General features: G+C 41.6%; 1 protein-coding gene across 3 annotated transcripts; it reads left to right on the top strand.

Annotated features, from left to right (window-relative positions):
- Positions 1-27,949: 27,949 nt before the first annotated feature.
- LOC108102330 (integrator complex subunit 3 homolog) lies at positions 27,950-86,426 on the top strand. 3 transcript variants are annotated; one of them, XM_041818051.1, is made up of 11 exons: positions 27,950-28,226; positions 28,287-28,897; positions 80,111-80,744; positions 80,799-80,988; positions 81,042-81,232; positions 81,287-82,096; positions 82,149-82,306; positions 85,589-85,733; positions 85,790-85,915; positions 85,967-86,152; positions 86,228-86,426. In XM_041818051.1, the coding sequence occupies exons 1-11, from the start codon at positions 28,155-28,157 to the stop codon at positions 86,297-86,299; spliced, it is 3,195 nt and encodes a 1,064-aa protein (XP_041673985.1). In that variant the 5' UTR covers positions 27,950-28,154; the 3' UTR covers positions 86,300-86,426. The 3 variants fall into 3 exon arrangements, with proteins under 3 accessions (XP_041673985.1, XP_041673987.1, XP_041673986.1); XM_041818053.1 differs by having other exon boundaries at positions 27,954-28,226; positions 86,231-86,426; XM_041818052.1 differs by having other exon boundaries at positions 27,958-28,226; positions 80,799-80,985.
- The last annotated feature ends 57,753 nt before the right edge of the window (positions 86,427-144,179 follow it).

Below are 144,179 nucleotides of genomic sequence, written 5' to 3'. Positions count from 1 at the left end.
GGAATCGGCTCTCCGGCCCCGTCAGCCGTGCCCAAACTACGAGGGATGGAGAAAAGGATGAGAGAAAGATGGGAATGCGGTTCCGTTATCCGGAGACCGTTTGTCGACCGGGATTGGGGAGAAAAATTCCGGAATTGTGTAGTAACACAGTGGTTTTATTTACACGCCCTGCCACGTTTTGGAGTTGGCACTTGGCCCGCTTACCCGTACTACTCCATGTCCGTCGGCCAGGTGGCTTATCGGGGGTCATTTAGTTGCTCCTAGTTTCTTCCGTGATTACGACTGTTCTTGTTAAGTTCTCCAAACCGACTCCCCGATCGGCGAGCAATCATACTTCCTCGAAGCCCTTCTCTGCTGCCGATCGAGGCAGCGGCCTTTCCGCTGCTCTCGTGTGAGCCGTCGTCGTGTACAGAGAAGCTATAGCTTTCTCTGTTGCGGTTGTACTGTGGGATGTGTTTGAGGCGGTGTTGGCTCTGCCGGTATGATGGCTCAGCTGATGATAGTTTGGCGCTGTGTGACATGTGTTCGAGGCGGTGTTGGCTCTGCCGGTATGATGGCTCTGCCGATGATGGTTTTGCGCTTTCTGACGTTGATGTGTTCGAGGCGGTGTTGGCTCTGCCGGTATGATGGCTCTGCCGATGATGGTTTGGTGTTGTGTGACGTTGATGTGTTCGAGGTGGTGTTGGCACTGCCGGTATGATGGCTCTGCTCATGATGGTTTGGCGCTGTGGGACGTTGATGTGTTCGAGGCGGTGTTGGCTCTGCCGGTATGATGGCCCTGCCGATGATAGTCTGGCGCTTTGTGATGTTGATGCGTTCGAGGCGGTGTTTGTGATGAAACCTATGATTTAGCTATGTATGTAACTTATGTCCTAACTAACGTAAACCTAAATGCCCTCCGTGGGTCTTAAATTATGTACCTAAATCAAAGGACCCTCTGTGGGTCTTCAATAAATCCTTTATCTAACCTAAATCCTATATTACTGGCGAACCAACGACAAGCCAGCCCTGACGCCGGGGGAAACCCCAACCAAGGGGCCACGCCCACCAGGTCTGCGGCCAGACTGGTGACTACGCCATGGAATGCCAGAACTATCGAATCATGTTCTGTTGGGACTGCGGTCGCCAGGGCATACGTAATGTCGAGTGCTGCCGGAACCAGAAGCCGGGAAACGGGCAAGGGCTTCGGGTATCAGGGAGTCACCCGAGGAACCCACCGAACTCCCGCCGCCGCTAACCTACTCCATCCATTACGATCGATATCCGCGCACAGCTCACGGTTGAGGGGCGCTCTCTCACCTCTAGCTTGGATACGGGGGCCTCACACAGCTTGATAAGCGAACGCCTGGCAAAGAGCTCGATGGCGGAAGGAATCGCCGCGCCGTGCGGACAAAAGTGCGTGTCTCCGGAGGGAGCGTTTGCGTTCCATTTCTCCTAGCCGGATCAGGGTATCCTCGGAGTGTTCTGTTTGTCTGGCGAACGCGTACAGTCGGGCCCGCTGCTCGTCAACCGTACCGTTTTATACCATGCCAAGCTCGAGTTCGTGCTTCTTAGGTCGGTGTGTGTCCTGGCTGTGTATCCTAGGTGGTCCTGGCTAGTGTGCAGGAGCGGCGATGTGTTGATTCCTGGGAGGATGTGTATCCGTGGTGGTCCTGGCTAGTGTGCAGAAGCGGTGATGTTTTGATTCCTGGGAGGATGTGTATCCTTGGTGGTCCTGGCTGCAGTGCAGGAGCGGCGATGTGTTGATTCCTGGGAGGATGTGTATCCTTAGCGGTCCTGGCTAGTGTGCAGGAGCAGCGATGTGTTGATTCCCGGGAAGATGTGTACCCTTGTTGCTTGAGGTCGGTGATCGATGTTGTCCCTCGGGACTCTGGTAACTGACTGATCCCTCGTGGCTCCGTTGATTGACTGACTGCTCGTGGCTCCGTTGATTGACTGACTGCTCCCGATTGTGTGTCGGTGGCGGCTTATATATCTCCGGTTCTGCCGGCATCGGGCATCATACTCATTAAGAAATCAGTTGTGCAAAAGAGATAGGGGAACTAGATATCTGACGGCGTGGATGCCGGCTGCGGCGTCGGCGAGGCTTAAGTTCTGTGGCTTTCTCTCTCTCCCCCTTATTCTTTTTTTTCGCGTTCACGTGCATTTCCTCGTGGGTATTCTATTTCTCTCTCTATTTCTCTTGTTCTTTTTTTTCTCGTGTGACTGAGAAAGGCAGAAAAAGGACGCAAGATGGTGTGTGAGGTGGGCTTCGGAGAAAAGTCGGGGTTTCGTGGGCGGTCACCCGGGAAACGGCAGTCCGTCCCCGTCGACAGGGTGCCGGTGCCCAAACTAGGGGGAAGGGCTGTAGACCATGCAGGCGGCGGCGATTGTTTGTATATTAGCCACCTTAGTTTGGCTATTCTTTTATTCATTTTGTGGTTTATACCACCGCGTTACTTGCCCATTACTCAACTCTACTCACTCAGATGTGGTTTTTCTCTTGTTGTCTAGCTTCCTTTGCCGATGTCGCTATTGTTGTTGATGTTACTCCTGTCCTGGTCTTACAAGACCGCTGTCATGGTCGCCATGTGGTGAGAATATTGATGCCATATTTTTGGTCTTGTCGTTTGTAGTGTAAAGCACAATGGTTTAGTTTGGTGATCTTTATTTTGGAGCAACGTGTACGTGTCGCTCCAATTGTTGGATAATATCTGTTTTGTGCAAGATCATAAAGGCTATGCTTAGGCTAACCGCGTAGCTGCGCTGCCGGTAAAGCCAGCAGCGGAGCGACTGCATTATGTATACATATATATATGTTGTTATATATTTGCGGAACGGATGTGTTATGTACGCTCTTTGTTATGTATGTAAAAGTGCGAAGGCCAGCGAGGAAACGCGTGGTCAGCACTTTAAGTTCATAGCGCATATAAGTGATCATGTTACACATGCACTTGAATTGGGATGTTTTCAATAACACTGCAACAAAGTGTCACAGTGTATTCATACATATAAATAATGTATGTGCTGTATATAAGTACAGTAGGGATTCGATAAGTGCGCATAGTACAGTATGGTCAGCGTCTGGCTGCTTTGTCCTTTTTCGTGGGAGGGCGGTAGCGGCGATGGTGGCTTAGTGTCTCCGGAGGTACGTTTCCGTACTTGCGTTCCATTTCTCCGAGCCGGATCAGGGTATCCTCGGAGTGTTCTGTTTGTCTGGCGAACGCGTACAGTCGGGCCCGCTGCTCGTCAACCGTACCGTTTTAATCCAGGCCAAGCTCGACAAGGCTAGCCTTGAGTTCGTGCTTCTTCCTGTAGGAAATCCAGGAGACTCCCATGTAATCGCCGGTGTGTGTCCTGGCTGTGTATCGATGGTGGTCCTGGCTAGTGTGCAGGAGCGGCGATGTGTTTAATCCTGGGAGGATGTCTATCCTTTTTAGTCCTGGCTACAGTGCAGGAGCGGCGATGTGTTGATTCCTGGGAGGATGTGTATCCTTGATAGTCCTAGCAAGAGAAAAGGAGTGTCCTGGTTGCTTGAGGTTGGTGATCGATGTTGTCCCTCGGGACTCTGGTGACTGACTGCTCGTGACTCTGTTGATTGACTGATCCCTCGTGGCTCCGTTGATTGACTGACTGCTCGTGGCTCTGTTGAATGACTGACTGCTCCCGATTGTGTGTCGATGGCGGCTTATATATCTCCGGTTCTGCCGGCATCGGGCATGATACTCGGTAAGAAATCAGTTGTGAAAAAGGGATAGGGGAACTAGATATCTGACGGCGTGGATGCCGGCTGCGGCGTCGACGTGGCTTAAGTTCTGCGGCTCTCTCTCTCCCCCCCTTGTTCTTCTTTTTTTTCGCGTCCACGTGCACTTCCTCGTGGGTATTCTATTTCTCTCTCTATCTCTCTTGTTCTTTTTTTCTGGCGTTCACGTGCTCGTGTGCGTATTTTGACTCTGCGTGTGACTTTACTTGCTTGCCTTTATTTCGTGTCTTGTGCGACGACATTTCCTCTTGGTTATTCTATTTCGCTCTCTATCTCTCTTTTTCCGCTTCGCCCCGTTGCAAGGGAAACGTGCGTGCTCCCCAAACTTTCGTCCGTTACCTCAAATTTTTATTTTTTCCTGATGGTTATTTACGCCACGAAGGGTGGAATTGTCTTTGCATTTTCCTGCCTAGTCCCTGTTTGGACGCCATCTGAAAGGATGCTAATCACGGGCCGGGATATGGGCTTCAGTCAGCCCAGGGTCCCCTAAATAAATATTTAAAAAAAAACTGAGAAAGGCAGAAAAAGGACGCAAGATGGTGTGTGAGGTGGGCTTCGGGGAGAAGTCGGGGTTTCGTGGGCGGTCGATCCCGTTACCCGGGAAACGGCAGTCCGGCCCCGTCGACCGGGTGCCGGTGCCCAAGCTAGGGGGAAGGATATGAGCGGCCGATCCCGTCACCCGGGAATCGTTTGTCCGGCCCCGTCAGCCGGGTGCCGGTGCTCCGACCTACGAGGGAGGATATGAGCGGCCGATCCTGTAACCCGGGAATCGGTTGTCCAGCCCCGTCGGCCGGGAATCGGCTCTCCGGCCCCGTCAGCCGTGCCCAAACTACGAGGGATGGAGAAAGGATGAGAGAAAGATGGGAATGCGGTTCCGTTATCCGGAGACCGTTTGTCGACCGGGATTGGGGAGAAAAATTCCGGAATTGTGTAGTAACACAGTGGTTTTATTTACACGCCCTGCCACGTTTTGGAGTTGGCACTTGGCCCGCTTACCCGTACTACTCCATGTCCGTCGGCCAGGTGGCTTATCGGGGGTCATTTAGTTGCTCCTAGTTTCTTCCGTGATTACGACTGTTCTTGTTAAGTTCTCCAAACCGACTCCCCGATCGGCGAGCAATCATACTTCCTCGAAGCCCTTCTCTGCTGCCGATCGAGGCAGCGGCCTTTCCGCTGCTCTCGTGTGAGCCGTCGTCGTGTACAGAGAAGCTATAGCTTTCTCTGTTGCGGTTGTACTGTGGGATGTGTTTGAGGCGGTGTTGGCTCTGCCGGTATGATGGCTCAGCTGATAATAGTTTGGCGCTGTGTGACATGTGTTCGAGGCGGTGTTGGCTCTGCCGGTATGATGGCTCTGCCGATGATGGTTTGGCGCTTTCTGACGTTGATGTGTTCGAGGCGGTGTTGGCTCTGCCGGTATGATGGCTCTGCCGATGATGGTTTGGTGTTGTGTGACGTTGATGTGTTCGAGGTGGTGTTGGCACTGCCGGTATGATGGCTCTGCTCATGATGGTTTGGCGCTGTGGGACGTTGATGTGTTCGAGGCGGTGTTGGCTCTGCCGGTATGATGGCCCTGCCGATGATAGTCTGGCGCTTGTGATGTTGATGCGTTCGAGGCGGTGTTTGTGATGAAACCTATGATTTAGCTATGTATGTAACTTATGTCCTAACTAACGTAAACCTAAATGCCCTCCGTGGGTCTTAAATTATGTACCTAAATCAAAGGACCCTCTGTGGGTCTTCAATAAATCCTTTATCTAACCTAAATCCTATATTACTGGCGAACCAACGACAAGCCAGCCCTGACGCCGGGGAAACCCCAACCAAGGGGCCACGCCCACCAGGTCTGCGGCCAGACTGGTGACTACGCCATGGAATGCCAGAACTATCGAATCATGTTCTGTTGGGACTGCGGTCGCCAGGGCATACGTAATGTCGAGTGCTGCCGGAACCAGAAGCCGGGAAACGGGCAAGGGCTTCGGGTATCAGGGAGTCACCCGAGGAACCCACCGAACTCCCGCCGCCGCTAACCTACTCCATCCATTACGATCGATATCCGCGCACAGCTCACGGTTGAGGGGCGCTCTCTCACCTCTAGCTTGGATACGGGGGCCTCACACAGCTTGATAAGCGAACGCCTGGCAAAGAGCTCGATGGCGGAAGGAATCGCCGCGCCGTGCGGACAAAAGTGCGTGTCTCCGGAGGGAGTGTTTGCGTTCCATTTCTCCTAGCCGGATCAGGGTATCCTCGGAGTGTTCTGTTTGTCTGGCGAACGCGTACAGTCGGGCCCGCTGCTCGTCAACCGTACCGTTTTATACCATGCCAAGCTCGAGTTCGTGCTTCTTAGGTCGGTGTGTGTCCTGGCTGTGTATCCTAGGTGGTCCTGGCTAGTGTGCAGGAGCGGCGATGTGTTGATTCCTGGGAGGCTGTGTATCCGTGGTGGTCCTGGCTAGTGTGCAGAAGCGGTGATGTTTTGATTCCTGGGAGGATGTGTATCCTTGGTGGTCCTGGCTGCAGTGCAGGAGCGGCGATGTGTTGATTCCTGGGAGGATGTGTATCCTTAGCGGTCCTGGCTAGTGTGCAGGAGCAGCGATGTGTTGATTCCCGGGAGATGTGTACCCTTGTTGCTTGAGGTCGGTGATCGATGTTGTCCCTCGGGACTCTGGTAACTGACTGATCCCTCGTGGCTCCGTTGATTGACTGACTGCTCGTGGCTCCGTTGATTGACTGACTGCTCCCGATTGTGTGTCGGTGGCGGCTTATATATCTCCGGTTCTGCCGGCATCGGGCATCATACTCATTAAGAAATCAGTTGTGCAAAAGAGATAGGGGAACTAGATATCTGACGGCGTGGATGCCGGCTGCGGCGTCGGCGAGGCTTAAGTTCTGTGGCTTTCTCTCTCCCCCTTATTCTTTTTTTCGCGTTCACGTGCATTTCCTCGTGGGTATTCTATTTCTCTCTCTATCTCTTTGTTCTTTTTTTCTCGTGTGACTGAGAAAGGCAGAAAAAGGACGCAAGATGGTGTGTGAGGTGGGCTTCGGAGAGAAGTCGGGGTTTCGTGGGCGGTCACCCGGGAAACGGCAGTCCGTCCCCGTCGACAGGGTGCCGGTGCCCAAACTAGGGGGAAGGGCTGTAGACCATGCAGGCGGCGGCGATTGTTTGTATATTAGCCACCTTAGTTTGGCTATTCTTTTATTCATTTTGTGGTTTATACCACCGCGTTGCTTGCCCATTACTCAACTCTACTCACTCAGATGTGGTTTTTCTCTCTTGTTGTCTAGCTTCCTTTGCCGATGTCGCTATTGTTGTTGATGTTACTCCTGTCCTGGTCTTACAAGACCGCTGTCATGGTCGCCATGTGGTGAGAATATTGATGCCATATTTTTGGTCTTGTCGTTTGTAGTGTAAAGCACAATGGTTTAGTTTGGTGATCTTTATTTTGGAGCAACGTGTACGTGTCGCTCCAATTGTTGGATAATATCTGTTTTGTGCAAGATCATAAAGGCTATGCTTAGGCTAACCGCGTAGCTGCGCTGCCGGTAAAGCCAGCAGCGGAGCGACTGCATTATGTATACATATATATATGTTGTTATATATTTGCGGAACGGATGTGTTATGTACGCTCTTTGTTATGTATGTAAAAGTGCGAAGGCCAGCGAGGAAACCCGTGGTCAGCACTTTAAGTTCATAGCGCATATAAGTGATCATGTTACACATGCACTTGAATTGGGATGTTTTCAATAACACTGCAACAAAGTGTCACAGTGTATTCATACATATAAATAATGTATGTGCTGTATATAAGTACAGTAGGGATTCGATAAGTGCGCATAGTACAGTATGGTCAGCGTCTGGCTGCTTTGTCCTTTTCGTGGGAGGGCGGTAGCGGCGATGGTGGCTTAGTATCTCCGGAGGTACGTTTCCGTACTTGCGTTCCATTTCTCCGAGCCGGATCAGGGTATCCTCGGAGTGTTCTGTTTGTCTGGCGAACGCGTACAGTCGGGCCCGCTGCTCGTCAACCGTACCGTTTTAATCCAGGCCAAGCTCGACAAGGCTAGCCTTGAGTTCGTGCTTCTTCCTGTAGGAAATCCAGGAGACTCCCATGTAATCGCCGGTGTGTGTCCTGGCTGTGTATCGATGGTGGTCCTGGCTAGTGTGCAGGAGCGGCGATGTGTTTAATCCTGGGAGGATGTCTATCCTTTTTAGTCCTGGCTACAGTGCAGGAGCGGCGATGTGTTGATTCCTGGGAGGATGTGTATCCTTGATAGTCCTAGCAAGAGAAAAGGAGTGTCCTGGTTGCTTGAGGTTGGTGATCGATGTTGTCCCTCGGGACTCTGGTGACTGACTGCTCGTGACTCTGTTGATTGACTGATCCCTCGTGGCTCCGTTGATTGACTGACTGCTCGTGGCTCTGTTGATTGACTGACTGCTCCCGATTGTGTGTCGATGGCGGCTTATATATCTCCGGTTCTGCCGGCATCGGGCATGATACTCGGTAAGAAATCAGTTGTGAAAAAGGGATAGGGGAACTAGATATCTGACGGCGTGGATGCCGGCTGCGGCGTCGACGTGGCTTAAGTTCTGCGGCTATCTCTCTCTCCCCCTTGTTCTTCTTTTTTTCGCGTCCACGTGCACTTCCTCGTGGGTATTCTATTTCTCTCTCTATCTCTCTTGTTCTTTTTTTCTGGCGTTCACGTGCTCGTGTGCGTATTTTGACTCTGCGTGTGACTTTACTTGCTTGCCTTTATTTCGTGTCTTGTGCGACGACATTTCCTCTTGGTTATTCTATTTCGCTCTCTATCTCTCTTTTTTCCGCTTCGCCCCGTTGCAAGGAAACGTGCGTGCTCCCCAAACTTTCGTCCGTTACCTCAAATTTTTATTTTTCCTGATGGTTATTTACGCCACGAAGGGTGGAATTGTCTTTGCATTTTCCTGCCTAGTCCCTGTTTGGACGCCATCTGAAAGGATGCTAATCACGGGCCGGGATATGGGCTTCAGTCAGCCCAGGGTCCCCTAAATAAATATTTAAAAAAAAAATGAGAAAGGCAGAAAAAGGACGCAAGATGGTGTGTGAGGTGGGCTTCGGGAGAGAAGTCGGGGTTTCGTGGGCGGTCGATCCCGTTACCCGGGAAACGGCAGTCCGGCCCCGTCGACCGGGTGCCGGTGCCCAAGCTAGGGGGAAGGATATGAGCGGCCGATCCCGTCACCCGGGAATCGTTTGTCCGGCCCCGTCAGCCGGGTGCCGGTGCTCCGACCTACGAGGGAGGATATTAGCGGCCGATCCTGTAACCCGGGAATCGGTTGTCCAGCCCCGTCGGCCGGGAATCGGCTCTCCGGCCCCGTCAGCCGTGCCCAAACTACGAGGGATGGAGAAAAGGATGAGAGAAAGATGGGAATGCGGTTCCGTTATCCGGAGACCGTTTGTCGACCGGGATTGGGGAGAAAAATTCCGGAATTGTGTAGTAACACAGTGGTTTTATTTACACGCCCTGCCACGTTTTGGAGTTGGCACTTGGCCCGCTTACCCGTACTACTCCATGTCCGTCGGCCACGTGGCTTATCGGGGGTCATTTAGTTGCTCCTAGTTTCTTCCGTGATTACGACTGTTCTTGTTAAGTTCTCCAAACCGACTCCCCGATCGGCGAGCAATCATACTTCCTCGAAGCCCTTCTCTGCTGCCGATCGAGGCAGCGGCCTTTCCGCTGCTCTCGTGTGAGCCGTCGTCGTGTACAGAGAAGCTATAGCTTTCTCTGTTGCGGTTGTACTGTGGGATGTGTTTGAGGCGGTGTTGGCTCTGCCGGTATGATGGCTCAGCTGATGATAGTTTGGCGCTGTGTGACATGTGTTCGAGGCGGTGTTAGCTCTGCCGGTATGATGGCTCTGCCGATGATGGTTTGGCGCTCTCTGACGTTGATGTGTTCGAGGCGGTGTTGGCTCTGCCGATGATGGTTTGGTGTTGTTAATGTTTGTTATGTATGTAACTTATGTCCTAACTAACGTAAACCTAAATGCCCTCCGTGGGTCTTAAATTATGTACCTAAATCAAAGGACCCTCTGTGGGTCTTCAATAAATCCTTTATCTAACCTAAATCCTATATTACTGGCGAACCAACGACAAGCCAGCCCTGACGCCGGGGGAAACCCCAACCAAGGGGCCACGCCCACCAGGTCTGCGGCCAGACTGGTGACTACGCCATGGAATGCCAGAACTATCGAATCATGTTCTGTTGGGACTGCGGTCGCCAGGGCATACGTAATGTCGAGTGCTGCCGGAACCAGAAGCCGGGAAACGGGCAAGGGCTTCGGGTATCAGGGAGTCACCTGAGGAACCCACCGAACTCCCGCCGCCGCTAACCTACTCCATCCATTACGATCGATATCCGCGCACAGCTCACGGTTGAGGGGCGCTCTCTCACCTCTAGCTTGGATACGGGGGCCTCACACAGCTTGATAAGCGAACGCCTGGCAAAGAGCTCGATGGCGGAAGGAATCGCCGCGCCGTGCGGACAAAAGTGCGTGTCTCCGGAGGGAGCGTTTGCGTTCCATTTCTCCTAGCCGGATCAGGGTATCCTCGGAGTGTTCTGTTTGTCTGGCGAACGCGTACAGTCGGGCCCGCTGCTCGTCAACCGTACCGTTTTATACCATGCCAAGCTCGAGTTCGTGCTTCTTAGGTCGGTGTGTGTCCTGGCTGTGTATCCTAGGTGGTCCTGGCTAGTGTGCAGGAGCGGCGATGTGTTGATTCCTGGGAGGATGTGTATCCGTGGTGGTCCTGGCTAGTGTGCAGAAGCGGTGATGTTTTGATTCCTGGGAGGATGTGTGTCCTTGGTGGTCCTGGCTACAGTGCAGGAGCGGCGATGTGGTTGATTCCTGGGAGGATGTGTATCCTTGGTGGTCCTGGCTAGTGTGCAGGAGCAGCGATGTGTTGATTCCCGGGGGATGTGTACCCTTGTTGCTTGAGGTTGGTGATCGATGTTGTCCCTCGGGACTCTGGTGACTGACAGCTCCCTCGTGGCTCCGTTGATTGACTGACTGCTCGTGGCTCCGTTGATTGACTGACTGCTCCCGATTGTGTGTCGGTGGCGGCTTATATATCTCCGGTTCTGCCGGCATCGGGCATCATACTCATTAAGAAATCAGTTGTGCAAAAGAGATAGGGGAACTAGATATCTGACGGCGTGGATGCCGGCTGCGGCGTCGGCGAGGCTTAAGTTCTGTGGCTTTCTCTCTCTCCCCCTTGTTCTTTTTTCGCGTTCACGTGCATTTCCTCGTGGGTATTCTATTTCTCTCTCTATCTCTCTTGTTCTTTTTTTTCTCGTGTGACTGAGAAAGGCAGAAAAAGGACGCAAGATGGTGTGTGAGGTGGGCTTCGGAGAGAAGTCGGGGTTTCGTGGGCGGTCACCCGGGAAACGGCAGTCCGGCCCCGTCGACAGGGTGCCGGTGCCCAAACTAGGGGGAAGGATATGAGCGGCCGATCCCGTCACCCGGGTATCGTTTGTCCGGCCCCGTCAGCCGGGTGCCGGTGCTCCGAACTACGAGGGAGGATATGAGCGGCCGACCCCGTCACCCGGGAATCGGCTGTCCGGCCCCGTCAGCCGTGCCCAAACTATGAGAGATGGGGAAAAGGATGAGAGAAAGAGGGGAATCCGGTTCCGTCATCTGGAGACCGATTGCCGACCGGCATTGGGGAGAAAATTCCGGAGTTGAGCATTTGTGTAGTAATACAGTGGATCTATTTATACGCCTTGCATATATTTTAAGCCTGTCCCTACGCTGTTCCCTACACCTCCGCACCGCTGGCCTCCCACTCCCACAATGTCCGACGGCCACTTGGTTTATCGGGGGTCATTTAGTTGCTCCTAGTTTCTTCCGTGATTACGACTGTTCTTGTTAAGTTCTCCAAACCGATTCCCCGATCGGCGAGCAATCATACTTCCGCGAAGCCCTTCTCTGCTACCGATCGGGGCAGCGGCCTTTCCGCTGCTCTCGTGTGAGCCGTCGTCGTGTAGAGAGAAGCTATAGGTTTCTCTGTTGCGGTTGTACTGTGGGATGTGTTTGAGGCGGTGTTGGCTCTGCCGGTATGATGGCTCAGCTGATGATAGTTTGGAACTGTGTGACATATGTTCGAGATAGTCTGGCTCTTTGTGATGCTGATGCGTTTGATGCGGTGTTTGTGATGAAACCTATGCTTTAGCTATGTATGTAACTTATGTCCCAACTAACGTAAACCTAAATGTCCTCCGTGGGTCTTAAATGATGTACCTAAATCTGAGGGCCCTCTGTGGGTCTTAAATTAATCCTTAATCTAACCTAAATCCTATATTACTGGCGAACCAACGACGCCGCCAGGCGTGACGCCGGGGGAAACCCCAACCAAGGGGCCAGCCCACCAGGTCTGCGGCTAGACTGGTCACTACGCCATGGAATGCCAGAACCAGCGCATCATGTTCTGTTGGGACTGCGGTCGCCAGGGCATACGTACTGTCGAGTGCTGCCGAATCCAGACGCCGGAAAACGGGCAAGGGCCTCGGGTATCAGGGAGTCACCATCAGGATCGAAACCGTATCCGCGCACAGATCACGATTGAGGGGCGCTCTCTCACCGCTACCTTGGATACGGGGGCCTCGCACAGCTTGATAAGCGAACGCCTGGCAAAAGAACTCGACGGGGGCAGGAATCGCCGCGCCGTGCGCCGTGCCAGGCGTTCGCTTATCAAGCTATGCGAGGCCCGCTTATCCAAGGTAGCGGTGAGAGAGCGCTCCTCAACCGTGAGCTATGCGCGGATACGGTTTCAATCCTGCTGGATGGAGTAGGCTAGCGGCTGCGGGAGTTCCGTGGGTTCCCCGGGTGACTCCCTGATACCCGAGGCCCTTGCCCGTTTCCCGGCGTCTGGTTCCGGCAGTACTCGACATTACGTATGCCCTGGCGACCGCAGTCCCAACAGAACATGATTCGCTGGATCCGGCATTCCGTGGCGTAGTGAACAGTCTGGCCGCAGTTTCTGCAGGCGGTGCTGGGGTCGATTGACCTGGTGGGCGTGGCCCCTTGGTTAGGGTTTCCCCCGGCATCTCGGCTGGTGCTGTCGTTTGTCGCGTTCCTAGGGTGTGGAACCTGCGGTGTGTGGGCAGGGTTCGCCATGGGTCATAAGACTATACTGTGGGGTGGATACCTGGCGTCTGGGCTTGCTGATGGGTATCCCCGGACGTTTCGGCCTCCGCGGTTGCGGGCAACTTCGATGTCGTGGGTATTCTATTTCTCTCTCTATCCCTCTTGTTCTTTTTTTTCTCGTGTGACTGAGAAAGGCAGAAAAAGGACGCAAGATGGTGTGTGAGGTGGGCTTCGGAGAGAAGTCGGGGTTTCGTGGGCGGTCACCCGGGAAACGGCAGTCCGGCCCCGTCGACAGGGTGCCGGTGCCCAAACTAGGGGGAAGGATATGAGCGGCCGATCCCGTCACCCGGGTATCGTTTGTCCGGCCCCGTCAGCCGGGTGCCGGTGCTCCGAAATACGAGGGAGGATATGAGCGGCCGACCCCGTCACCCGGGAATCGGCTGTCCGGCCCCGTCAGCCGTGCCCAAACTACGAGAGATGGAGAAAAGGATGAGAGAAAGAGGAGAATCCGGTTCCGTCATCTGGATACCGGTTGCCGACCGGCATTGGGGAGAAAATTCCGGAGTTGAGCATTTGTGTAGTAATACAGTGGATTTATTCATACGCCTTGCATATATTTTAAGCCTGTCCCTACGCTGTTCCCTACACCTCCCTGATACCCGAGGCCCTTGCCCGTTTCCCGGCGTCTGGTTCCGGCAGTACTCGACATTACGTATGCCCTGGCGACCGCAGTCCCAACAGAACATGATTCGCTGAATCCGGCATTCCGTGGCGTAGTGAAAAGTCTGGCCGCAGTTTCTGCAGGCGGTGCTGGGGTCGATTGACCTGGTGGGCGTGGCCCCTTGGTTAGGGTTTCCCCCGGCATCTCGGCTGGTGCTGTCGTTTGTCGCGTTCCAGGGTTCGCCATGGGTCATACGACTATGCTGTGGGGTGGATACCTGGCGTCTGGGCTTGCTGATGGGTATCCCCGGACGTTTCGGCCTCCGCGGTTGCGGGCAACTTCGAAGTTGACCACCAGGTGCGTGAGCTCGGCCAGGGTCTTGAAATCCTGGCGGCGGGTAAACATTGGATATTCGGCAGCATGTTCCCGTTCCAATTCCTGCTCTGTTGAGAATCCAGCGCGGCGCATCTGTAGGCGAAGATCTACTAGGCACTACTTGAACGGCTCATTCACCTTTTGGAAGTGCGAGCGGATCTCGTCGTCGAGGCGTTGATAATACCGGGGCGGTAGGAAGAAGTCCAGGAATTCCCGACGAACTTCGGCCCAGGTCCGTCCCTGCAGATCACTGGTTCGGAACCAACTCTCCGCTCGGCCAGTACGGAAGATGATGATAGCGTGGGATAGATACCCCCAGTACGCCCGTTCTTCGATGTGTTCCACGAAGCTGAGCGGGTCGGAGGTGCCATCGAAGGACAGTCCCCATTTGGTCATTTTGTCAACCAACATCGAGCAGATGCCTGCACTAAACTGGGATCCACTGGCGCGTGCTGTGCCTTCAAATCTTCCTCGCGTCCCTGGGGACGGGGAAGTGCTGTGTGGTATGGTCAGCGATTGGCTGCTGCATGGTCCTTTTTCGTGGGAGGGCGGTAGCGGCGATGGTGGCTTAGTGTCTCCGGAGGGAGCGTTTTCGCACTTGCGTTCCATTTCTCCTAGCCGGATCAGGGTATCCTCGGAGTGTTCTGTTTGTCTGGCGAACGCGTACTGTCGGGCCCGCTGCTCGTCAACCGTACCGTTTTATACCATGCCAAGCTTGAGAAGGATAGCCTCGAGTTCGTGCTTCTTAGGTCGGTGTGTGTCCTGGCTGTGTATCCTTGGTGGTCCTGGCTTTTGTGCAGGAGCGGCGATGTGTTGATTCCTGGGAGGATGTGTATCCGTGGTGGTCCTGGCTAGTGTGCAGAAGCGGTGATGTTTTGATTCCTGGGAGGATGTGTATCCTTAGTGGTCCTGCCTACAGTGCAGGAGCGGCGATGTGTTGATTCCTGGGAGGATGTGTATCCTTGGTGGTCCTGGCTAGTGTGCAGGAGCAGCGATGTGTTGATTCCCGGGGGATGTGTACCCTTGTTGCTTGAGGTTGGTGATCGATGTTGTCCCTCGGGACTCTGGTGACTGACAGCTCCCTCGTGGCTCCGTTGATTGACTGACTGCTCGTGGCTCCGTTGATTGACTGACTGCTCCCGATTGTGTGTCGGTGGCGGCTTATATATCTCCGGTTCTGCCGGCATCGGGCATCATTTCTCTCTCAATCTCTCTTGTTCTTTTTTCTCGCGTTCACGTGCTCGTTCACGTGTGCGTATTTTGACTCTGCGTGTGACTGTACTTGCTTGCCTATATTTCGTGTCGTGTGCGACGACATTTCCTCTTGGTTATTCTATTTCTCTCTCTATCTCTCTTATTCCGCTTCGCCCTGTTGCAAATGAAACGTGCGTGCTCCCCAAGCTTTCGTCCCAAGCTTTTTTCACCTAATTTTTCCTGATGCTTCTTTACGCCACGAAGGGTGGAATTGTCTTTGAATTTTCCTGCCTAGTCCCTGTTTGGGCACCATCTGAAAGGATGTTAATCACGGGCCGGGATATAGGCTTCAGTCAGCCCAGGGTCCCCTAAATAAATATTTTTTAAAAAAACTGAGAAAGGCAGAAAAAGGACGCAAGATGGTGTGTGAGGTGGGCTTCGGGGAGAAGTCGGGGTTTCGTGAGCGGTCGATCCCGTCACCCGGGAAACGGCAGTCCGGCCCCGTCGACAGGGTGCCGGTGCCTAAACTAGGGGGAAGGATATGAGCGGCCGACCCCGTCACCCGGGTATCGTTTGTCCGGCCCCGTCAGCCGGGTGCCGGTGCTCCGATCTACGAGGGAGGATATGAGCGGCCGATCCTGTAACCCGGGAATCGGTTGTCCAGCCCCGTCAGCCGGGTGTCAGTGCTCCGAACGACGAGGGATGATATGAGCGGCCGACTCCGTCACCCGGGAATCGGCTGTCCGGCCCCGTCAGCCGTGCCCAAACTACGAGAGATGGAGAAAAGGATGAGAGGTGAATCCGGTTCCGTCATATGGAGACCGATTGCCGACCGGCATTGGGGAGAAAAATTCCGGAGTTGAGCATTTGTGTAGTAATACAGTGGATTTATTTATACGCCTTGCTTATATTTTAAGCCTGTCCCTACGCTGTTCCCTACACCTCCGCACCGCTGGCCTCCCACTCCCACAATGTCCGACGGCCACTTGGTTTATCGGGGGTCATTTAGTTGCTCCTAGTTTCTTCCGTGATTACGACTGTTCTTGTTAAGTTCTCCAAACCGACTCCCCGATCGGCGAGCAATCATACTTCCGCGAAGCCCTTCTCTGCTACCGATCGCGGCAGCGGCCTTTCCGCTGCTCTCGTGTGAGCCGTCGTCGTGTAGAGAGAAGCTATAGGTTTCTCTGTTGCGGTTGTACTGTGGGATGTGTTTGAGGCGGTGTTGGCTCTGCCGGTATGATGGCTCAGCTGATGATAGTTTGGAACTGTGTGACATGTGTTCGAGATAGTCTGGCTCTTTGTGATGCTTATGCGTTCGATGCGGTGTTTGTGATGAAACCTATGCTTTAGCTATGTATGTAACTTATGTCCTAACTAACGTAAACCTAAATGCCCTCCGTGGGTCTTAAATTATGTACCTAAATCAAAGGACCCTCTGTGGGTCTTCAATAAATCCTTTATCTAACCTAAATCCTATATTACTGGCGAACCAACGACGCCGCCAGGCGTGACGCCGGGGGAAACCCCAACCAAGGGGCCACGCCCACCAGGTCTGCGGCTAGACTGGTCACTACGCCATGGAATGCCAGAACCAGCGAATCATGTTCTGTTGGGACTGCGGTCGCCAGGGCATACGTACTGTCGAGTGCTGCCGAATCCAGACGCCGGAAAACGGGCAAGGGCCTCGGGTATCAGGGAGTCACCATCAGGATCGAAATCGTATCCGCGCACAGCTCACGGGTGAGGGGCGCTCTCTCACCGCTAGCTTGGATACGGGGGCCTCGGACAGCGCCGCGCCGTGCGGACAAAAGTGAAGTTAGCTGACGGATCCAGTAGGGAGCTCACACAGGCCCTGCGACCACGATACAGTTGGGGGAAGCTCCTCCGCTCTCATCAATGCCTTACGTGCTGGATGACCTTCTGATCGGCATGGACTTCCTGTGCTACGACGGAGCCACACTGCAGTGCCTCACAGGCGCATACACCAGCCGCCTCAGAGGCATATCAGAAGCCGCCACACAGGCGCAAACACCAGCCGCCTCACAGGCGCACCCAGGAGGAGTACCCAGAGCAACGCCCCGTCTTACAACGAGAAGCCGCCACACGGAGACATCGAGCACGAAGACATTGCAGGGCTGCACATGTGTGTCCTTGTCCCGAGAGCGGCATACGCATTATCACCCACACAGGTTCACGCACGGCCCCAAGCAGGGCTGGAACACTGCCTCCTCCCGACGCGTCAAAGATCGAACGGGATCCATTTTGCCAACCGACAAGGAGAGTCTGTTTCAGAGATCAGGAGCCATCTGCACCATCCTGCGGGGTCGCCAACGCCGAACACGACGACGAAGAGAAACAAAGATCCGACAACCACCAGAAAAACTACCCAGAGCCCTGGTTAGGAAAGTTCCTCGAACGAGAGCTGTTCCGTTTCACCACCACCGCCGTCGACTTGGAGGTGCAGACCACCGGCGCCGGTGCCTTGGGGCAACTCGCCTCCGCCGGAGACACTAACCTCGACCTTGCCAGCATAACCGAGATCGACACACCAGCAGACGAGCAGGCTGCCCGTTCGGGAGCGCGCACGCCCACGGACAACGGGGCACTTCAGCAGCTCCTGCAGTATTTGAAGCCATCCCCAGAGGAACCTACCACCTCAGCCACCTCCCGGCAGCGCGTAGCCGTGCGAGATCCACCAACAGGAACTAACTGGATTGAGAACATATGTCGGCTCAACTTTTAACTGAAAAAGCAGGGTTAAAAATAATACTTATTTCGAAGTTGACTGTACACTTGCACCGACAACCGTTCCCAAGATAAATTTCAAAAATATATGTTCGGGCGCTATTCAGTTTAATATGCAGAGACTGCACTACGTGTTCCGAAACAATGTTTGAATTGGCGACTGTGTGCAAACCGTTCTGCAGGTTTCGCACGATGATACGTGCAGAAAGGAGAAAAACATTTTTCGAAGAAAATAAATTGCTAAATAGCATCTGAAAGATGCGTCTGCGTTTTGGTTCGACGTTGGCTGCATGCGCTGTTGGGAAACGTTCCCCATGGCTGTAGGCGCACTAAGACTCGGCGCAACAGGTCGGACCGGATGCGGCGGTAAATCCGAATCCCTGAAAGCTATCCGTGGTTCCTGCACTTGTTCCAGCCGCTTCTTCAAATAAACAAGAAGAAACGCTATAGTCGAGTGCCGCGACTATAAGATACCTTATATCTTTGGTAAATCGATAGATATTGCAAAAAAAAATACAAAAATACAATACAAAATATACAAGGTCAAACGAAGACATAAAATATAATATTATGGACGCGACAGTTTTCCGCGGTTTGTGGGCGTCAAAGTGGGCGTGGCAAGATGAAATAAACTTGCGCTGCGTATGGAACAGAATCTGCCTGTTTAATCTCAACTCTGTATCTCTTATGGCTCCTAAGATTTCAGGGATTGAAATCGGTTTGGATGTAAATTGACCAAATGCTCCAAAGTCGGAGCATCCGATTCAGCTTTAATGTTGAACAGTGTTAAAAGAGAACTGCGCGTGCAACACACCACTTTAAATAACAATGCAATTAGAAAACTCAGTAAATTCTTATTTCGCACTCAACTTGTCTACTTACTCCGTTATGCATACCAGCATCCACAAGCATCACAAATTTACCTTTAATATATTATCGGGTTGATATATTTAATGTAATATAATGTTTATAAGTATAAACAAGAGGAAACGCTATAGTCGAGTGCCGCGACTATAAGATACCCGTTACTGTTTTACACAATTTTAAAATATTAATTTTGCTAGTGGAAATTCACAAGGCGCCACCTATTGTCAGAGGAAGTATGTTGAGTATGCTTATAGTGACGTCACTGCCCATGCGAGGCCTTATAACCTTAAGTTCTTTATAAATAGTGAATTAATGTTCCGATTTGAAGTCTTTGGTAAATCGATAGATATTAACAGAAATAAGTTACACAAGGTCAAACGAAGGCATTCATAAGAGTATTATACACGCCACAGTTTTCCGCGGTTTAGAGTGGACGTTAGAGTGGACGTTATAGTGGGCGGGGCAGGATTATGTAATAAGCTTGCGCTGTCCCGGCACTTCAAGAATATTCATGGTTAATCTCAACTTTGTATCTTTTATAGTTCCTGAGATCTCAGCGTTCATACGGACGGACGGACCGACGGACATGGCTCAATCGACTTCGCTATTGATCCTGATCAAGAATATATATACTTTACACGGTCGCAAACGCTTCCTTCTATCTGTTACATACTTTTCAACGAATCTAGTATACCCTTTTACTCTACGAGTAACTGGTATAAAAATGCGTAAAGAGCATCCCGCGATAGATTAGCGTCGTACGAGAGTTACCGCCACAGTATTGGTCCTCTGCGGTCCCCCGTCGTAACCCCTCCGGCAGCCACTCGAGAAACAGAGCTGGCCGGCAACTATGTTGCCAAATAAACATAAACAACTGGGCCGCACCGAGACGGACAACAACATGCATCCGGTCCGGTTTCACTTTTTATTCCGCTAGGTCAGCACAAAAGGTGAGCAACGGGATATGAAAATAAAGAATTCTTTCTGATTTGGAAGTCGAAACGAATAAGTACTCTTATTGAACATTTATTTCTGGTCGGAAAACTGGCCCGGGTCAAATCACAAGGAACCTACTGATCATAACTCCTGCTCCCTTTTATTCCCTTCTCCATGTAAGGGTCAGGGTTCGCCATGGGTCGTGAGACTGCTGTGCGATGGATACTCGGCGTATGGGCTTGTTAATAGGTATCCACCGACGGTTCGGCATAAGCGGCTACGGGCAACTTCGAAGTTAAAATCTTGGCGACGGGTGAGCATCTGATATTCGGGCAGCATGTTCTCGTAGTCCCGTTCCAATTCCTGTTCTGGTGAGAATCCAGCGCGGCGCATCTGAAGGCGAAGATCTACTAGGTACTCCTTGAACGGCTCATTCACCTTTTGGAAGTGCGAGCGGATCTCGTCGTCGAGGCGTTGATAATACCGGGGCGGTAGGAAGAAGTCCAGGAATTCCCGACGAACTTCGGCCCAGGTCCGTCCCTGCAGATCACTGGTTCGGAACCAACTCTCCGCTCGGCCAGTAAGGAAGATGATGATAGCGTGGGATAGATACCCCCAGTCCGCCCGGTCGGAGGTGCCATCGAAGGACAGTCCCCATTTGGTCACTTTGTCAACCAACATCGAGCAGATGCCTGCACCAAACTGGGACCCACTGGCGCGTGCTGTGCCTTCGAATCTTCCTCGCATCCCTGGGGACGGGAATTGATGCGTGGTATGGTCAGCGTGTGGCTGCTGCTTGGTCCTTTTTCGTGGGAGGGCGGTAGCGGCGATGGTGGCTTAGTGTTTCTGTACTTGCGTACAATTTTTCCGAGCCGGATCAGGGTATTCTCGGAGTGTTCTGTTTGTCTGGCGAACGCGTACAGTCGGGCCCGCTGCTCGTCAACCGTACCGTTTTGTTCCATGCCAAGCTCGAGAAGGATAGCCTCGAGTTCGTTCTTCTTCCTGTAGGAAATCCAGGAGACTCTTATGTAATCGTCGATGTGTGTCCTGGCTGTGTATCCTAGGTGGTCCTGACTAGTGTGCAGGACTCTGCCGGTATAATGGCTCTGCCGATGATGGTTTGGCGCTGTGTGACGTTGATCTGTTCGAGGCGGTTTTTGTGATAAAACCTATGCTTTAGCTATCTATGTAACTTATGTCCTAACTAACGTAAGCCTAAGTGCCTTCCGTGGGTCTTAAATTAAGCCTTAATCTAACCCAAATCCTATTTTACTGACTACTTTTAACTAAGCATATATACCTGAAGCGGGGCCGCGTGAGGGCTTTCTCATATCCCATCCCTTTGACGGGGGTGTGGTAGGATCTTGATCCGGTGCCCGCCTCACGTCACCTGGATCGGGTACCTCGCACCACCAAGAAGCGGAGGTCCCGGTTTCCCTTCTGATGGAGGCGCTCCTGGATCCGGTCGTGAAGCTCTACCGGGATCCATCCATCGGTGGTGGTCGCGTTCACGTGCTCGTTCACGTGTGCGTATTTTGACTCTGCGTGTGACTGTACTTGCTTGCCTATATTTCGTGTCGTGTGCGACGACATTTCCTCTTGGTTATTCTATTTCTCTCTCTATCTCTCTTATTCCGCTTCGCCCTGTTGCAAATGAAACGTGCGTGCTCCCCAAGCTTTCGTCCCAAGCTTTTTTCACCTAATTTTTCCTGATGCTTCTTTACGCCACGAAGGGTGGAATTGTCTTTGAATTTTCCTGCCTAGTCCCTGTTTGGGCACCATCTGAAAGGATGTTAATCACGGGCCGGGATATAGGCTTCAGTCAGCCCAGGGTCCCCTAAATAAATATTTTTAAAAAAAACTGAGAAAGGCAGAAAAAGGACGCAAGATGGTGTGTGAGGTGGGCTTCGGGGAGAAGTCGGTGTTTCGTGAGCGGTCGATCCCGTCACCCGGGAAACGGCAGTCCGGCCCCGTCGACAGGGTGCCGGTGCCTAAACTAGGGGGAAGGATATGAGCGGCCGATCCCGTCACCCGGGTATCGTTTGTCCGGCCCCGTCAGCCGGGTGCCGGTGCTCCGAACTACGAGGGAGGATATGAGCGGCCGATCCTGTAACCCGGGAATCGGTTGTCCAGCCCCGTCAGCCGGGTGTCAGTGCTCCGAACTACGAGGGAGGATATGAGCGGCCGACCCCGTCACCCGGGAATCGGCTGTCCGGCCCCGTCAGCCGTGCCCAAACTACGAGAGATGGAGAAAAGGATGAGAGAAAGAGGTGAATCCGGTTCCGTCATCTGGAGACCGATTGCCGACCGGCATTGGGGAGAAAAATTCCGGAGTTGAGCATTTGTGTAGTAATACAGTGGATTTATTTATACGCCTTGCTTATATTTTAAGCCTGTCCCTACGCTGTTCCCTAAACCTCCGCACCGCTGGCCTCCCACTCCCACAATGTCCGACGGCCACTTGGTTTATCGGGGGTCATTTAGTTGCTCCTAGTTTTTTCCGTGATTACGACTGTTCTTGTTAAGTTCTCCAAATCGACTCCCCGATCGGCGAGCAATCATACTTCCGCGAAGCCCTTCTCTGCTACCGATCGCGGCAGCGGCCTTTCCGCTGCTCTCGTGTGAGCCGTCGTCGTGTAGAGAGAAGCTATAGGTTTCTCTGTTGCGGTTGTACTGTGGGATGTGTTTGAGGCGGTGTTGGCTCTGCCGGTATGATGGCTCAGCTGATGATTTGGAACTGTGTGACATGTGTTCGAGATAGTCTCCAGTAGGGAGCTCACACAGGCCCTGCGACCACGATACAGTTGGGGGAAGCTCCTCCGCTCTCATCAATGCCTTACGTGCTGGATGACCTTCTGATCGGCATGGACTTCCTGTGCTACGACGGAGCCACACTGCAGTGCCTCACAGGCGCATACACCAGCCGCCTCAGAGGCATATCAGAAGCCGCCACACAGGCGCAAACACCAGCCGCCTCACAGGCGCACCCAGGAGGCGCACCCAGAGCAACGCCCCGTCTTACAACGAGAAGCCGCCACACGGAGACATCGAGCACGAAGACATTGCAGGGCTGCACATGTGTGTCCTTGTCACGAGAGCGGCATACGCAATATCACCCAAACAGGTTCACGCACGGCCCCAAGCAGGGCTGGAACACTGCCCCCTCCCGACGTGTCAAAGATCGAACGGAATCCATTTTGCCAACCGACAAGGAGAGTCTGTTTCAGAGATCAGGAGCCATCTGCACCATCCTGCGGGGTCGCCAACGCCGAACACGACGACGAAGAGAAACAAAGATCCGACAACCACCAGAAAAACTACCCAGAGCCCTGGTTAGGAAAGATCCTCGAACGAGAGCTGTTCCGTTTCACCACCACCGCCGTCGACTAGGAGGTGCAGACCACCGGCGCCGGTGCCTTGGGGCAACTCGCCTCCGCCGGAGACACTAACCTCGACCTTGCCAGCATAACCGAGATCGACACACCAGCAGACGAGCAGGCTACCCGTTCGGGAGCGCGCACGCCCACGGACAACGGGGCACTTCAGCAGCTCCTGCAGTATTTGAAGCCATCCCCAGAGGAGCCTACCACCTCAGCCACCTCCCGGCAGCGCGTAGCCGTGCGAGACATTCCCAGCCATGGGATCAGCCGGGCAGCCGGACAGTACAAGTACCCACAACGACCGACCGTTGCGGGTGTGGCCGCAACGTCGTCGCCCAGACCCATGCAGCGAGTAAGGCCTCTGCCCACCACCGCAACGTGGCGCTGACGGTTTCACCACCCGTCGATAGAGGACGAACCCACAGGACCGGCCGATGGCCCATCAGGCATCCTGCGGAACGCTCCTCGACGCCGCATAGCACCATGGCCCGAGGTCGAGGCCATCACCCATGAGGAGTCACCCCGGAACCGGAGGCCCAGATGCGCGCCCCGAAGGGATGGACCACCACCAATGGATGGATCCCGGTAGAGCTTCACGACCGGATCCAGGAGCGCCTCCATCAGAAGGGAAACCGGGACCTCCGCTTCTTGGTGTAGAGTGAGGAACGAGGTACCCGATCCAGGTGACGTGAGGCGGGCACCGGATCAAGATCCTACCACACCCCCGTCAAAGGGATGGGATATGAGATAGCCCTCACGCGGTCCCGCTTCAGGTACATATGCTTAGTTAAAAGTAGTCAGTAAAATAGGATTTGGGTTAGATTAAGGCTTAATTTAAGACCCACGGAAGGCACTTAGGCTTACGTTAGTTAGGACAAAAGTTACATAGATAGCTAAAGCATAGGTTTCATCACAAAAACCGCCTCGAACAGATCAACGTCACACAGAGCCAAGCCATCATCGGCAGAGCCATTATACCGGCAGAGTCCTGCACACTAGTCAGGACCACCTAAGATACACAGCCAGGACACACACCGACGATTACATAAGAGTCTCCTGGATTTCCTACAGGAAGAAGAACGAACTCGAGGCTATCCTTCTCGAGCTTGGCATGGAACAAAACGGTACGGTTGACGAGCAGCGGGCCCGACTGTACGCGTTCGCCAGACAAACAGAACACTCCGAGATACCCTGATCCGGCTCGGAAAAATTGTACGCAAGTACAGAAACACTAAGCCACCATCGCCGCTACCGCCCTCCCACGAAAAAGGACCAAGCAGCAGCCACACGCTGACCATACGACGCATCAATTCCCGTTCCCAGGGATGCGAGGAAGATTCAAAGGCACAGCACGCGCCAGTGGGTCCCAGTTTGGTGCAGGCATCTGCTCGATGTTGGTTGACAAAGTGACCAAATGGGGACTGTCCTTCGATGGCACCTCCGACCGGGCGGACTGGGGGTATCTATCCCACGCTATCATCATCTTCCTTACTGGCCGAGCGGAGAGTTGGTTCCGAACCAGTGATCTGCAGGGACGGACCTGGGCCGAAGTTCGTCGGGAATTCCTGGACTTCTTCCTACCGCCCCGGTATTATCAACGCCTCGACGACGAGATCCGCTCGCACTTCCAAAAGGTGAATGAGCCGTTCAAGGAGTACCTAGTAGATCTTCGCCTTCAGATGCGCCGCGCTGGATTCTCACCAGAGCAGGAATTGGAACGGGACTACGAGAACATGCTGCCCGAATATCAGATGCTCACCCGTCGCCAAGATTTTAACTTCGAAGTTGCCCGTAGCCGCTTATGCCGAACCGTCGGTGGATACCTATTAACAAGCCCATACGCCGAGTATCCATCGCACAGCAGTCTCACGACCCATGGCGAACCCTGACCCTTACACGGAGAAGGGAATAAAAGGGAGCAGGAGTTATGATCAGTAGGTTCCTTGTGATTTGACCCGGGCCAGTTTTCCGACCAGAAATAAATGTTCAATAAGAGTACTTATTCGTTTCGACTTCCAAATCAGAAAGAATTCTTTATTTTCATATCCCTTTGCTCACCTTTGTGCTGACCTAGCGGAATAAAAGTGAAACCGGACCGGATGCATGTTGTTGTCCGTCTCGGTGCGGCCCAGTTGTTTATGTTTATTTGGCAACATAGTTGCCGGCCAGCTCTGTTTCTCGAGTGGCTGCCGGAGGGGTTACGGCGGGGGACCGCAGAGGGCCAATACTGTGGCGGTAACTCTCGCACGACGCTAATCTATCGCGGGATGCTCTTTACGCATTTTTATACCAGTTACTCGTAGAGTAAAAGGGTATACTAGATTCGTTGAAAAGTATGTAACAGATAGAAGGAAGCGTTTGCTACCGTGTAAAGTATATATATTCTTGATCAGGATCAATAGCGAAGTCGATTGAGCCATGTCCGTCGGTCCGTCCGTCCGTATGAACGCTGAGATCTCAGGAACTATAAAAGATACAAAGTTGAGATTAACCATGAATATTCTTGAAGTGCCGGGACAGCGCAAGCTTATTACATAATCCTGCCACGCCCACTATAACGTCCACTCTAACGTCCACTCTAAACCGCGGAAAACTGTGGCGTGTATAATACTATTATGAATGCCTTCGTTTGACCTTGTGTAACTTATTTCTGTTAATATCTATCGATTTACCAAAGACTTCAAATCGGAACATTAATTCACTATTTATAAAGAACTTAAGGTTATAAGGCCTCGCATGGGCAGTGACGTCACTATAAGCATACTCAACATACTTCCTCTGACAATAGGTGGCGCCTTGTGAATTTCCACTAGCAAAATTAATATTTTAAAATTGTGTAAAACAGTAACGTCGCGGCACTCGACTATAGCGTTTCCTCTTGTTTATACTTATAAACATTATATTACATTAAATATATCAACCCGATAATATATTAAAGGTAAATTTGTGATGCTTGTGGATGCTGGTATGCATAACGGAGTAAGTAGACAAGTTGTGTGAGAAATAAGAATTTACTGAGTTTTCTAATTGCATTGTTATTTAAAGTGGTGTGTTGCGCGCGCAGTTCTCTTTTAACACTGTTCAACATTAAAGCTGAATCGGATGCTCCGACTTTGGAGCATTTGGTCAATTTACATCCAAACCGATTTCAATCCCTGAAATCTTAGGAGCCATAAGAGATACAGAGTTGAGATTAAACAGGCAGATTCTGTTCCATACGCAGCGCAAGTTTATTTCATCTTGCCACGCCCACTTTGACGCCCACAAACCGCGGAAAACTGTCGCGTCCATAATATTATATTTTATGTCTTCGTTTGACCTTGTATATTTTGTATTGTATTTTTGTATTTTTTTTTGCAATATCTATCGATTTACCAAAGATATAAGGTATCTTATAGTCGCGGCACTCGACTATAGCGTTTCTTCTTGTTTATTTGAAGAAGCGGCTGGAACAAGTGCAGGAACCACGGATAGCTTTCAGGGATTCGGATTCTGTGATTGTGAGCCTAAACGGATAGTCTGATTCGACCTAACTACGCCTGTTACCACTGTGGCGGCCATATTTTGCGTCGTTACACAACCTTTTTGGCCTTAGATTGCTACTTGAGGAAGGATATAGTAAACAGGGATAAATTATGTATCAATTGCTTAAGTAAGTCGCATGCTTTTTTGCACTGCACTAGTAATAAAGAGAACGCATATCGAAACCTCAGTGTTTTGTAAATTCAATGGTAGGTTGGATGTAGTAGGATGAATGCGCTGCTTGTTCACCATCCAAAAGAGTTTCCACAATTCCAGATGATGCAATGCATGCAATGGCTAGTTCAATATTATTTTGTGATCGTATGGTTCCCAAAATGAGCGGTAGAAGAAAAGTCTTGCAGTACAACTGGGCGCATCTGTAAAAAACTGTCCACGGCTTTGTTCTGGTATACGCAGTGCGATGATCTGAAACCTACTGCGGAAGATTTATTTGAACAGATACACTAAGTTCGACAGAATCAAAGTTTGTTACTCGTTGCAAATCACAATCGAGCAGGTCATTTGCTGATCAGCTTGGAGCAGTCATTTCCAGTTGCACCAGTGTCTTGTTGTCAACTAAAATCAATGCCTCGTTATACACGTTTGGTGTGAATAGATGACATAAATTTCAAAATTAACATAAATTCAAATTTAACTGTTTAAAAAGGGCTGCATGCTTCATTTTTAGAGAGTTGCATAAAAAGGCATTCCTGCTATCACCCAATTGCACAGCTCATCAGGACTGCCAACTTTAATCAATTTTCAAAATTTTCAATAAATTTTCCAAATGTTCAGTTTTGACCATGTACAAAAAATTTCATCAAAATCAGTTCGGCCGTTTACGATTCTATAGCGGAGATACATGGTGACATTAATTTTTATTCCGTTTTGTGGACCATTTGATTTATACTTTGCTTACACTATGATTGCGTCTTGTATATACCAAGTATTCTTTACGTAGTGGCTCCTATTAGAACCAGACAAGGGTTTGGCAAAAGACCTCACGTTTCTTCATTTGATTTCCGCAATCACGAACAAATAATAACAAAAACATTCAATTTAAAAACTTTCGGGTTACACACATATTTTTTTATTTAAATTTGGGAGGCCGAAATGTAATAAGCAACTAAATTCAAAAATTTTTGAAAAGTAAGTAACTTTTTATCTGCTTTTTAAATTTGCATATTTGAACTTTTTAAAGAACCCTTGTTAAAGAACCATCGTTAGCTTGTAAAGATGTAATTATTGTCGGTGGAATATTCGTGTTATCTAGATAGAAAATAGTTGCTACCTTCTTTGATCGTATATATTATATCTATCTCCCTATGAGTAGCTGATATGAAAAAACAAAATTGTATTTTATAGATATCAACCTTTTCTGTTAGGATGTGGTCTGTGCGCATATAGTATTAGAGTTGCATTCATTTATTAGCCCCATAGAAGCAACATATTTTGTCTGACTGGTGCTCTTTAAATCAAAACAAGTTTTATTAATCAGATGCTTATTTAAGTCTTCAAACGAATAAACTCCTATTGTGTAAAACTTACGTATGTAGATGATAATAAAGTAAAACAAAAGTCGCATTTAAGCGACAGCTGAAAGTAAAAAGTAAAATAATTAAAATACAAATGGAGTTACATCAACACACATCAAAATTGTTTGTCTGCTCTGCCGTTGATTGTAAAGATGAAATCGAAGAGGTGTGATCAATGAAATGTCATTGTATTTTCAATAGTCAAAATAATTTTTTTTTGTTTTAGAAATTTGAACGCTCGTTTATCAATCTGCAAATGCAAATTGTTGGACTTTGTGATAAGGAGATGCACGATCTATTGTCTCAAGTTGTGTGCAAAGACAAACAGTATGAAGAGATTTCAATAGGATTTCTCTACATAATGCTTACCGACCCTACTATGGCCCCCAAAACCTATCGCGACGTAACGCTCGTATCTAGGGACGGGATGAATGCAATTGTTTCAAACCTAACTTTGCTTGTTGCCGAGAAATATACTAAGCTGACGGAGATAGCACGAAGACAATTGATTTGGGTGTTACGGGAATTTGTAAAGCACCAGGTCCTTAATGTCGAAAATGTTATATGGAACTGCCTTCGACAGGCTGGTGGAGGAGATGCGTCACAAAAAAACCTTTACCTTGTCGAGAATCTTTTGGACATATTTATCGAATTTAGAACGTGGTTGGAAGGAAATCCATTCTTGGTTCAGTCTACAGTTTATAGCTACGTGCGCCTAATAGAAGACCATGCCAACCCTGCTCTAATGCCGCTCCGACAAAAAGAAGTAAAGTTTACGATATCGTTGATCCGAGAAAGGTTCCATGATATAATACCACTTGGAAGGGATTTTGTACGGTAACTGCAGATTTAAGCATATTGACAGTATTATTATGAGCTAATCTTCTTACAGCACGGATTTTACATAATTCCAATACTTATAAATTTGTTTTTATAATTACTTTAAAAAAATGTACACATCCTTTTTACGTAAGGTTGTAGCCTGGTCTGGCATGCCTAAACGGTCAGTGCACGTTTCCTTTTGGAAGTCGTTTAGCTCTAACAGTTACATATATATATGCTTATGTGTTCGAGCAGGACAAAAACGCTTTGTTTATTTGAATTCAATTTTTATTGGTACACATTTTCGTACCGTTAGCATTAACATAATCACAATTTCTAGAGACTACGCAGAAGTTTGAGTGTGTTGGTCGTGTTTTTTAATGCGGAAACAAACAAGATTTATTTTCAAAAAGACGCTTCCCACCTCTTGATTAAACAAAAACATCGACATGTTTAACTGAAAAAAAACATTCGAAAGTTAAGATAAAACATTCCACAAAATATCTTTTTTAAATGATTCTTTATTAATCTAAAATATTGTAAGAATAATTTTTGTTAAAAAAGCTGTCGATTTTTATAACTTACTCGTAGATTAAAAGGGTAAGTTCCATTTGTTGAAAAGTATGTAACAGTTAGAAGGAAGAGGTTGCGACCCTATACACTTCAGGATCGATAACCGAGTCGATTTAGCCATGTCCGTCTGTTCATATAGACGCTGAGGTCTGAGGAACTACATATAAGAGATACAAAGGTGGGATTAAATATTAGGATTCCTCGAGAGTTTATTTCAGCATCCTGCCGCGCACACTCTAACACTTACAAAACAGAAAAAACTGATTGCTGAATCGCAGAACACTCAGAAACTAAAGGAGCTAGAAAGGAGGGACTACGCATAATCTTCAGATGTCAGCGCATCTAAAAACAGTAGCCGGCTTCTTTAAAACACTGATTTTACGGTCACTATACGTTATAAAATGTTGGTATTAAGCATGTTGATTCTAATGATGCCCCCAATGCGTATTATTTTTTCCCCATCTGGCCATTTTAATGTCCATTCTAACCCTCATATCGCTAACTGTATCGTCCATAGTATTAAAATGTGTGTCTTCGTTTGACTTTGTATAACATTTTTAAGTCTGCACATAATTTATTCGTACACCCATGAGTGGCAAGTTTATTGCCTAATATCTCGAGAAATACGTAACGGAAATTAAAATATAATATCTGAAATGAAAGATACACATTTCGAGAATACATTTTAAACATAAAATTAAGAAATTTTAACTTTTATACTAGATAATTTTCTTAATAACACAAAAAAGTCATTTTTCACTCATTTCATTCGTACAGTTCTAATTTTTTACTTATATTTCTGAATCCAGCGGTAATCCGCGATTCTTTTTTGAACTGTACTTCGGAGCAAGCTACTATTCTCAAAGTTGTTCAGTTAGTTTCGCGGCTTTTTTTGCTGTAACTGGACAAAATGGGTAGGGGTCAAGATTTATCCCTACATTTTCGAAAAACTATAATAAGATTATATTTAGCAAACCGCAATTAACCCGAAATTGGTAGAAATATTGCCAAGTCATCTTCCACAACGCAAAGTTTGATAAAAAAAAATACGTAAAAACTGGAGAATTTGCAGTAGAACATAGAAAATCTTGAAGGAACTACATATTGACACCACGGGAGGAGCATAAATTTGTAAATACACCATTACAAAATCCCAGAATAACATCTACAACAATTCTTAAAACCCTAGAGAAGCCTTCGGAAAAAAAATTTTGAACCCAAACCATCCGGAACACCCTGCACAATGCTGGTATACATGGTAAAGTTGTTCGTAAAAACCCATTGATTTCTGATTATAACAAAAAATGCGTTTGGAGATCGCAAAAGTGCATGTAAGCAAGCCGGAATTGTTTTGGGAAAACGTTATATTTATTGACAAATCAAAAATTAAAAATTTTGGACACGACAGTCATATTAAAGTATGTCAAAAGGATAATTAAGCCTTGAAGGAAAAAACTTGATTCCAACTTTTAAGCACGTTGGATACAGTTAATAAATTTATGTATAAATACATTTTGGGACGAAATTTATTCTAAGTGCCCTTAAACTTGGAAAGAATCCAGCATATTTCGTATTTTAATAAGATAACGATTAGAAATATTTGTCGTATTTAGTGCAACAGTGGTTTTTATATCACTGCAAGGAGCAAAAACCGACTCTACAATCACCAGATTTGAGCCCCATAGAACATTTACGGGATATCGTCCAGAAATGGACAACATGTCCTCGAAGGAATCCCTAAAAACCGCATTAATACCTGAATGGAATTCAACCGATGCTGACGAGACGAGCAACTTTATAAAAAGGATCTGTCGACGTTTATAAGCTTCCATTAAGGCCAACAAAGGACCCACTAATGATTAAAGTCTTTAAATCTTTGGAATTGTTGTTTTTTTTCCACATTTTATGAAGTGTACGAATAATTTTTGTGCGTAAAAAAATGACATTTTTGCGTTATTAAGGAAATTATCTAGTATTTAAGTAAAAACTTGTTATTTTATGTTTAAAATATATTCTCGAAATGTGTATCTTTCATTTGAGATATTACATAAAAATAAACTTCCAACTCATGGGTGTACGAATAAGTTATGTGCCGACTGTATCTATCCGTTTACAAAAACAGCATATTAAAATCGGAGCAGTTGATAAGCTAATTCACATACATCTAATACATCAAACAGTTCACGATTTACTTATGTAATTTAAATTAGTTATTTTTTGTCATATTATTTTGGCAATTAGACGAATTTAACTCTGTAATATTTAAGGTAAATAAAAGTGGTCGAAGTAGCTTAGGTCTTAATTTATTTTTCAAAAATGCATTTTTTGAAAGTGGCTCACATACGAAGGCCAAAGAGAGATAAAGGATTCTATAAGAATCGATTCTATTCTAAAGAAAGATAACAGATTTTATAACATCTTGTATCTCTCTTTAGTCTTCCAGTGGTCAAAGGAAAAAGCGCCAAATTGGTTTGGCATAAGGGCCCAGTCCAATAGCTAAATGATATTACCAAAAACATTAAAGTTAAAAAATTTCGGGTTCCATAAACAAGTATCCTGAAAATTCTGAAAGCAGAATCAGTCCTTAGCATTTGGAATTGCTCGCCAAAAGCTTTAGCGCTCGCGGCGATACATTTCTTGATTTCCCTTTTCCGCTTTATTCTGTCACCAACTGCTATAGAATTTAGTTTATTTCGCACTTAGCAGGTCAGTAAACTTTCACTTTTCTTTTATTTGTAAAATGTTCTGCCGTAAGACGATTTTGAGCACTCCTGCCTTAAACGAATAGCAATTAATGTAATAAACAACTACCTAAATTCATAATTTTTCATCTGCTGTCCATTTTTTCAATTTACATGTTTTAAACAGCCGGTACATGCTTACAAACAGTATCATTAAAATTAAGAATGCTGATCCAATAACAAACGATAGGGTAAAGTGTATTAGTTGTATCTCTTAGCGTTCATACGGACAGACGAACATGCCTCAATCTACTTCGCTATTGATCCTGATCAAGAATATATATACCTTATATGGCTGGAAACGCTTCCTTCTACCTGTTACTTACTTTTGAACGAATCCAATATACCCTTTTAATCTACGAGAAACATGTATAAAACCCCAAGATTTTCAGATCTTTGAGTTTCCGCATATTTTGGGCATTGGAGTGGGCATGAAAGCATGGTGAAAAAATAATATGGATTGAGGGTATCGTTAGAAACTAAATTCTTAATCCCAACATTCTTTCACGTATAGTTACCTTTATATCAGTGTATTCAAGAAACCGGCTAACGTTTTTCGATGCGCTGGCATCTTATTAATAGTTCCTGAGCTATCAACGATTTCAGTTTTTGTCATTTGTGGGCGTTATAGTGGGCGTCGCCAGATAAAATTGAAAATAAAACCTTGAGCTGCGGTGGCATCTACAGAATATGCATATTTGATGCTAACTTTCTAGCTCTTATAGTTTTCTTTTCACCGTAGCTTTAGATCTTTTCTCGATGGTCTGAAAAGTTTTCGTCCTGAAAACAACAAGAAAGCCAGTTCAGTTCACTATTATCTTCTTGATCATCGTTTGGCCAAATATTTTCGGATTGGCCATTGAGGTTCATTTTTTCGCTGAGGCATGGAAAACTATGCTTGATTTGGTTGTAAGGTTGGATTCTCTTATCACGGCTTGATGGGGTAAATAATATCTTCCTGTTTTTATTCTACCATGTGTCCCAAGTTAATATATTTATGCATGATATTCATGAAATTTTCTTTAAGTTTCGCATATTTGTTTAATTCTCTTTCTTAAATTTAAACTCCAAAATCTTTATCATTATACCCGTTACTCGTAGAGTAAAAGGGTATATTAGATTCGTTGAAAAATATGTAACAGGTAGAATGAAGCGGTTCCGACCATATAAATAATATATGTATATTATAAATTAGGATTGATAGTGAAGTCGATTAAGCCATGTCCATCAACCTGTCCGTATGAACACTTAGGTCTCAGGAACTATAAGAGATACAAAGTTTGGTATAATGCATGCAGATTCTTGAGATGCCTACGCAGCGGAGGTGTATTTCAGCATCCTACCACACCTACTCTACCGCCCATAAATCACGAACTAAAATCGCTAAGATCTCAGTAAATATTAGAGCAAGAATGTTCGAATTACGCACGTTTAATCGTGAAATACTAATAAAATATACAAATTATTTTGGTTTGGAAAAGATAACGTTAAGCAGAACAATAAATAACAGTATAAGAAAAGATGACCACGTGTTGTCAAAAGCAATTAGATAATTTATATTCGTACCAAAATTATTTACACATCTATTTTAATTGACTGTCCAATTTTGATTGAATTTAAACAAAATATTTTATATTCGTATACTTACGTCACTTAGTAACGTGTTTCTCCACCATTGGAATTAATAACTGCTATGAACCTTGCGGTTATGGAAAGGCAAAGTTGTGCGCAAAATAAAGAGATAATTTACACTAAATTTCGGCTATACTTTTGTGGCTTCGGCGTTCACTATCAACCGTTCTCTGAATTTTAATAAAATTATATATTTCAACAATATTGAGATCGGGGCTTTGTGGGTCTCTTTTAACCAATTCGCTTTATTAAACGAATTAGATAAATTGTTAGCAATTACTTACATTCCAAACTCTGAAATCAACATTAATTGGAACTGCTGCGACTCACTGCCTATCAGAGAAATGATTTGCAAAGCAAATGAAAGAATTTATTTGTTCCAGGAAACTAGGTAAATCTCATAAAGGCATGCACAATGTAACGCTTGTGACAGACGCGGCCCTCTACATTAGAGGGTGGATTACCTAGCGACATCGGCTTAACAAAGTAACCAGAATGGTACGAGCTTTAAATATTTCGGAGTGCAACAGTGGCAAATGTCATTTACCCGGATAAGCGGCCACAACCGAAATAGCATCGAAGTGGCAAAAAGTCAATTGTTATACCTGTTACTCGTAGAGTATAATGGTATATTGTATTCATTAAAAAGTATGGAAGGCAGCTTTTCCGACCCTATAAATTATATATTTTTGATCAGGATCAATAGCCAAGTCGCAACATTTAATAAGTGTCAAATGAGGGTTTATTTTTATACCCGTTACTCGTAGAGTAAAAGGGTATATTAGATTCGTTGAAAAGTATGTAACAGGTAGAAGGAAGCGTTTCCGACCCTATAAAGTATATATATTCTTGATCAGGATGAATAGCGAAGCCATGAGCCATGTCCGTCTGTCTGTCCGTATGAACGCTGAGATCTCAGGAACTATAAGATATACAAAGCTGAGATTAACCATGAATATTCTTAAGGTCCCTACGCAGCGCAAATTTATCCATCCTGCCACGCCTACAAATCGCGAAAAACTAAATTGGGAAAATCTCAAGAACTATTAAAACTAGAACGTTGAAATTCAGAATGTATAATCTTTAGATAGCGCATCTTATGGTGGTAAGGCACATCCGCCCATACGCGCACAAGGATAAAAAAAAACGGGTTTCGCATTTTCTAGAAAAGCTGATATCTCGGTAATTGTAAGAGATAGAAAGTTCGGATTAAGCATGTAGGTTTTTATGATGCACCAAATGCAAATTCATTTTTCCCATCTAGCCACGCCCGCGCTAACGCATGAAAACCCGGAAAGTCAAAAATGCAAAAATCTGGACCTATAAGAGCTAGAAAGGTAAAAACACGTAATTAAGAGATGCCACTGCAACTTGTCAAGAGTTTTCATCCGGCAACGCCCACTCTAACGCCTACAAACCGCGAGAAACTGTGGCGTCTATAATATTATTATGAATGCGTTCGTTTGACCCTGTATAATTTATTTTTGTTAATATCTATCGATTTGCCAAAGATTTTTTAAATCGGAACATTATTTTGCTATTTATGAAGAAATTTAGGTTATAAGACCTCACATGGGCTACTACATGGACTATCAGTTACTCAACATAGTTTCTCTGATAATCGGTGGGGCCTTGTGAATTTCCACTAGCAAAATTAATATTTTAAAATTGTGTAAAACAGTAACGGGTATCTTATAGTAGCGGCACTCGACTATAGCGTTTCCTCTTGTTTTTGTTAATTTCTTTTTATTCTAAAAAGTATCGTTACAATCAATTAATGTTTAATTGATCAATTAAGATCGAAGTTTTCGGAGTAGGCAAATAGAAACCATTAATTCCCCCACCATCGATAGATATTTGCACTGGCACCCTCATACATTATTCATATCCACCTAGGATTTGTTCGTTGTGCTCTTTTTTCTTCTAATAAGCTCAATTCTAAAACCACTATATTAGGATCTAGGACTAGAACATTTAAATCAGTCTTGGAACAACTCATGTGAGAAAAATAGTTTATACTAGAAGACTATTTCAAAAGTCATATAACCCGAGAATGCGATAAAATTTTGTCATAACATAATTAAGAAAATATTTTTATTAACATAGTAAAAAATTTTTATATGTATAAAAGACTATTGTCAACCTTTTGTCCAAAAAATAAAAATAAAAAAAACGTCGTTCAGAATAGTTGATTTTAACAACGTAATTTTTTTGATCCACCTATGTAAGAATCTGGACGGAATAATAATGTATAAACAGTATTTGTTGTAGCCCGAGAAACTTTTTGGGTATCCTAAAGTCTATACCATTTTAAATATTTATTTTTTGGATTCATCTTTTAGACTCCACTTATAACTTCGACACCGCGTATTAAAATTATATGCCTAGAGGCTGGCAAGAAATACGACAGACGAATATGGTTTCACAGACCTCGATCTGCTTCTATATCATAATTTCTTAATAGCGCATTGTCAATTAAATTATTGTCAGGTCCTTTAATAGGATTGTTTAATCAGCCGTCTCCACTAATTTTAGGTCCGCTTGGAGATCAGATTCAATAATTTTACGAAAGACAATTTGGTTGGTACAGATGATTTAATAAAACACAAAAAAGTTCCAATAGTTTACTGTCTTAATTAAAGCTTAATACCTTTGAAAGGAAAGTGGTTAAAATTTATCAAAGTTACTTTATAACAAGAAAAAACGCTATAGTCAAGTGCCGCCACAGTTTTTTGCGGTTTGTGTGCGTTATAGTGGCTGCATGAAAATATCACTATGAGCTGCGGCCATCTCACGAATGTGTAAGTATAATCCGAACTCCCTGGCTCCCTGTAGTTACCGAGAAGTAAGTGTAAGTATGTGCCTAATCGCAACTGTTTATCACTTATAGGTTTCGAGATCTCAGGGTTTCTACAAAAAGCGAAAACTGTTTTTCGAGCTTGGTGGGCGTAAGAGTATTAAGAGTATACATAATTAATAGTTTGTTAGATTTTAGCGATTCGTGAGTTGTGGGCGTCAGAGTGGTTGCTGAAATAAACTTGCGCTAAGCTTGCCCTAAGATCTCAGCGTTCTTACGGAGAGACGGAGGTGGCTTAATCGACATATATATATATAGGGTCGGAAACGCTTCCTTCTACCTGTTCTATCTAATCTAATATACCCTTTTACTCTAAGAGTACCGGGTATAATCAAAACGCACAGAAGTACAGCTAGTGCAGCACTGAAGGTTTTATTACATATATATATTTATTTATAGTCCCACTGAATACAACCGTTTTCGAAACATATGCATAAATCTGAAGTATTTATATATCAGTTTCTTTTTTTTTTTGTCGCACGGAAAAGTAATTTTGTTTTACAACTACATTAACCATGCGTGTCTCAGCTAGTCTCTAATCTCACCTTTTCTCTTGCTATCTTAAAAACAAATATTGAGTCCATGCGATCTTGTGATATAATGCTTCGATTTGAAAAAATACGATCAGACGAATATGGCTAAAGGTTCGGACACGATTTCTTCTACTTGTTACATACTTTTACATACAAACTAAAACTAATACAATATGCAGGTTTAGCCTACGAGTAACTACTATACAACAAGAATGCCTCTAGAAAAGTATACTCTTTAAAAGATTTGTTGTTGAACACAAAACGAACTAACAACAAGAGGAAACGCTATAGTCGAGTGCCGACACTATAAGATACCCCTTACTGTTTTACACAATTTTAAAATATTAATTTTGCTAGTGGAAATTCCCCAAGCGGAGAAAGCACGTTGAGCAACTGATAGTGACGTCACTGCCCATGTGAGGCCTTATAAGTGAAATTTTTTCATAAATAGCGAAATAATGTTCCGATCTAAAAAATCTTCGGTAAATAGATAGATACTGACAAAAATAAGTTATACAAGGTATCTCTTATAGTTCTCGAGATCTTTGCATTTTTATATTTTCTGGTTTTGTGGGCGTTAGAGTGGGCGTGGCTTGATCGCTTATAATTACCGAGATATAAGGTTTTCCAGAAAAAAATGCGGAAACCGTCTTTTGAGCTTGGGCGTATAGGTGGGTGTGGCCGAACTGTACCACTATAAGATGCGCTGGCATACAAAGATCACTATTCTTGATCAGTATGAACGCTGAGTTCTCAGGAACTATAAGAAATACAAACTTAAGACCGTGAAGCATGAAGATTCTTGAGATCCCTACGCTTCGCAAGTTTATTTCAGCATCCTGCCACGCCCACCTTAACGCCCACAAATCACGAAATATCAGGAAGTATTAGAGCTAGAAAGTTGAAATTAGGTATGTGTAATCTTGAGATGCCAGCGCATCTTATGGTGGTACTATTATCCGGCCACACTTACTCTTACGCCCACCAAGCTTGAAAGACGGTTTTTGCATTTTTTTAGAAAAGCTGATATCTGAAAAAAGAAAATCTGATAGAAAGTTTGGATTAAGCATGTAGGTTTTTATGATACTCCCAATACGAATTGTTTTTTCCCATCCACCCTATCGATATCCTTTTTTTTCTTAATTTTTGCAAATCGGAACATTGATTTGCTATTTAAGAAGAAATTTAGGTTATAAGGGCTTACATTACTGAACAGCAAAGGTACCCAACTTCCGGACGAATGTAAACAAATTTGAGTGTGGTATTTTCATTTGGACATCACCAACTTGTGAAACATGACTCAGCTTTAACATTTTTGTAATAGCGTTTAGCTGTGCGATCCATGTGTTTACAAGAAGTTTCTTTGGCAGCGCCGTCGTATTTTGAGAGCATTTTCCTGGCCATGGCCAATACCGGTTCATTACTCCCAGCTGTCTCTCCTGGTCTGGCTATCCGTCCGAGACTGCTAAGTCGGTATTGCACCTACATAGTTGTGTTTGGTGTGGCAACATTGCCTTGGGTCGAATTGGTGTGCTGGCCAGCATTGTTTTTCCAACGAGAAACTTCTTTTTTAGACAGTCATTTTTCAATTGGACCAATTTTAGCTGACGCTTCAGGGCGTTCACTTGCATAGAAATTTCGAGAACATTGATGTTGTTCTCGATGTTTTCCCCTGGCAGAATGGCTCCGTCGTCAAGCTCCAAGCCGCTATTGGCGGTCTCTTCTTCTGAATCGGCAAACGAAGGGCAAACTCCACGGTCTTCAGGAGGTAACCAGACAATTGCGCAGATCAGATGCAGTGTAGTCATCGGCACACCCATGGTTTCCATTTCCTCCATCCACACATTTTCCAGGTCTGCATGATCCAATATGCTTGGACTAACATCTCGTACAGTTGTCCCGGGTCAATTTCGGATTTTTTGGCTGACCTCAGAAGTTGATTGACGGTTGTGGAAATTTTGTTAATTTGGTCTTGTACCTTATTATTGATATCTATTTGCCTATTGTTTGCATTTATTAATTGGAATTCCGTGAATTTAATTTTTTCAAAATCAACCGCATCTTCTGGTGTCCCTGCAACTACTTTCAACTCTGTTCCCAGGAAATCTAAGCTCCTAGCTACTCTATGGTGAATGCTCAACGAGTTGAGCAGGTTGCGTATGTGATTGGGGGAACATGTTGGTCATGCCATCAGTTTCCTTTACCACGCGCCTATGTGACCTTGTTGCCAAGTCTCCTGTTGGATTTTACTAAGACTTTGTCGCCAACTTCGAAAACCCTGTTCTGACGCGAAATGTTTTCCCTGGCTCTAAGCGTGTTCTGGGCACTTTTAATTTTGTCGCAAATGTCTCGTTGCATGTACTCATTCTCATTTTGTATAACGTCAGCTGGCCTAGTTCTCTTATTGAAGGCCGAGTGGATCGACTTGTTATACTTGGTGGTGGCTAGCAAGATCCCCTCCACGGTGTCAATTATGCCTTTATCAATCTTTAGGCATCTTGCTAGCTCGAGAAGAGTGCTGTGAAAGCGCTCCAACTGACCATTAGAGACACTGTGCAGGGGTGGCGTATTTGAAATGGCCACACCGAAATGGGCACTCAGCATAGACGAAATCGTATCCGAATTTAGTGATGGTTCATTGTCACAGTAAATTGTTTTCGCGTTCGGGAAGAAATTCATGAGCTGTAATAAGGCCGTTTTCAAATCCTCAATTGGCAAACGGTTGTACCACAGCAAACTTTGAGAACTTGCTATACAGGTGAGGAAGTATTTTTTATCTGTGGAAAAAATGTCTATATGTAACATTAAACCCGTATGAAAAGGGATCGGTGTCTCGCCTAACTATTGCTTCTTCGGGTGCCTGTCATATTTAGCCCTGGAGCACGTTTTGCAGTTAGTAACAATTTCGTTAGCTGACTTAGTCATTTTTGGGAAGTAGTACTCGGTAAGCACCTGCTTCACGTTCTCTTGGGCAGCTCTATGGGCCCTATTATGTTCAGCCGTGAGAATTTCTCTATCGCTGACCGCAAAAATGTCTGTTACACGATTCTTGCAATGCCAGAATTTTGTGGCCGGAAATTGCCGAACTAGTACGTTCTGTACACTTACCGTGTGTAAGTCGCAATGGATGGCGTTTACTCCTTTAGGAACAATTACGTTTGCGAGCTTATCAAGTAATGACTCCTTGCAAGAAAAGTTGATCGTGTGTTGTTTCTTGTTTCCGAAGAGGACGAATCTGCATTTGAACGGGAAGCGTGCCTCCTCCAAAGTTATTTGGTTTTGGAAGGAGTTCAGGGGCTTATCCGTTGTTTCTATTACATGGGTCAGGGAGAATTCGTTGTGTAGAGTGGCTGCGCACGATTCAGCCTCCCGTTCCCCTGTGACATTTAGTTTTTGCCGAAAAGTGAGCAAAAACTCCAGGTTTGTAGTAAAACGCGCACCAACTCGTCAAGCCCTTCCATCTTTCATTTTGCATTCCGATTGGATTCCGATACTGTAAAAATATTTTTATCTTTTACCGAGTATAAGTAGTGCCTCAATTTGGCCAAGGCCCAAACGATGGCTAATAGCTCCCTCTCATTTGTGGCGTAAGGAGATAGGACTGCACCAATACCATAGGCAGAGGCGTCATACACCTTCTTGTAGTCAGGGTATCTTAAGATGCCAGGATATCTCGCAGCTTCTAAAACTCTTTTTGCTCCATATCAAAGAACTGTACCGGAATGTTACGTAATCTAGGCCTACTAACACTTCCGTTTTCCCCTTTTAGGATGTCTGAAATGGGTCTTTCTATTGCCGAAAAATCCTTTATAAAACATCTATAGTAGGTCGCCAGGACGAGGAATATCTGACTTCGAATACGGATTTTTGTTCCGGAAAGTCTTGGATAGCTTTGAACTTCTCTGGGTCGGTTGTTGCACCGTTACCGGTGACTATGAACCCGAGAAAACTTACGCTCTTTTTGAAGAAACGCGATTTTTTTACTGACACTCTCACTGGCTTCGTAAAGACTCTTTAACACCCGACTCTTCGTGCGTGACGTGTGATTCCTCGTCTTCCGAAAAGATATTCACATCGTCTACATATACGTAACAAAACTTGACGATTTGTTCGCGTAAAATGTCGTCGATTGTTCTCTGAAATATGCTGGCTGCATTTTTCAGGCCAAAAGGGAGTCTTCAGAATTCATACTTTCCTCCATATTCCAAAAAGGAAGTTTTGATATTTGGCCTTGCCAAAGTTTCCCAATATCAAGGAGATATTCGGAATTCGGATATTCCAGACACCGATTTTCTATTGAGCTTGCGGAAGTCAATCACTAGTCGCATGTTCTTGTTGCCCATCTCATCATTTCCCTTCTTGTCCACTATCCATATCGGATTGTTATAAGGGGAGACTGATTTTTGAACTATATCATTATTTAATGGACTTTGAATTTCTCTATTGACAAAATCGGCCGCCCCCATGGGGTACGGGTACAGTTTTGCATAAATGGGTTCATCATTCTCTGGTCTCATGGTGGCTACTACTGACGTGTTATATGGCAGAGCCTCGTTAGGGTCCGCAAAGGCCTTTCGCCTCCTCTTTAGCATTTTCATGAAGGAGTCTTTGATGAAAGGTGGAGCACTAGAGCAATCTACGTTAGTGAGGAAAGTTTTTCGACCTTCGTGCCCCATTTAAGAATCCCGGTTTCTAAGCAAAGAGATGCCCCGAATGCTACGGCCGCCTGACTATACGTCTAAGTCGGGTGTAGTCCATGTTTCTGCCCTGTCGTCATTCATTACTTTTTATTATCAAAGGCGCTGAATTTGACGCGCAGCTATTTGCGTACGTAAACAAAAGCGTTGCATAAAAAAAACGTAAAGCTGAGCAAAGTTGCGATGCAAACGTCGCTGTATCGGGTTAATAAAGTGGAGTGAGGAGCAGGAAGAAAAAAATCCGAGACTGCTCGAAGCTAACACAATGAATTCATTTACAAGTACATAAACGACCACGTATAAAGGCCGAATAAAGTGCACCCGATTTTATTAAGAGGTTTATTTGCGCATTAATGAATTATTTTTCAATAGCGCTTTCGCGCATCTGCTAAGACTTTTAATGTTTCTAATTTTTCCACCTTTTATGTTGTTGCAATTAGTTTTAATGCCAGTATTTTATTCAAAACAAAAATAAAAAAATGCAAACAACACACAACATTTAATATTTCGTTATTTAATAGTTAATTCAAATCGTCAATTAATTAGTGTGTGGGAATACATATGTTAATTATGATGTAAAAAATGGACCTGCGTAAAAATTTCTGGCAGTGTATTTAATTGTTTAGTGACCCCGCAAATTTCATTTGTAATGATCGACTATTCTACATTTCAATAAAGACGCGTGATTAGTAGCATATTTGGTTTTCAGATTATTTAACTTTTGCATTGCCTAACCGGTTAATTCATCAGTTTCACTTGTTCTAACTTCTTTTGTAAGGATTGCTTAATAATCATCTCCGAGAACATTTAATATTTATAGATTACGAATAGACCAAAAATTAATAGATAATATTTAAAGCTACTCCGTTTATGGGGTTACCGAAGAGTTTGTCTTCGTTCGTTGCCTTTTTCGATGTCGTCTATGGGATGTTGTCCTCTAAGCCTCGTTGCTGACTTTGGGTTGTTTTGTCCTTGCTGCTTTGTCTTGGATTCAACGACTCTATTATACCCTTTTTCTCAACGAGTAACTGGTATAAAAACTTGTCGTGTTGATCCATGTTATAATACACAATTAGATCCCAACGCTTTCAGATTTTTGTTTTTATTTTTATACCCGTTACTCGTAGAGTAAAAGGGTATACTAGATTCGTTAAAAAGTATGTAACAGATAGAATGAAGCGTTTCCGACCCTATAAAGTATATATATTCTTGATCAGGATCAATAGCGAAGTCGATTAAGCCATGTCCGTCTGTCCGTCCGTCCGTCCGTATGAACGCTGAACTCTCAGAAACTATAAAAGATAGGAAGTTAAGATTAAACATGAAGATTCTTGAGGTCCATACCCAGCGCGAGCTTATTTCCGCATCTTACCACGCCCCCTCTAACGCCCACAAATTATGAAATTCAGTATGTATAATCTTTGGATGCCGGCGCATCTTATAGTGGTACTATTATCCGGCCACATCCACCCTTAGTTACTGAAGACGGCAATAATTTGTATTATTAGAAATATACTTTTCTAAGATTAAATTATTGGGATTTCCTTCCTTCCTTTCATGTAAAATTAATCGGTCAACCCTCAATGACCTGCTCATGCAATACAACTGAAGACACCCGAAACACTCAGATCAGTCGAAGACACCCGAAACACCCAACTCATTTCAAGACACTCGAATCATTTCAAGACACCCGACTCATTTCAAGACACTCGACTCATTTTCAAGACACCCGACTCACTTTTCCCAAAAACATGGGTGTCTCAGACACTCGCTTCATTTGCTATGAGTGTGTGTCGGGTGTCTGTTGAAAAGAGTACTGGGTGCGCAAGTGCACATTCTGGTATGTATAAACGTTGGATGCCAGCGCATCTTCTAGTCGTACTATTATCAGGCCACACCCACCCATGCGCACACCAAGCTCAAACGACGGTTTTCAAATTTTTAAGAAAACCTGATATCTCGGTAACTATAAGAGATAGAAAGTTCGGATTAGGCATGTAAGACTATAAGAGCTAGAAAGTTGTGCTTAAAAATACGTATTTTAAAGATGCCACTACAACTTGCCCCTAGTTTTCATCCGGCCACGCTCACTGAAATGCCCACAAACTGCGGAAAACTGTGGCGTCCTTAATATTAAAGTAAATGTCTTCGTTTGACCTTGTATACCATACCTTGATTTTGCAAATCGGAACATTATTTCGCTATTTGTGAAGAAAATTCGGTTATAAGGCCTCACATGAGCAGTGGCGTCACTATCAGTTACTCAAAATGCTTTCTCCGACAATAGGTGGCGCTTTGGGAATATTCACTAGAAAAATGAATATTTTTTAAAATTGTGTAAAACAGTAAGGTAAACAGTAAGTAAAAAATTCCTGGCCTTCACATGTTGCTCGAAAAGTTTTGGGGCTTCTTAAGAAAATTTGCGCAGCAACATCCGAGCGAATATGAGATCAGCTTCATTCCGCATATTTTAGGCATTGGAGTGGGCATAAAAGCATGGTGAAAAAATAATATGCATTGAGGGTATCGTTAGAAACTAAATTCTTAATCCCAACATTCTTTCACGTATAGTTACCTTTATATCAGTGTATTCAAGAAACCGGCTAACGTTTTTCGATGCGCTGGCATCTTATTAATAGTTCCTGAGCTATCAACGATTTCAGTTTTTGTCATTTGTGGGCGTTATAGTGGACGTCGCCAGATAAAATTGAAAATAAAACCTTGAGCTGCGGTGGCATCTACAGAATATGCATATTTGATGCTAACTTTCTAGCTCTTATAGTTTTCTTTTCACCGTAGCTTTAGATCTTTTCTCGATGGTCTGAAAAGTTTTCGTCCTGAAAACAACAAGAAAGCCAGTTCAGTTCACTATTATCTTCTTGATCATCGTTTGGCCAAATATTTTCGGATTGGCCATTGAGGTTCATTTTTTCGCTGAGGCATGGAAAACTATGCTTAATTTGGTTGTAAGGTTGGATTCTCTTGTCACGGCTTGATGGGGTAAATAATATCTTCCTGTTTTTATTCTACCATGTGTCCCAAGTTAATATATTTATGCATGATATTAATGAAATTTTCTTTAAGTTTCGCATATTTGTTTAATTCTCTTTCTTAAATTTAAACTCCAATATCTTTATCATTATACCCGTTACTCGTAGAGTAAAAGGGTATATGAGATTCGTTGAAAAATATGTAACAGGTAGAATGAAGCGGTTCCGACCATATAAATAATATATGTATATTATAAATTAGGATTGATAGTGAAGTCGATTAAGCCATGGTCATCAACGTGCCCGTATGAACACTGAGGTCTCAGGAACTATAAGAGATACAAAGTTTGGTATAATGCATGCAGATTCTTGAGACGCCTACGCAGCGGAGGTGTATTTCAGCATCCTACCACACCTACTCTACCGCCCATAAATCACGAACTAAAATCGCTAAGATCTCAGTAAATATTAGAGCAAGAATGTTCGAATTACGCACGTTTAATCGTGAAATACTAATAAAATATACAAATTATTTTGGTTTGGAAAAGATAACGTTAAGCAGAACAATAAATAACAGTATAAGAAAAGATGACCACGTGTTGTCAAAAGCAATTAGATAATTTATATTCGTACCAAAATTATTTACACATCTATTTTAATTGACTGTCCAATTTTGATTGAATTTAAACAAAATATTGAGATCGGGGCTTTGTGGGTCTCTTTTAACCAATTAATAGCTTTGATTAATCGAATTAGATAAATTGTTAGCAATTACTTACATTCCAAACTCTGAAATCAACATTAATTGGAACTGCTGCGACTCACTGCCTATCAGAGAAATGATTTGCAAAGCAAATGAAAGAATTTATTTGTTCCAGGAAACTAGGTAAATCTCATAAAGGCATGCACAATGTAACGCTTGTGACAGACGCGGCCCTCTACATTAGAGGGTGGATTACCAGTGTATTCAAGAAGCCGGCTAACGTTTTTCCATGCGCTGGCATCTTATTAATAGTTCCTGAGCTATCAACGATTTCAGTTTTTCGTCATTTGTGGGCGTTTTAATGGGCGGGCCGGATAAAAATGTATATAAAACCCTGAACTGCGGTGGCATCTACAGAAAATGAATGTTTGATGCTTTATAGCTGTCATAGTTTTCTTGTCAGCGAAGCTTTAGTGTGGTGACATATTGATGCATAATATCCTTTGTAGTATAAAACACAATGGTTTAGTTTGGCGATCTTTATTTTGGAGCAACAATTGCGAGGAATGGTCGCTCCAATTGTTGGAAAATATCTGTTTTGTACAAAAGCATTAAGGCTATGCTTAGACTAAGCCGCGTAGCTGCGCTGCCGGTAAAGCCAGCAGGAGAGCGGCTGCATTATGTATACATATACATATATGTATATTGGCGGAAGGGATTTGTTATGTGCGCTCTTTGTTATGTATATAAAAGTGCGACGGCCAGCGAGAAAACGCGTTGTCAGTAGTTTAATAAAGTTGGCTCTGGCATAGATTTATGGGCCACATTAGTGATAAAAACATGGTTTTCCCCACCCCGAAACCCATTATGCGTCGTCTCCTGTGATAAGGAATCCTCCTCACCACCCTTTTAGTCAGTATAGATTCTGGCACAGAAATCATAAACCCATAAATTATAGTTTTTAAAATCAGTTCACGTGTTCAAAGAAGTAATAAAATGTGACGATATGGAGAACCGATATACGTTCATAGACCCACCATAATAAAATTGTCAAGTGCATATAAGTCAATGTTTCAAGCTGTTTATTCCAATTTCAGATTTTTAGATTTCAGTAAGTAAGGAGAAAAGGGATATAAGTAACGTTGCAGTAATTGTTTTCTGAGAGCATGTTTCTAAGATATTTCTAGTAGCTAGAACATAGGACATAGGCTGATTATAATACATCAGTTTTACGTTTAGCTGAATTGATTTTAAAATTTTAAATACTTATATGCACAGATACTCGGTATGTATGTGCGCGCCTGAGTCAGGTATTCTATAAGATCGCCCAAAATTATTCAATTTAAACTCTCATATACCTACACTTATGCTTATTATATAATATTAAGTGTGCCTTTGATTCTAAGCTAGATAAATTTGTAATAAAAACAAGGTAGTAATGCAGGATCAAATTTTGTAGACTCTCTTGTACAATTTTAAACCAATCATAATGACTCCTGAAGACGAGTTTGAATTTCAGGATTCATTAAATTGTCATATTTGTAAAAAAAATATTATTCAATGATAAAGTTAGGGATCATTGCCATTTAACAGCTTTATTTAGGGGAGGAGCTCATTCTAAATGTATCTTGGAGTATAGACTATATAAATTTATACCAGTGTTTTTCAATAATTTTTCTAAATATGATTGTCATTTATTTATTGAAGGCTTGTCTAAAATTCCTGGTAGTATTAATGCAATCCCAGAGAATAAAAAACAATATATTTCGGTGTCCAAAACCATAAAAACTTCAAATGGAAACAATTTCGAAATGCGGTTTGTTGACACATTCAGATTTATGCCATCGAGTTTAGATACCCTTGCTTCTAATTTAATTGATGATCAGTTAAAAACATTTTTTAAAAATGAAATAGAATTCAGGCTTATGCGTAAAAAGGGGTATCTTTCCTTATGAGTATTTAGATTCAGCTAGTCGACTTGAGAAAACTTCCATACCATCAAGAGCATCATTCTATAGTAACATGACAGAAAAGAAATGCTCTCAAGATGATTATGATACGCCCATAATGTCTGCTTACAATTTTCTTGTTCAAGTCTAAAGGATTATCTAGAGTTGTATATAAAAACTGATGTTTTCCTATTGACTAATATATTTGAAAATTTTAGAAAAATATGTTTACAAATTTATTCATTACACCCTCAGTTGCTCATTTTTTTATTACACCAGGTCTATCTTGGGCAGCCATGTTAAAGACCACAAATATTCAACTAGAGTTATTAGTAGATGTCGATATGTATAGATTTATTCAAAATAGCATTCGAGGGGGCTTAGTACAATGTTGCCATAGATATACATAGGTAAATAACAAATACTTTACAGATTTTGATCCAACAAATGAATCATCCTATTTATATGGTTGGCCAATGTCACAACCTCTTCCATATAAAGGGTTTGAATGGTTGTCCCCTAATGACTTAAAAAATTTTGATAGTGAGTATGGATATTTTTTGGAAGTAGACCTAATTTACCCCTATCGCCTTTATGATACACATAATGATCTTCCGTTTTGTCCATCAAATAGTTTTGCATTTAAAGAGGATAAAGTTAAAAAATTAATAGCTGACCTTGGGAACAAAATAAATCCATTATAGAAATTTGCAGCAATGCATACAAAATGGGTTAATATTAAAAAAGATTCATAGAGGGGTTCGCTTTTTACAAAAACCTTTGCTAAAGACTTATATTGACTTAAATACTTCACATAGACAGAATGCTAATAATAAATTTGAAAAAGATTTTTTTTAAATTAATGAACAACTTGGTCTATGGGAAAACTATAGAAAATCCTGAGAAACGTGTAGAGGTTAAATTGGTTACTACATGGGAGTCTACAGATGTTCATAAAGTCAGTCAAAAAAACATTGTACAAAAAAATGTAATTTCAAAATTCATTTTTCATAGTGCAACTAAAATAAATGACGAGTTCTACAACATCCAAATGAAAAAACGTTCTGCAGTATTTGTTAAGCCAATGTATTTGGGTTTTGCTGTATTGGACTTATCAAAGTGGTAAATTTATGATTTTCATTACCAATACATGTTATCCAAGTTTCAAGAAAATTTAGTTTTAAACTATATGGATACAGATTCATTTATCTATACTATAAAAACAGACGATTTTTATAAGGATATTCGTGGTAATATTGAATCAAAATTTGATACATCAGTTTATTTACATGGAATAACTGATTTATATAATTTTAAAAAAGTTAATAAAAAGAGGTTAGGATAAAGATGAGTTGAATAAAGTTTGAACGGAAGCATAATGAAACAGAGTTTACAATGTTAAATCACGATGATCATAATACATTATCAATAAAACATCAAAGGTTAATGGAAAAGGATATTGTCGATAGTATCAATTTCTAAGAACTTGAAAATATATTTTTAAGAGATATAATAAATGAAAGAAATACAGATGAGATAAGCTAGAAAAGATAGAAAAAGAATTATTACTATTTATAAGTCAATTGAATTGGAAATGTTTTATTTTGATCAAGATTGTGGTAAATATAAGTAATACAAAAATAAATTGTAAAAACATGTATAATATTTGATTAAAATTGTTAATATTGTTGTAATATATTAATAGCCTCATAATAACTCACGGTATATTGACTCTTTGAGTGTTCTATTAAAACGCTCAACAATTGATGCCTTAAGAGTGCAGAACGTCGAATAAAGATTTATATCATAACGTTTCATTAATTGTTTAAATTTTGTATAAAAAAACACTTTTCCATCATCTGTTTGTAAATTTTTTGGTATTCTATGACCTGATTTTAAGATTTTCTCCATTGCTTGGAATACATTATTGGCATTTTTTGATTGCAGTGCTTCACCCTAAGCAAATTTAGAAAACGTATCAATTACATTTAATAAGTAACGATAACCCTTGTTAGATGTTGAATAACCCCTCATTTCAACCAAATCTGCTTGCCACAGATCGTTTATTCCCTTCGTAACGTCTTCGTTGAAAATGTTTACGAGACGGTCCGTGCAACTCATTTACAATTGCTCGTTTAATCATATTCTTCGAATAGGTGTATAGGCTACACCTTCTATTTCAATTGTTGTCTTTTTTGGTATCGCTGTCGGTTTTGTTACATACTTAAAAATATAGTCCTCAATAACTTGTATCTTTTCAAGAACTTTCTCAAATATTTTATCGGTACTATCTGCTCTCTTGTTATAGACCTCTATTTTATTTTGAAGATTTGAAATGTTTGTAAGTCGCCGATTAATACTTTGACTTACAAGTTTTCTTAGGTCTTTCCCCAACTTTCCGACACACTCATCAGTATATTGTTTTGTAGTCAAATCATTATCATCTAAGGGCTTAATAGCGTGTTTAACTCTTTTATTTTGAGCGTTTAGATTACCATCATCATGGGTTTTTTTTATTTATTTTTTATATTTTATTTACTTATTTCTAAATATAATTATAATTCTTTTTATGAATATTAAATTTCCCATCAACCATTTCCTCAATAAATTCCTCCCGAAGATGTGTATACATTTCCGGGGTGTATAGAAAGTAATCCTCCAACTCCAGAACAAGGTATTTTCCAATCTTCGTCCTTTTACAGTCCGCCTTGAAGATGGGGAACTTTACTTTTCAGGCATCCTTGCCTTTGACAAAATAGATTTATTCGTTTTGCATTATTGTCGGCATCATCTTTTTCTTCTCGTTGAAATAACAAACCAAACTTGTCGGATTAACAGGTGTCTTCCTATTATCCTCGTTAGTTGGATCGAATTCGACTTCTGTAGTCTCCTTGTTCTTATAGTTGTTGTTCTCCATATTCATTTTATTATATACATATTGATTTTTGTTGTTTAGCAGTTGTTCTTTGTTGTTTAGCAGTTGTTTTTTGTTGTTTAGCAGTTGTTTTTTTGTTGTTTAGCAATTGTTTTTTGTTCACTTGTACAACGTCTGTTGAATGTAAAGTCGAAACTTGGACTGTGAATTTTGAAGTAGGCAGTCCCGATTTCTATACCATCCCGAAGTCACTCATACAAACTTATATGCGACACGTTTGTTTCACCCTCCCTCCCCGTCCTAAGTGTTAGCCAATCAAAACGATGGGTTATTGACTCACTCCATTGACAAATGAAAGTAGAAATGAAAGACATAAATGGCCATGGTTGTATGTATCAAAATAATGTAATGTATATCATATTTATTGTTGTTATATGCGACCCAATGTGTACCACTTGATTGTGAATCATCTAGGTTTACTATACCACATTCTCGAATTGTTGGAGAGCGTGGAAGTAAATCCCTCATACTCATACTCCTCGAAAATTTGATATATATTTTTGAGCAAAAGTTGTAATGTCTATATTTGAATGTGGTCTTTTGGGTAGCTGTCATATTAGTTTTTTCGCTTTTTAATACCATATCCCTTACTATATGGTATAGGTAGAATCCATAACCTGTTCTATACGGTTTGAGATATAACCCTTCTCCTACAGCAACACTTTCAATTTTTCTATTATGTCGTTTCTTCTCCTCCATATCCTCTTTCGCCATTCTAGCGTTGTTTATTGTTTTTGCAATTGCTGCACTTCCACTAGCTAAACTACCAAGGGAACTTAGGGCAGTCAAAATTGGTACGATTGGTAAAAAACCACCAGTTTTGGGTACATTAATAATTCTTGGTACTTTCACGTTATTCTTTGAATCCATTGTCGATTAAACTGATTTTCGTTTTAATAGAACAGTCAAGAGTCAATGTGGCGTGAGTTTAGTTTCAATGGGAAATATAAGTGGATAGATATTTACAAAAATTTGATATTTGATTATAATAATAGGGTACATAGAATCATAAAAATGAGCCCAATCAGTGTGAACACAACTAATGAAAAACAAATATTACAAGATTCATATAATCACATTAAGATATATGTTGAGAGTAAACTACGAAATAGCGATCACGTTCATATCAGCAAATATAAACATGTGTTTGAAAAAGGGTATACATCGAATTATACAACAGAAATCTTTAAAATAAGAAAAGTCAACAATACATTCCCCAAAACATACATACTTGAAGATTATAAAGGTAATCCGATTCAGGGTGGGTTTTATAAAGAAGAACTTAAAAAGACTGAATTCCCGAACTCATTTCTAGTTGAGAAAATTTTAAAGCGAAGAGGTAATAAAGTTTTGGTAAAATGGCTTGGCTTTCCAATGGACGAATCCAGCTGGGTAAATAAAGATGAAATTTTATAGTACAAATACCAAATTAAAAGACAATGTTATATTTAATTTTTATTTTTGTTTTATTATTATTTTTTTGTTTACTAACAATTTTAATCAAATATTATACATGTTTTTACAATTTATTTTTGTATTACTTATATTTACCACAATCTTGATCAAAATAAAACATTTCCAATTCAATTGACTTATAAATAGTAATAATTCTTTTTCTATCTTTTCTAGCTTATCTCATCTGTATTTCTTTCATTTATTATATCTCTTAAAAATATATTTTCAAGTTCTTAGAAATTGATACTATCGACAATATCCTTTTCCATTAACCTTTGATGTTTTATTGATAATGTATTATGATCATCGTGATTTAACATTGTAAACTCTGTTTCATTATGCTTCCGTTCAAACTTTATTCAACTCATCTTTATCCTAACCTCTTTTTATTAACTTTTTTAAAATTATATAAATCAGTTATTCCATGTAAATAAACTGATGTATCAAATTTTGATTCAATATTACCACGAATATCCTTATAAAAATCGTCTGTTTTTATAGTATAGATAAATGAATCTGTATCCATATAGTTTAAAACTAAATTTTCTTGAAACTTGGATAACATGTATTGGTAATGAAAATCATACATTTACCACTTTGATAAGTCCAATACAGCAAAACCCAAATACATTGGCTTAACAAATACTGCAGAACGTTTTTTCATTTGGATGGTGTAGAACTCGTCATTTATTTTAGTTGCACTATGAAAAATGAATTTTGAAATTACATTTTTTGTACAATGCTTTTTTTGACTGACTTTATGAACATCTGTAGACTCCCATGTAGTAACCAATTTAACCTCTACACGTTTCTCAGGATTTTCTATAGTTTTCCCATAGACCAAGTTGTTCATTAATTTAAAAAAATCTTTTTCAAATTTATTATTCGCATTCTGTCTATGTGAAGTATTTAAGTCAATATAAGTCTTTAGCAAAGGTTTTTGTAAAAAGCGAACCCCTCTATGAATCTTTTTTAATATTAACCTATTTTGTATGCATTGCTGCAAATTTCTATAATGGATTTATTTTGTTCCCAAGGTCAGCTATTAATTTTTTAACTTTATCCTCTTTAAATGCAAAACTATTTGATGGACAAAACGGAAGATCATTATGTGTATCATAAAGGCGATAGGGGTAAATTAGGTCTACTTCCAAAAAATATCCATACTCACTATCAAAACCATTCAAACCCTTTATATGGAAGAGGTTGTGACATTGGCCAACCATATAAATAGGATGATTCATTTGTTGGATCAAAATCTGTTAAGTATTTGTTATTTACCTATGTATATCTATGGCAACATTGTACTAAACCCCCTCGAATGCTATTTTGAATAAATCTATACATATCGACATCTACTAATAACTCTAGTTGAATATTTGTGGTCTTTATCATGGCTGCCCAAGATAGACCTGGTGTAGTAAAAAACTGAGCAACTGAGGGTGTAATGAATAAATTTGTAAACATATTTTTCTAAAATTTTCAAATATATCAGTCAATAGGAAAACATCAGTTTTTATATACAACTCTAGATAATCCTTTAGTATCATAATCATCTTGAGAGCATTTCTTTTCTGTCAAGTTACTATAGAATGATGCTCTTGATGGTATGGAAGTTTCCTCAAGTCGACTAGCTGAATCTAAATACTCATAAGGAAAGCTACCCCTTTTTTACGCATAAGCCTGAATTCTATTTCATTTTTAAAAAATGTTTTTAACTGATCATCAATTAAATTAGAAGCAAGGGTATCTAAACTCGATGGCATAAATCTGAATGTGTCAAGAAACCGCATTTCGAAATTGTTTCCATTTGAAGTTTTTATGGTTTTGGACACCGAAATATATTGTTTTTTATTTACTGGGATTGCATTAATACTACCAGGAATTTTAGACAAGCCTTCAATAAATAAATGACAATCATATTTAGAAAAATTATTGAAAAACACTGGTATAAATTTATATAGTCTATACTCCAAGATACATTTAGAATGAGCTCCTCCCCTTAATAAAGCTGTTAAATGGCACTGATCCCTAACTTTATCATTGAATAATATTTTTTTTTACAAATATGACAATTTAATGAATCCTGAAATTCAAACTCGTCTTCAGGAGTCATTATGATTGGTTTAAAATTGTACAAGAGAGTCTACAAAATTTGATCCTGCATTACTACCTTGTTTTTATTACAAATTTATCTAGCTTAGAATCAAAAGGCACACTTAATATTATATAATAAGCATAAGTGTAGGTATATGAGAGTTTAAATTGAATAATTTTGGGCTTACTTCAATATTTCTGGACTCCAGTACACATTCAATGTCGGCGTACACGAAGAACGGAACCTCAAGCTGCTTGCGGTATTGGGTAAACTCCAGAGTTCGCTTGTGTAATTCCGGTAGCTTGGAGACTTTTCCGCTACAAACAGTCTTATGTCTTAGAGCAGCATCCGCAGATCCGGAGAATTCAGACAAAATGCTTTCCAATTCCTTCGGGTATAGGTCATAGGAATCCAAGATCATTACATTACGTTTGTAATTCATTCCGTTTTCCCGAAGTGGGTAGGGGTGAGTTCCCAGGTGGACTCACCCAAGAGATAGCAAAGGGTCATGTCTTTCAGAAAACCAATGGACGGACGATCTTATAGAATACCTGACTCAGGCGCGCACATACATACCGAGTATCTGTGCATATAAGTATTTAAAATTTTAAAATCAATTCAGCTAAACGTAAAACTGATGTATTATAATCAGCCTATGTCCTATGTTCTAGCTACTAGAAATATCTTAGAAACATGCTCTCAGAAAACAATTACTGCAACGTTACTTATATCCCTTTTCTCCTTACTTACTGAAATCTAAAAATCTGAAATTTTAATAAACAACTTGACACATTGACTTATACTTGACTATGCAATTGGCAATTTTATTATGGTGCATCCATGAACGTATATCGGTTCTGCGTATCGTCACATTTTATTACTTCTTTAAACACACACGTGCACGGATTTTAAAAACTATAATTTATGGGTTTATGATTTCTGTGCCAGAATCCATACTGACTAAAAGGGTGGTGAGGGGGAATCCTTATTTCGGGTTGGGGAAAACCATGTTTTTATCACTAATGTGACAGCTTAATAGCCCACAAATCTTTGCCAGAACCAGCTTTATTAAACAACTGTGGTCAGCACTTTAAGTTCATAGCGAATATATGTGATCATGTTACACATGCACTTGAATTGGGATGTTTACAATAACACTGCAACAAAGTGTCACAGTGATTCATACATATAAATAATGTATGGCTTGGTGCTGTATATAAGCACAGTAGGGATTCGATAAGTGCGCATAGTACATCTTCCACCTTTTGAAGGTAACTAAGTGAAGTTATTTTATGATATATTTTTGATTATTATAAAATATAAAAATTTGAATATTATATAATACTTTAATATATTATAATAATAATATTTTGTCATTTTTATTTTCATTTAAATTTTTATATATATAATATATTTTTGCATTGTATTGGGTTTTTATTCAAGTTTAAAACAGTTAATATTTTACAGTTAAGAATTAAAAATTTTCTTTCTATCCTTATGAACTGTTTGTTTTTTGTTATTGTTTCCGGATATAATTATATTATCTCTGCTTCGAATTTTTCTATCTATAGGGCCCTGTGTGTTGGAAATCTAGCTTACGAGGTGTGTTCAAAAAGTAAGGTGACTTTTCAAATTTCGCGGGCAACATATTTTCGATTATCGTTTTTTGTTTTGTTATATTGGTACACTCTTCCCTAACATCTGTACCAAGTTTCAATGGAACATCCTCTTTTGTTTGGTTGTGAGAGGCGTAAAGTTACAAGTTGTTTTGCGAGCTCGGCGATTTTTTGCTTTTTTCGGTCTTGGCTCGTCTGGGCTCTTCCATTGGGACGATTGGGCTTTGGTTTCGATATCATAACCATATACCCATGATTCGTCACCAGTTATGACCCTTTTGAGTAAATCTGGGTCGTCGTTGACGTCATTCAACAGCTCTTGAGCGATGCTCATGCGACGGTTCTTTTGGTCAAAAATTCAGCAATTTCGGAACAAACTTCGCTGACACACGACTCATACCCAAAACGTTTGAAAAAATTTCATGGCACGAGCCAAGCGATATACCGACATCTTCAGCAACTTCTCTGATAGTGATTCGACGATTTTCCAAAACAATTTTCGTCACTGCTTGAACGTTTTCATCAGTTGTTGACGTGCTTGGGCGTCCAGAGCGAGGCTGGTCATTGGCATCTTCCCGGCCATCTTGGAAGAGTTTGTACCACTTGTACACATTTTTTTTACTCAGAACAGTTTCACCGTATGCCACTGTCAACATTTCAAGTGTTTCAGAGCACTTAATTTTATTTTTTACACAAAATTTGATGCAAATCCTTTGATCCATATTTTTCGATAGCAAAAATCGCCGAGCTCGCAAAATAACTTGTAACTTTACGCCTCTCACAACCAAACAAAAGAGGATGTTCCATTGAAACTTGGTACAGATGTTAGGGAAGAGTGTACCAATATAACAAAACAAAAAAAACGATAATCGAAAATATGTTGCCCGCGAAATTTGAAAAGTCACCTTACTTTTTGAACACACCTCGTATGTCCCACTTAATTTCTCATTAAAACTTTATCTACTATGGATAAAAGTACCTCCTTCGCTTTTGAATCATATAATTTCGTACTTTTAATTTTAATTTAAGTCAAGCATATTTCTTGCTCTTTTATAAGCAACTTATAATCTATATTTACTTTCTCTAGCATAATCATCTATGTTGTATATAGGTTCTATACTACTTATTAAGGTATTCTGGTAGACTGCTTGTCTTTCAAATACTAATTCATATGGACAATAGTTATGTGCCATAGAAGGGGTTGTGTTGAAACAATAAACCAAATATTGAAGCCATACGTCCCAGTCAGTTTTATTAACTGATATGTAGGATCGTATATATTCATTAAATGTTCGATGACTTCTTTCTATTGTTGTCCAGTTGATGTAATATTTTGTATTTTTAAATATTTGCACAAATCATTTATAATTGAATTCTTATATTCCGTTCCCATGTCCGAAATGAACGGAAATGAATTGGACCGTACTTGAGAATAAAAGATTAAAATATTGCTTTTGCTATTGTTGTTGCAACTGGTATAGCTACTAGGTATTTATTCAAGTCACATATAAGTGTGACTGCATATTCATTTCCTTGCTCTGACTTTGGTAATGGACCAATTGTATCCAATATAACTCTGTCAAAAGCTTTTACTGGTGTTTCAGTTACGGTTAATGGGGTCTTATTATGTTTTATTATTTTTGATTTCTGGCATTTTTGACATTTCTGGATATGCTGTGTTATATCACGAGTCATACCTTTCCAGTAAAAATATGAGAACTAAACTCTGTGTTATGCGGATTTTAAACAATTTTAAACTCTGAATGCAACAGGTTTTTAGGAGTTGTAGGTAATCGTCCGGAATTTTAATCCCATTGATTACTGAAGGTTTTAAGTATTTTTTTAGTGAGTCTAGAAGCTTAGAAGAGGTAATGTCGTTAATTGGAATTGAGTGGCGCACGTATCCGGCATGTGGGTGTTCACATGAGTAATCGGATAGGCCTGGAAGAAAAATCAATTGATTTCGATAAGCGTTAATCGGCGTTTCAACGTGGGGGATTAAATGAGATGCGTCTTGACGAGCGCTATGAATTGTTGCTATAGAATCTGATTCGGAGGCGGCATCGGTGCCAGAGCCCAGATGGTTAACGTACGTTGTAACCCTTGAAAGTGCGTCGGCCACTATGTTCGACTTCCCTGGTTTGTATATCAGTTCGCAATTGTATTCCTCAATACGGGACTTCCAACGTTTTAACTTGGCGTTAAAATTTCTGTTGCCCAGGGCAAATGTTAAAGGCTGGTGATCGGTGTAGATCTTGATGGATCCGGCACCATACAAATAAGACCGGAGATTATCTAAGGCCCACACTATGGCGAGCATTTCCTTTTCATTGGTGGCATAGTTCTCTTCCGTCTGAGTCAAGGACCGAGAAATATACGCTATTGGCCTATCTTTGCCAGCGTCTACTTGAGAAAGGACTGCCCCGATAGCATAATTCGACGCGTCAGTAGTTAAGTGAAAGGGTTTAGAAAAATTTGGAAATGCCAAAACCTCTGAGGATGAAAGGATAGATTTTAAATCATTGAAAGCTTTCATCGCGGCCTCGTCGAGTTCAATGGGAACTTTTTTCGACTGTGACGACTTAATCCTAGCGAACTCTCCACGAGTCAAATTAGTTAGCGGTTTCGCGACCTTTGCATAATCCTAAATAAATTTCCTATAGTAAGATGTCATGCCGAGAAAACTCTTTAATTCCTTTACATTGGTAGGTGGTTTCATTTTTGAGACACCCTCTACCTTTTTCTCGTCTGCTTTGATACCGTCAGCAGTTACTACATATCCTAAGAATTCAACGTGAGTTGATAGGAAATTGGTTTTTTCTAAGTTGACCTGCAATCTGGCTTTCTCCAGGTTCTTAAAGACAGCGCGAAGGTTTTGCCAGTGGCTTTCATAGTCCTCACTGAAAACTATTATGTCGTCTATGTACACGTAGCAAATTTTGCCGATATGTTCCCGTAACACATCATCGATCATTCTTTGAAACAGCGCTGGGGCATTTTTTAGACCAAAAGGAAGGCGAAGAAATTCGTACTTCCCATTCATTGTAGAGAATGCTGTTTTTGGGGTATCAGACTCCAACATATAGATCTGATGGAATCCCGAGGTTATATCGAGAGTAGTGAAATATTTGGATTTCCTTAGGCTTGCCAAAGTTTATGTCTGGTCTGGAGTTTATGTCTGGTATAGGATAGGTGTCTGCAATCGTGACAGCGTTTAAGCGTTTGAAATCAATAACCATGCGGTATTGTTTTTCTCCGTTGTAGAGCTATAGAGCCGGCGGAGTTCTTGGGGCTTATAAAATTATTGTTAGCGCCGGTGTCTATTAGAAATTGTAGCTTGGCCCCTGTTTTGGTCCCATACTCTATGTATGGTATACTAGAGAGGCGTCGGTCATAAAATATTGTTCACCATCGCCAATACGAGGTGTGTTCAAAAAGTAAGGTGACTTTTCAAATTTCTCGGGCAACATATTTTCGATTATCGATTTTTTTGTTTTGTTATATTGGTACACTCTTCCCTAACATCTGTACCAAGTTTCAATGGAACATCCTCTTTTGTTTGGTTGTGAGAGGCGTAAAGTTACAAGTTGTTTTGCGAGCTCGGCGATTTTTTGCTATCGAAAAATATGGATCAAAGGATTTGCATCAAATTTTGTGTAAAAAATAAAATTAAGTGCTCTGAAACACTTGAAATGTTGACAGTGGCATACGGTGAAACTGTTCTGAGTAAAAAAAATGTGTACAAGTGGTACAAACTCTTCCAAGATGGCCGGGAAGATGCCAATGACCAGCCTCGCTCTGGACGCCCAAGCACGTCACAACTGATGAAAACGTTCAAGCAGTGACGAAAATTGTTTTGGAAAATCGTCGAATCACTACGAGGTGTGTTCAAAAAGTAAGGTGACTCTTCAAATTTCGCGAATTTCAAATTTTTCGATTATCGAAACCTTTTAGAAGTTTTCGAGTTGTGTTCAAAAAGTAAGGTGACTTTTCAAATTTCAAATTTTTCAAATTTTTCGATTATCTTCAGTTTTGGGAACAAGAAAAAGTCACATGGGGCCAAATCCGGTGAATATGGTGGCTGAGGCATTATTGTGGTGTTGTTTTTGGCCAAAAAATCCAAATCCTTTGATCCATATTTTTCGATAGCAAAAAATCGCCGAGCTCGCAAAACAACTTGTAACTTTACGCCTCTCACAACCAAACAAAAGAGGATGTTCTATTGAAACTTGGTACAGATGTTAGGGAAGAGTGTACCAATATAACAAAACAAAAAAATCGATAATCGAAAATATGTTGCCCGAGAAATTTGAAAAGTCACCTTACTTTTTGAACACACCTCGTACACTGTATCTCCTCCAAGGGAGAGCAATGTTCTACCCCTTGCGATGGGTGTTCCATCTCCTCCCCCTCATTACCAGAATGTTGTTGATAACACTCGTTGGGAACGGGGTCTGATGATGGAGTGGACTGGATATGGTAAAGCCTTTGGGCTTTACGGAAGGGGTTTAAATTGCAATTAGTGCTCGGGCTTCGCTTGATGCCACCGGCCTCTCCTTGACGCGAATTAAAATTTGATCTGTAACTTTGGCCTGAATGATTTGACTCATGTTTGATTGCTCTAGCTCCCTGGAATCTTGGGAGGTTCTGCGGGCTTCCGCTGGGAGCAAAGTTGTGTCCCGAATTAATCTGTACCCTATGATTTAAATGGTTGTTGTTAAACTGATACGCCTGGGGGAACCTTGGTGTGATAGGTCTATAGTTCTGGGGACTTTGGCTAAAGGTCTGTCTAAAAAAAGGCGCCCTTGGTGCAGGGTTCCTCGGTTCCATTTTTTGTAACTCTAGGCAAATAGAGTATGCCTCGTGGACGTCCGCAGGCTTACGGATTATCAGTAGCCTAGAAGCGTCGCCGTTTACTCCCCTTATAAAAGCATTAAGGGCTTTGTCTCTTTGACCGGCAAAAAAACATCGGTTATCTCTGTAGAATAATTCATGCTCTTAATTTTATTCGTTATGAGCGAGACATGATTATTGATCTTAAGGTAGAAATCGTCTAGTTTTTGGCTTCCCTGGGTCATTTGAGCTAGTTCGTACTCAAGCGTACCAACATCTCGTTTATCGGCAAAATGTAATGTAAATACCCGTTTGACCTCTGCCCAATCGTCATCCCGCACGTTATAGGCATTGAGCGCCATGTCAGCGTTGCCCCTAATTTTTTGTCTAATCTGAATAAGGACTGACCTATATAGGGGTTTCTCCCGTACGACCTCGAAATCGTTAACAATGGATTGAGCCCTATTAATCCAAGAGTTGTATTTCTCGGAATCTCCCTCGAAAGTCACCAGCTCCCTTACGCAATCCGGTACGGCCGAAGACTCCTTGAGTTCGTACTCCGTACGCGGACGCATTAATGGTAGCGGTATCTCTGGTACCGGGTTGCGTCGCTCGAAGTCAGTTTCTAAAACGTTCACCCTATTTCCTATTTTCCTAACCTCTTCCTTCATGCTCACCATCTGACTGGTTAAGGCCGAAATGGTAGCATCAAGGCGGTTTAAAACTTCTTTCATTTCCTCCATTTTTATAGTTTAATTTTTCTCAGGTTTTTTTCTTTATTTAATTTTGGGTCGAAGCAGGGATTTTAGCAACAGTTTTCCGCGTTTTTGTTAATTCATTTCTATTTTATTTGTATTTTTTTTATTAGTAATAACAGACGTGCGTTTAAAGAACCGTTTCACTTACCCTCAGTATTTTCCTCCTTTCTCTTGTTTATGTGGTTGTAATCTTTCAGTGTTTCTAGTCTTTCGAAGTCTTCTGTTTTCTTCTTACAGGATTATTATTCTGAAATTAGATTATAATTAGTATGTGATTTTCTTTTTGTTTGGAAAAAAAAATTGTAATTTTCGTTTGAGCGTTGTGCGATTTTTAATACAATTCGTGTTTTCTTTTTCTTTGTTTTGGTACTTTATTTTTGTATTTCTGTGTAATTGTGTTTATCGGCGCGGTGGTCCGTATCTACCCGTTTTGGCATTGTGCCTACTAAGGTACGGTTGCCACACAATCCACTGGGCAGCTTTTTCTGAATGCATTCCACATCCGTTAGCCTTTCCAGCAGATTGCCACTTACACGGCACATTTTTTATAATTGGAAAAAATTTTCTTCTTCTTTTTTTTTTTATTTCAAAATTGGTTTATAATTTTTTCCGCTCACAAATTAATTGCCGCAGCGGTTGTCTGTGTTTATTTTTTTTTAAATTGCAATTTTTACACTCGCGAATAAGCTACCCAATGGTGTGGACTTATCGCCGCAGTGGATTATCGCTTCTTTTGTTTTATATTACTTAGTGTTTTGTGCCCGCGAATATGCCGCGTCACAGGGTACGTGGACAGATCGCCGCGGCAGGTACTAAGTTTATTCACAAATTTTTTTGCGCTCGTGGGGAATGCCTGCTCTAAACGGCAGCATCCTCACCGCAGCGGGTAAATGTGATTCAATTCCAATTATATTTTTTACACGAACACGCACAACGCTTTCATATTTTTTTGGATATTTTAGTTTTTATTTATTCACATATTTTTCACTTTATTTGTTTCTTTTTTCTTTCTCGTTTTTTTTGGGGGTCCTTGGGTCCCACTTTCGAAAGAAAGTGGAATCTGTTCGGGCGCCAGTTATGGCCAAACATGGCCAGAGGGGGGAGTATTCCCCCGGATATATACCTAGTTAGTGATATCAGCATTCTCGTGGTTCCAGTTACAAGTCCCTTCGTCCTTCGCAGCTCGCAAATTAATTTCAACGATGCTACGTTAAAATAAAACAGAAAATCGTGTTTACACGTTACAATGGTTTTATTGACAATTGATAAAGGTGTGCTGGCTTTGGGGGTACAAATCGAAGTAAATCTAAAATATAACTTTGGCTGGCTTGTTGGCTGCATAACGCTGGCAGAGCGGTTGCAGCGGTCCAATGCTGACAGCAACGGTTTTGGGGGTTTTGGGCCAAAGTGTTGCTATGCTCCAGGTGCTGGTGTTGCATTTCCGTCCGTGTGCAGGGGTAGGGGAACCTATGGCTGAGACAGCTAGCGATCGGTCAGTGCTCTTCCATTGTCGCGCTGCTGATAGCAGCGGTTCTGGATATTTGGGCCAACGAGTTGCTAACCTCCAGGTGCTAGCTCTGCATTTTGGGTTGGCCGCAGCGATGGGAAGGGGTAGCGGCAGGTATTGCTGAGGCAGCTAGCGGGCGGTCAGTGCTCTTCCATTCTCACGCTACTGCCGTTGAAATTCTGCCGGTGCAATTCTGTCGTTGACGTTCTGTCGCTGCGCTGTCGCTCTGACGCCGCTGACGTTTGGTGTTTGCACTACCGCTGCTGTGTCTCTGCTGGTCGTCGGGTTGGCTGAGTGGGGTGATGAGGGAAGTCGCGGTGTCTGGTATCCGGGTCGAGAGGCGGTGAAGGGAAGGGGGCGCTTGGCCGGTGTTAACTTATATTATATATTATATCATTTATTATCCAAATATCCTGATTCCACGAACCCTTCGACACTGCAAGCCTGTCCAACATTGGCATAATACTTATTCCAGCAGCGCTATTTCGCACACGCCTTTGGCTCACATCTATTAAATAAATAAATAAATATATTTTTTCTTGTTTAAGCCGTGGCGGTGCTAAATATCTTTGTTTCCATATTTCTGGCTCTCATTTCGGATTTCTGATTCCCGGAATGCCCGGAGACAAAACAAAGTTATCGGTTCCGTCTGCAAAAAAACGCGATCGCTATCCGCATCTCCTCGCACGCGCACCTTAAGCCCAGTAAGCACCATCACGGTGTCCGACCGGATGAGCCATTTCAGAGCGACCATAGAAACTCCAGGATAATCAGCTCCGTCCGTCCACACCTGCAAGGTCCGTAAAGGAAAAGCCGAGAGAGAATTTGAAGCGTTTCTAGACACGGTTTCCAGCATTACGACTAAAGGAGCGGAGGAGATTCTGGCGGCTCTGCATCGAAAATATGAATATTTCTATTCGGTGTACGAAGACCTATCGGCTCAGCTCAGCGAGCTCATGGATCAAGCCACTCCGCAGCATTCAACCTCCGCCCTTCCACCCAATCAGTCCAACTACGTTCCGTCTGGGTGTCGGTTACCGCCTTGCAACACTGAAGTATTCGAGGGAGATTATCTAAAATGGCCCACATTTAGAGATCTTTTCACAGCAATTTATGTCAACAATACTCGGCTGACACCGGTCGAAAAACTTTTCCATCTCAACGCTAAAACTAGCGGCGCGGCTAAGGCAATCGTAGCCAAGTCCCCTTTAACAAATGAGGGTTTCGCTTCAGCATGGGCAGCGCTTCGAGACCGTTTCGAAAATAAGAGACTGCTAGTAAACAGCCAACTCAAACTCCTTTTTAACTTGGGGTCCGTCAATTCCGAATCAGGCCAGGCTCTGAAAGATCTTCAGAGCACAATCCAAGGGTGTTTGATCGCTCTAGCTCATTCCGACATTTCCACTGAGAACTGGGACTGTCTCCTGGTATTCCTGTGCGCCAGTAGATTACCGAAACTGACCCTCTCCTTATGGGAGCAGTCTCTTTCATCCAAGTCTGACATTCCGACGTGGGATGAGATGAACACGTTTCTTGGTGGTGATGAATCCAAGCCTCAGTAATCACTGTAGCACTAAGAGTCAACCCGTCTCCCGGAAGCTCAACTCTTTCAAAGCTAAGGTGGTCACAAAACCAAAGAATTGCGATCTGTGCGCAAGAGAGAATCATCCCGTACGCTTATGCCAGCGTTTTCTCCAGATGTCTGTCGATGCGCGAACCAACTACATCAAACAGAAACAGCTTTGCTTAAATTGTTTCGCGAGAGGCCACCAGTTACGTGAATGTACTAGCAGTCACAGCTGTTTCACATGTCGAGCGCGGCATCATACGTTGCTGCATAAAGGCAACCCCAATTCCCGTGGGCCAACTGACGGGAATAGTTATTCGGTAATCCCACCAAATCTAGCTGTACAGGGGGCCTTGGCCAAGGTTTTTGTAATGCCTGTGTGATCTCCTTGTATTGGATCATCAAATGGTGTAGACAGTATAGCTTCTTTCTCTTTATTTTTATTTATTATAGTCACCGGGTTGGGTAGCGCTACTCTTAATGTGTTCAATATTTCATTGCCCATATATATACCCGTTACTCGTAGAGTAAAAGGATATACTAGATTCGTTGAAAAGTATGTAACAGATAGAAGGAAGCGTTTCCGACCATACAAAGTATATTCTTGATCAGGATCAAGAGGGAAGTCGATTGAGCCATGTCCGTCTGTCCGTCTGTCCGTCCGTCCGTCCGTCCGTCCGTCTGTCCGTCCGTCCGTATGAACGCTGAGATCTCAGGAACTAAAGCAGATACAAAGTTGAGATTAAGCATGAAGATTCTTGAGATCCCGGGACAGCGCAAGTTTATTTCAGCATTCTGCCACGCCCACTCTAACGCCCACAAATCGCGATAAACTAAAATCGCTGAAATCTCGAAAAGTATTAGAGCTAGAAATTTAGTATGTATAAACTTTGGATGCCAGCGCATCTTTTAGTGGTACTATTATCTGGCCACACCCACCCATACGGCCACCAAGCTGAAAAGACCGTTTTCGCATTTTCAAGAAAACCTGATATCTCGGTAACTATAAGTGATAGAAAGTTCGGATTAAGCATGTAAATTTTTATGATGCCCCAAATGCGATTTGTTTTTTTCGATCTAGCCACGCCCACCCTAACGCCCACAAAACCCGAAAAACCAAAAATACAAAAATCTCGGGAACTAAAAGAGCTAGAAAGTTAGGCTTAAGAATACGTATTTTAGGGTTGCCACTGCAACTTCCTACGAGTTTTTATCCGGGCACTCTAACGCCTACAAACCGCGGAACAATGTGGCGTCTATAATAATATTATGAATGCCTCCGTTTGACGTTGTATAACTTATTTCTGTTAATATCTATCGATTTACCAAAGATTTTTCAAATCGGAACAATATTTCGCTATTTATGAAGAAATTTACGTTAAAAGGCCTCACATAGTTTGTGATGTCACTATCAGTTAGTCAACATGCATTCTCTGACAATAGGTGGCGCTTGTGGAATTTTCACAAGCAAAATGAATATTTTAAAATTGTGTAAAATAGTAACGGGTATCTTATAGTCGCGGCACTCGACTATAGCGTTTCCTCTTGTTTTGAAATAATCTATTACAATTTTTCCAAATATATTTTCCTACGGTGCTATTTTTAATTGGCTTATTTTTAATATACCGGCTTCTTTTTCAACCCTTGTGAATAGTTGACCTAAATCAATATTTCCATTTGTATATATATCGCCAATATCTATTCTTGCTATAACTGTCTAACCATGTCTAAAGAGACGTAGCATTTCTGTTATATGCAAGGTCACTACTTTACGTATTTCGTCATTGTTAATGACGTTGTTGGGCTGAGAAGCTTTTTCTGTAGATTGCCTTGGCAATTCTACTTCTTTATTTTCTGCGCAGAAACTCTGTCTACTTTGGTACCTGGTAGTGACTTTCAGGATTTTATTTTGAATGTCTTTTATTTCGGATATTGTTATCCTGGATAAAGCGTCTGCTACAAAATTGTCTTTACCCTTTAGATACTCGACTGTAAAGTCATATTCTTCTAATTCTATGGTCAAAAATGTAATATCGCCCAGTGAATTGCTGCTAATTCCTGTTCTGTAGTACTTTTATTGCTTTCACCTTTTGTGAACACTCTCGATGCGTATGCAATTGGAAGTTGAAGTTCGTTATAGTTTTCGGTGAAACAAACATGCTTGCTTACTTGAATCAGTGATTATGCAAAATTCTTTGCTAAAATCGGGATATTGCAGCAGGGTTGGTTCCATAAGTTTCTTTTTTAAATACAGGAATCCTTTTTGGCATTCGACTGTCCATAAAAATGGGACATTCTTTTTACATAATCTTGTTATGTGCCGTGAATAGTAGGCGAAGTTTTTTATAAAACGTCGATAATAGTTGCAGAATGCAACGAATCGTCTAGCACTGCCCGCATCATGTGGTACGGGATAATTCATGATGACATCATACTTTTTGTCATCTGGAAGTATTCCTTTATCTGTGCACTTGTGACCAAGAAATGTCACTTCGTGCATAAAGAATGAACATTTTTGTGGATGTAATTTGAGGTTATTTTTACTACAGAGTTCAAATACATTGATTACGTTTTTGATCATATGTTGCTCTGAACATCCAATGACGATTAGATCGTCCATATAAAGGAATGCTTGGGATGGTTCTAGACCCGAGAATGCTATTGTCATCATTCTCTGAAATGAATTTGGTGCTGTTTTTAAACCAAATGGCAGTCGCGTGAATCGATATGATCCATTGTTTGTTGAAAATGACGTTATATTTCTTGAGCTTTCTTCTAGCTCTATTTGATGAAATCCTGACAAAGGTCAAGGCATGAAAAGTATTTAGTTCTACCTAGTTGATCTAGAATGTCGTTGATCCTGGGTAGGAGAAAATTTATCGGACAGTAATTTTTATTTATTTGGCTATAGTCTATTACTAATTTCCATTTCTTAACGTCTGAACCGGGAAGTGATTTTTTGGGTACTAATAAAAGAGGACTATTATACTCGGATACAGATTCTTCAATTATATTGTCTTTTATTAGCTAATTTATTTGTTTCTTTATCTCTTTTTGAGGACTATGCGGTGTTCTGTATTTTTTATGTACACTGGTTCTTTATCCTTTAGTCTTAATTCTTGTTTGTAAAAAATATTTGTTGTGATTGATTCGGTTTCAAGTCCGAATATATCACTATATTTTGAACATATTTTAGTGAGTTGTGACTTAAATTGTTTTGGAAAATGTTTCTGTAGTTGAGCTATGACTTCTTCTGTTCGCGAACTTTTGTTTGTTTGAATTATTTTATAATTCAAAAGAGGTTCATAATTGATATTTTTATATAACGACCAATTAGGTCGTTACTGGTTGTATTCAGTAAAGGGACATATGCGTTATTAGATGTTGCCACTGTATTTGCAGCATAAATACCAGATATCATTTCTTGGTTAGGTATTCAACTTCAGATCTTGTTGGTAATAGTATTAGATTATTACTGGAGCTGAATTTTATTGGAAAATAAATTGTCCATGGGGTATTTTAGGTTATTTGGTCTTAGTATGAACCAATTATTTTCTGGTTCACAGTCTAGTTTGCAATTAAAGGTTTTTTTGAAGTCAACTCCTATTATTCCATCACATGGCATTGCAAAATCTTTAGGGACTAAATGGAAATTATGTGGAATAATACATCTGTCTGTCTGTAGCTCAATTTGGATTAAGCTATTGGACGTGAAAATGCCACTTTCAATGCCTTGAATATTTACAGTTTTTTCTTTTTCGATGTTATTAAAGACATCTGAGTTTTCTTTGAGAATGTCAGAGTACTGTTTGTAGAAGTGTTCTTAAAGGTTACAAACATATTCAGACTAAAGTTTATTGTGTGTATTTTTTTATTTAATTTTGGGTACCTTAAGGTGTCTGACAGTTTTCCGAACTGATCTGTGCTACACATACGTTAGAGGGGTTATTGTTACCGTGGCCGCGACTTGAGTTACCGCGACCCCTGCAATTTCCTCTGTACTGTCCTTTGCCTCTATTATTGTCAGTGTATCGGCGATTGCCGTTGTTGTTGTAATTGGCCCTTCCTCGGTAGCTTCTACGGCTACCTCTATTATTGTTTTGTTGCCCACTGAAGTACAGGACGCTATTAGCGTGCCCTGTTGCTTCTGTGAAACTATTAACATATTTGGATATGGCATCAGTCATGGTGTTGAAAGTGCCAGCCTGCATGATAAGTTTTACCTTATCAATTGCGCAATTCTTTGTCATTGCCCTAATTGCAGACTGTGTAGAATAACTTCTGGCTAACGCAAGTCGTAGGCCGTCCGTTATGTACGCACCAGAGAACGTCAAGGGTGTCTTTTTTCGGCACCCGAATCACACTCATAAATTTCGAGTGTGTGCCGCACTCATGAACAGAAACAAAAGAGCACACACCCAGTGCACAGATCGGTTTTGTGCGTTTTGGTGTTTGCGTTTTTGACACCCGCTCAATTTTAGGCACATGAGTCTAATGCACAGACACCCTAAACACTCATAGCAAATGAAGCGAGTGTCTGAGACACCCATGATTTTTGGGAAAGTGAGTCGGGTGTCTTGAAAGTGAGTCGAGTGTCTCGAGATGAGTCGAGTGTCTTGAAATGATTCGGGTGTTTCGGGTGTCTTCAACTGATCTGTGTGTTTCGGGTGTCTTCAGCTGTATTGCATGAGCAGGCCATTGAGGGTTGACCGAATAATTTTACATGAAAGGAAGGAAGGAAATCCCAATAAATAAACATAAATATAGCCCCTTAAAAATCAGAAAATAATTTGTTTTCCGTTTGGATTCATTTTAATCTTAGAAAAGTGTATTTGTAATAATAAAAATTATTGCCGTCTTCAGTAACTAATATTAGACAATAAGAGTTTGTAATCATTACAAGTAATTAATCTTCAATGACAAAGTCTTAAAAAACGCAAAAAAAAACTGGCATTGCATCAAGAATACATATAAGAATACAGATCATAAGTCAATTTCACTGCGAATAACAGGTAGATAACCTGGCACGGAAAATCCAAAATATTTGGCCTGTTTTAAGGGACCATTATTGGGATTTCCTTCCTTACTTTCATGTAAAATTATTCGGTCAACCCTCAATGGCCTGCTCATGCAATACAGCTGAAGACACCCGAAACACAAGATCAGTTGAAGACACCCGAAACACCCGAATCATTTCAAGACACTCGACTCATCTCGAGACACTCGACTCACTTTCAAGACACCCGACTCACTTTCCCAAAAATCATGGGTGTCTCCAGACACTCGCTTCATTTGCTATGAGTGTTTAGGGTGTCTGTGCATTAGACTCATGTGCCTAAAATTGAGCGGGTGTCAAAAACGCAAACACTCATAACGCACAATCCGATTTGTGCACATTCAAAATGTGCTGTGCAAGACACTCACCCTTATTTTAGGGTGCCGATCACACTCTGACTGCCGAAAAGGCACATATGATTCGAGTGCACTCATTGTATGGGTGTACCCTTGCCGTTCTCTGGTACGCACTTTTTAAGGCTTTTGTCATCTGCTCAACCTCTGATGTGTATTGGCTAGCAGTTCTGTTGCGTTGCTGTAAATTCATCAGTTTATATTTCTGGCGACACCTTTTAGCTTTGTTTTTATTATTGAAATAGCTAATTGTTCGTGTTCGCCTTTTATTGATTCTATAATCCCCAATGCATCGAGAAAACTTGTTAAATTTTTCTGCTTTACCATCAAATACTGGTATAAGCTTTGATGCAGTGTTGATAAAATCAGTATTTGATTGTGCCATTGTAATACATTTTTTCTTCAACTATGCTCGAGCTATTATCTGAATCTGCAAAGTTGTCCAGTTCAGACAATAGTATAGCTGGGATAGTGAGATTATTTATTTCTTCCTCTTCCAAATCTTGTTGGTCAATAACTTCTTTTGACTCTGGTTCGTCACCAGCTTTAATTGTTATTGAAGTATTAGGAATATTTAGTATTGAAATATCAAGTTTGAACCTTTCTCTAATAGACGTAAGATTGGATCTTAGTCTGATCAAAAACTTCGATACTTGAGACCAATGATCTTGATTTAACTTGTATCTGTGTTCATATATTAGCACTCGAGCTTCATTAAAGCTCTTAACTAATATTTCTACGTGTTTCTTGACCGTTGTTTTCTGTATCGGTCTATTTTGTGTTAGTGACTTATGTGGTTTGTCAAATTCAGCTTTAATATTTGATAGTTCTTTTAATAATTCATTCCATTCCATTATATGTTATGGATGGTGATTATTTCTTAGATACCATCATAACAATAGCTCTACCTAAAATTGGATGTTCATCTATTCTTGACCTCACTTGCACACGGAATGGTTGTTAGTACTATTCCTTTTTGGGTTGCGGTGCAGTGAAATAATGGAGTGGCATGACAGTTATATGTGTCTACGTAAAGGGTTCCTAAGTCGTACACACTAACAGTGGTTGCAGATACTAACTGCTGAATTCTTCTACTGAAATCTGGGTCCCTTTCATGTTTCTTTCTTATGACTCTTTCTGTATTCATAATTAAATATACATACATATACGTATATATACGAGTATTTTGTTCCAAATTTTCTTTATTTTTATATATTTTGATAAGAGTTTATTTAGTATTGTAAATTGAATTCAATTTTATATATATATTGTTAGAATGCAAAAATATATTTAAAATTTTGTTTTATGCAATCTTTCTTGCTGTTTTATATTTTTAAAATTTTCTTAAATTTTATACAGGTCATTTGCCTGGCTTTAATATTTTTTCTTAGGCACTTATTGTGAAATTTATAAATTTTAAAAAATACATTATTACTACGATGATAATCAATAATGTGGTTATTAAACCCATGTCTTTATTCTCAACTTCAACTTTGTTAATGACATTTGCAGTGGAGTCCACTGTTTTACTGTATATCAATTGGATAATTAAATTCTATCAATGTAATTTTATTTTTATATGGGTATTTCTGAATTATTTGGGAGTCTGGATATTTACTTAAGCTGTTGTTATTCATAACCTACATTTTAATTGATAATTTTTATTTGAATTTTTTTTTTATTATGTTTGGTTTGGCAGTTTCCTACCTAATTTTCGTACAGCTATACGGGCTGCACTGCTATCGAGAAAAAGGGTTTCGCACAATTTTACAATTTTGTTTTATATTATTAATATTTTATTTGTATTCTATATTAAACATTTGATGTTTCCTGCACTCTTTGTTGTGCGGCCAGTTTCTGTGCTCTCTGTGGCACTGTCGGTTCCTTGGCCAGCTTGATGTGCGTGTTTTTTAAGCATTGCGTTGCCGGTGCTGGGTTGGCACAGGCTAATGCTCTTTCTGGTTGCAGGTCGCAATTGTATATTGTTTGTATATTAGCCACTTTAGTTTGGCTATTCTTTTATTTATTTTGTGGTTTATACTACCGCTTTGCTCTACACACTCAGATGTGGTTTTTCTCTTGTTGTCCAGCTTCCTTTGCCGATGTCGCTATTGTTGTTGATGTTACTCCTGTCCTGGTCTTACAAGACCGCTGTCACGGTCGCCATGTGGTGAGAACATTGATGCCACATTTTTGGTCTTGTCGTTTGTAGTGTAAAGCACAATGGTTTAGTTTTGTGATCTTTATTTTGGAGTTGGACTATATCTGTTTTGTCCAAAATCATTAGGGCTATGCTTAGGGATTTCCTTCCTTCCTTTCATTTAAAATTATTCGGTCAACCCTCAATGACCTGCTCATGCAATACAGCTGAAGACACCCGAAACACTCAGATCAGTTGAAGACACCCGAAACACTCGAATCATTTGAAGACATCCGACTCACTCATCCCAAAAACATGGGTGTCTCAGACACTCCCTTCATTTGCTATGAGTGTGTCGGGTGTTTGTGCAAAAGAGTACTGGGTGCGCAAGTGCACATTCGAAATGAGCTGTGAAAGACACCACCCTTATTTTATGGTGCCGATCACACTCTGAGTGCCGAAAAGGCACAAATGATTCGAGTGCACTCATTGTCTGGGTGTACCCTTGCTGTTCTCTAGAACGGTTATAAAAAGGAGCAACCACACATATAACCCCGTATTGTCTGATCCTTGCTAGGAAAATTAATTTATAATAAACGCGCGGCACGCTTGCCTTTTATTGAGAAAGGTCGCCGAGATGCGCGCTATGTTTTTTAAGCTCGACTAAATCAATTTAAAGTGGAAAACGAATGAAAACGTTTTTTACTGAAAAAGGAATATTTTGTTTAGAAAATGGTAGGGAAAGCGCCAAATGTAGAGTTGCACACAAAAGAAAAATTCGGCAAAAAATTCGTTGAGATAAATGTTTTTATTTATTTATTTAATTAAAACCCATAGGTTTTTATTTATGAGTACACACTTGTCTACATTTTTGGGTTTCAAGGGCGCTCTGCGGTCGGTGACTATGCAGCCAGCGCGTAAAACAATCAACATTATTTATTTGGAAAACGAACATAGTTATCAATCTCTCTTTTTTTCTCAGCACCAACACACATTGATTCTGGAAGTGACTAATATTTATTAGTTTAATACTTGAGTTTTAATACTTAAAAATAATTTTTTCGCTGACTTAAATTTTTTTAAGGTGAGTAAACTCGTCGATGCATCGATTCCCTAAAAAAGAGTCGATTTTTTCGCTCATCCAAAAACATCGATCTAATCGGTTTAAAAATCGAATCGTTTACAGCTGTTCTATGGCTTATGTACCATGCGCGGGCAAAATAAAATAATTTTTGTTTAGGTTTCTATTTAACCTTAACAGGCCACATAGAGCTGCCCATGTGAGAAGCATGGATTCTCCAAATTTAGTCCACACACATGCAAGGGTTGTCCTTGTGGTTTGTTGATAGCCATTGCAAAGGCTAGTCGCACCGGGAACTGCAAATGTTTGAATTCGTTGCAACAGTAGGTCTTCACCATTGAATTTACCAGTCAACATTGTTGTTTCGATAACATTCTTTATCAGTTTCTTGCCCAAGAGCCTGGTTCCATTGCAAAGTCGAGGTGGATTTTTTCGAAGGAGAATGATGGGTACGCCAGTTTTCAATCTAAGAACGAGCGGGGGCATACCTGGAAAATCAAGAATTCAGTTGGATAGTTGACAATATCGTCCTAATTCATCACAGTATCAATTTGCATTCGTCCATTTCCAATATCCTTTAATTGGTTTGCAAATATTTCAGCCAATGCATTATATTGTAGTTGTACACGCATGTTGGTTTTGAAAGTCAATTTTGTAAATGACGTTATAAAATGGATAATTTGAGACATGCATTAAGTTGATTAGCAGGTGTTGAACGTGGTATAACCGGCAGTGTTTGTCGAAAATCAGCAGACAATAAAATGAGTGCTCTACCAAAAATCAGTTCGTTTCCTATTAGATCTCGGAGTGTACGACCAAGAAATGTAGGTTATAAAACCTCACATGGTCAGTGACATCACCATAATTTAGTCATCATGCTTTTTCTCACAAAAGGTGCCGCTTTGAATTTCTTGTTCGCGTCTGCTCACCAAGTCTGCTCAAAAGCTTTTTGTGTCTTCTTTGTAGTCGAGAGAGCTTGTGATCTCTCTCTTTTGTCAAATGTAAACGAAGAGAATGAAAACTTCGACTACATATTTTCTCCATCGCTTAAATTAAGACTCTCCTGAGTTTTACAATTCGTTTATAAAAAATATATATAAGTGTAGGAATTAAATTATTATTATTATTATTTCTTTTTATGTTGGAGCTATGTACATTGTTTAAATTAAATTTCCTATATTTCGGATCATTTATGTGTCTTAGAGACTTATAGTTTTTTATATATCATTTCTAGTTTTTTCAAAATTTTCTCTCGTTTGATTTAAAGATGTAATGTAATTTTCCTTATATTTTAGAATGTTGTTACGTACAAGTTTTTTTTCACAATTTCCATATTCAATATTCATTGGAAAATTTTGTATTGTTGAGTGATAGCTGTTATTATAATATTCTATAGCTTTACTAACTTTATCTTTGATTGATAGATCTTTGTTTTCGAGGTATATTATTCATATCTTTTCTATTAAAGTGTTGTGGAATCTTTCTACGTCTGCATTGCCAGTGTGACAGTTCGGTTTCACAAAATGAACTTCTAGGTTCTCATTTCTTAAATAATCTTTTATATTTACACTATTAAATTCATTATCAGTTATTAATTTTTCAAACTTTCCTCTTTTGGAATTGTACAATCGCATTTTTTCGATTATATTTTGCTTATTGCGATCCTCAAGATAGAATGCAGTAGCAAATTTTGAAAATCGGTCAATAATAATTAGAAAATTACATTTTGAATTTGTATAGATATCCATATGAACAATTTCTTTTATAGCGTTTGGTGTTTCTGTATATTTAAATTTTTCTTTTACTGGGTTCCTATCATATTTATATTGATTAGAAATATCTCAATTGTTAATATACTTTTGGATGTAATGTTGAAGTTTTGGAAAGTAAATAATCTTTTTTAAGCTTTGGTAATTTTCATTTATACCTGAATGACCAGTATCATATTTATGGAATCGTTAAATTATTTCTTCGTTTTCAATGTCTTTTTCGTGAAATGAGCATTTTACAAATTTTACATTTTTATTACCTTAAAAAATTTGGATAATTTTGTTTTGAAATTTATTGTATTGATCATCGTTATATTCACTGAATATGATGCTTCAAAATTTCTTCCATTAAATTTCGAGATCATTTAAATTTAAATAAATTTTCTTATTTTTATTCTTATATTCGAATTCCATGTTTTTTTTTTATCTGTTAGAATGATTTGTATTTTAAATCTATTAACAACTGTTTCTAAATTACCTAAAATAGTTGTGTCCACAAAGTCTTCAGCTTGTGTATGTTGTGTTCCAATGTCATCAACATTGTTTTCTAAAGAGCTACAGGATTCAGCTGTGTTTACGTCTCAAATTTCGTCGTTACTTATTCGACTTAAAAAATCAGCTACCTGGTTATCTTTTCCTTTAATGTATGATACGTTTATATTAAATTCGAAGAGCCATCTGTAAAGTATTTCATTAAGTTCTTTTCCGTTTATATTTAATTACCATGGTGGTTGGTGATCAGACAAATTATCAAATTTAACTCCACAGAGATATGGGGGAAAATAAGCTGTTGCCCACTCTAAAGCTAGTAATTCCTTTTGTATAGAAGAATAGTTTTTCTCATGGTCATTAAATGTGCGATTTGCATAGTAAATAGGATGATTATCTTGTTGCAAAACCGCACCTAAAGCTATATTACTAGCATCTGTAATAAGCTGAAATTTCTGTTTGAAATCCGGATGCTTATGTAAGTACCCATGCCTCAGTTATTATTCTTTTTAATTTGTCAAATGCAATCATGAAGTTGGGTTCATTAACATCTATCTTGGCATCCTTTTTAAGGCATTTAATTAATGGTTAAGCTACTTGCGAGAAGTCCTTTATGAACTTTCTATAATACCCAGTGATTCCTAGAAAAGTCCTAATTTGCTTAATATTGGGTTAGGCTAACACCTTCGGGGGTTAAAACATGACCTAAAAACTGAATTGAATCTTAAGATTTGCTTCAGAGAGTTTTTTAAAAATTGTATGAATGTGGCCAACATTTTCTGAAAAACTAGTAGAAAAAATAAGAACGTCGTAGACCAAACAAATTCTATTTATTTCTCCTTTTAAGACTGTGTTTATAAGGCGTTGAAATGTGGCAGGAGCGTTTTAGAGCCCGAATGGCATCCGATTAAACTCGTAATGCCCGTGATGAGAATTCTTGTTCCTGAACAAGAATTTGGTGAAAGACTTTCGCGAAGATCTATATTAGAAAAATATTGCGCTCTTCCTAACTTATCCAATATACCTTCTATATTTGGGATAGGAAACTTATCATCTACTGTGTTTTCATTCAATTTGCGATAATCAATAACTATACGCCACTTTTTTGTTCCCCAGTTATCAGCTTTTTTTGGTACAAGCCATAGAGGGGCATTATATGGAGAATTGCTTTTACGTATTATTCCCTGATGTAGCATTTTATCAATTGGCTTATAAATTTCCTGTTCATGTACTTGAGGATATCTATAAATCTTACAATATACAGGTTTATCCACTACTGTTTTTATCTGATGCTCGATAATGTTTGTATTGTTAAGATCTTCAAGAAATATTAATGTTTTGAATTTTCTTAAAATTTTAGTAAAAGCATTGTTTTCCTTTTGATTTAAATCATTGAAAAGAATTTTTTGTATTTTATCATCTATTTCGATTGGTTCAATTTGAATTACCTCATCAGAGTATGGTGAACTATTTTGAAATTGGATAATATTATTATTAATTGTAATTGTATTGTGATAAAAATCAATAACAGCATTTAATGGCTTGAAAATATTTTGACCTATTATAGCATCGAACGATTTGTTATTAAATGTTGCCAATTTCCAACTCATTGTGGCATCTTCTTTAAATTCAAGAGGTAAATCAATTATAATTTCTTGCGTAATTAGCGATTTTGAACTTAGAGATGAAAATGATATTGGATGACGCAAAGTTCTTCGAGCATATTGTAACAATTTATTTTTATCTAACATGGAAGTTGTTGAACAAGTATCAATCAAGGCTGTGATTATTTCAATGTGTATAGTTAATTTAATTAAGGGTAGTGATTTGTCGAGGAAACTATATGAAAATTTGCATGGCAAGAACAGTTCATTAGCTCTGACTTTGATTCAGAAGTGAAGCTTTGATCTTGATTATCATATTTAAATTAGCTACAATTAGTTTTATCTACCTCGACATAATCGATTTCCATTTTTGAATTTAAATTTTGTATTCCTGATCGAGAGTTCCCATTTTGTTCGGTTTTTCGTTACTTTGAGGAAATTTTGTTTTAACATTTTGAGTTCTGACAAAACCTTTAGTTTTCAATAAATCGAAAGCTTTTCTTAAATTTTTTACATCTCTATTAATTATGATTGAAGCTAAATTTAGATCAATATTTTTCAAGAATGTTCTTAGCATAGCTTCTTTAACATTTTTGGGACTAAACTCAGAATGCTTTACGTTATCATATTCATATTTTTCATTAATTTTACACATAATACTTCTTAAAGACTTAAAATATTCTGTAATGTTGTTGTTGTTACTTAGCATAAACGCTTCTTGGTAAAGTTGATTATAAGACTCCTTTACGCCAAAATTCCGAATAAGAATCCTCTTGATGTCATCCTACGACGGCTCGGAATTCTTGATGGTTCTCGATGGATTTTGTTGACTATGACACGGCGAAACACGTAGGCTCCTGCAGTAGATGTAGGAGGTAATAATGAAAATATCATCTCCACTTCACGAATGAATGATGATAGAGCTCTTGAATGGTCTCCTCTGTACTTGTGAATGTGGTGGGCATCCTTAAGATTATCCCCAAACGATAAAGTAAAATCGTTTGCCATTGTTCGTAGTCAAAATAAATAGCCGTTGAGTTTTTTAGAACTTGCAATATTCTAACAGAATTAGTTCTGTTAGTTCTCGTCGCTTAGCGATACCAAACTTTCTTATGAACTTGTCATTGAACCACTTACGAACAGAATAAGTTCGCTCTGAGATGCTGGTGTGTATAATTGCTGATTTATACACACAGTCACACATACATACAAAGATGGGTACAGTTTCAAGTGCCGGCACGCAGCATAAAAAAAAATATGTACTAGATATTTCTAGTTTAAACACAAAGTCGTACGGGATGCAGTAAATATCCAATGCACAAAATCACTTTGCGAGTCTTTGTCGAAGCCGATATGTTCTGACAAAACGTGCCTTTTCAGGTTATGTGTCTTTTGCACAAGGCAAGTATGTATGTATGTATGTATGACCAGTTTTGTTAACATAGTTCTGTTAATATTTAATAAAATAAAATTATTGTTCCTTCATTTTTGTAACTTCAGTTGATTTTCTTCACGTTGTGTTCTTGCATTTTGTGTCTTCTTTGTAGTCGAGAGAGCTTGTGATCTCTCTTTCTCTCTTGTTAAATGCAAACGAAGAGAATGAAAGTTTCGACTAGATAACCCGCCTATTGAGTTTCTTCTTGTTGTCAACTAAAATAAGTGCCTCGTTATACACGTTTGATGGGAAAGATGACATAAATAGCATATAATGAAATTCTTACACCTATGTGTAGTATAGTCAATACTTTATTAAAATATTGATTCTAAGCTGTATCGTAAAGTTGAAGTCCAAAGCCTAATCTAGAGAGTACAAGATCCTTGAGAACTGAAATTGAAGTTATCGTACTTCAGTCGTATTTCGGGTTAGAGAGAAACTATACAATATCGAGACGCTTTTAATGTGAAGTCACTAAGTAATCTATAATAATATTATATAATATATATTAGTAATATTTCTCCATCTCTCTCTCTCTGATTTGCCTTCTTCTTCACGTATATAAGAATGCAGGCTATGGTTATTATTTCTAAACCTTATTTCTAAACCTTAGGATATGTGTCCATTCATTCATTGTGAGAAAGACTAAATCTTCAATATGTACCATATCACTGTTCATTCATTGTGAGAAACACTAAATCATCAATATGTACCCTTTTACTGTTCATTCATTATAAGAAACAGTAAGTCTTCAATATGTACCCTATTACTGTTCAAGTCCCTTTGGTGTAATTGTTGTAGCTCTATTAAGTTATTAACTACAACGTTGTGTATGAACGCTGAGATATCAGGAACTATACGAGAAACAAAGTTGAGATTAAGCTAATCACGAAAAACTAAAATTTGAAATATCAGGAACTATTAGAACTCGAAAGTGGAAATTTAGTATGCATAATCCTTAGATGTCAGCGCATCTTATGATGGTACCATTATCCAGCCACACCCACTTTTACGCCCACCAAGCTCAAAGCCCATTTTCTAGAAAAGCTGATATCTCGGTTACCATAAGTGACAGAAAATTCGGAATAAACATGCAGGTTTTTATGATGTCCCCAATGCGAATTGTTTTTTTCCGATCGAGCCACGTCCACTTAAACGCCCACAAAACCCTAAAAATGCAAAAATCCCGGGAACTATAAGAGCTACAAAGTTGTGATTAAGAATACGTATTTAAGAGCCCACTGAAATGCCCACAAACCGAGGAAAACTGTGATGTCCATTCTAAAGAATGTCTCGTTTGATCTTGTATTATATATTTTTATGTCAATATCTATCGATTTACCAAAGATTTTTCAAATCGGATAACTATTTCGCTATTTATGAAGAAATTTAGGTTAAAAGGTCTCACATGGGTGGTGACGTCACTATCAGTTACTCAACATGCTTTCTCTGACAATAGGTAGATTTAGATTTATTATGATCATTAGAGCGGGTGTGACAGTATGCTGAAACTTGCACTGCTTAAACACTTTGAAAAATAAGAACTTATAGACAGACTGTAGCCGTACAAAAAGTCGATGTAGACGGTTTGTGCACCTGGATTACTCATCACAAAAAAAGAGATGTAAAAGAAAAAGCAAGCTCAAGGGAATTTGGTTTTAATATGGACGAGACAAACGAAGATGTAAAGCGAAACTTAACATTTTTCTATTATGCTTTTTATTTAGTGTGCCATGAAAAGCGCATCCAAAATACCAATAGCAAACATACAAAAAAAGTATGTGGGTTATCTGCATAGAAGATAATAAGTAATAATATTTAAATACGTCGATCTTCTTATTTCTTTTTACATTGCAGACTTCTACAGAACGTAGCTCGCATTCCTGAATTTGAAAAACTTTGGCGTGATATTCTTTACAATCCAAAAACTTTACATCCAACCTTTAATGGAATTTGGCACCTTCTCCAAATTCGGACAAGTCGAAGGTTTCTGCAATGCCGTCTACTGCCAGAGATGGAACGAAAGATAAGCTTTATAGCATCGTCTGTAAAATTTGGATATCAGAAGAGATATCAAGATTGGTTTCAAGACAAATATTTTGCAACACCTGAGTCTCACAGCCTGCGCTCAGATCTAATTCGTTTTATTATCAATGTAATCCATCCAACTAACGATATGTTGTGTTCAGATATTATTCCGCGATGGGCTATTATAGGCTGGCTCATTTCATCATGCACGAATCCAATTGCTTCAGCCAATGCAAAACTGTCATTATTTTATGATTGGTTATTTTTCGATCCCGCTAAAGATAATATTATGAACATAGAGCCTGGAATTCTAGTAATGTATCACTCTATAAGAAATCATCCTTTTGTTAGTAGCACGCTTTTGGATTTTCTTTGTCGAATCACAAAAAACTTTTATGTAAAAAATGAAGATAAAATTCGAATGGGCGTTTATAACTCATTAAAATTGATTTTGGAAAAACAGGTAATATTTACTTATAAAAACCTTGGAATATGTAACAGTTTCTTTGAAAATCAGGTAATACCAAATCTACAACCACTTTTTGAATCACAAAAACTTGACAGAGAATTGCGTAATTTAATACGGGAAAACTTTAGAGAGTTTTTATCATCGGGTATTAGTCCCAGCCAAAGCATGTTTCCTTCAGTACATGCACTTCAAGCTTACAATTTTAAAAAGGAGATTGATCAGCGAGTTTTACATGGTGGTTAGTATTGGTACAGACATAATGGAAAAATAATGTTGTGTATTTATCTATAGAAAACGTTGATTTTCATGGAATCGGTCATGGAACAGTCATATCGTTAGTTGATGAAAACAACAAATTACCACTTATACCAACGGATCAAGAAATAGAAAGTATTTTTACCGATGGACCTGTTGAAAAATTGATAAAAATTCATAAAATTGAGGAGAATACTGATGACGACGATGACTTGCCTTTGTCAAAGGTTATTATTTTTTTAATTTTTATCACAAATTATTTATGTCTGATTGCATTTCAGGTAAGACTAAAAGAAAAACCAAAGGTGGAACTTGCAGAAGCAATTGCCGAGTCATTTGATGCATTTACTACAAAGCGTAACTCATATACATGGGAGGCATTTTTAAAAGATTTTCGATCTGTACCTTCCACGGCCTTTGATGAGTTACAGCTAAGTTTTGTTATATCAAATACTGTTTTAATTCTACGCGAAACATTACCGCAAGAGAATATCTTTTCGGAAAGTAAGACCGAAGAAAAGTTTTTAGCGAAGAGTATTAGTTATCCCTTGTTTGGTTTATTTCGATTTCTTTATGAAAACGACGAAAAAAGCAAAAAGCCTTTTCAATCTCTATTGTCAGAAATTTGTGAACGCATACCAGAAATTGGATACTTGCTTTTGTACTTTATGAAAATTCATTGTAAACTTCAGACACGTAAAAATTCTCAGCTATCATATCAGTTCAAAACAACTATTTATCGTCAAATATGCGATGCAAAAGATGATAAAGTTGCCAATTGCCTGGTGCGAGATCTTGATATGCTTGAGAAGGAAAACACAGCCGTTTACTTGTGGCTCCTCCCTGATATATATAGAGAATTCAAGTCGATAGCCATCAATAATACTGAAATTTTGCGAATAACATTGCGCTGCATAGATGCAAAAAATGTGCGTGACTTAATATACTCAGTCGCTCAAGGAAAACTTACAATATTTAAACAAGATGGACTCGATGATTGCATTAGAGAAAGTCTTGATTTTGAGACATATGAACAGTTTTGTTTATGGCAAATTGTTCAAGCTCACGACGTGCCGCTAAAGAGTATACAGGTATGAGTAAGTACAGATTCAATATAGGATTCACCAATTGTTTTTTCTTTAGGGTCTATTGCCAGAATTGGAAGCTGGAAGTCACTCAGAAGCATTGAGCCATTTTCTCTTATTGTTAAAAAATGAAGAACCAACGAATGAAATAATTCGATTAATGCTCAGCAGGGAAATCAAGTCTAGAGGTGATCCCTTTGTAACCTCTGCTTTAAGGTAAGTTTTTAATTATATATATATTTTTACACGTTACCCGTAGAGTAAAAGGGTATATTAGATTTATTAAGAAGTATGTAACAGGTAGAAGGAAGACCCTATAAAGTATATATATTCTTGATCATTGAAGTCGATTGAGCCATGTCCGTCTGTCCGTACGCCTGTCCGTCCGTCTGTCCGTATTATCGCTGAGAGCTAAAGAACTATAAGAGATACACAGTTGAGATTAAGCAGGCAGATTCTTGAGGTCCATACGCAGCGCAAGTTTATTTGAGCATCCTACCACGCCCACAAACCGAGGAAATCTGTTGCGTCTATTATATTGTGTGTACGTCTTCGTTTGATCTTGTATAACATATTTTTGTCAATATCTATCGATTTACCAAAGACTTTTAAAATCGGAACATTTCGGTATTTATGAAGAAATGTAGGCTATAAGGCATCACATGGACAGTGACAGTGGCGTACCATTTACCATTACCATGACGTACCATTTTAGTCAACATTATTTTTCTGATAAAAGGTGGCGCTTTGTGAATTTCCATTGGAAAAATAAATATTTTAACATTGTGTAAAACAGTAACGGGTATCTTATAGTCGCGACACCGGACTACAGGGATTCTTCTAGTTTTTTATTATAATTGGGACCTGTACCTTGACCTCTGCACACTGGTCCCAATGCCCAACGTTTTGGCAAAAACCCGTTTTTTTTTTAAAATTGTATCTCCTTAAAATAATATAGAATCCTTAGAATATATATAAAAATCGCAATTTCGTTACTAAATTTGCAGCCCTGCTCAATTTGGTGGCCCAGAAAGTCTGCTGTTCGTTGATCAGAAACGTTGACTTTTTGGCGCGCTAAGTAAAACTACATTTTAAAGTAAGATTGCAAAAGTTCTACCTAACATTTTTAAACAAAGTAAAATGGAAACTATTGGTTGAGATATGTAAAATTTAAGTGTTTAATGCATTATTTATTTAATGTGATTTGTCTTTGTGTTGTATTTTTAACACTTTTTTTTTCGTGTTTCGTGGAACAAAACTAGCTTGGATTGTGCCGGATTATAACAACTTTTAACGCAGTTTTATTCTTGAATTTATTTACAATACGATGACATAAACCTTTTTTGCTCGTTCCAAGGTTAAAGGTTACCTATGCAAAAATGCATCCGAAGCTCGGAACAAAATTTATAAAAATGATAGACGTTCGCATGCAATGGCTTCGATGGCTTCCAGCATCCACATCAAGGAAAGAGTACACCAAAACAAAAATCGCAGCAATTACCAATTAGAAGTTATTGATCTTTTAACACCACCAAATGTCGATTTCCTAAATAGTTTCCTACTACAGATAACAATGATAAAGATGATTTAGATACATTTGAATGTATCGATGCCTATTCCTTTGAATTAGATGTTGAAAGTGATTAAAAATTAATTAAGTAAATATATTATAATTGTTCAGGATGCAATATTTAGTTTGGAAGTTGAATATTGATAGGGCGGGAGGGAATAGGGGATTTACTAAAGGTTTTTAACATATGTTTAAAATTTATTGGATATATTGGCCCAATTTTAAGGATGTTTTGTCCCAGGGTGCATTGGTTTCTATGGGGCGGAATGGAATGCATGGCCCGATAGGTAAAAAATTTTGGCCAGACTTTGCATATATAGTAACTATATAGTGTGCCAAGTTTCAAGTCTGTAGCTTCATTTTTTATTGGGCATTGAGACCAGTGTGGTCTGTAAGAAAAGTAGAAAAAATTAAACTAATTAATTACTTATTTAAGTCAACTTTGTCCACATAAACAAAAACGTACTCTTTATTCAAGCATCGCTACTTTCAGATGCCCGTTACTCAGTTAACAAATTAAAAAAAAAAAACTCTGTTAGCAGAATTTGATGCCGGGAGTAGCTTTTCTGCTGCCAGAACGATTGAAGGCATGTTAACTAAATAACGTTGACAACACTGCTCATGTCAGGCCTTATTAATTTAATTTTTATTAATTTGCGAAATAAAAAAAAATTGATTCATGTTTTAGCCGAGATGCAAAAATGTATGGTTGTCGATGAAAGCATCTGCTTGTCTGAAGGCTCGAATATAAATAAATATTGCCCTGAGTAACGATAACATATTTTGAGGATCGAAAATTGTTCACTAATCCTGTTACAATTGTTGATACAGATGTGTCGTGTTGTGCGTTTGATTCTGTGAAACTGGCTGCGAGTATTACTTAGTACATTGATTTTAGTTAAATGTTTTCGGTCCGGTTTCGTCTGAGGAACTCGTGTTGTTAGAGAAAATGTTGCGATTTTCACTAGGAGTTATGAGAGCTTCGAGACCGAGACAGAAGATCATATCCTTGTTCATATTTAATTTATTTTAACTTATTTATTTTTCGGAGAATTGACATAGGACCCTTTTGGTTAACAAAGTGATCGCGGAAAGAGCTCAAATTGAATTTGTGCGCTGCTCGAGCTATGAAAAGTATCCAACCTAACAATGAAAAACGATATTTTTTTGCCACTCTACACACTTTTCCCAGTGATGTTCTTTCCCCGGTAACTCGTCTAAACAGTTCCCTGCCTTTTTGTATTCAATAATGAAATTTACGCTCTGTTACAAAGTTTTTAGATAGTGCGACTACACCTATCAGCTTAAAAGCTACAAGGGGCTTCAAGTAGTTATAAAAGAAATAGAGCCATCCGTCCCGGAAGTTGACAATGCTCTGTCTGACGGAACAGGGATTCGAAGTCAAGCTTGCTACGAACACAGTAAACAGGGCAAAAATCGGACAGTTTTCTTTTCGATCGAGCTAGCGAGCATAGAAAGCTACTGCAGTCTGCGTTGCCTGCGCTGATCTTCACAGCACAGGGTTTTACTAATAGAAGAGGAGCTTTTCGGGCTCCAGTTAAGAAGTGGCTTCTTTTTCCTTAAGTTTATTTATGTTATAGGACAACTAAATAACTAGGATAGTGGTTGCGTTGGCTCGCAGTCTCTCCCAGAACTAACCTAACCAGAACTACCTGGGCGTTGGCAGATAGCTCCGAGTCCGCTAGCTGCTAATCTGCAGCGTTAGCTTATCGGCACAACCAATGGGAGCAAATTCAACGCAGCTAAATGTTAGATTACACGGCCCCACATGTTGCCGCCTTTTGGAAGTCTAGGAAAGGGGTAGAGAAGAGTACATTTCTAACTTAGATTTATATTTATATTTTTATTTTTGATTGTACTAATAATAACATTCTTACATAAAACTATATGTACAAATTAACCAACAGATTTTGGTGCCAACGGTATGAGGAAAAGCTGTCTGAAATAATTGCATCTCTGCTTACATCAAAATATCCAAGTTTATCTCCCAACAAAAGAAAACGACCCTCTAAGGGGAATTCCGTCTCGGGTAGTACTCCTTCGGCTGATCAAGTGAGCTTTCCAAATTTCCTTTATAAAAAGAATTACAATAACAATTTTTTTTATAGATATTAAACCACCTAGAGCATTACAGAAGAAGTTGCAGACATGGTACAGGTACTGGTCTTTACGTGCATGATATGATGCAGAGGGCATTACAATCAGCGTACTCTCACAGTAATGAGAACACAAAGGTAGACACAATTTAGATTTTATTAAATATTGAGCTAATATTTCATTCACAGAAACAATTTAGCGATTTGTTTGCACTGGCAGCGGAAGATGATACCACAGCAGTTGGCAGACGCGGAGGAAGTGGTCGTGGCCGTAAGCAACCAGTCAGTAAAAAAGAAATCAATAATCATAGCACAAGTAAAAAAAATTCGGAACTTGTTAAAACAATATATTCATCCGATGAAAATTCCAGCGAGGTTTGTAACTTACATATCAAAAAGTTGTCTATAAACTAAGATATATATATATATATATATATATATTTATTTAAGGAGGACTGGTCAAAATCCAAAATTACACCAGCGGCAAAGAGAAGGAAAAAAGCTAATAATGATTCTGACTGACTGACGATATCAATATCTACAAACTGGTTGTAACGAAGAGAAAATTAAAAACAGATTAGTTTTTCTAAAATAAAAACAATTTAAAAAAATGTTTAATGTTAATAGAATACAAATGCAATGAACTTTTTTTGTACATATAATTATTTGCTGTTACTAACACTACGACTTTCATATACCCGTTAACCTAGTCTGTTAATTTCAAAATAATTATGTCAGCAGTAGCTAATGACGACTGAAATTTAAATAGGGCCTTAAAGGAAAGTTTTTAACTGGCGAGGAAGTCAATGATCTTGAAAGGCATTATAAACATAATTTATTTAAAATTTCTTTAATAATGGTCGAATTAAAACATTTTTGATAGATATTGATACCCGTCACTCGTTGAGTAAAAAGGTATAATGTATTCACGAAATGTGTTTAAGGTAGAGAAAATATAAAGTATAAATTTTCTTGATCAAGATCAATAGCCGAGTCGATTTAGCCGTGTCCGTCTGTCTGAATGAACGCTGAGATTTCACTATCTATAAATGTTAGAATAGCGTGTTTAGAATGTATAAATTAAAAAGCCTAATTATTCAATGGTTGTTATGGTGCAGCGTAGCTCCCACAATGAAACAAGGTTGAATAGGGTTTATAATGTTTTAGTGACTGCTCGCTAGCTACTTTAAATCTGAACTGAATACAGGAATATAAACTTAATGCTACGAAAATGTGCTGAGTCGGCCATCTGTGCAAATGCAAACAGTCCAATGCTGGGTCATTCAAGAATCCGTTGTATTGTCGTGGATTTATTGTCCGGTTAACTTAGTTAACTACTCTGCCTTCAAGATTTTGGCCGCCCTTGGACGATTAGCTTTACCTGATTTTCTCAGGTTCGCTACATCCGTTTGAATTCGTTAAAGTCTGGTACTTAATAACGTTAACTGAGCTATCAATACCATTTTCGCTTGTGTGAGGTATTCGCCTTAATACCTTCCTTGATTCTTTTGGAGAACCGCGATGTGCTTCTCCAAGGTGTTGAGGCGGGCATAGGAGTTTAACTTACTCCTCTTGATTATATTGATGGTTGAATCCAAAATTGTTTGTACGGAATCCCTAACTTGTGTGAGTTCAGAGCTTCTGCTTTTTAATGCAGCTTCTTTGGGAAACAAAAGGGCTAATCGAGTAATGGAGCGTTTATATTCGCCGGATGTTGATTTAATTTTAATAATTCTTCCCATCGGTTCATGACGGGTACAATATCCTTCTTCAAAAAAACTAATACCCTTCACTAACGTTTGGGGCTTTTGTTTTTCTCATATGGCCTGGGGGGACTAGAGCTCTTGTAAATATTCGCTTAACCATTGATTCCAAATAAATACTTTAGTCTAGACACCAATTTCCAGCGTTTTGGAAAGCATTTAAAGGTGCAGGTGTTAAAGGTTTGCAAATAAAAAAGGAACCTGGAACCTGTTAGGTCCGTGGGGTCAGATAACATTGGAGTAGTTGGTCGAGTGTTAACAATGACTTCAATTTCGAATTCTTCGAACGTTAATGATGTCGTTGAAGCGGTGTTGATGAGCAATGGTTCTGCGGACATAACAGCTGCCTACCAAAGTCCTCCAAATGAGAGCGCGCGTGGTGTGTTAATTTTAATTACACCTGTTACGGGCTGATTTGATTCTGCGTCTTTTCTATATAGATCGATTCTTTCAGTTCGTTCACCTTGTTGTTGTTGCTTACAAAATTTGTTGCATTATCGCGATGGTCTGATATCTACCGCGTCAGCTAAAAAGGCGCACAGCCTTTGTGGAGAAACAGCAAGAAACTCCAATATAAGCTTTTTCTGGTCTATTTCCTCGAATTTTGTGTTGAATCCAAAATGGTCAGCAATAGTCTACGGCATTAAAGAATGGGCGTGCTTGTGTGACCCGTTCACCTGGGAGGTCTCCCATGATTTGTTGCATTAGCTTAGGTCTTGCTCTGGTGCATCTCACACAGCTATGAATGAAGCTTCGGGCCATAGTTTTCTCAATGAGGATCTAATATTGCTGTCTTGCAGCCCTGCGCACCGCAATTGATGCTCCTTCAATTCTGCAGTAAATTCAATTTTTTAATGTTTCGCAGAATCATTGTTTGAGCTCGATTTAGCTCTCCTACAGTTAGTGTCGTTGTTGTTGTCCTGTTCCCTTTGTAGTAGAATCTTAACATGTATGTCAATATCTGCTGCAGCTTACTTAATGAGTTGCTATGTCTGCACTTGTACAGCCCTTATCCTATCGAAATTGGTGTAACTGGTATGCACCTGAACTTTAATGTCTTTTCTAGATCGCTTGGGCTGAGACACCGTAAATTGATCCGTTGAGCGGGGCCGTATAGTGGTCCATAAAACCACAGGAGATGGCTTCCTAGTTTGCTGGCTAGGAATCCTCTAGACAAAACATCCGACAAAACATCCATGGCGCCTGGCTTGTTACCGCCTGGATTTTAGTGAATCCACCATGGAATCATGGAATCACTCAGAAGTATCCAAGTGTCGAACTGGGATCTAAGTGAATATCCTTTCTCATCCTGTCTGTCCGTTCGGCTCCCAGAACTTCAACACATAGTTCTAATCGTGGTAAAGTTGGTTGAATCTTTAAAGCTATTCGGGATTTTGAGCAAAGTAGCCGGACAGATACTTGGTTATTTTTAGGTGGCGCGTACATAAACCGCGGCACAGTACACACGTCCTGAAGCGTCGGCCAAGGTATGTACTTCTTGATTGACTGGGACTCTCCCATCCGTCATCAAGGCAGTGTTGATTCCAGTTTAAACATATTCTGGTCGTTATCCCACTCATACTTTGTTTCACACAGTTGCAGGAATATTTTCGAATTTACTACTACTGGTGCAAACAGACGCAATGGGTGAAAGACTTTTTGCCAATTCAGAGCAGACTACGCTTTTTGTGGTTTTCATTGTCTGACTCTTGTGTGTTTTTTCACAGAGCTGATTTTTGGCATCCATAAAAACCCAAGTGTTTTGACAGTGTTGTACTCGAATGTTTCGTCAAGCTTTACATCGTATTGATGTGCTCCTTGGGAATTCCATGTATTCTGGTCGTTCACCATTTCCTTAGATTGGAGCCAGATAAAAGAAGAATCTTGTTAAGCTCATCTCTAATCTGGATGACTTCATCCATTGTATCTGCTCCAGTTACACAGTTATCGACGTAAAATCATGTTGGAGTGTGGCTGATCCCATGGAATATTGTTTATTGTCAGAAATCTAAATGATTGAAACATTTTGTTGCCAAGAACGGTTCTGATGTAGTTACATATATAACTGTCTTCAAGCGGAAGTATTTTAAATCTTCTGATGGATTGATTCTTCAAACTGCTGATGAAACTGATCATCTGGACTGATCCATATTTTTCTCTATCTCCGCTGCAAACACATATATATCGAAAATAGCTCGTTTTGAACTGTTGGACCGGGAAGAAAGATCTCATTTAGCGCTCCTTGTGGATCTGTTTCGGTTCTAACTCTCCGTAGAGTGATCACTAGTATGTTCACACGCCTTACTACTTTTTGAATATTTATGCTTCAATGATGTCATTTGTGCTATGCGTTCGGTGATCAAATTTATCTGTGTTCCTGAGTCTAGAAGTGCTTTAAAGTTGGCACTCTGACCGTTATTTGCTCGATTTACTACTTCGGCAATGTTCAGACCCATTAAAGGAGCGAGAGTTCCTGCAAGGATCGGGCACTATCGCTTGAAGCGCTTTGCTGCAGCAGCCGGCGAATCACGGTGTCAGCGAGTTGCCTTGGCTTGTCTGCTAAAATTTCGCAGGCCTGTATATAGTTTTCTTTCTTGTGTTCTGTATGACGGAGTAGACTTTTGTATATTCAGTAAGTGCAGTACAGTAAGTACCACAAGAATACAAATTAAAGAATTGTCTTCACTTTAATAATGATCCACCAAATTTCGAAATTAATCCTGAGTAACTGTACCTCAGCATAACTGATGGAGGATGTACATGGGGTGGACATTAGTGTCTTTTGCACTACTTTGAAGTTTCCCGTAGATTTTATAAATTTATTGGAGGGGTGACCCTTAAACGTTGCATGTTTCTTTAGTGCATCTCGTAGGGACTCTATTACCTCTGATAGCCGAAAGCATAACAAGGGTAACTGTTTATCTCTAGTTTCAGTGTTAGCAAGCTGCATTCCTCTGCTCGAGCTGGCAGAATTGGCGCTGTGGCTTGTTTCCTTCAGTACTACATCAAGACTCTCTTTAAAGAACTTAAAGTATTTCTCAAAAGTAGTGTGAAGGTCCTCTGTGAATTTCAAATATTCTTTGCCCTTCTTCGAGTCTAGAATATTGACTTTATTTTCAGTGAACATTTCCCATGCTTTCTGTGCCGCAATTTTCGCTCCAAAATACGAAGATTTTGCTTACGGCTCGGACCATACTTCTGAAAGACACTTCATTTAACTGGGTTCCGAAGCAGCCTGCTCACTACCAATCCCGTTCATATTGCCGGCTGCTTTAAGTTTTTGACCCGGTAAGAGTGTTTTAATTGGTTAAAATTGGTCAAAGGTAGGTGCACTTTGGGCAAGGTGTCAGAATCGTTAGGCCTTATCGAAACGTGGTCGCTTTGTTGACTTTGTATTTTCGATATCAGGTGTTTTGTGGCCTAGGTGGCGCTATCGTCGACGCCAGGTAGAGGTGCAGTTTCTTAACTAATTTATTAACGAGCATGGAATTAAACCGCTGAGTCATTGATTAGAAGCAATTCAAAAATACTAGAGGACCTTTTCAATCATCGAGCTTGGACAATTTCTTGAAATCATAAATTATTTTCGAAGATGCCTGTCGCGTTCGTCGCACATTCAGGTGCCAAATTCAGAACTCCCGAGGAAAGTGAAATATATAACAAATTCGTGGTACTTTGTTTATTTTTTATTTGAGGGGGCAGCAGTGGTGCCGCTCCAAGGCTTGAATTGATTGTGTCTTTTCAATATTCTTTTAAGTCTAATTAAGGTCAAGTCTCGTTGCTGCGCTGCTCGCAGGCGGCGGCAGAGAGACGGCTATCTATGTACTTATGTACGTAAACATATGCCCTCTTATGTGAGGAGCGCGAAGGGTATGCACATGCGGTCCGTTCATGCAATTATGCCGACGCTAGCACTTTCTGCGAGTGGCCTAAGCCATAGCGATTGGTTCATATTTCGGCCACTTGGGGTTTATGACCGGGATCATGAATTATGTAAGCACTGCAACAAAGTGTTACAGTGCGTACCCTTTAAGAACTCGGTACAGTGGATATTCAATATTAGTGCATACTACATCTCCCTCCTTTTGAAAAATAACGTAATATTATGAAGTTATTTTAATATTAATTTTTAGTTAGTAAAATTTTGTGTGTGTAACTATGCTTGGCCATACTAAGTACAATTTATGAAATAAATATTTTTAACCTATCTTTATGAACTGTTTGTTTCTTACTCTTATTATTTGTTTTTACTATGTTATCTCTATCTCTTATTTCCGTTACTTTATACGGACCTGTGTATTTAGGATCTAACTTATGACCTGTCTCGTTTTTGAGTATAACTTAATCACCTACTGATATATCTATATCTCTTACTTTCTGATCATATTATTTCCATTCTTATTTGCTTCTAACATAACTCTAGTTCTTTTATAAGTTACCTCTAATCTATATTTACTCTCTCTCTATATATTATATATTGTTTCTACGCTATCTATGCTATTACTTACTATTACGCTATCTATGTAAATTACTTGTTTTACCAAATACTAGCTCATATGGACAATAAGTATGTGCCATAGAGGGGGTCGAGTTGAAACAACAGACAAAATATTGAAGCCATACGTCCCAATCAGTTTTATCAACCGATATGTAAGATCGTATATACTCATTAAAAGTTCTATGACTTCTTTCTATTGTTCCAACTGTCTGGTGGTGGTGTGCTGTAGATGTTATGTTTTCAATTTTCAAATATTTGCACAAGTCATTTATAATTTAATTTTTGAATTCTGTTCCCATGTCCGTAATGAATAAATGATTCGAAAATTGCTTTAGCGAAAGTATTTGTGTTTTTATTTGCAACTGGTATGGCAACTAGATATTTTGTTAAATCACATATTAACGTGACTACATATTCATTGCCATTTTCTGATTTTGGTAGTGGACCAACAGGGCTGTCGAAAGCGTTTATTGGTGTATCGGTTATTGTTAAAGGAGGGTTTGCATGCGATGTAATTTTTGACTTCTGACATTTATGACATTTTCTTACGTACTCAGTTATATCTTTAGACATTCTTTTCGAGTAATAGTGTCTTCTTACTTTGGCCAAAGTTTCTGATATGCCAGTGTGACCTCCATGAATTGGATGATCATGAAATTTAGAAAGAATAACTTCTTTGTCTTTTAGACTTTTTATTTGGGTCACCGGTTTGAGTTGCGCTACTCTTATTGTTTTCAATATTTTATTGTCCATTAATTTGAAATTATCTATTGAAGTATGGTCATAGATATTTTCCCACGGTGCCACTTTGAGTTGGCTGATTTTATTTATACCAGTTTTCAGTTCAAGCCTTTGGAAAAATGTACATTAGTCTAGGATTCCATTTGTATATAAATCGCTAACATCATTTCTTGCAGTAATTTTCCTGCCATGTTTAAATACTTCGTCATTGTTTATGACGTCGTATACGTTGGGCTTAGAAGCTTTTTCAATAGTTTGCTTAGGCATTTCTATTTCTTTATTTTCCGCGCAGATTTTCTGTCTACTTTGATATCTTGTAGTGACTTTATTGATATTTCTAGTTATATTTTGTGGATCTTTGATGGTTATTCTTGATAACGCATCAGGTACATAGTTGTCTTCTCCCTTCAGATATTCCACAGTGATATTATATTCTTCCAGCTCAAGTCGCATGCGCGTTAGCTTAGAGCTTGGATTAATCATTGAAAACAGGTAAGTTAAAGGTCTTCGGAACTAATAACAGTGGGCTATTATATGCTGATACAGACGGTTCTACTATTTTATTGTCTAATAGTTTCTGTACCTGTACATGAGTTTCATCCTTTTAACTATGTTGACTTATATAATTTTTATGTAAGCCGGTTCTTTATCCTTCAACCTTAGCTTTTGCATAAATCAGTTAATTTTTGCTTAAACTGAGGTGGACAATTTTTGGATAATTGAGATAAGAAAGTTTCTTCTCTTTTTTCTGGATTGTTTTGAGCTATGTCATAGTTCGAAAGTGGTTCATATTTTAAGCTGTGAATATTTAATATTTGGTCAGTACTGGTTGTATTTAGTAATCGAACAAATGCATTTTTGGTTGTTGCGACTGTGTTCGCAACATAAATATCATGTTGAATTTCCTGATTAGGTATAAGTATACTTTCTTCATCTGATGACAGATAAATCTCTCGGACCACTTCAGATCTTGCTGGTAGAATTATGGAATTGTTACCAGAAGTTAAGCCTTTTGATTGAATTAGCCCTTGGCCTATGCCTTGAATGTTTATTTTATTATATTTCTGAATATCACGAAGGATATCAGAATTTTTTAAAATTGATATGTCTGCACTAGTGTCAATTAAGAATACAAGTTTTTTGTTGGTTTCTGTATTCATAAAGTTTACAAATATATTAAGACTAAGGTTGATGGTGTGAACATTGTGGTTTACTGTTGAGTATCTGAAGTTTCCCAAATTATTCTGAGCAATTCTCACAGAATTGTTTGTATTATTGTTATTGTGGCCTCGATTCGAGTTGTCACGGCCTCTTGAATTTCCTCTATATTGGCCTCGTCAATTACTGTTATAGTTGGAACTGCTGTAGTTGTTGTAATTATTATTACGACTACTATAGTTTCCTCTGAAGTTTCCACGTTCGCGTTTTCCACTACGTTGTGGATAATTTTTGAAATAAAGGACCGTATTAGGTTGTCCAGTTGCTTCCGTGCAACTGTTGACGAACTTGGATATGGCATCATTCATTGTGTTGAAGGTGCCAGCCTGCATGATAAGTTCCGCAGTTCTTAGTCATTGCCTTGACGGCATGCTGAGTGGAATAATTCCTTGCCAATTCTAGTGATAGTCCGTCTGATATGTATGCTCCTTCTAAGGCTTTTGTCATCTGCTCAACCTCTTGTTTGTATTGCTTTGCAGTTTTGTTGTGTTGCTGTAGGTTCACCAGTTTTGCTGACAATACTTCTTCAGTTTCGCCCTTGGCGTTGCCTTTTAGTCTAGAAATCACCTCGAAAATCGTTGTTTCGTTTCCAATTAGATTTCTACCGGCACCCTTTAGTTTTCTTTTTATTATGGAGACTGCGAGTTGTCCGTGCTCGCCCTTTATTAATTCACTACTATTTCTAACGCATCCACAAAACTTGTTAAATATTCCGCTTTACCATCGAAAACTGATATCAGCTTTGATTCTGTATGTTGGAGCAGTAGATAAAGTTAAATATAATAATAATAATAATAAAACTTCAAATATACACAAACTTCCGAATAATAAAATAAACAAGAGGAAACGCTATAGTCGGGTGTCGCGACTATAAGATACCCGTTACTGTTTTACAGAATTTTAAAATATTATTTTGCTAGTGGAAATTCACAATGCGCCACCTATTGTCAGAGGAAGTATGTTGAGTATGCTTATAGTGACGTCACTGCCCATGTGAGGCCTTATAACTTAATTTATTTATAAATAGCGAAATAATGTTCCGATTTGAAAAATCTTTGGTAAATCGATAGGTATTAACAGAAATAAGTTACACAAGGTCAAACGAAGGCATTCATTATAATATTATAGACGCCACAGTTTTCCGCGGTTTGTGGGTGTTAGAGTGGGCGTGGCTGGGTGCGACTTCGTGGCAAGTTGCAGAGGCATCTCCTTAAAACGTGTTCCTAAGCAAAATTGTGTAGATCTTATAGTATTCGAGATTTTTGCATTTTTGGTTTTTTGGGTTTTGTGGGCGTTAGAGTGGGCGTGGCTTGATCGGAAGAAAACAATTCGCATTGGGAGCATAATAGTTCCGCAGTTCTTAGTCATTGCCTTGACGGCATGCTGAGTGGAATAATTCCTTGCCAATTCTAGTGATAGTCCGTCTGATATGTATGCTCCTTCTAAGGCTTTTGTCATCTGCTCAACCTCTTGTTTGTATTGCTTTGCAGTTTTGTTGCGTTGCTGTAGGTTCACCAGTTTTGCTGACAATACTTCTTCAGTTTCGCCCTTGGCGTTGCCTTTTAGTCTAGAAATCACCTCGAAAATCGTTGTTTCGTTTCCAATTAGATTTCTACCGGCACCCTTTAGTTTTCTTTTTATTATGGAGACTGCGAGTTGTCCGTGCTCGCCCTTTATTAATTCACTACTATTTCTAACGCATCCACAAAACTTGTTAAATATTCCGCTTTACCATCGAAAACTGATATCAGCTTTGATTCTGTATGTTGGAGCAGTAGATAAAGTTAAATATAATAATAATAATAATAAAACTTCAAATATACACAAACTTCCGAATAATAAAATAAACAAGAGGAAACGCTATAGTCGGGTGTCGCGACTATAAGATACCCGTTACTGTTTTACAGAATTTTAAAATATTATTTTGCTAGTGGAAATTCACAATGCGCCACCTATTGTCAGAGGAAGTATGTTGAGTATGCTTATAGTGACGTCACTGCCCATGTGAGGCCTTATAACTTAATTTATTTATAAATAGCGAAATAATGTTCCGATTTGAAAAATCTTTGGTAAATCGATAGGTATTAACAGAAATAAGTTACACAAGGTCAAACGAAGGCATTCATTATAATATTATAGACGCCACAGTTTTCCGCGGTTTGTGGGTGTTAGAGTGGGCGTGGCTGGGTGCGACTTCGTGGCAAGTTGCAGAGGCATCTCCTTAAAACGTGTTCCTAAGCAAAATTGTGTAGATCTTATAGTATTCGAGATTTTTGCATTTTTGGTTTTTTGGGTTTTGTGGGCGTTAGAGTGGGCGTGGCTTGATCGGAAGAAAACAATTCGCATTGGGAGCATAATAGAAACCTACATGCTTAATCCGAACTTTCTATCTCTTATAGTTACCGAGATATCAGCTTTTCTAGAAAATCCGAACACCGTATTTTGAGCCTTGTGGGCGTATGGGTGGGTGTGGCCGGATAGTAGTACCACTATAAGATGCGTTGCCATCTAAAGATTATACTTTCTGAATTTCAACTTTCTAACTGCAATAGTTCCTGAGATTTCAGCAATTTTAGTTTTTTGCGATTTGTGGGCGTTAGAGTGGGCGTGGCAGGATGCTGTAATAAACTTGCGCTGTCCCGGGACCTCAAGAATCTTCATGCTTAATCTCAACGTTGTATCTGCTATAGTTCCTGAGATCTCAGCGTTCATACGGACGGACGGACGGACAGACGGACATGGCTCAATTGACTTCGCTATTGATCCTGATCAAGAATATATATACTTTATAGGGTCGCAAAAGCTTCCTTCTATCTGTTACATACTTTTCAACGAATCTAGTATACCCTTTAACTCTACGAGTAACGGGTATAAAAAGTGAACTGCCTTTGACAAAACTTACGGTGTTTTAAATTTTGCGAGAATTTGAAAATTTTATGTGCGTTATATACATACGGTGCAACTGCAAAAGTACAGTACCCAGCGTTACGCCGCCAATTTCGATTCCCTTTTGTGCATTTGCAGAGCAGTTATTTGTCTGCTATATATAAGTGTCAGTGGATTCTATGCTGTACATATGTATGTACATATGTAAAACAACACATCGGTTAATTTTTAGCGCCAATTGCAGCGGCAGTGGTTTTCAAACTGTATATAGCCAACAGTTCCCACAAAACTCGGCAGTGAATTTAAGCCCTGCTCACAGTTTTATGTTTATATGTACATATTTGCCTGGATGTTAATTCGGTGTATATTCAAAGATTCGGCCTGGAGAAAATACATTTGTTGATTTTTTTTGTCGGTATTTGTGGGCATCTTTAACCCGTATGGGATCCACTTAAATAGTTTGGACAATTTATTTGTCAAATGAAATTCATCATTTGTGCATTTTTCGGCTTTAGTTAAACGGCAAACACACATGCAAACTTATTTTGTGCATTTTGGTGGTGCTTCTGTGCACATTTAACCCTTATCCAACCTAATAAATTTTTTTTGGAGAAATTAAATTTCTTAATTTATAAAATTTAAAATTTAGATATTGTTGGAAATTTATTAAGGAAGCATTTTAAGCATTTTGGAAATAAATTTATTTAACCCTTGTGTCCAACTGTTTTTACTTGGAGTATTTTATTTTTTTTATATTAACCTAAAATGTCTGAGAAAGAAAAGGAATCATCGTCAAAGCCTAGTGCTAAACTAATAGTGGCTATGCAAAAACACGGCGAGAAATTGATGGATATTCAAGGATATATCGATGTGCTAAATCCAGTGAATGATTTAAGAGCGTCTGTTGAGGAGATGTGCATAATTACAAAAGCGTTATATCGGTCCGCAATGAGAGAATGCGAGCCTCAGAGACTTAGTCAAAGTGATATAGGTGGCTATCGTCATTCATCTCAGTTACCAAAAATGAATCTACCGAAATTTAGTGGAAAACATTCCGACTACAAAAATTTTATAAGTCTTTTTGAGAGTTTAGTTCACAACGACCCATCTCTAACAAGCATAGAGAAATTTAACCATTGGCTAGTCTAAAAAACGTGTACAATAATAAATGTTTGATCTTTTTTGACACGATTTTTCAGCTGTTTGACCTCCCGCAAGTATCAAAACCCTGTGCATCACGCTTGAGGTCTCTTATAGATGAAATACCGGCCCTCTACGCATCGTTACAGTCCTTGGGTAGTGAAAAGGAAATAAACAACGCAATTTTTATTCACATAGCAATGTCCAAAGTAGATCACACAACAAAATCCAGATTTGAGGAACAGCTATATTATAATACGCTGCCTACATGGTCTGATTGTGCGACTCTGTTGAATCGGCGATATCAACATTTAGTTGCTGAAGAGTCAACCAAAAGTAAAGGGAAGCCTAACCAAGGTTCCAATACAGGATATTCCAAATCTTCCTTCTCATGCACACAAACAGATCGATATTGCTCAGCGACAAACCATAGTTTAGGCAGTTGTCAACCTTTCATGGCTTTATCAGTGATCCAACGGTTCGATTTTACGAAACACAATAGGTTGTGTATTAATTGTCTGAATCCAGGTCATCCAGTCAAGAAGTGCAGAGCAATAAAGTGTCGCGTTTGCTCCAAACCTCATAACACACTTCTTCACAGATACGGGGTAGAGCAGCAACCAACTTCTTCGGGATCACTTCCTCAAGCGCAAGCTCAAGCACCTTCAGTAGCATTTGATCATCCCAATCAAGCCCAATCTTGTCATGTTGCAAGTAGTGACCAAGTTATTCTTGCTACGGCTGTCGTCAAGGTACGGGATAGATTTGGACAGTTTCAATTAGCACGAGCTCTGTTAGACTCAGGGTCTCAAATAAACTTTATGGCTGAGGACTTAGCACAGCGTTTGCGGTTACGCAGGAAAGAATCCTATTTGAATATCGCTACTGTAGGGAAGAACGACTCGGTAGTACGACACAAAGTCCACGCGTCGATTCATTCTCGGGTCAATGCTCATAGTTTCGCTACTGATTTTTGGGTATTAAGCTCCATTTCGTCATATCAACCAGATAACGAAGTCAATTGTGCACAGTGGAAAATTCCAGCAAATATTGAATTAGCAGACCATCGTTTTCACAAGCCTGCAAAAGTAGACTTGCTAATTTGGGCAGAATCCTTTTTCGCGTAGGCCAAATAAAATTGGGTTCAGAACATCCTTCAATCCAGAAAACTTTATTAGGATGGATTGTTTCGGGAAAGTACACTCAACGAATAATCGAATAATGCTCAAGTATGCAGCGTCACTGGTAGTGAAAATATAAGTTCTCTCGACTCTCTTGTAGAACGTTTTTGGGAATTGGAACACGTCCCGGAGAGATCGAAGGCTGTGTATACAGCTGAACAAGTTGCTTGCGAGCAGCACTTTGAGAAAACAGTACACAGGCTTTCGTCAGGTCGTTTTGAGGTAAAGTTGCCATTTAAGACAAATCCAAGTGTTTTAGGCTTATCCTTCGAAACGGCAAGGCGCAGATTTCTTGCGTTGGAGCGCAAGCTTGCAAATAATCGCGAGTTACATGACATGTATCAAGAGTTTATGATTGAGTATCTTAACCTTGGGCATATGTCGCTGCTTCCAACACCTCCTCCAGGACAACACTATTACATTCCACATCAATGTGTCCTGAGACCTGATAGTAGCACCACAAAGTTGCGAGTTGTTTTTGACGCTTCAAGTAAAACGTCAACCTCGATCTCATTAAATGAGACTCTAATGGTGGGTGCAACAATTCAGAGGGAGCTTTACGCTATTTTGGCAAGATTTCGATTACACAAATATGCCTTGACTGCTGATATCTCGAAGATGTATAGGCAAGTTAACATTGCCAATGAAGACAGAAATTTCCAACTTATCGTGTGGAGGGAAAAGTCGACGCAAGCTCTCCAAACCTATCGCCTCAACACTGTCACTTATGGAACAGCCTATGCTCCATTTTTGGCCATTCGTTGCCTCTTTGAACTGGCAAAAATTTACTCTGAGTCACATCCTGTCTCATCAGAGGTAATTTCAAGTGACTTCTATGTAGACGATATGCTCACAGGAGCAAACAGTTTAGAAGAGTTGGAAGTCATTCGCAAAGAAGTGACCAAGGTGTTAGAGTTCGGGGGTTTCCAGCTGGCCAAATGGGCAACAAATCACCCAAGTTTGATGACTAACCAGGGATGAGAAAAATCGCTTATGTTCAACACTTGGGAGTCTTTGAAAACGCTTGGGATGAGATGGAACCCTCAGAGTGATGCCTTTCATTATAATTTGGAGGATTCGATTCAGTCCCTACCACCAACTAAAAGCAACATTTTATCCGTCACAGCCCGTTTGTTTGATCCCTTGGGATTGTTGTGCCCGCTGATCACGAGAGCTAAAATCTTGCTTCAGGAACTGTGGCGACAAAAACTGGATTGGGACGAATCGGTTCCCATGAATTTACATACCAGTTGGAATGAATTCAAACAGAATTTACTAGAAATGGACCGGATATCCATTCCTCGATACATTTGTTTGTCTTCCTATGACAGTGTTCAAATCCACGGATTTGCTGATGCATCGAGCCACGCCTATGGCTGTTGCATTTATATTCGTACCGTGGGTGGGACAAATAGTTTGTCAAGACTGCTGACCGCCAAGTCGAGAGTGTCTCCCCTCAAAACCAAATCGATTCCAAGGCTCGAGCTGTGTCCAGCGCATCTGCTTGCCAAATTATGGGCTCAAGTATTTCCCTTGCTTAACAAATTAGAGTTTGAAAGCATCAACTTCTGGTCGGATTCCCAAGTCACTTTATACTGGCTAAAGAGGGATCCGTCCACTCTAGCTACATTTGTTGCGAATAGAGTTTCTGAAATTCAAGAGCTCTCAGAGAATGTTGTCTGGCGGCATGGACCACGGTAGGTAATCCAGCCGATTTAGTATCACGTGGAAGAGATATAGAGGGTTTAAAATGTACGGTATGGGAAAATGGACCAGAATTTTTACTCCGACATCCTAACGAGTGGCCTCGTTCTCATCAGATTGAAGTTTCACCGGAGCTACAGTTGTCCGAGAACAAGAAAAGCGTGGCAGTATGTTCCGTCACAACAAATCAACCGAATGTCTTCATTGAGCTTGTTGGAAGATGTTCGTCATTCAATAAACTCCTGTGCTGATTATGGCATATGTAAATCGGTTTATTCAAGGGAAGAAAAATAATCGCGATATTGTTATATCGGCTAACGAACTTAAGTTATAGTTTCTAAGAATGGTCCAAGTATATCAAAGAGCTGATTTTGGTTTAGAATATGTCAAGCTAGAGAAATCTGAAACTTTAAGCCCACATACTCAACGTTTAATCCTTTCTTATACACTAGCGAACTAGAAGGCGTAACACTTCAATTAATCCGAGTTGGGGGAAGGTTGTTAAATGCACAAATTCCGTATGATGCCAAATTTCCAATATTACTGTCCTCAAAATCAGGATTTGTTTCGCTATTTCTTCCAGACCTGCATCGTACTCATTACCATGCTGACGCCAAGGTGATGGTATCACTATCGAGACAGCAGATATGGCTAATCAATGCGCGAGAAGCGTGCACGAAAGTTGTCCGTAGCTGTGTCCACTGTTTCAAATACAAACCAGTGCTAATGGGTCAGATAATGGGCAATTTGCCAGCCGATAGGGTCAAGATAGCACTATCGAGACAGCAGATATGGCTAATCAATGCGCAAGTGCCCGAAAGTTGTCCGTAGCTGTGTCCACTGTTTCAAATACAAACCAGTGCTAATGGGTCAGATAATGGGCAATTTGCCAGCCGATAACGCCCCTTTTTGATTTGATTTTTGCGGACCATTTTATGTGTCACTAAAGATCCGCGGTAAACCTCCTATCAAGACTTATGTTGCCGTTTTCGTGTGTTTTTCGTCAAAGGCTGTTTACCTTGAGCTCGTTGTAGATTTATCCACTGACAGCTTCTTATCCGTTTTTAAAAGGTTCGTCGGGAGGAGAGGGCTGCCGCAGAAGATGTACAGCGACAACGCCACGAACTTCGTGGGGGCGAGCAACGTGCTCAAGGATCTGAGCGCAGCGTTTCACCGCAGTCAGGAACAGTTGAGAGGATACGCAGCTCATAGAGGGGTCGAGTGGTATTTCATACCGCCGAGGTCACCACACTTCGGAGGACTGTGGGAGTCAGCAGTCAAGGCCGCCAAACACCGGCTGCTGCGAGGAGTCGGCAACACCAAGCTGACAGCGGACGAGCTCAGCACCCACCTGGTCGAGGTAGAAGCGCTGCTCAATTCTCGACCAATCGCGTCGCCAGGCAACGATCCCAACGATGGAGAGGCCCTGACTCCAGGACATCTGCTTATCGCCCAGCCTCTGATCACGCTGCCGCTAGAGTCCGGCACAGGCGGAATCTCTAGCAAGGCCACTTGCGGATATTTGAGGCGGTGGCAAATGCTGTCCGATCTCAAGCAGCAGTTTTGGGCCAGCTGGTCCAAGGACTACATCGCCAGCCTGAAGCATCGCAACCAGTGGTGCGTCGAGGGCCGCGATCTGGAGGTCGGGTGCCTGGTGCTCGTGCACGAGGACAACATGCCCCCGCAAAGGTGGCTTACAGGCCGCGTGGTGGCAACAACAGTCGGTGAAGACGGAAGAGTGCGTGTGGCGGAGGTACGGACGTCAGGAGGCGTCATCAAGCGTATTTTTTTTTTTTTTTAAAATTTAAAATTTTTTGTTTGGGGGGGGGTTTTATTTTTTTTTTTTTTTTTTTTTTTTTTTTTTTTAAAAAAAAAAAATTTTATTTTTTTTATTTATAAAAAAAAAAAAAAAAAATTTTTAAAAAAAAAAATTAAAAAATTTTTTTTTTTTTTTTTTAAATAAAGGAGGGGAGTGGTGTGTTGTTTTGTTTTAACTATTTTTTTTTTTTTGTTTTTTAAAGATATTTTGTTGCTCTCGGGAGGACATTAACCGATCGAACCTCGAAGTAGCTGGCAGCAATAAACTTTGGAGTCAACTTCGATTCGTTTGTTTCGTTTTTTTTTGGAAATTCCCCATCCGCTAGTCGCAAGTCTTTTTTTGCTTAAATTTTATAAGTAATTTTTCCGGGAAAACTCTCCCGGATTTTCACTGTATTTATGAAATCAATATTGGATAGTGCCATTGTTAAAGGGTTGCCTCTGGAATTGTAATATTAAGAGGAATCTTCCTCTTCTATTTTGGGGTTAACATCTTCTAATTATAATTCGTTCGCTTTAGCTGATTCTGGGTCAGGCGCAGTGTCTACTGCTATGGGTATTACTATTTCTAAACTGAATTTTTGTTTAACCGATATTAAATTAGATCGTAGTCGTATCAGTAGTTTAGATACCTGAGACAAATGATCTTGATTCAATCTCTCCCTGTGACCATGTATTATTATTCGCGCTTCGTTAAAGTTCTATACCAATAATTCAACATGTTTTCTGACTGTGTTCTTCTGGATTGGTCTATTCTGGGTTAGTGACTTATACGATTTGTCAAAATTTGCTTTGATGTTGTTATTTCTTTTTACAATTCATTCCAATCCATTATATCATGGGCATTGTGCTTAGTTTAGACATTTTTTTTTTAATTACGAGTATATTCGTTTACAATTATTTTTATTTCATTTTTATTTATTACATTGCATATTATATATTGTATGTTTAAACAATGTTGCTTATATTTTATCCAGGTCATTAGCCCGGCTCATATATCTTTTCTTTAAACATCTATTGTGCAGCTTTTATATTTTAAAAAAGAAATTTGCGCACATTATGACAACAATGATTATTAAAAGTACATGTACCAAATATAAGTCAATATTAACCGATTCTACTTTGTTTATGACATTGGCAGTGGAATCCAATGTTTTTATATCCAAAGTAATTTTTGTAGGTGGTACATATACCTTTATGTTATAATTTGAAATATAACTATTATAGTTTTCTATTGAGGATTTTTTTTTTTTTTTTTTTTTTTTTTTTTTTTTTTTTTTTTTTTTTTTTTTTTTTTTTTTTTTTTTTTTTTTTTTTTTTTTTTATTTTTTTTTTTTTTTTAAAAAAAAAAAAAAATATTTTTCGTTGCAAAAAAAAAAAAATTATTGGGGGGGGGGTTTGTTGGTTTTTTTCCTCCTTTTTGTGGGGTGGTTTTTTTTTTTTTTTTTTTTTGGGGTGGGTTGGGTAAGGCGGGTTTGGTTTTGCGGAGGCCCCCCAAAAGGCACAGGTGGCGGTCGTGCCTCCCACGCTTTGTATCTGCTGCTGTTGTCCTGGGCCTATGGGCTCAGGCGGTGCCGGTGCTGGCTTCGCACAGGTAACTTCTCCCACGGAGGTGTAAGGGGCGGATGGCCTCTCACACTAGTTGTTTTTCCCTGTGCATGTATATTTACAATGCACACTGCTTAGTGGCCCTGGGCAGTCGGCGGGGCAGCGGTCCTTCCTCCTCGGTATTTCTTTATGTTATGGAGGTTTAGTTTTTTTTTCGTTTATTAATTTTGTAACTTGGTGAGTTGTGACTGGTGTCTTGGGCTTTTTTATATTTGACTTCAGAAAGTCATGTTAACTTTGCAGCTTTACAGCTGTGGCCCATGGCGTTGGTGCTATGTTTTTTACACCAGCCCGCCCCATCACACTCTACTCACTCGCAGGAGAAACACGCCATAACACCTCTTTTTCAACTTCGAGCTCTCCCGGTCGGACCTTTGACAGCCTCGTGGTATGAGCTACGTTAATATCCTGGTGCACAAAATATTATATATTTATTCTCCAGATTTCTGGATTCCTTCTGCATCTTCCTCTTATTGAGCTGGTTTTTCTTAATGGCCCGCAGGCGGCGGCAGAGAGACCGCTATCTGTGTACTTATGTATATAAACATATGCCCTCTTATGTGAGGAGCGCGAGAGGTATGCACATGCGGTCCGTTCAATCAATTATGCCGACGCTAGCACTTTCTGCGTGTTGCCTAAGCCATACCGGTCGGTTCATATTTCGGCCACTTCGAGTTTATGAGGGGTTGGGGCTTATGTAAACACAGCAACAAAGTGTTACTGTGCGTACCCTTTAAAAACTCGGTACAGTGGGTATTCAATATTAGTGCATACTACAAAAGTCAAAAAAACGAACAACGCCACGTTGAAAGAACACCCATGGAGCATGCAAGCAATATGTCAAAGATGTGTTACTACTACTATTGGCTTATAGCTTCAGCTAATCGACGGCCACTAGCAACCACTTGGTTTGTTCTCAAAGAAGTTCACGGATACCGACAGAAACTACAGCACTTACGATAGGGAATTTCTGTAGATCTACGAAGCTGTAAAATATTTTAAGCATTGCACCCAGTGTCGCGTATTTTGCTTTCATGATTTATGTTTATGCTTTTAGTCAACAGCCTGAAAAGACGTCACAAAGGTAACTTCGTCATCTTGGCTACAATTCGCAATTTACGACAGAAATCTTCAGGAGCTGACAACACAATCGAATTCAGATGCAGGCAGTCAAGCTTTTAAAATTACTTCAAGGAACAACTTCTCCTCGGCTGCAGAAAATCCGTTACCAAAAAAATTTGTCGCTGGTATATTATTAAGCTTAATCATTTAATGGTTGATATGGTGCAGCGTAGCACCCTTCTTTAACAAAACTAATAATTAACAAAATTGTAAATATTCGCTTAACCATTGATTCCAAAACAAATACTTTAGTCTAGACACCAATTCCCAGCGTTTTACGCTTACGGTCAGCATTCAAAGGTGCAGCTGTTAAAGGTTTGCCAATAAAAAAGGAACCTGGAACCTGTTAGGTCCGTGGGGTCGGGTTACATTGGAGTAGTTGGTCGTGAGTTCGAACTTTAATGATGTCGTTGCAGCGGTGTTGATGCTCAACAACGGTTCTGCGGACTTAACAGCTGCCTCCCAAAGTCCTCCAAATGAGGGTGCGCGTGGTGTATTAATTTTAACTACACTTGTTTCGTGCTGATTTGATTCTGCGTCTTTTCTATATAGATCGATTCTTCCAGTTCGTTCAGCTTGTGGTAGTCGCTTACAAAATTTGTTGCATTATCGCGATGGCCTGATATCTACTGCGGCGACTAAAAAGACGCACTGCCTTTGTGGAGAAACAGCAAAAAACTCCAATATAAGCCTTTTCTGGTCTTTTTCTACGAATTTTGTGTTGAATCCAAAATGGACAGCAATAGTCTACGCCCGCATTAAAGTGTGACTTGTTTACCTGGGAGGTCCCCCATGATTTGTAGCTTAGGCCTTGCTTTGGTGCATCTCACACAGCTATGAATGATGCTTCGGGCCACAGTTTTCTCATTGAGGATCTAATATTGCTGTCTTGCAGCCTGCAGCTTTCAGTTTCATTGTTGTTGTCCTGTTCCCTTTGTATTAGAATCTTAACATGTATGTACTGGTGTACTGGTAAGCACCTGAACTTTGGTGTCCTTAGTGGTCCATAAAACCACAGGTTATGGTTTCCTAGTTTGCTGGCTAGGAATCCTCGAGACAAAACATCCTCTGTGTTATTACCGGATGACACGTGGCGCCATGGCGACAGGCTTGTTACCGCCTGGATTTTAGTGAATCCACCATGGAATCATGGAATCACTCCAGAAGTATCCAGGTGTCGAACTAGGATCTAAGTGAATATACTTTCTCATCCTGTCTGTCAGTTCGGCTCCCAGAACTGCAACATATAGTTCTAATCGTGGAAAAGTTGGTTGAATTTGTAAAGCTATTCGGGATTTTGAGAAAAGTAGCCGGACAGATACTTGGTTATTTTTAGGTGGCGCGTACATAAACCGCGGCACAGTACACACGTCCTGACGCGTCGGCCAAGGTATGTACTTCTCGATTGACTGGGACACTTCCATCCGTCATCAAGGCAGTGTTGATTCCAGTTAAACATATTCTGGTCGTCATCACACAGTTGCAGGAATATATTCGAATTTACTACTACTGGTGCAAACAGACGCAATGGGTGAAAGACTTGTGCCAATTCAGAGCAGACTACGCTTTTTGTGGTTTTCATCGTCTGACTCTTGCGTGTTTTTTCACAGAGCTGATTTTTGGCATCCATAAAAAACCAAGTGTTTTGACAGTGTTGTCCTTAGATTAGAGCCAGATAAAAGAAGAATCTTGTTAAGCTGATCTCTAATCTGGATGACTATTTATTGTATCTGCTCCAGTTACACAGTTATCGACGTAAAATCATGTTGGAGTGTGGCTGATCCCATGGAATATTGTTTATTGTCAGAAATCTAAATGATTGAAACATTTTGTTGCCAAGAACGGTTCTGATGTAGTTACATATATAACTGTCTTCAAGCGGAAGTATTTTAAATCTTCTGATGGATTGATTCTTCAAACTGCTGATGAAACTGATCATCTGGACTGATCCATATTTTTCTCTATCTCCGCTGCAAACACATATATATCGAAAATAGCTCGTTTTGAACTGTTGGACCGGGAAGAAAGATCTCATTTAGCGCTCCTTGTGGATCGGTTTCGGTTCTCCGTAGGCAGTAGCAATTAGGTTGTAGTTATTGTTGCTTGCCTCTGGCACGTGCTAGTGGCTCGGCTGATTTTAAATCGGTTTCCAGGCGAAGCAGCGTATGATGGGCCTTATTGCTTTTAAAGCATAATCTACTGCAACATTCTCTAGTTTTGTAGTCAGTGCTGAAACATTTGACACTCATTTTATTTTCTAACACGCAATTTATTTTGTCGGATACAACCTTTGATCGGAAACTGTCACAGTTGCACAGTCTTACAGAAGACATAGCAAGGTACTTTCGTGCCTGTAGATGAAGCACATAAAAAATTTTTTGGATCCTTTTCATACATTTTTACGGGGGGTGCAATTCTGCAGAATTTCCAAGCGAATTTTTTTACAGACCTCTTGTAGTCATATCTAACTTTTCTTTAAGTAACACGACAAGGAACGGATCCTACGTGGATTCGTCAATCTTCACACCCCTTAAAGAAGCGAGAGTCTTTATAGTAGTGATATAGAGTTCCTGCAAGGACCGGGCGCTAACGCTTGAAGCGCTTGGCTGAAGCAGCCGGCGAATCACCGTGTCAGCGAGTTGCCTTGGCTTGTCTGTTAAAATTTCGTAGCCCTGTATATAGTTTTCTTTCTTGTGTTCTATATGATGGAGTAGACTTTTGCGTGTTCAGTAAGTGCAGTGCAGTAGGTACCACATTTTCTTTATTGTGGGCATATTTATTTCATGGAACAAACATGAGAACAAATTGAAAAATTGTCTTCACTTTATTAGTGCTCCACCAGATTTCGAAATGTTAATCCTGAGTAACTGTACCTCAGCATTACTGATGGAGGATGTACATGGGGTGGACATTAGTGTCTTTTGCACTACTTCTTGAAGTTTCCCGTAGATTTTATGAATTCATTGGAGGGGTGACCCTTAAACATTGCATGTTTCTTTAGTGCATCTCGTAGGGACTCTATTACCTCAGATAGCCGTAAGTATAACAAGGGTAACTGTTCATTTCTAGTTTCAGTGTAAGCAAGCTGCGTACCTCTGCTCGAGCTGGGAGTATTGGCGCTGTGGATTGTTTTCTTCAGTACTACATCAAGACTCTCTTCTCCTTCTCTCTTCTCTCTCTCTCTCTTCTCTCTTCTCTTCTCCTCTGTGAATTTCAAATATTCTTTGCCCTTCTTCGAATCTTGAATATTGACTTTATTTTCAGTGCTTTAAGTTTCTGACCCTGTGAGAGTGTTTTAGTTGGTTATACGGGATCTTTTAAACAAGATTGTGGCGGTAGGTACACTTTGGGCAAGGTGTCAGAATAGTTAGGCCTTATCGGAAGGTGGTCGCTTTGTTGAATTTGTATATACGATATGAGGTGTTTTGTGGCCTAGGTGGCGCTATCGAAGACGTTTCTTAACTAATTTATCAACGAGCATTGAATTAAACCGCCGAGTCATTGAGTAGAAGAAATTCAAAAATTCTAAAGGACCTCTTCAATCATTGAGCTTGGACAATTTCTTGAAATCATAAATTATTTCTGAAGAAGGATGCCCCTTTCCGCAGAACTCCCGAGGAACGTCAAAACGAACAACGCCACGTTGAAAAAACACCAATGGAGCATGCAAGCATTTGTCAAAGATGCGTTACTATTGGCTTATCTCAGCCTATCTGATCAACTGTTGCATCTAATTTCGCGTTTGGAGCCGCCCTAGAACAGCTAATCGACGGCCATTAGCAACCACTTGGCTGCACTTACGATCGGGAATTTCTCTAGATCTACGAAGACGTAAAATATTTTAAGCATTGCATCCATTGTCGCGTATTTTGCATTATGCTTTCATGATTTTTGTTTATGCGGTTAGAAAACGGTAACGATAAAAATGTTTCGTTGTTATATATTTAAGTTTAATCATTTAATTGTTGATATGATTCTTATCTTTCCCCAAACTCTTTCTATTGACTTCTTGGCGATAGCGAAACGATTCGGCTCTCCTTTCACACCGTCTTATTGCGCTGCAGCTGTTTCAATTCTGCAGTAAATTCAATTTTTTTAATGTTTCGCATAATCATTGTTTGAGTGCGATTAGTTAGTGTCCTGTTCCCTTAACATGTATGTCACTATCCGCTGCAGCTTACTTAATGAGTTGCTATGTCTGCACTTGTACAGCTGTTATCCTATCGAAATTGATGTAACTGGTATGCACCTGAACTTTAATGTCTTTTCTAGATCGCTTGGGCTGAGACACCGTAAATTGATCCGTTGAGCGGGGCCGTATAAGAATAGTGGTCCATAAAACCACAGGTGATGGTTTCCTAATTTGCTGGCTAGGAATCCTCTAGACAAAACATCCGACAAAACATCCATGGCGCCTGGCTTGTTACCGCCTGGATTTTAGTGAATCCACCATGGAATCATGGAATCACTCAGAAGTATCCAAGTGTCGAACTGGGATCTAAGTGAATATCCTTTCTCATCCTGTCTGTCCGTTCGGCTCCCAGAACTTCAACACATAGTTCTAATCGTGGTAAAGTTGGTTGAATCTTTAAAGCTATTCGGGATTTTGAGCAAAGTAGCCGGACAGATACTTGGTTATTTTTAGGTGGCGCGTACATAAACCGCGGCACAGTACACACGTCCTGAAGCGTCGGCCAAGGTATGTACTTCTTGATTGACTGGGACTCTCCCATCCGTCATCAAGGCAGTGTTGATTCCAGTTAAACATATTCTGGTCGTTATCCCACTCTTACTTTGTTTCACACAGTTGCAGGAATATTTTCGAATTTACTACTACTGGTGCAAACAGACGCAATGGGTGAAAGACTTGTGCCAATTCAGAGCAGACTACGCTTTTTGTGGTTTTCATCGTCTGAGTCTTGTGTGTTTTTTCACAGAGCTGAATTTTGGCATCCATAAAAACCCAAGTGCTTTGACAGTGTTGTACTCGATTCTTAAAATGATTCCATGTATTCTGGTCGTTCACCATTTCCTTAGATTAGAGCCAGATAAAAGAAGAATCTTGTTAAGCTCATCTCTAATCTGGATGACTATCCATTGTATCTGCTCCAGTTACACAGTTATCGACGTAAAATCATGTTGGAGTGTGGCTGATCCCATGGAATATTGTTTATTGTCAGAAATCTAAATGATTGAAACATTTTTTTGCCAAGAACGGTTCTGATGTAGTTACATATATAACTGTCTTCAAGCGGAAGTATTTTAAATCTTCTGATGGATTGATTCTTCAAACTGCTGATGAAACTGATCATCTGGACTGATCCATATTTTTCTCTATCTCCGCTGCAAACACATATATATCAAAAATAGCTCGTTTTGAACTGTTGGACCGGGAAGAAAGATCTCATTTAGCGCTCCTTGTGGATCGGTTTCGGTTCTCCGTAGAGTGATCACTAGTATGTTCACATGCCTTAGTACTTTTTGAATATTTATGCTTCAATGATGTCATTTGTGCTATGCGTTCGGTGATCAAATTTATCTGTGTTCCTGAGTCTAGAAGTGCTTTAAAGTTGGCACTCTGACCGTTATTTGCTCGATTTACTACTTCGGCAGTAGCAATTAGGTTGTAGTTATTGTTGCTTGCCTCTGGCTCGTGCTAGTGGCTCGGCTGATTTTAGATCGGTTTCCAGGCGAAGCAGCGTATGATGGGCCTTATTGCATTTAAAGCATAATCTACAGCGACATTCTCTAGTTTTGTAGTCAGTGCTGAAACATTTGACACTCATTTTATTTTGTAACACGCAATTTATTTTGTCGGATACAACCTTTGATCGGAAACTGTCACAGTTGCACAGTCTTACAAAAGGCATAGCAAGGTACTTTCGTGCCTGTAGATGAATCACATAAAAAATCGTTTGGATCCTTCTCATACATTTTTACGGGGGGTGCAATTCTGCAGAATTTCCAAGCGAATTTTTGTACAGACCTCTGGTAGTCATATCTAACTTTTCTTTAAGTAACACGACAAGGAACGAATCCTATGTGGACTCGTCAATCTTCACACCCCTTAAAGAAGCGAGAGTCTTTATAGTAGTGATATAGAGTTCCTGCAAGGACCGGGCGCTAACGCTTGAAGCGCTTGGCTGAAGCAGCCGGCGAATCACCGTGTCAGCGAGTTGCCTTGGCTTGTCTGTTAAAATTTCGTAGCCCTGTATATAGTTTTCTTTCTTGTGTTCTATATGATGGAGTAGACTTTTGCGTGTTCAGTAAGTGCAGTGCAGTAGGTACCACATTTTCTTTATTGTGGGCATATTTATTTCATGGAACAAACATGAGAACAAATTGAAAAATTGTCTTCACTTTAATAGTGCTCCACCAGATTTCGAAATGTTAATCCTGAGTAACTGTACCTCAGCATTACTGATGGAGGATGTACATGGGGTGGACATTAGTGTCTTTTGCACTACTTCTTGAAGTTTCCCGTAGATTTTATGAATTCATTGGAGTGGTGACCCTTAAATTCAAAAATTCTAAAGGACCTCTTCAATCATTGAGCTTGGACAATTTCTTGAAATCATAAATTATTTCTAAAGAAGGATGCCCCTTTCCGCAGAACTCCCGAGGAACGTCAAAACGAACAACGCCACGTTGAAAAAACACCAATGGAGCATGCAAGCATTTGTAAAAGATGCGTTACTATTGGCTTATCTCAGCCTAAATGATCAACTGTTGCATCTGATTTCGCGTTTGGAGCCGCCCTTGAACAGCTAATCGACGACCACCACGGCCAGCAACCACTTGGCTGCACTTACGATCGGGAATTTCTCTAGATCTACGAAGACGTAAAATATTTTAAGCATTGCATCCATTGTCGCGTATTTTGCATTATGCTTTCATGATTTTTGTTTATGCGGTTAGAAAACGGTAACGATAAAAATGTTTCGTTGTTATATATTTAAGTTTAATCATTTAATTGTTGATATGATTCTTATCTTCCCCCAAAATCTTTCTATTGACTTCTTGGCGATAGCGAAACGATTCGGCTCTCCTTTCACACCGTCTTATTGCGCTGCAGCTGTTTCAATTCTGCAGTAAATTCAATTTTTTTTTAATGTTTCGCATAATCATTGTTTGAGTGCGATTAGTTAGTGTCCTGTTCCCTTAACATGTATGTCACTATCCGCTGCAGCTTACTTAATGAGTTGCTATGTCTGCACTTGTACAGCTGTTATCCTATCGAAATTGGTGTAACTGGTATGCACCTGAACTTTAATGTCTTTTCTAGATCGCTTGGGCTGAGACACCGTAAATTGATCCGTTGAGCGGGGCCGTATAAGAATAGTGGTCCATAAAACCACAGGAGATGGTTTCCTAGTTTGCTGGCTAGGAATCCTCTAGACAAAACATCCGACAAAACATCCATGGCGCCTGGCTTGTTACCGCCTGGATTTTAGTGAATCCACCATGGAATCATGGAATCACTCAGAAGTATCCAAGTGTCGAACTGGGATCTAAGTGAATATCCTTTCTCATCCTGTCTGTCCGTTCGGCTCCCAGAACTTCAACACATAGTTCTAATCGTGGTAAAGTTGGTTGAATCTTTAAAGCTATTCGGGATTTTGAGCAAAGTAGCCGGACAGATACTTGGTTATTTTTAGGTGGCGCGTACATAAACCGCGGCACAGTACACACGTCCTGAAGCGTCGGCCAAGGTATGTACTTCTTGATTGACTGGGACTCTCCCATCCGTCATCAAGGCAGTGTTGATTCCAGTTAAACATATTCTGGTCGTTATCCCTCTCTTACTTTGTTTCACACAGTTGCAGGAATATTTTTGAATTTACTACTACTGGTGCAAACAGACGCAATGGGTGAATTCAGAGCAGACTACGCTTATTGTGGTTTTCATCGTCTGACTCTTGTGTGTTTTTTCACAGAGCTGATAAAAGAAGAATCTTGTTAAGATCATCTCTAATCTGGATGACTATTTATTGTATCTGCTCCAGTTACACAGTTATCGACGTAAAATCATGTTGGAGTGTGGCTGATCCCATGGAATATTGTTTATTGTCAGAAATCTAAATGATTGAAACATTTTGTTGCCAAGAACGGTTCTGATGTAGTTACATATATAACTGTCTTCAAGCGGAAGTATTTTAAATCTTCTGATGGATTGATTCTTCAAACTGCTGATGAAACTGATCATCTGGACTGATCCATATTTTTCTCTATCTCCGCTGCAAACACATATATATCGAAAATAGCTCGTTTTGAACTATTGGACCGGGAAGAAAGATCTCATTTAGCGCTCCTTGTGGATCGGTTTCGGTTCTAAGTCTCCGTAGAGTGATCACTAGTATGTTCACATGCCTTAGTACTTTTTGAATATTTATGCTTCAATGATGTCATTTGTGTTATGCGTTCGGTGATCAAATTTATCTGTGTTCCTGAGTCTAGAAGTGCTTTAAAGTTGGCACTCTGACCGTTATTTGCTCGATTTACTACTTCGGCAGTAGCAATTAGGTTGTAGTTATTGTTGCTTGCCTCTGGCTCGTGCTAGTGGCTCGGCTGATTTTAAATCGGTTTCCAGGCGAAGCAGCGTATGATGGGCCTTATTGCTTTTAAAGCATAATCTACTGCGACATTCTCTAGTTTTGTAGTCAGTGCTGAAACATTTGACACTCATTTTATTTTCTAACACGCAATTTATTTTGTCGGATACAACCTTTGATCGGAAACTGTCACAGTTGCACAGTCTTACAGAAGGCATAGCAAGGTACTTTCGTGCCTGTAGATGAAGCACATAAAAAATTTTTTGGTTCCTTTTCATACATTTTTACGGGGGGGTGCAATTCTGCAGAATTTCCAAGCGAATTTTTGTACAGACCTCTGGTAGTCATATCTAACTTTTCTTTAAGTAACACGACAAGGAACGAATCCTATGTGGACTCGTCAATCTTCACACCCCTTAAAGAAGCGAGAGTCTTTATAGTAGTGATATAGAGTTCCTGCAAGGACCGGGCGCTAACGCTTGAAGCGCTTGGCTGAAGCAGCCGGCGAATCACCGTGTCAGCGAGTTGCCTTGGCTTGTCTGTTAAAATTTCGTAGCCCTGTATATAGTTTTCTTTCTTGTGTTCTATATGATGGAGTAGACTTTTGCGTGTTCAGTAAGTGCAGTGCAGTAGGTACCACATTTTCTTTATTGTGGGCATATTTATTTCATGGAACAAACATGAGAACAAATTGAAAAATTGTCTTCACTTTATTAGTGCTCCACCAGATTTCGAAATGTTAATCGTGAGTAACTGTACCTCAGCATTACTGATGGAGGATGTACATGGGGTGGACATTAGTGTCTTTTGCACTACTTCTTGAAGTTTCCCGTAGATTTTATGAATTCATTGGAGGGGTGACCCTTAAACGTTGCATGTTTCTTTAGTGCATCTCGTAGGGACTCTATTACCTCAGATAGCCGTAAGTATAACAAGGGTAACTGTTTATTTCTAGTTTCAGTGTAAGCAAGCTGCGTACCTCTGCTCGAGCTGGGAGTATTGGCGCTGTGGATTGTTTTCTTCAGTACTACATCAAGACTCTTTTTAAAGAACTTAAAGTATTTCGCAAAAGTAGTTTGAAGGGCCTCTGTGAATTTCAAATATTCTTTGCCCTTCTTCGAATCTTGAATATTAGCTTTATTTTTAGTGAACATTTCCCAAAAGCTCTTCAATTGAACTGGGTTCCGAAGCAGCATGCCCACTACCAATCCCGTTCATATTGCCAGCTGCTTTAAGTTTCTGACCCTGTGAGAGTGTTTTAGTTGGTTATACGGGATCTTTTAAACAAGATTGTGGCGGTAGGTACACTTTGGGCAAGGTGTCAGAATAGTTAGGCCTTATCGGAAGGTGGTCGCTTTGTTGAATTTGTATATACGATATGAGGTGTTTTGTGGCCTAGGTGGCGCTATCGACGACGTTTCTTAGCTAATTTATCAACGAGCATTGAATTAAACCGCCGAGTCATTGAGTAGAAGAAATTCAAAAATTCTAAAGGACCTCTTCAATCATTGAGCTTGGACAATTTCTTGAAATCATAAATTATTTCTAAAGAAGGATGCCCCTTTCCGCAGAACTCCCGAGGAACGTCAAAACGAACAACGCCACGTTGAAAAAACACCAATGGAGCATGCAAGCATTTGTAAAAGATGCGTTACTATTGGCTTATCTCAGCCTAACTGATCAACTGTTGCATCTGATTTCGCGTTTGGAGCCGCCCTTGAACAGCTAATCGACGGCCATTAGCAACCACTTGGCTGCACTTACGATCGGGAATTTCTCTAGATCTACGAAGACGTAAAATATTTTAAGCATTGCATCCATTGTCGCGTATTTTGCATTATGCTTTCATGATTTTTATTTATGCGGTTAGAAAACGGTAACGATAAAAATGTTTCGTTGTTATATATTTAAGTTTAATCATTTAATTGTTGATATGATTCTTATCTTTCCCCAAACTCTTTCTATTGACTTCTTGGCGATAGCGAAACGATTCGGCTCTCCTTTCACACCGTCTTATTGCGCTGCAGCTGTTTCAATTCTGCAGTAAATTCAATTTTTTTTAATGTTTCGCATAATCATTGTTTGAGTGCGATTAGTTAGTGTCCTGTTCCCTTAACATGTATGTCACTATCCGCTGCAGCTTACTTAATGAGTTGCTATGTCTGCACTTGTACAGCTGTTATCCTATCGAAATTGATGTAACTGTTAAGCACCTGAACTTAAGTGTCCTTTCCAGATTGCTTGGGCTGCGACACCGTAAATTGATCCGTTGAGCGGAGCCGCGGTCCATAAGACCACGGGTGATCGTTTCCTAGTTTGCTGGCTAGGAATACTCGAGACAAAACATCCGCTGTGTTATTAGCGGATGACACGTGGCGCCATGGCGCCTGGCTTGTTACCGCCTAGATTTTAGTGAATCCACTATGGAATCATGAAATCACTTCAGAAGTATGCAGGTGTCGAACTAGGATCTAAGTGAATATTCTCTCTCACCTTGTCTGTCAGTTCGGCTCCCAGTACTGCAACACATAGTTGTAATCGTGCTAACTTGGTTGAATCTTTAAAGCTATTCGGGATTTTGACCAAAGTAGCCGGACAGATACTTGGTTATTTTAAGGTGGCGCGTACATACACCGCGGCATCGTACACACGTCCTGACGCGTCGGCCAAGGTATGTAATTCTCGATTGACTGGGACTCTTCCATCCGTCATCACTTAAAGATATTCTGGTCGTCATCCCAATCATGCATGGTATCACACAGTTGTTGCAGGAATATTTTCGCTCTTGTGTGTTTTTTCACAGAGCTGATTTTTTGGCATCCATAAAAACCCAAGTGTTTTGACAGTTTTGTACTCGAATATTTCGTCAAGCTTTACATCGTGACGATATGCTTCTTGGGAACCTGGACGTTCACCACTTTCTTAGTTTGGAGCCAGATAGAAGAAGAATCTTGTTAAGCTCATCTGTAATCTGGATGACTTCAGCCATTGTATCTAAGCCAGTTAGACAGTTATCGACGTAAAATCATGTTGGAGTGTGGCTGCTCCCATGGAATATTTTTTATTGTCAGAAATCTAAATGATTGAAACATTTTGTTGACAAGAACGGTTCTGATGTAGTTACATATATAACTGTCTTCAAGCGGAAGTATTTTAAATCTTCTGATGGATTGATTCTTCAAACTGCTGATGAAACTGATCATCTGGACTGATCCATATTTTTCTCTATCTCCGCTGCAAACACATATATATCGAAAATAGCTCGTTTTGAACTGTTGGACCGGGAAGAAAGATCTCATTTAGCGCTCCTTGTGGATCGGTTTCGGTTCTCCGTAGAGTGATCACTAGTATGTTCATATGCCTTAGTACTTTTTGAATATTTATGCTTCAATGATGTCATTTGTGCTATGCGTTCAGTGATCAAATTTATCTGTGTTCCTGAGTCTAGAAGTGCTTTAAAGTTGGCACTCTGGCCGTTATTTGCTCGATTTACTACTTCGGCAGTAGCAATTAGGTTGTAGTTATTGTTGCTTGCCTCTGGCTCGTGCTAGTGGCTCGGCTGATTTTAGATCGGTTTCCAGATGAAGCAACTCATGGTGGGCCTTATTTAAAGCATAATCTACTGCGACATTCTCTAGTTTTGTGGTCAGTGCTGAAACATTTGACATATGACGGAGTAGACTTTTGCATATTCAGTAAGTGCAGTGTAGTAGGTACCACATTTTCTTTATTGTGGGCATATTTATTTCATGGAGCAAACATGAGAACAAATTGAAGAATTGTCTTCACTTTAAAATGGTGGTCAAAAATGACTGAAGAAAACGTTTCTTTTCGAATCCCTTCCAGATAAATGGTTCAAATAGATACTGCCTTAAGATATCGTCGCGTTTGCGCAAAACATTCCCCACCATCGTTCCAAAAATTTTTTTGATGTTTATTTGTTAACCAGTTTGCTAAGGTTCGAGATTTTGTATTAAATAAAGTGAAATCATATGGTGGTTCTATAACAAAACTATTATTCAAGTTTGGTTCTTTTTCTACTAATATTGCAATTTTTTAAAGAATAAATTTATTGTTATTGTCAAAGAAACCTTGAAAATCAATTGCTACAATATCTTTAATCATTTTAAAAAATATCAAACAACTCATCATATAATTGGACCAGATTTTACTGTTTCATTTTGATGTGATAGATCAATTACGACAATTGGAGCTTTAATTTTAAATTCCGATTGTGTTAAAAATGGAGGTGTCTCACGATTGTAATAACTAGATTAAAATCTTAAATACATTTCATATAGGTGAGCAAATTGATTCTTATTGAAGTCGACTTTTAAATTATCATATGGGCATGATTCAGAATTTAAATGAACCTTCAAGTTTGATAAATTATTTGTGACAAGTTTTCCATTTAGTGTAAATCAGATTATTGCAAAACTTGGTCTCTCCCGATTTGCTGAAAGTTTAAAATTCCAACAGTGGTGGGTTCCTTGTCCTAATTTTAAGTTACTGTAGAAGTCTCAACTACGAAATGCAATAGGAAGATTTACACCACTTTTAATAATATCATACATTTCAATTTTTGCCATGTCACTGGGTCTCACATGAGGAATTTTCCAACTTATATTGGGTATTTCTAATTTAAATATTTGTTCCAATCTCTTTTTCAAACACATCTTCTAAGTTTTTAGTTAGCATTAGCACAAGTTCATGTTTTCAATACAATAAAACCATTTTATAGTCTTCAGCAAACCCCAATAAATTGTTTAATTGGGGTAGAAAAGTTAAAGTATGCTCCAGTAGAAAAGTCATCTCCACCACTCCATATAGAATTTGATAGATTTTGACTTTGAAGCTTACCAAGTGATACAAAATTTTTAAGAGTAGTTGTCGTACCGACGAGTTCTATCACTCTCGCATCCATTTATTTCATACTTGATTTCATCCAAGAAGTAAGCCATACAATTATTTTTGAAAAAGTTGTAACATTATAATTTTCTTATAATTCCTTGAAAGTTGAGGTAACTTTCATGAGGGAGCACAAACAAGTCTTTATTTTGGATAGTAATTCGAATTTTATCGTTTGGTTTAAATGTTTGATTATACGACGAATAGGTATGAAGCTTTTTTTTCGAAATACTCTCATCCGAGTAAACTTTTTCTCCAACATTTAAAATTTCGTTCATTGTAATCTTTCAGTATATTTTTTATTAATTTTGAAGTTTGAAGGCGAGAGACGTTTATTATACCAGGTCTATCTTGGGCAGCCATGTTAAGGACCACAAATATTCAACTAGAGTTATTAGAAGATATCTGTTTAGGTGAGGGGCCATTGTGCCGCCGCTCATCTGAGCTTAAGAGCGCATCCGCGCTGAAGAGCCCATCCACGCTGAAGAGCGCATCCGCGCTGAAGAGCGCATCCACGCTGAAGAGCGCATCCGCGCTGAAGAGCGCATCCGCCCTCGCCCCTCTCTGCACAATCTTGCACTCTCTCTCTCGGGTCCAACTGCAGCGGTCGGCCGTCGGCGATCGTCCGCTCTGGCGGTAGCCAGATGTTCAGCTAGGTTAAGTTAGTTTCATGTATGCAGCAGAATAAAGCTGACGGCTTTACTCCACGACGCCCCCGACTTCATCCTCTCTACAACAAAGTGGTATCTGTTTGTGGCAACATCGCCCCAATACAATATTTTATTCCTTCGAGCCGTATCTTCTGGATATTTTGGATATTCTGGATATTTTTTCTACCAGCAGTTCCCGGCAGTGTTCCACCAAAAGATAAGTTCAACATTTTTTCCGTCTCCGTCTCTCTGCCGGTCTTCAGCAGTGGTCCGAACATTAAATTCCGTTCACACTGCTGCAAGATTTTTTCCTTCCGTGTCAACTCCAAGTCCGAGTTTTCCGACACAACGGCAGTGTGAGATTTTCTACTCTTCTTCGTCTTCAAATTCTGCAAATTTTTCCAACCGACTCCGTTTTGTGTGTCGCCATATTCCTCGCCGTTTTCGGCCTCCCCGTTATTTGCTATTCCGCTATTCGCTTGCCAACGGTCGAGGCATATGTGCATACATATAATATACATACATACAAACATACATATTTTTGGTGCAATTAATCCGAGAAAAATTGACCAAGTGAACAGTGAAATTGTGTGGTGCCAAAAATAAGGCATAATTAATATTGGCCAGCCGGTGTGAATTAGTTCCGAAAATTTCTAAGTTCACCGAACAGTCTGGCGTAATACTTTTTCCCAATCAGTGTTTTTTTTTACACCACACAGCTTTCTGTTCCTCCAGTTATACAGTCCACTTATCAACGCTCCACTGTTCCAATTTCACTACAAATCCGTGATTGTGTCGCCCAAATTCTCAACCTCGCCGCCTCAGTAGCCGTGCTGTGTTTTTTTTGGGTGCTGTTTTTTTTCCTTTGGGGTAAACTACGTACAGGGTGCCGACGGCATACCCGGCTGCGTAACACTAAATTCAAAACAAAATCAATTAATTTCGAAAATAGTTAAGAATTCAATATCTACGTGCGAGCCACAGTTATATAAATATACACATATAGATCGTCACCAATTCTCTAACGCAGCTTCTACTCCGCATCAGGCAACATCCGCCTACAATCTCAACAAACCTCGTCTACTTCTGAGTTGTTTTTGGTTCCTGAAGTTTTTTTTTCACATCCGATTTGTGCCGCACACGACCTTCCTTTCAACATCGGCGCCGCTAGTGCCCACTAGTTCCTTGTGATCGCAATCCATCCGCGATCTCACCGTTCTCATCCCATTAGTGTGACCGGCCACCGCTACGAACGAGGCACCTATTGCGCAGGTCAGTCGACAAGCGCTGACCAGCGAATTGAATTTTGATAATGCCCACGGGAGACGACAAAAATCCGTGTCCGATCCCAGCCATCAGTTTGGACAGATCTCAATCCGCATCTCCGCGGACGCCTCTTTTAAAGCCTAAGGCGACCAGGGCCATTCCAAGGGCAAAGAGTGACGAAAACGTCAATACAATCCCCGATCCTTCACAGAGGCAGACTCGCTCCGTTGCAAAATTCGGGCACTCTGGGAGAAGGTGGAGAAGTGCTATGAGAGCTGCTCCGGTTTGCTAGCCGTGTCCGACGACAATTCGGTCACCTCAACAGTGCTGGAATCGAAGTACAGCTACTGTTACTCTGTATATTCGAAGTGTATTGCCCAGCTTCGGGAGAAAATTGCCTCCCAATCCACTCAGGCTTCCGTCAATATCCACACGCCCGCGTCTACAGGCTGCCGGTTACCTCCAGTGGATACCGAGGTCTTTGCGGGTGATTATCTTCGGTGGCCCACCTTTATAGACTTGTTTACGGCCATTTACATCCAAAACTCGCTGCTCACCCCGGTCCGAAACAAGTGGTGACGCACACGCCATTGTTTCTAAGGCTCCGCTTACCCATGAGGGGTTCGTTCAAAGCCTCACAGACCGTTTTGAGAACCGGCGGCTTTTGGTCAATAGTCCATTGAAGATCCTTTTCAACCTCCAGTCTATTTCTCAAGAGTCCGGGGTCGCGCTGAAAGAGCTGAAAGCCACCATTCAGAGTTGTCTGACAGCCCTAGAAATGTCCGCCATCAATGGCGGAGCCTAGTGGCTCCGGGCAATCTCCGCCAAGGTCGGGACTTCCTACTGCCCCTGCTCGGAGGCTCAATTCATACGAGACTCGAGTGGTTCCGGGCCAAAAGGGCTCCGATCTCTGTTCGAGGGAGAACCACCCTATTCGCTTATGTCCGCGTTCCTAGAAATGAACGTGGATGGGCGGTCTGACTACATTAAGAGGAAGCAGTTTTGCTTGAACTGTTTTGCCCGAGGGCACCAGCATCGAGACTGCACGAGCGCCCATACCGGCTTCACATGCCACAGCCGACACCACACCCTCCTGCACCGCGGCAATCCGTCTGCCACCGCTCCAAGTCAGCCTACTTCAGCAAGGGCTCGACCCGCACAAACTGCCAGAAGCACAAACGGCTCAGAGGATCAGTCGGATGTGCAGGTGTCCTTCGCTTCCGGGTCAGGAGCCGTCCTACTGGGCACGGCCCTTATCAACGTGTGCCATTTGGGGTGCAGTTTCCAGGCACGAGCACTGATAGACTCAGGGTCCGAAGCGACGTTCATAACTGAACGACTGTTCAACCTTGTCAAGCTTCCCTTCAAGACTATTCAAGCCCAAGTGTCCGGTCTTAATCAGAACATTTCCGCGCAGTCTACTAAATTGTTCCATTTCTCCATTCGGTCGCCGTCTAGACCCGGGTTACAATTAGAGACTGCGGCTAACGTTCTTCCGCAGTTGGCAGGAAATCTGCCATCATATCCGATTCCGCGGGATCGTCTCAAGGGGCTGCCCGACATTCCCCTGGCGGACCTCAACTTCTTTGAAAGCGCCCAAGTCAATGTGTTAATAGGAGCTGACATTCTTCCGTCCATTCTCCTCGGTAATCCCAGGGCTAAAATCTGCGGGTTGCTTCTCGGTCAGGAAACTATTTTTGGATGGGTGCTGACAGGCCCATTATCTCCAGCCAACCCTCGCAGCGTGTCCGTTTTTTCCACACGAGTTGCACGTAGCCTCGATGACTCGCTGGATCAGCTCTCCACCAAATTTTGGGAGGTGGAGGATGTGCCCACACAGATCAATTCGAAATCGGATTCAGTTTGCGAGCACAATTTTGTCCAGACGACGAGAAGAGACGAGTGTGGCAAGTACGTTGTGACGCTCCCCTTACGCGACCCCGAGCAGAAGAGTTCCGAGTGTATAATTGTGTCCCCTTGTATTTAATTAGCAAAGGGTCATTGTAAGAGAGGTCCCAGGCAATGCAAAACACAAAAGACAAATTCACAAAAATTCACGTTTATTAATATGTATATAACATAAGCAAATAGCGTCTCGCGTTAGATGCAACTTGCGCGTTCTCTCACTTGCCGAAGACGACTGACTTTTTCCCTCTTCCCGCTGTCGTTCTCCCACGCATCGTCCCAAATCGCGAGAGCGATCAGCTGTTGCTCTCCGCTCCCCGCTCCCAGCTTTCAGCACACTGGGACAAGCAGCAAACTTAACATGCCGCCCGCCAATGCTAGACCTAGCATGAGAAACCTGCGCTTGTCCGGTCCATCCTGGATGTGGGGTAGAATCTGGTATGGAAAAGTAAACAAGAAGTGTGCGCAAGAGACGAGTTAATTATTATTGAGGTGTGTATGTGAGGGCGCTTAAAGCAAAGTCAAGCTCTTCAATGATTAGGGGGCCGATGCGCCTCTCCCCCTTGCCGACAGCATTGTGCCTGAACCGGAACGCATAGGCCGTGACTCGTACAGCCCGGCTAAAAGTAGAAAATCTGCCAACGAACGACGGAAGCGGGACTGCGAGGTGAACTCGTACTTTGGCCCCCTTTGCCTCTAGTGCGGCATCGTTGGTGTCGACCTGCTCAAACTCCATAGAAGGCCAGTCACTCGGACTGCGTGTAAGCCATTCAGGGCCTCGCCACCATAGGCCAAAGCCCTTCAATTCACCCGGAGACAGTCCTCTTGTCGCACAGTCCGCTGGATTCTCAGCCGTGCCGACATGCCTCCATTGCGAGGGCGAAGAATGATCCAGAATAACCACGACCCTGTTGGCCACGAACGTCTTCCACCTAGTGATGTCCCCGTACAGCCAGTGTAAAAGGATTGTGGCATCCGTCCAGTAGAACGATTCGATGGGTAGGTGGCTTAGCCATTTAGCCGAAGTAAGCCATTTTACCAACTTGACGGCCAAAACTGCGCCACTCAGCTCCGTTCTAGGTATAGTTAAGGGCCTTGTGGGAGTCACCCTTGACTTCGAGGCCAACAGTGAGCTATAGCAGACGTGCGACATGTCGTTCTGAAGGGCTGGCCCAGTCCACAACACGTCGTTTAGAGATCTTCCGTTGCTAGTCCTTGCGGAGGCGTTGAATACGATTCTTTGCTTAAGGGACTGCGGCTCCTTCTTAAAGACCGCATGATGCGGCAGCACGCAGGAAGCCACATGCCTACCCCTAGAAGTACGCATCAGCTTGAGGGCAAAGTACTCCTCGATCTCCTCGCTATATTTGCTCCACCGCTCCGGACAGCTGTACAGACGCCTTTCCAACTGCAAGAACCTATACAGCGCCATCTGATGCGATCTTCCCAGAACCATAGTTGGATCCATGTAAGTTTTGAAGGGCAACCGTACCACGTACCGGCCATCCGATCGCCGAATATGTGTCTTCTGAAAGAAGGCTTCGCACCAGAGGTCCCCCTCCGATGTGAGAGAACGGTCCGGAACGGCCTCCACCTCGCAGAAACGCTTGAGCAAAGCCTCGGTGTCCCGATGACACCGAACCTGAGTCGCTTCCGGCACTCCGTCCGCAAAACCAGATAGGATCCACCCAATGTGAGTGTTTTGAACTATAGGCTCGCCGGGCAGCCCGATCCTGGTGTCCGGCAACATGATTTGCGCCAACAGAATCCGCCAGCGGGAGCCCTCGTATATGGTCCCAACGCTGAGGCATGAAGCTGCGACACGGAAGACAGGAAGTAACCGAATTGAGGACATACGCGGAATCAACGTCTACTGAAAAGTCAGGGTTAACATTACTACGGATTTAAAAATTGACAGTATACTTGCACCGCCGACCGCCCCCAAGACCCATCCCAAAAATAGATGTTCGGGTGCCAGATCGCTTCAGATGCAAGGGCTGTACAACGTGCTCCGAGACAATGGCTGCCTCCGATCCTTGGTCGACCAGGGCATTTATGACAGCGTGCAGTCCGGTGACCAGGTTCAGCACGGTGATACGAGCAGTGGCGAGAAGGACATTTCTCGAAGACGGATCCGATGACGTTGCTGAATAGCATCCGTAAGATGTGCCGGTGTACTGGTCTGTCGTTGGCTACCTGCGCTGTTGAGAGACGCTTTCCCTGTCTGCAGGTGCACTAGGAGTCGGCGCCACATGATGCGGCGGCACCCCGCTCGGCGACTGGCTATGAGCCAAAACAGGGAAATGCAACAATGTGTGATGACGCTGCCCACAAACTTGACAGCCTTTGTTACTCGTGCAGGGCGAAAGGGCATGTGCCTTACTTAGACAATTGATGCATAATTTAGCCCTGCTTACTATGTCCTTCCTCTGGTAGCAGTCTAAGGCCAAAAACGTTGAGGTTCTCAATCGCATCCATTGCAACCAGCCGATCGTTCAAAAATGACTCCAACTCTCTGTAGGATGGAACTGTGGAACAAATTCCTTGATGGTGCTCCCAAGCGTTGTGGGTTTCCTTTGGTAGCCTCGATGCTGCGTAGTGTGCCAGCCAGTGCTGCGATTCCCCGTCCAAGGCTTGAACGCGGCGGAATGCAGCCAGACAAACATTGACCGTGCTTAACATTGACCGTATTAACTCTGTGTTGTTTCTCTGTAGCCTAGGCAACGCGTAGATGGCATTCATGTGGCGAGGATTGTTGTACCTCTTGATCATCAATCCCCAAGCCACCGAATAGTTCCCTTCCGTGAGCTGCATCTGACGGATGTCATTATCGCGGTCCCTCGGCAGCGACTCCTTGAGAAAGCGCAACTTCTGCACACTACTCAGATTGGCGTTGTTGTGGATTAGGCTCATGAAGGGATCATAATAGCCTGGCTAATCGACACACGCGCCGGAGAAATTCGGAACCGACATCTGGGGCATGTTCAGCCGCACTTCCGCACAGGCGCCCCCAGTCACTGGCGGCGGAGGCGCACAAGCCAAGTCCAAGTTTGTCCAACTCCTCCGCGAAAGCGCAATAGGCATCAATGTACCGCTCCTCGAACTCCGACTGGAAATCCTTTGTGGCATAGGCCGACAGAGAAAATCCTTCCAGATTCACGATAACGGAATCCGTCTCCTCCTCAACTTGTTCCAGCCGTTTCTTCAGGTAAATCCTCGTTTTCCTTGATTGCGAATCCTTTTTAAAATTTTGCAACAGGGATTTCACGGACTGAAATCGATTCGCCTGCAAGTTAACCAGCTGCTCCAAAGTAGGAGTATCCGATCCCGCCTTCATGTTAACCAATGTTGTAAAACCGCACTTCGCGCGCAACTCACCACCCCAAATAATAATTTAATAGAAAAAACTCAGTAAATTTTATTCCCACACTACTGTCTACTTACTCAGTTATGTATACCAGAATCCACCCCAAGACGAAGCGAAGATCAACGACCGTCTCCAAAGTTCAAAAAACTATCGGCTTCACGGTCCTTTGCTCTTGCTGAGTTCCTGCGTAATGAGCAGCGCCTGAAGAGGGATCCGCCCCTTAAGGCCCGCTATGACTTGGTAATCCAGGAATACATGGACGTAGGCCACATGACCGAGGTCTCTCCCACGTTTCTTCATCATAGTTCCACTAGTCATATTCAGCACGATGTCGCCACGTCCACGCAGCGCCCAGTCACTGGAGAGCAGATGTACTCGAGGTACACAGACCTACCGATGCCGAGTCTGCAGTGGGCTCCATTCTTTGAAGAAATGTCGGCGCTTTCTACGTCTCAGTGCAGAGAAGCGGCTCCGGGCGGTTCTCGTGAACCGGTATTGCTCCAGTTGCCTGGCTCACGAGCACTCCGACGGATCGTGTCGGCGTGGGGACTGCTGTAGAACGTGTGTTCAGGATCACCACTCGCTGCTGCACCTCGTGGAGAAGCCGCGGGCTCGGCGCCAGCCGCGTCAAGAGGAGCACCGGTCACGGAGCGCGGGAGGCAGTAAACGGAGTGCCTCAGCTTGCGCTCAGCCGTCGTCCGTCAACTCCTGGCGCGGGGCCAGCAGTGAGCTACAGCATGCTCCGTCCTCGCACTCGAGCCTTAGGTAGACCGAGGCCGCATAAGATGTCGATGAACCGTCGCAGAACGCGTGAAGCTGAGCTGACACTATACATCCAGGGGAATAATGAATCCATCGGTCTATGCTTATGTCGTCGATCCTCGTCAACCCGTCCCGAAACGTTCGCCAACGTTCTACGAGGGCGTCCGGAACCTCGTCGTCCCACTCCAGCGCCTACTGAGTGCCATCCGCATGCACTTTCTTTGCCATGGTTACCTCCTTTAAAATCAGCTTTTCCACGATGATGACTGGTGCGATGAGACCCAGTGGATCAAACACCCTAGATATGCTCGATAGAATCATCCGTTTGGTAAACCTATCTGGAATCTCAAAATTGACTTGAAATTTAAAACAGTCCTTATTCGGGAGCCAATACATCCCTAACGCCTTGATAGGATCCGTAGTGTCCCAGTTTAAAGAAGTCCGGCTGCACTTATGCTCCGCAGGAATCGAAAGCAAGAGACTGGACTCGTTGCTGGACCATTTTCGCAACTCCATGCACGCGGATTTTATCGCCCCCGATACTTGTGTCCGCTTATCCTTTGCTTCTTCCAACGTGTGACCTCCGGAAAGAATATCATCCACATATATTTCGCTCATCAACACCTCATCAACGAACGGCGCTCGTCCTTCGCCAACTGCTGGATGACCCTGATGGCCGTGAATGGTGCGGACGCCGTACCAAAGGTTAACGTTTACAACGCGAAAACGCTGATGATCCCATCCGCCGCCCGCCATAAAATCCGCTGGTATTAGGCGTCTTCCGGATGAACATCTATACAACGATACATCTTCTGGATATCCGCTGCAAAAACGAAACGATACTTCCGCCAATTCAGTATGACGTGCGACATGTCGTTCTGAAGGGCTGGCTCAGTCCACAACACGTCGTTTAGAGATCTTCCGTTGCTAGTCCTTGCGGAGGCGTTGAATACGATTCTTTGCTTAAGGGACTGCGGCTCCTTCTTAAAGACCGCATGATGCGGCAGCACGCAGGAAGCCACATGCCTACCCGTAGAAGTACGCATCAGCTTGAGGGCAAAGTACTCCTCGATCTCCTCGCTATATTTGCTCCACCGCTCCGGACTGCTGTACAGACGCCGTTCCAACTGCAAGAACCTATTCAGCGCCATCTGATGCGATCTTCGCAGAACCATAGTTGGATCCATGTAAGTTTTGAAGGGCATCCGCACCACGTACCGGCCATCCGATCGCCGAATATATATAAGGCTTCGCACCAGAGGTCCCCCTCCGATGTGAGAGAACGGTCCGGATCGGCATCCACCTCGCAGAAACGCTTGAGCAAAGCCTCGGTGTCCCGATGACACCGAACCTGGGTCGCTTCCCGCACTCCGTCCGCCAAACCAGATAGGATCCACCCAAGGTGAGTGTTTTGAGCTATAGGCTCGCCGGGGAGCCCGATCCTGGTGTCCGGCAACATGATTTGCGCCAACAGGATCCGCCAGCGGGAGCCCTCGTATATGGTCCCAACGCTGAGGCATGAAGCTGCGACACGGAAGACAGGAAGTAACCGAATTCAGGACATACGCGGAATCAACGTCTACTGAAAAGTCAGGGTTAACATTACTACGGATTTAAAAATTGACAGTATACTTGCACCGCCGACCGCCCCCAAGACCCATCCCAAAAATATATGTTCGGGTGCCAGATCGCTTCAGATGCAAGGGCTGTACCACGTGCTCCGAGACAATGGCTGCCTCCGATCCTTGGTCGACCAGGGCACTTGTGACAGCGTGCAGTCCGTTGACCAGGTTCCGCACGGTGATACGAGCAGTGGCGAGAAGGACATTTCTCGAAGACGGATCCGATGACGTTGCTGAATAGCATCCGTAAGATGTGCCGGTGTTCTGGTCTGTCGTTGGCTACCTGAGCTGTTGATCATAGTTCCGCTAGTCATATTCAGCACGATGTCGCCACGTCCACGCAGCGCCCAGTCACTGGAGAGCAGATGTACTCGAGGTACACAGACCTACCGATGCCGAGTCTGCAGTGGGCTCCATTCTTTGTAGAAATGTCGGCGCTTTCTACGTCTCAGTGCAGAGAAGCGGCTCCGGGCGATTCTCGTGAACCGGTATTGCTCCAGTTGCCTGGCTCACGAGCACTCCGACGGATCGTGTCGGCGTGGGGACTGCTGTAGAACGTGTGGTCAGGATCACCACTCGCTGCTGCACCTCGTGGAGAAGCCGCGGGCTCGGCGCCAGCCGCGTCAAGTGGAGCACCGGTCACGGAGCGCGGGAGACAGTACACGGAGTGTCTCAGCTGGCGCTCAGCCGTCGTCTCGGCCTTCGTCTGCCACCTGCCGGCACTCACAAGCCGGTCCAGGGCCATCGACTTCCCGGCGAGCCGGACCAAAATGTTGTAGTGGGGCGATGTTGCCACAAAAAGATACCACTTTGTTGTAGAGAAGATGAAGTCAGGGGCGTCGTGGAGTAAAGCCGCCAGCTTTATTCTGCTGCATACATGAAACTAACTTAACCTAGCTTAACATAAGAAAAAGCCGCTACCGCCAGAGCGGACGATCGCCGACGGCCGACCGCTGCAGTTGGACCCGAGAGAGAGAGTGCAAGATTGTGCAGCGAGGGGCGAGGGCGGACGCGCTCTTCAGCGCGGATGCGCTCTTAAGCTCAGATGAGCGGCGGCACAATGGCTCCTCACCTAAACAATCGATATGTTTAATTTATTGAAAATAGCATTCGAGGGCAAATAACAAGTACTTAACAGATTATGATTCAACAAAGGAACCATCCTCTTAAATGTATTTGGATGCAAACAATTTATATAGTTGGGAAATGTCATAACTCCTTCCATATAAGGGGTTTGAATGGTTGTCCCCTAATTATTTTACAAATTTTGATATACATTACACATCTATTAATAGTGAGTATTGATATTTTTTTAAGTAGACCTAATTTACCCCTATCGCCTTCATGATACACATAATGATCTTCCGTTTTGTCCGTCAAATAGATTTGCATTTAAAGAGGATAAAGTTAAAAAATTAATAGCTGACCTTGGGAACAAAATAAATCCATTATAGAAATTTGCAGCAATGCATACAAAATGGGTTAATATTAAAAAAGATTCATAGAGGGGTTCGCTTTTTACAAAAACCTTTGCTAAAGACTTATATTGACTTAAATACTTCACATAGACAGAATGCTAATAATAAATTTGAAAAAGATTTTTTTAAATTAATGAACAACTTGGTCTATGGGAAAACTATAGAAAATCCTGAGAAACGTGTAGAGGTTAAATTGGTTACTACATGGGAGTCTACAGATGTTCATAAAGTCGCTCAAAAAAAACATTGTACAAAAAATGTAATTTCAAAATTCAATTTTCATAGTGCAACTAAAATAAATGACGAGTTCTACGCCATCCAAATGAAAAAACGTTCTGTAGTATTTGTTAAGCCAATGTATTTGGGTTTTGCTGTATTGGACTTATCAAAGTCGTAAATGTATGATTTTCATTACCAATACATGAAATCCAAGTTTCAAGAAAATTTAGTTTTAAACTATATGGATACAGATTCATTTATCTATACTATAAAAACGGACGATTTTTATAAGGATATTCGTGGTAATATTGAATCAAAATTTGATACATCAGTTTATTTAGATGGAATAACTGATTTATATAATTTTAAAAAAGTTAATAAAAAGAGGTTAGGATAAAGATGAAAGTTGAATAAAGTTTGAACGGAAGCATAATGAAACAGAGTTTACAATGTTAAATCACGATGATCACAATACATTATTAATAAAACATCAAAGGTTAATGGAAAAGGATATTGTCGATAGTATCAATTTCTAAGAACTTGAAAATATATTTTTAAGAAATGAAAGAAATACAGATGAGATAAGCTAGAAAACATAGAAAAAGAATTATTATTATTTATAAGTCAATTGAATTGGAAATGTTTTATTTTGATCGAGATTGTGGTAAATAGAGGTAATACAAAAATAAATTGTAAAAACATGCATAATATTTTATTAAAATTGTTAATATTGTTGTAATATATTAATTGCCTTTTAATTTGGTATTTTGTACTATAAAATTTCATCTTTATTTACCAAGCTGCCTTCATCCTTTGGAGAGCCAAGCCATTTTACCAAAACTTTACAACTTCTTCGCTTTAAAAATTTCTGAACTCTTTTTAATAGAACCCACCCTGAATCGGATTACCTTTATAATCTTCAAGTAAGTATGTTTTGGGGAATGATTTATTGACTTTTCTAATTTTAAAGATTTATGTTGTATAATTCGGTGTACACTCATTTTCAAGCACATGTTTATACTTGCTGATATGAACGTGATCACCATTTCGTAGTTAAATCTCAACATATATCTTTATGTGATTATATGAGTCTTTTAATATTTGTTTTTCATTAGTTGTGTTTTTTATGATTCTATGTACCCTATTATTGTAATCAAATATCAACTTTTTGTAAATATCTATCCACTTATATTTCCCATTGAAACTAAACTCACGCCACATTGACTCTTTGAGTGTTCTTTTAAAACGCTCAACAATTGATGTCTTAAGAGTGCAGAACGTCGAATAATGATTTATATCATAACGTTTCATTAATTGTTTAAATTTTGTATTAAAAACTCTTTTCCACCACCATCTGTTTGTAAATTTTTTGGTGTTCCGTGACCTGATTTTAAGATTTTCTCCATTGCTTGGAAACATCATTGGCATTTTTTGATTGTAATGCTTCACCCCAAGCAAATTTAGAAATCGTATCAATTACCCTGTTCGATGTTGAATACCCACCCATTTCGACCAAATCTGCTTGCAACAGGTCGTTTATTCCCTTCGTAATGACTCGTCTTTGCTGAAAATGTTTGCGAGACGGTCCGTGCAACTCGTTTACAATTGCTCGTTTAACCATATTCTTCAAACGATTAATACTTTGACTTACAAGTTTCCTTATGTCTTCCCTCAACTTTCTGACACACTCATCTGTATATTGTTTTGTGGTCAGTCATTATCATCTAAGGGATTAATAGCGTTTATTGAGCGTTAGATTACCATCAGTATCAATTAAAAAAGTTTTAATTAATTTAACACCTCTTTTTAAATGACCCGATCGCTTCCTATAATTAGAAAAATGTCCAAACTTGTCAACAGAAATGATGATTATAAATAAAAATCTTTTTTGTGTTTAATATATATACTCTAATTAAACAATATTTCCCTCCTCTCGCAGTTCCTCTACTATTGAAAAAATCTCATTATTGTGATTCTTGTTACCCGCTGTTTTTGATGCCACTAAAATTTGTAACGGTTCGACTAGTTTATTCACGACATTCCAATATATATAATTTGGTTTTGATTCTTCCAGAGTCATATAACCGAAACCAGTTTTCGTACGAAGTGGAGTGGATGTTGTTGGATTTTCATTATTGTTTATTATTTTTATACCCGTTACTCGTAGAGTAAAAGGTCATACTAGATTCGTTGAAAAGTCCCGGGACAGCGCAAGTTTATTTCAGCATCACGCCCACTCTAATGCCCACAAATCGCGAAAAACTAAAATCGCTGAAATCTCGAAAACTATTAGAGCTAGAATGTTGAAATTTAGTATGTATAGACTTTGGATGCCAGCGAATCTTTTAGTGGTACTATTATCTGGCCACACCCACTCATACACCCACCAAGCTCATAAGACGGTTTTCGCATTTTCAAGAAAACCTGATATCTTGGTAACTATAAGTGATTGAAAGTTTGGATTAAGCATGTAGATTTTTATGATACCCCAAATGCGAATTGTTTTTTTTCATATAGCCACGCCCACCCTAACGCCCACAAAACCCGAAAAACCGAAAATGCAAATATCTCGGGAACTAAAAGAGCTAGAAAGTTAGGGTTAAAAATACGTATTTTAGGCCACGTCCACTCTAACGCCCACAAACCGCGGAACACTGTGGCGTCTATAATAATATTATGAATGCCTTCGTTTGACCTTGTATAACTTATTGTTAATATCTATCGATTTGCCAAAGATTTTTTAAATCGGAACATTATTTCGCTATTTATGAAGAAATTTAAGTTATATTAAGGCCTCACATGGGCAGTGACGTCACTATCAGTTACTCAACATGCTTTCTCTGACAATAGATGGCGCCTGGCGAATTTCCACTAGCAAAATGGATATTTTAAAATAGTGTTAAACTGTAACGGGTATCTTGTACTCGCGGCACTCGACTATAGCGTTTCCTCTTGTTATTTTTATTATTATTACACTTTCTATACCTCTAATGTATGGTCCACCTTAAATTTGTTCCACCCTGAAGTTATACAATATGTAAGTTAGCTGAGCGCCAACAATAGCCAAGGTCTATACATATATTAACACACAAATACCAGTGCATACAATTTCCTATGCCCAGCAATAGGAATTTTTAACGAATAAATAAAAGTGACTCAATTTTCGATTTCTGATTCAGATTTTTTTAAGTGAGTGCAAAAAATAAAACCAAATAACTCAAATAACGCACACTCGTGCCAAGGTAATCAATATTTATATGAATTAATTGTGCTTATATTGAATTTTGTACTAAAGTTACCCAGTGTGTCTGTGCTAATGATACACCCAGCCGAATTGACCAATACCGGTTGTCTCGCTCTCTTACCATGCTGTAAAAAAAAAAAGAAAAGAAAAAAATGCGATGTCAGGTTAGACATAGTAAAATCTCTGTCGACCTTCAATGGAAGCCACGATGAGTACGTTTCGTGGAGGCAGGCTGCATCAGATGCATATAAAGTATTAAAAAAATAAGACAGCAGCAAAGCCCACTACGAGGCCGTTGTCATCATCAAAAACAAAATTTGCTGTCCCGCTCGGTCACTCCTCACGTCCCACAACACCGTGCTGAATTTCGATGCACGGACGAGAGACGAGGAGACTCACGCTCGTCACCAACAAAATAGTCATGTCACATAACACTGACACAGCAACCATCCAAAATAAGGAGGTTAGGGATGACGCTCACTCGTGCTACCAGCACAATCCGAAGACCTTCCGTCTGCACTAGCGTTAGCGCGTGAAGCCGAGAACAGCATTGAAATAAGTGCGTTCGCGGCATCTTACGCGAAAGCTATAGAAGACAAGCCCCTTTTCAATCGGGCCAAAGACGCCAACGCCTCAATAATATAGCCCATCCCCAACAGGAGGCAACAGATTATGCCGCCACAGCTGAGGCTGAGGTTGCCACCATTGAGGAAGATAGCGACACCGCCGAGCTTAACGACCTGCTCCATTTTTAAGGGAGCGCTCCCGACAGCCGTTCGTCGAGCGACAGTTGGCTGGCAGAACAGTAAAAATACTCATCGACACGGGGGCGGCAAAATATTAGGTGAAGCCCATAAAGGAGCTAAGAAACGCAATGCCGGGCGAGACCCCTTTCTCTGTGAGCTCTATTCACGCCTCCAGTGACGTCAAAAACAAGTGCATAATGCGCATTTTTGGACTAGACGTCCCATTTTTCCTCTTGGATACACTGAGCACGTACGATGCTATAATATGCTTCGATTCGCTAACGCGAGCAGGAGTAGCATTGGACCTAGGCAACAGCGTAATAAAATACGCAAACGTCACTGAAAAGCTCAAATTTTTTGACTGTCAGAATGTCAGCTTCACAAAGATCGATGACATAGTGGTACCAGGTTCGGCTAAAGCCGACTTCAAAAAAATTATTCTGAAAAGAATCAAGGTGTTTTCGACCTCTAACGAAGCGCTCACCTTCAACACATCGATCATCGCTACTATTCGAACTTCGAGTGACGAACCTATCTACTCTAAGTTATACCCCTACCCTATGGGGACAGCAGACTTTGTAAACAATGAAATCAAAGAGCTGCTGCAAAATGGCATAATCAGGCCGTCCAGATCCCCATACAATAGCCCTACCTGGGTGGTTGACAAAAAAGGGACTGATGACAATGGCAGCAAGAAGAAGCGATTAGTAATCGACTTTCAGGAAGCTGAACGAGCGAACAATCGCCGATCGCTACCCCATACCGAGCATACCCATGATTCTAGCGAACTTGGGGAAAGCCAAATTCTTTACCACCCTAGACCTGAAGTCAGGGTACCACCAAATATACCTGGCTGAAAAGGACCGAGAGAAGACCTCGTTCTCAGTCAATGGTGGGAAATACGAATTCTGCCGATTAAAAATTAGGAATTACGCCTATCCCATCATACGTTGGGGAAATGTTGTATATCGACATTTTTTCGACCGACAAAAACATTTTCTTAACTTGCATTGATAAATTTTCCAAATTCGCTGTCGTACAGCCCTTAGCTTCTAGGGCAATAATAGATGTACGAGCAATTAAATTTTTATCCTAACACCAAGACCATATACTGCGACAATGAGGCCTCCTTTAACTCTGAGACAATCACATCATTGCTGCAAAACCAATACAGCATCGATGTTGTCAATGCCCCACCGCTACACAGTAGCTCCAATGGCCAAGTAGAGAGATTTCACAGTACCCTGGCGGAAATTGCCAAATGCCTCAAGATTGATAAAAAAAGTTGAGGATACTAACTAATATTGAGGTCTACTATAGAATACAACAGGTCACTACAGGTCCACGCCAGCAGCGATGAGATGAAGCTGGCAATTAAAGCCAGGATTGGCAAGGCACAACAATCCAACCTAGATAGGGTTGATCCTTTAAGGCAGAACAGAGTCTTCGAAGTCGGGGAAAGATTGCACCTACGCAACAACAAAAGATTAGGGAACAAATTAACACCGCTTTATTCAGAAGAGCGTGTAGAAGCAGATCTGGGAACATCTGTTCTCATTAGGGAGAGAGTGGTCCACAAGGACAACATTAAATAGGCACTTCATCTGCCACAGTCGCCCTTATATTAAAACCCAATCTTTGCTATAATTCCCATATTCCCACATGAGGAAGCTGCTGGAAGTGGACATTGAACATGCCCAGAACCTTCTGCAGGAACTTAAGGTACACCATAGAATGGCCAGGAGCCTTGATTTTTTGGGCTCAGTCCTAAAGGTCATGGCGGGTACACCCGGCGCGGAGGATCTAAATAGAGTTATCGAGGCTAATAATAGACAGATTATGATTAACACAGAGATACAGAAACACATCAATCTGCTCACAGACACAGTAAACAAGATCCTCAGGGAGAAAAAGGACGGGCTTGTTGATTCAGGCCATTTGTTCGAAACACTACTAGCCAGGAATAGAATGTTAATATCTGAAATCCAAAATTGTATGTTCACTATCACGCTTGCTAAAAATAATATCATCAATCCTACTATTTTCAATCATAATGACCTAAAGGCTATTTTCGACGAACAGCTCACGGAGGTCCTAATAGTTAGCCTTATGGATGTATTTAGATTAAGATTTTTCAAAATAATGTTCTTGTCCACGTTATAGTCCAGTATCCTAGAGTTAAGCATATTTGTAAAAAGTCCTGCTCTGCCCTGTCGCACACCGGAATGTGATGACGGAATTCTAGCAGTCTCCGATTGCGCTTCTACCAACTTGGCCACATTTTGCAATAAGGCGTCTCACGATTCCCGCGCCAGGCAGTTACATGCAGGCGGGGCGGCTACGTGCCGGACGCGGCCCAGCAATCTGGAACCCCTTACAATTGGGGACGATGGAGTAATAATCATCAACGAGAAACTAACGAGGATTACCATCGATGTCGGTCCCACAACAACCGTAGTTGGGACCCACCTCTTCACCTTCGGGAGAAAGGCGGTGGTCAACGACTCCGTGTATTTGAACCTCAACTCCACCGTGAATAAGAGCCGGCGGATGAACGAGCATAACCTGCGTTTAATGCGGGAGCTTAGAGATGACGTGTCGGCTGGAGGTTCCCCGAGGATTTGGTTCGCCGCAGGAGTCGCCGTCAGCCTAGCACTATGCGGCTTGGTCCTGCTCCAACAACACTGCAGGTGCAAACGAGAGGCAGCCCAGCTACAAAGGTCCATCGACGAATTGGCTGTCACCGAGGACGGCGTCCAATTTAAGGTGGGAGTAGTTAACAACCAACTCCCAGCTTAGGCTGAGCAGGCCAATTCTTATTCCCCTTATTAATGTTATATTATTATTATTATTACACTTTCCTCTCATGCATGGTCCACCCTAAATTGGGTCCACCTTGTGGGCCCTAAGCTGAGCCAGCACATTGTACCGTTCCGAGCCGTGGCTCCGTTTCGTTGGCTGACAGCGATCGTATGACTTCTGCAAAATGTGAAGGTCAGCGTCTGCCGCGGGCATCCGGCTATGCATGAGCTTTTGTTAGTTCTGAAGTTAGTTTTTAATTTGGATTTGGAATAGAGAGCACTGGCTCGATTATAAAACTCCGGCCTTAGCCGTTACATTTATTACACTTATTGAATTTGGTTATCGTGCCTTAAGGGCCATAACAACGGGGATAAGTATCTCCCACCGTAAACTTCGGACGAAGGAAGGAAGTCGAAGCGACTACCCGACTCCTCGGTGGCTGCCATCCTGGATGGTCACCAATTCCCAACCAACCGGCTCTACCCCTGCCACGAGGCACCGCCAGCCGGCACTAATAATTACATAATTCGGACGAAGGAAGGAAGTCGAAGCGACTACCCGACTCTTCAGTGGCTGCCATCCTTGATGGTCACCAACAGCCAACCAACCGGCTCTACCCCTGCCACGAAGGCACCGCCAGCCGGCAAGAATAACTAAATAATTTGTACAGCTCTTTCCTCGTATTTTCCCTATTTCTGAGATTTTCTTGTGCGCCCAACTGTTCGCACACCTTTTACCTTTTACCTTTTACTCTACGAGTAACGGGTATAAAAAAAACGGACGGACGGGCTGAAAAGCGAGAAGAAACTGACGCGAGACCGAGCGTTTCGCCAAAGTCCTCGCTGGCGGGAAGGGTTTTTGGGTGCCACCATTAGTTTTCCAGAAGTGTAATGCTCAGCGTCGACTGAGAATAAATTTCGTGAAAACTTGTTAAATCGACGGTATACCAGTTAAATTAGTTTTAGTGTTCTATATTTTTATACCCGTTACAAAAAAAAGAAAAATTTTTTTTTTTTTTTATAAATAAAAAGAAAAAGGAAGGTTTTGTGTTTCTATAAAATATAATTTTTTTTTTTTGGTTCAAGGGGGAAAGGGGGAGCGGTTTGCCCTTTGTCCGTCCGTCCTTCCGTCCCTCCCGTCCGCGTCCGTCCGTCCGTCCGTCCGTATGAACGCTGAGATCTCAGGAACTATAGCAGATACAAAGCTGAGATTAATCATGAAGACTGAGGTCCCGGACAGCGCAAGTTTATTACAGCATCCTGCCACGCCCACTCTAACGCCCACAAATCGCAAAAACTAAATTGCTGAAATCTCAGGAACTATTGTAGATAGAAAGTTGAAATTCAGAAAGTATAATCTTTAGAACAGCGCATTTATAGTGCTACTACTATCCGGCCACACCCACCCATACGCCCACAAGGCTCAAAAGACGGTTTTCGGATTTTCAGAAACTGATATCTCGGTAACTATAAGAGACAGAAAGTTCGGATCAGCATGTAGTTTCTATGATGCTCCCAATGCGAATTGTTTTTTCCGATCACGCCACGCCCACTAAACGCCCACAAACCCGAAAAATCAAAAATCAAAAATCTCGAAAACCATAAAGCTACACAATTTTGCTTAGGAACACGTATTTAGAGATGCCTCGCAACTTGCCACGAAGTTGCATCCGGCCACGCCCACTCTAACGCCCACAAACCGCGGAAAACTGTGGAGTCTATAATATTATTATGAATGCCTTCGTTTGACCTTTGTAACTTATTTCTGTTAATATCTATCGATTTACAAAAGATGTTTCAAATCGGAACATTATTTCGCTATTTATGAAGAAATTAAGGTTATAAGGCTCCACATGGGCAGTGACGTCACTATAAGCATACTCAACATACTTCCTCTGACAATAGGTGGCGCCTTGTGAATTTCCACTAGCAAAATTAATATTTTAAAATTGTGTAAAACAGTAACGGGTATCTTATAGTCGCGGCACTCGACTATAGCGTTTCCTCTTGTTTGTATTAATCTTTTATGTGCGAATGGAGTAAGTGATTTAGTGAGTGAGTGAAAATAAAGAGTGTCAGGCAATTTTATTTATTTTGGGTAGCTTCAAGTATGAATTTGTCTTGATAAAAGTTTAAAAAAAGGAAGAAGGAAGGGTTAGAAAAAAAAGAAAGAGAAACCTGAACGAAAGTGCGAGCATTCCGATAGTGGTACCGGGTAATGTTTAATTAAATTAAATTTTTCAGTTCCTCCCAAACAGCAATCCACCGTCGCCGAAAGCGCTTTCTTCGATGGATGATTAAAAGAAATTGGTTACTGTTGAGTTCATGTTAAAAAATTATTAACCCCATTGAAAAAATCCCAATATTACCCCTAGTTGAATGTTCCCATGTATCGTCTATGTTAATTTAATGTAATCCTTGATGAATTCAGTCAAAGTCAGTCAGAGAAAACAAAATTTTGAGTCATATGCGTTCGTAATCAGAAGCAAAAGAACCAAAAGAACAACTCAATCGCCCAGTTAAGGTTTTACTGTCTTCTGAGGCACTTTAAATGTTTAATTTCAATTTTAAAATATTTTAGGATTTTCTGTTCATTTTGTTAATAGTACTTTGACATTATTTATGGATTCTATAACGCCAAGGAGGCGCATAAAATTGGATAATTATTAATATTAGGGAATTGAGGATAGCGCTAAGGGAAATCATGAAGTCAATAGTTATAGTTTGTTTTGTAGTTGTAAGAAGAAACCTGAAGTACCAGTTTTATTACGTTTATTAGTTAAGAATAAAACATAATTTTGAATTTGAATGCGCGGGCGCGCCTTGGTAAACAACGAACGGTCACACTGCCGGGCAGGACAAACGAGCACACAACATAAGGGGATTTCCGGGAACGGGCACACTGACTCCAGCAACGGGGTATATAAGGAGGACCGGGTTCTTGGGAAGAGTCACTTTTGCGGTTGATCTCGCCCAAGTAAGATCAGCCCTCTCTCACAGTTGGGCACCTTTACCAGCATTAGTCACTTTTGGTCGGATTTAGCCTAGGGCTACTATACATTCGACCTTGGTCATACCGAGGGAGCACTGACATCGGCCGCTCGCCCGCAGCAGATCCACTGGATCACTGCCGGCACTCTCGCAACAGAGCCTCACCAGGGCTTTGCATTTCTCACGCGTCGGACCCCAAGGGCCTCGCGTCATCTCTCGCAACAGTCCCACAGGGGCTTTGCATCTCTCACGAGTCGGACCCAAAGAGCCTCGTGTCATCTCACGCAAGAGACCCACAGGGGCTTTGGATCTCTCACGCGTCGGACCCAAAAGGCCTCGCGTCATCTCGCGCAAGAAACCCACAGGGGCATTGCATTTCTCACGCGTCGGACCCGTCGGGCCTCGCAATATATCGTTTGCCTTTACCCGATTCTAGTGAGGCCGAATAACATAAACTAAAAATACCATACTTCATATAATACAGACTTCGACGATCGGCGCTAAGTTTGAACCTGACTAACTATCGATAGCCCTAATCCGTTCCCCGACATTTCCAGCCCCGTGAAGCAGCCGTATTCACCACGTCCAGGACAACTAGCTTCGAAGCGGGACGCATTGTCATGGCTCGATCGTTAGTCCGCACTCCCGCTCGACGAGGTACTCCATCTCTCCCGGTGAAAAACTCTTCCACGACGCCTCGTTTGCACTTCCTTCGTGGCATGGCTGGATCACAGATGAACACCAGGTCTCCTCGTCGAATGGGCTCGATGTGCTTGCACCTCCCTGCGCACAAGAGTCGGCAGGTACTCATGCACCCATCGCTTACAAAATCGGTCCCGCATTATCCTCGCTATGAGCCACTGCTTCCTGGTAGCGCATCTTACGGACTCCTGTCCGTCATCCTTGGGAAGATCGGGGACATCGGGTGCTCCCTTCAGCAAATCGTTGGGTGTCAGTGGAGCCTCCTGCTCCACCATCACTGGTAGATGAGTAAGCGAGCGAGAGTTCACTATGCTCTTCGTTTTAAAGAGGAGATTCTCCAGTACTTGATCCTTGGGCGCGAGTTCCTTCATCGTGTGCGCCAGTACCTTCTTCACACACTGCACCATCCTTTCCCAGACGCCACCCTCAGCTGAGTTCGCCGGGCAATTGAAGATCCATTCGACTCCTTTAGACGACAGCTCGCCCTGGCTCGAACACTTCGCTGAATCTCTTGACCTCGTGGTCGGCTCCAAGTTCTTTCCATTTTCGCTCCTAATCCTGATGACGGTTCCACGTCGGCTCATGAATTTCCTTATAGCGATTATGTAGAAATCGGTGGGCAAATCATGAGTCATCTCCAAGTGGATAGCTCTTGTGGTCAGTCAAGTAAACAGTACCACCCAACTCTTCTCCGTGCGACGTCCAACCGTCACAAATAGCGGTCCAAAATAGTCCAACCCATTAAACTTAAAGGGCCATCCGTTGGCCTCCAACCGGTCCTCTGGCAGGGGACCCTTTTCGGGCTGAGTTGATCGTGCTCTACGTTGCACTTGCTCACCACCCACCGTAGCAGCCTCCTTAAGTTCGTAATCCAGAAATTCTGCCGGATCGCTCCGATTGTTGCCTCCGTGTTTTGGTGGCACATCTTCTCGTGGTGATACTGCACGATCATCTCCGCCAATGCCTGCTCGTGAGATAGTATGATCGGCCGACATGCACGCCTTACAGTGCACACACGTCGCGACGTCGATCCTTCCGCTGGCTCGCATTACTCCGTGCCGTACCAGTGCGCACTCATCACAGAGCACTCCAACGACGTCAGTCCGTGATCCTCTCCACCGTGTCGTAGTCCACGACACGCATGCGGTGCTCCTCACCAGTCGATTGTAGCTAGAGAATCTCTGCAGAGATATGAAGTTTACCATAACCAAGGCAAACTCACATTTCATTTCCTCTTCGTCGGTCGTCGGAATCCACCCTGGCATCATATGCCACGTTTTCGGCAGGCCGAAATCCATTTCCACTGGGACGCCTCCGTGGATTCCAAGATCTCTGCCACCCGGTTACCGACGAACTGCTTGTATCTCCGGTGGGTGCTGCTTATCCAGTGCAACACAGTCTTAGAGTCCGTCCATAATACGCATCTGCTGATCGCCACACCGTGCTCCTGCTGGACGGTGTCCTTCAGTCCCGTGCCCAATACTGCTGCTTAAAGTTCCAGTCGCGGGATCGACATAGTCCTCATCGGAGCGTATTTCGTCTTGGAGCTTATGAAATGCGCCTGCACGTCTCCAATAGGCCGCTGCTGCGAACGCCGACTTACTGGAGTCCACGAAGGTGTGCAGCTGTAGCATCCGCACGCGTCCACCGCCAAAGTAGTAGCGTGGCAGCTCAGGAATCCAATCAGGTCAAACGTGGAAATGACCAGGCTTAGGAACTCCCTCTTGGTAGGGACGCGTTCCCCTGTCATCACGCTTCTCGGGACTCGATGGTATTTGACGGCGTACTTGAAGTCGTCTGTAGCCGGCTCCCAGTACATTCCTAATAAACTTCTCCTCAGCTTCGGTCCATTTGACGCTAGTGATGGATTCAAGTGGGTTCAATGCTCTGATCACACTTGCCGAAATGAAAGTGAATCGCGTAATGGAAAGAAGCTATCTTCTTCACTGGTGAAACTGTCGACGTAGTCGTCCACGTAGTGGTATTCCTTAATAGCCAGGGCTGCTCGCGGATCCGTGCTGCTGTACTGCGAGGCACCGTACTCCACAGGTACCTCTGGGCACACCTGTCCTGTGGCTGCATCAATACCTGATGAAACATCTCCTTGATGTCTGCACAAACCCCAACTGCTCCTTCCCGAAAATAGAAGAGCACCGCTGGGAGGCCTTTCATTAGCGCTGAATTAAGGGAAACGCCGTTCACCTTGGCAGTCGCGTCGAAGACCAGTCGGATTATTCCAGGTTTGTTCGGGTTTTCCACCCCGAAGTGCGGCAGGTGCCATAACTTGCCTTCCTGGAACCTCTGGGCTTCCTGGGGCTACAGTCGTCGTGCGTATTCCTTCTTGACGTAATCGTTCATTATGCCCTTATAGGCCGCGCGAAGTCCAAATCGCGCCTCATTTTTCCCTCGATGTTGACGAGTCTCTTGAGCGTCATATTGTAGCTCTCCAGCCATAGCAGCCCGGTCTCATATCGTCGTCCTACTCCCTTAGTCGTCTCCTCCAGGATACTAAGGGCACGTGCATCGACGCCATCTGCGACTGTCAGCGCCAGCTCCACTCCTCCAGCTGCGACTGGCTGTGCCGGCATTACTCCGAAATTCTCTACCTCGAAATGCATTCGCCTTCACTGCCTTAAAATTCTTTCGGCTTTAGGCTCTGCATCGGAATGTTCAAGTTAGCCACTCCGTACGCGTTCTTCAGCTTATGGCACTCTGGCTTGCCCGCTGCACTGATCTGCAGGCTGACCACTTTCGTATGCTCTTTGGCAGATTTCCCACCAAACCACTGCACGTTCAATTGGCGACTCTAGCCTTTCAGGTTCAGGGTGCGGATGAGTTCGTCGTCAATGAGCGTGACAGACGATCTTTCATCCAGCTTAAGTGTCGACCTGCGTATTCTCCCCATACAGCGTCACGGGTAGAATCCGGAATAGTATGTGGCATCAAATCGAATAAACGCAGCTCAGGTTTCGATGCGGCAATTCCTGGCGGACACACGTTGATCGCCTTTCATCCTGCTCACGCCCCGCGCCTATAACTGCGGCTGACGTAGGACGGCTCCTCTCGTTGGAATCCACTGGTCTTGGCATTCCTATCCGTTTGCTGCTGTCTCTGTGCAGCCGTTGCTCTTGACTGCTTCTGCCTCCATCTGCAACTGGCGGCCGTCTGGGATGTCTAGGTGACTCGTGGAGAAGGTAGTGATGCCTCCATAACAGCTTCTACGTTGCTGGGATGGATGAGCAACGACTTCACTGTCTCGCAGTCCTCGCCCTTTAGGGCTTTCACTACCCTCTGGTTGTTTTCCAATTGGATGCACTGGTAGGCTGCCGTTGTCTCCGTGAACGCGAACACGAATATTCGCCATTTCTCTGGCTGACCCTCAAATTCGAGAAGATCAGGAAATCTACGTGGCGTCCATCCAGGTATGCTCGCCCAAATTATGTGTCGGCTCCCGTGGCGGGAGAACATAATCAATTTCAGGCTGTGCTGTGGCGGTAACACAACACGGAG

The sequence above is a fragment of the Drosophila eugracilis genome, unplaced genomic scaffold (assembly GCF_018153835.1).
Source record: "Drosophila eugracilis isolate 14026-0451.02 unplaced genomic scaffold, ASM1815383v1 contig_2136, whole genome shotgun sequence".
Lineage (NCBI taxonomy): Eukaryota > Metazoa > Arthropoda > Insecta > Diptera > Drosophilidae > Drosophila > Drosophila eugracilis.
The sequence above is the reverse complement of the archived record's forward strand: the minus strand, read 5'-3'. Positions and strand labels throughout refer to the sequence as shown.

Excerpts from the sequence above, each read along its gene's own strand:
- LOC108102330 (XM_041818051.1), top strand. The coding sequence starts at position 28,155 with ATGGAGTTACATCAACACACATCAAAATTGTTTGTCTGCTCTGCCGTT. Across the intron at positions 28,227-28,286 it reads GTAAAGATGAAATCGAAGAG|AAATTTGAACGCTCGTTTAT; the intron begins GTGTGATCAATG and ends TTTTTGTTTTAG. Across the intron at positions 80,745-80,798 it reads AATTGATTTTGGAAAAACAG|GTAATACCAAATCTACAACC; the intron begins GTAATATTTACT and ends TTTGAAAATCAG.